Source organism: Chroicocephalus ridibundus, chromosome Z (assembly GCF_963924245.1).
Source record: "Chroicocephalus ridibundus chromosome Z, bChrRid1.1, whole genome shotgun sequence".
In the NCBI taxonomy this organism is placed as follows: Eukaryota; Metazoa; Chordata; class Aves; order Charadriiformes; family Laridae; genus Chroicocephalus; species Chroicocephalus ridibundus.
The window spans coordinates 70,930,897-71,060,199 of record NC_086316.1 but is presented as its reverse complement, the minus strand read 5'-3'; the positions used below and the strand labels follow the sequence as shown (position 1 = coordinate 71,060,199).

General features: G+C 42.4%; 1 protein-coding gene across 1 annotated transcript; it reads right to left on the bottom strand.

Moving 5' to 3' along the window:
* Nucleotides 1-9,111: 9,111 nt before the first annotated feature.
* Nucleotides 9,112-99,604, bottom strand: PLCXD3 (phosphatidylinositol specific phospholipase C X domain containing 3). Its single transcript, XM_063320486.1, has 3 exons — nucleotides 99,430-99,604; nucleotides 41,584-42,292; nucleotides 9,112-15,569 (listed from the first exon to the last, which is right to left on the bottom strand). The coding sequence occupies exons 1-3, from the start codon at nucleotides 99,530-99,532 to the stop codon at nucleotides 15,413-15,415; spliced, it is 969 nt and encodes a 322-aa protein (XP_063176556.1). The 5' UTR covers nucleotides 99,533-99,604; the 3' UTR covers nucleotides 9,112-15,412.
* Between the last annotated feature and the right edge of the window lie 29,699 nt (nucleotides 99,605-129,303).

Here is a 129,303-nt window from a genome sequence, read left to right as displayed (position 1 = left end):
TGCCAAAAAAAAGTGTATGCTAAACTTTTGGGTTTGAAAACAGAAGGACCAGTAGAGGTACCTGGGAAAACCTTAGTTCACAATTAGCCACTGCAAAATTCCTGTAAAGCCCCCAATACCAGTACAACATTCTTTGCATGGGACTTGCAGGTCAGCCTGAGTGGCAGCATTTTGAACACCTGGTGATTCTACAGCTCTTTAAAGAGCTTCAAACTACATTTGAACGGGGAAAGGGAAAAAAACAGGCTCGCTAGAGATAAACCCTGTACGTTAGGGAGAGTTTTGACCATCTAGAGCTTGATGATGGTGATGAAAGCGTTGAGTGTTTATGGGTAAGAATCAGGGGGAAGGCCAACAAGGCAGCAGTCATGGTGGGATTCTGTTATAGAACACCCAACCAGGATGAAGAGGCAGAAGAATGCATCTGGGAGAAGTCTCGTCATCACTAGCCCTTGTTCTTGCTAGGGATTTCAACTTACCAGTTGCCTACTGGAAATAAAAACTGCAGAGAGGGAACAGTCTGGGAGGTTCCTGGAGTGTGTGGAAGATAGATAACTGCCTGACACAGCTCATGAGTGAGCCAACTAGGGAAGGTGTCCCACGGGACTTGTTGTTTGTGGGCGATGTGGTGGTTGGAGGCCCAGTAATCGTGAAACGGTGTCAGTTCTTATAGAAGTAAGGAGGGGCATGAGCAGAACTGCTGCCCTGGACTTCTGGAGGGCAAACTTTGGCCTGTTTAAGGGTCTGGTTGACAGAGTCCCTTGGGAGGCAGTCCTGAAGAGCAAAGGAATCCAAGAAAGCTGGACATTTTTCAAGAAAGAAATCTGAAAGGCACAGGAGCAGCTTGTCCCTGTGTGCCAGAAGATATGCCAGTGGGGAATAAGACCAGCCTGTCTGAACAGAGAGTTTTGGCTGAAACTCAGGGGAAAAAAGAGAGTTTATGGCCTTTGGAATAAGGGGTAGGAAGACTACAAGGATGTTTTGAGGTTATGCAGGGAAAAAATCAGAAGGGGCAAAGCTGAACTAGAAATTAACCTGGCTACTGCTGTAAAAGACAATAAAAATGTTTCTATAAATACATTAACAACAAAAGGAGAGCTAAGGAGAATTCCCATCCTTTATTGCATGAGGGAAGAAACACCATGACAAAGGCTGAGGAAAAGGCTGAGGTACTTAATGCCTTCTTTGCCCCAGTTTTTAATAGTAAGACTAGTAGTTCTTGGGGTAGTGAGTCCACTGAGCTGGAAGACAAGGACCAGGAGCAGAACGAAGCCCCCATAATCCAAGGGGAAATGGTTAGCGACCTGCTGCACCACTGAGACACACACAAGCCTATGGGGCCAGGTGGGATCCATCCAGGGGTACTGAGGGAGCTGTGAAGTGCTCACCAAGCCACTTTCCATCATTTATCAGCAGTCCTGGCTAACTGGGGAGGTCCCAGTGGACTGGAGGTTGGAAAATGTGATGCCCATCTAGAAGAAGGGCTGGAAGGAGGATCCAGGGAACTACAGGCCAGTCAGTCGGACCTTGGTGCCAGGGAAGGTTATGGTGCAGGTTATCTTGAAAACCATCATGCGTCATATGCAGGACAGCCAGGTGATCAGGCGCAGTCAGCATTGGTTTATGAAAGGCAGGTCCTGCTTGACTAACCTGATCTCCTTCTATGACAAGGTGACCTGGTTAGAGGATGAGGGAAAGCCTGTGGCTGTTGTTTACCTGGACTATAGTAAAGCCTTTGATACCATTTCCCACAGCATTCTCCTGGAGAAACTGGCTGCTCATGGCTTGGATGGGCATAGTCTTTGCTAGGTAGAAAACTGGCTGGAGGGCCAGACCCAAAGAGTTGTGAAAAAAGTATTCTGTCTGCCATCTGGGCACACAGCTGCAACATGGATGCACCTGGATGTGTTATGGAGCCATGCTTATATCCTGACATGCCTGCAAATTGTCAGGGTGGTGTTACCCATACAGGAGAGCCAGCTGCACCTCTGAAGGCAAACTTGGAGATCTAGCAAAGAAATGAAAGAGCCATTTCCACCTACCATAAAAATGCAATTAATGGGATCCCAAGTGACATGGCTTAGATCCAGTCAGAGAGACAAAGAAAATTCTGTTGTTTAAGAACAGCTTGAAGGTATAGAAACTGTCAGTCATCTTGTAGTTTGAAAGGGAATCCTTTGCAACATGATGAAGTGGAGGTTGCCTTCCCCAGCGATGAGAGGCTGTTGCTGCTTCCCCGTGGGCAGCTGCGCACACGCCAGACCCCAAGCCTCCCATCCCCGGCTGCCTGCAAAATCCACAGAGAAGCTCCCGTTTCCAAGGCTTTACGTTTTTTTCAAGTGAATACGAAGTGCTAGAAAATTAGAGCACCAATATCTTACCCTCATTTTGTAGAGGTATAAATGTCAGGCAAATAAACTGAGAGCAGGCAAAACAGCAAAATCTGGGCACATCCTCACACCAGAAATGTTCTAAGAGGCAAGCACAAGGCAACCCCATGTTAAAAGAAGGCACTTGACCCCTAAACAGCTGCACATGTGCAAATACATATAACACAGACAGGGAGAATCAACAGTGGTCTTCACTCAGAAAGGAAAAGAGCTTTCTGTTTGCAAGGTCAATGTGCTCTGAACCACCCACCACACAGGTTTTGTATAGCAATTAGAGAAAAGATGCATGAGAAACAACTGGAGACAAACATGTTTTGTCTTCTCCTTTACCCTCTAAAGGTACCCATCCCCTTTATAATCACAAAAATAGCAACAGAAATGTCCTCAAACCATTTTGTTTCCTTCCACCCTGTCCAATTATTAGGGGAGTATGGGCTTGAATCAAGATACTCTATTTCCACATATCTGTTGGTATTTAAGTGCTTTAAGCAACATAAAAGAGCCGCAGGAGAAGAGAATGGGAGAGCTGCTGACCAGGTGGCAGATGGACCTACTCCTGGGGAGCTGCCTGGGGCTGGACCCCAGGGCTCCTGCACCACCAAAATATTTGGCTAGCATCATAGAGATTAGCAATTTTGTGTTGAAAAACTGTGTTTCAGGAAATAAACTTCAAAGGGGAAAATGAGCAACCCCAAACCCATAGGCAAGCTTGTAAAGTATAAAACCAGGACAATTTCTCTTTTGAGGAGGTCACCTCTCCCCTTTAAGTGCATACTCATAGGCAAGTGCTCACACATATGCACATACGATGTTTACAGGGCAGAATCACTGTTCCTTTTTTTTTAGAGGATACAAATCTATAGATTTTCTGACAAATCTTTGTAAACATAGTTTGGCTCAGCTCCTTTACATGGCCTTTCAAAAAAAATTGACTAAGTTCTTGCAACTCAGTATCATAAATTCTCAATGCATCAAAATAGCACTCAGATCATTAATGCTACAATATTTACCACCTGCTTTGAAGTAAGAGAGAGCTTGTGCAGACCTGTAAATAAATCCCATTTATATCTATCAACAAACTGTTTCTGAGCACGCACTGGGTCCCACAAGACAAGACCAAAAGTTACCACTGATACTCTGCTCCCACGAAGATTCCACTAAACCACTTCTTTCCACTCACCTGATCCAACCAATGCAGCAAAGGCTGTAACAGAACACTGGCATTAAACACCACTGGTTTATGGTATCAGGTCTTTGTCCAGATTTTGTCCACGATGCTCAAGAAAGAAAAAAAAGACCTCCTTGCAGCAGTAGCAGGTCAAGCAGTTGGTTTGATGTGAAAAGTGAAACATTACAGTCCAATTCTCTATTCTTCTGCACAATGCTATGGGACTAAAAGTTACTACAAAATTGTCAGCGTAATTCTCCAAGCTATTTATTTAATTCTTCTAGAAGGTCAAGAGCTTTTCCTGAATTTAGTAACGTATATACAAGTTCTCGCATGAGTTACTTGGACTTTTAATCCACAATCTAATCTTTGCTGCACAAAGAGAACATCAGGGGAAAAGCTCAGAGCTCTACTGTGTTAAACATTATGATTACAGGCAAATTAACACACTTTACACACATTTGTTAACTGCAGCCTTTGCACAACTGACACTTTCAATGTACAGAAAAAGCAGCCCTGAAAGTTGAAAACAGCTTCGTCATAAATTGTTGATTTACATTTTTCTTTGTCAAGTCCTTTTAGCAAGCTCTAATTTCGCCCTCAGGCTTTATAAAAAAGAAAGATGGGAGAGGGAAGATGACAAACATTCAGGAGCAGCAGCAGCCAAGCAGCAACCAGCAAACAGCCTTACGTGGCTCCAGGAAGGGTGAGGCTGCATTTGCTTTCGTGTCCTCCTGTTTCTGGTTTTAAATTGCGAATTTGTCATCATCAGGCTAAATTGCAGCCACATTTTAGAAAACCAGAACCCTTTAGTTGAACCTTTAGAAAGCCGAGATCCTACCTGATGTGCTCTGCTCTAGACAGAGTGGTGGGTAGGCCAGGGCACCAGCTCTTAATAAATTATTGCCAATAAAACTCAAAGGCTAAATTTCTTGTACCTTAAGTACTCCGTAATGTCCGGCTGGGTGGTCCACGCTCCGCTTCTGCAGTGAATGCAAGGACCCTTAGCTCTCACTAAAAAAGCAAACGTACTTCCAGCACCAGCTGGCGTTGCGTGATACAACAGCCCCCATCGGCTTTCACCAGCCTGAAGACACACCACCTTTGCCTGACTGTGTTTCAGAGAGGAGGCAGCTAATTGCCTCAACTGTTCCCTCGCTTTCGACTTTGACTTTGCTAAAGCTGAAATCCCAGTGTTCAGACTACGTAGTCGGTGCTTACAGTGGTGCTGTCGGATTTTGCAAGCGGCTTTTGAAAGAGGTTCCCCCTCCCCTCCCCGTTACAGGCAGGATGATTATGCACACATACAAAAAAGGTTCAGCCAAGTTTAGCTCACACATTTAACTGTTCTAGTAAGGAGAATACAGATTACCTGATTTTCTTGCAGAGTACATTGTCTGCGCAAGCAGATGTACAGAGTTATAATCCTCGTATTATAAAAAAGCACCTGATCTGACCACATTAGAGCTTTAGTAATGCAGTAATTCAAGCAGACGACAAACTCGTCTCTAAAAGGTTTGATTAATTGGAGCACTGCTATTTTGTGCAAGTCCATGAATCGTGGGTATGATTATCTATTTGTATAACTATGTAGTTAATCATCCCAAAGCATTCAATGTGGAAGCCTGCTTTGCACCTGGAAAAGGCTATTGCGGTCTTTATTTCATTGAACACGGAGCATGAAGAGACTATAGCTTGTTAGATTGGTCTATGGAGACAAGGCATGCAGGTCGGTTTAATACCAGGCCCTGTGACAAGCTGTGACTACAGCTAATAAAGCAGTCCTGGCTCTCCACTCAGCTGTAAATTACGTGCCCAAATCTTTAGCCCACAAAAATAGTACTACACAAATGCAGGTTGGCTGAACAGCCGGGCAGCCTTATGAAAATATGTACATCAAATAGATGAGTGAAGGCATACCGGGATCTTTTCCTCCAAGATAATGCTTTTAGCATCTGATAATCCTGTCTAGCCAAGGATATTAGGATGGATTAAATATGGAAATAGATGAACCTGAATTATTCTGTGACTCTACGATAACAAATCAGTGGGATTCTCATGGGTGCGCTATCCAAGCACAGTATACCTTTACATCCATATAACATGAATTAACTTTTTTCTTATTCATCACTAGGCAAGTGCTATTGCATTTTGATTTCTGTGAAAGGTTATGCTTTATTTACCAGCCAAATGTAATAGTTTTTCTTTGTGTTATGAGACAACAGCATCTAAGCACCATCCCAGCCCCCAGCTGTTCACAGCTTAGGAACTGCCTGAGATTAATCCATTCTCTGTGTATTTATTTTCAATAAATTCATTTTTCATGAACTTGCCTAGACTCCCTTTGGGCTGATGAAAACATTCAACACCCACCCCAGCATCTCATGGCAAGAAGCTCCATGGTGTAACTACACAGCAGGTGAGAAACCCTTCCTTTTGTTTGATCTGAACGTGCCACCAGCAAGATGCAGTTGATGCCTCCTCCCACTTGTGGGCCACCAGTTGCAGTCCACCCTTTCCACGCCACTCATGGTTTCATAGCCATATGTTGTACCTCCTCCTATCAGCCTCTTCCCGGTCTGATGACTCCTGGCTTAGTCTTTCCTGGGGTGGAAGTTAGCCGCAACTTTGCTCATCCTTGTTGCCCTTCTAAAAGTCTTTTTCAGATCTGTCACATGCTCCTTAAGTCTGGGTAACAAAACTGCACTAAGTACTCCAGATGCAGATGATGCTTAGATGAACACAGTGCATAATGATGAGATCTGGCTTGTTGCTATTTCTTTCATCACAATCCCTACTGTGATTTGCTTTTTTGACCTCCAAAGCAAATGAATTTTATTGCTCCATTTTCATTGTTGATGCTAACAGCCATTAGAGGATCAAAAGGTAGACAGATGACAAACACACGTTTCTCAATAGCCTGGAGAATAGGCTACAGCAATTCACTGTCTGTATTCATTGCTAATTGCATATTTCATTTCAGATAAAATCTAAAACCAGACACTTATTTTTGAAACAATCCAATGCCAATGGGATTATTGAAATGTATTGGCCACGTCGGGAGCTTTCAGTGACTCTGTATGAGCTACAAGACTGCAGCATGTAAAAGTACATGCAGTATGCTTTATTTCTGACAGCTTCTCATGCTTTACATTTTTTGACATTGCAATTAGAGGAAGATAAGAGGTGAATTTTATAGGGTAGCAGGTGCATGACACAGGGGAAAAGGAGTTCACTCAGATTTTGGGTCAAGTGTTTTAATGAACATGGGCAAATCTTCCCATTACTGTAGGGAAATAAAAGGTGATTTGCTACTAAGAAACTAAACTTCAAAAACCTTTAAGATCTCTGATGGGTCCGGTCAGACGACTGCCAGGTTGAGACGTACAGCACTAGAGAAAGATGAAAGCGCTAAACCCCGGCTGCGTCAGTGCTTTCACCCGCCGCACCTCGTCTGCCGGCTCCCTCTGCACGGGGCAGGCAGGACACAGAAGCTGGGGAATAACCAGTCGTTCAAAAATGCCTTTTGCTGTTTCCTCACAAAATAAAAGATGAAATAACAATCTACGTGAATGTATGTTAAAACAGATACATGTTTACCCATGTGTATAGCTTACCCTCCTGTTTAGCAAAGACATACCAAGGCTAATGTGCTATTCCACAGTTGCTAAACCAGGTCTTAATGTTAATCTGTACAGATTAACTGGCCTTTAGACAATAAAAAGTCAACAATGAAAAAAGGGAAAGCAGGAATAAAATTCATTATCTAAATCACTATTTCGTACTTGAAGATTTAAACCTAATTAAGACCAGTTATTTAAGTTATTTTGATTTCAATCAATACATTTAAAATGCAATTATTTTTTCCTCAGAAGTTTCACAGTTGCTGGGAGGAAAAAAAAAAGAAAAAAAATAATGCCAGAAACTGTAGCTAGGGCACCAAGGAGCAAGAAACTGGGCCAAAAATGTGGAAGTCCCATTTATCACTTACACTGTGCCTATGCCCACAAACTGCTTATTTCCATAAAATCTATTTAAAATTGACCTTCCAAGAGAATAGTTGCATTTTAATTGAACTCCCCTATCAAATTAAAAATATGTAAAACCTTTTTTTTTTTTTCCTTCCCTCCTCTCAAATCCAGTGGCTCAATACACAATTACTTTCTAGAATCAGAACTATTTCCTAAGTAACTGTCTCACCTAGTGTTACATATGATTGTTTAAAGGCATCGCCACTGGCGGTGTTCTCACATATCATCAGAGCACTACATTAACGGTTAGGACAGAGACAACCCATATTTGGAATAAAGCAGCTATTGCAACAGCAGGATAAAGTTGGCCTGCTGATTCTTCTATTGGAGTAGTTTAGGAAGGAAAAAAAACCAACAAGAGAGAGATGAGAACCGCTTTTGCAATAAGGAAAATTCATTCTGTGTACTGAGCAACCCGTACTCTCCGGTGGTAGGACAGTACCTGTGGGGCAGGAAGAGGAGGAGGAGAGATGTTTTAACGTGCAGGCAAATTTCATCCATGGGTTTCTGCAGGGAGGCACTGACAGAGAGGCCTCCTTGGCACTGCTCGTCTTTCATGGCATCTTCTTCTGCAACCCTGGCAGCCTGTGCCTGACTCCTTCACTTCAAACTGGGCCAAGGGAGATGGCAGGGAATGTGCGGGTGCAGAGCACTTGGGCTGGGTCTGCCTGTGACTCGGTCAGAGAGGTGAGCAAAAGAGGTCTGTCTGGGAAAAAAACACGTCTGGCCTCGCTAGGAAGAAAAAGTACTATGAGCCGTAAACTCCCAGCTGTTGCCATGCAGTACGGCTTTAGTTTCTAACATGCCACACGTCATTGCAGGAGGCTGCAAAGCCCAGCCCTGTTGTCCATGCTCCTTGGTGGTAGAGCTTGCCTGTCTCCCCTCCGAGAAGCGGGTCCCCAAACCCCACAGGAGGCACCAGGGAGATGAGGGAGGGAACTCATCGGCTGGCTGGCATGTCCTGGAGCCAGGCTTGAGGCAGCGGCTAGTCTGCTCCACCAGCACCTGCAGGCAAGCTGGGCTGGCATCAGTGGTGGGCACTGCCCACCCTGCCCACGCGAGCTGCAGGCAGCAATGGTGAGAGGGCACAGGGAAGCAATGGGACAGACTAACACATCAGAGGTCTAGTCCCTGCTTTCCATCTCCCTCCTCACAAGATACCACCAATGGCAGGAGTCAGCAGCACGGGCCCATGCAGGCTACAGAGTTGGGTGACACGCTTTTGGTGCTAGAGGCAAACTGGGGCTGGAGAGCGCTGGAAGGAAAGAGGTAGTCGAGAGCCTGCTGTGCCCCTGGTAGCGCAAACACATCATAGCATCCTGTGGTATTCAAGGGGCCCACAGTAACCAGGTGGAAATGGTACTCCTGCTGTGATGCCCTCATGGGGTGGTCCACGTATGCCCCTAACAATACAGCACAGCCTGGGTCTAACATCTGACTCCACACCATATTGCAAAACTGTGTTTAAAAAGCCTCCTACGTGTAAAGTCTTGAATACAGCAATGAAGCCATAAAACAAGAATACAGGTACCAGAGCTTTATTAGATGTTTCACTGGATACAAAGAAACTGGATTTTATATTACTCTTTTTTTACATTAAATACACATTCCTGTCATAAAAATTCACATTTGCTATACAGAACCGTAGGCATTTTTTACACAACATTAAAGTACCATTGAATAGATCCTAAAAAGAGAAGGTGCAGCTCTGTGAACCTTTGTGGGCACAACACACAGGGAGCTCCATGTCCTCAGTGTTACACAATTGTCCTTCCCACCAAAACAGAGAAAAGTCATTCAAATGCATTAATGCTCATTGGGAATAATAAGGCTTCTGTACAGAGACCCTGAAGATGTCAGGAGGCAGTGTGTCAATCCTAATCATCACTTACATGATCCTAAAGCTACTGATGACTGAGGCAGTCAAAAACTTAACAGCTGTTCTGGCAAGCCCAGATATTCCTTCTTTTTCTCCTTTTTAGAATTGTATTTTTAACAACATATTTTTATTATCAATAATAATAATAATAATAATAATTACACATAAACCCAGGATTCTGCTTTAAGGATCCCAGCTTCACAGCAAAACTGATTTCAGCTACCCAAGGAATCTCTCCTGATCAAATTGACTTTTGTGGGACCCAGAGCTGAGGGAGGCTCAGATGACATGTCATCTCAATGAAGTAAAAAAAAAAGCCTAAATGTACCTCCGTCTTAGCATATACTCATTGGCATATAATGCAATCTGGTTTTAATTTGGAGGGAGAAAGTTTATAACTGAATTCTCATCAGCCAAGGTGAGACCCATCTAAGAGGACATGTGTACATAACTTGGAGTGTAGAGATAAACCATCCCGGGGCATCAGATGTGGGACACTGTCATCTTTTAGCCCCGTACTTAACATCTTATAAGAACCTGTGGTTTGCTATGGTCTACTGAGGATGACAAACTGTAACACTCACTTCGAGCAGTGCTGCTCACAGCTGGCAGTTAAAGGGGGGCGTATGCAGAAGTTGAGATAACGAGCACTGAGCAGAGGCAAAGGAGAAGAATGGGAGGATGCTGCATTTTACCTACACAAAGATAACAGAAGAAGGTCTGAAATCAGACTTCTGCCTTACCTCAATCACTGTTCAGGTGGGTCTGACTGAAGCTGCCCTCACACCAAAGGTACGGTAGGGCAGGCACACTCTGCCTACTCCTGTCCAACTGGCCCTCTCTGTGTTCAGCATGTCTTTCAGAATTACCCTTGGCATCAGGCAGAGGCATGTCAGACAGAATAGCTGGAGCTGGCTATGGGAATGGCAGAAGGGTCGTACCTGTGGGCAATGAAGAGATTTCTAAGTGGAGCACTAGGTCCTGTGAGCCACTGTGGAATTACTATAGCCTTTTAAATTAAAGCTGCCATGGCTCCTGAAAGCAGAATGCTGTATGTGGTCAGGCCAGGCTACGCTGCTCAGCCTCTGACATTTATCATTTTCACATAAAGATTTTTACAGTCCAACCTAGACTACAGCAGAGTTCAAAGCTCTTCCTGTGAGTTTACAGCTACGCTCCAGCATGGGACATGAGCAGGACTGCATAGCACCCAGGCACTTCCCCAAAGCCGGGTATCACCTTCCTGCTATCGTGTCTGTATCCCAGAAGATGAATTTTAGGCCATTCAATTACATGCTCACAATTCCAGCTGGCATCAGCAGAAGCTGTGTGTGCACAGAAGTGATTTGATCTGTATCACACTGGAAATCACGTCTGTACCACCTTGTACAATCAAGGTAGTCAGTCAGGCAAACGTCCTGTTCTTTATTTACCAATACGTAAGTGAGCTCCAAGTAACTCCAAGTTTGACTCCTTAGTGCTGAAAAGTGAAGGAGTCAGCCCTACGGACAATCCCCATAACATTTGAAATCAGAACTGATAATTATGGGATTTAAACATTATTATGCAAATGCATTAAGGCAGGTTACATAACTGCCCTTTTCCTTTAGGATTAATTATTATTTCCTCATACACTGTAGACAATCCATACTCCCATACACACACATACCTACAAAACAGCAGCACGGTAAAAACTAAACAGATCACTGAACTCCAACATACTTGTAATCAATACGTTGCACATACTATACAGCATATTTTAACCTCATTATTGGGTAAACATACACAATTCAGAACAACATTGACTGTATGTAACACAGAAGCTACCACTGAGATATGGCAAACACATCATATACGCTATTAGCTTTTACTTCACTGAAAAGGCGTTTAGAAGTTTAAAATGGTGTTAACCGAACCATTGAAATCACCAAATAGCTTACTCAGTTGCTAATACCTAGTGCTCCCTATACTATATTCAGGATGAACAGCACTGGAGCTGTGTTTTCAGGGTGCTCCACTTTTTTGATATTGTGGAGTTAAGCTCCGCAACTTTAAATTTCTGTTGCAACACAGCACATGCTTACTACACACTGACTATCAGCTCCCCTCTCATCCCAGGGTAAAGGTTTAGTAACTACTTTGAAGTTAGTAGAAATGGCCTAGATGACAGAAAGACTTCGCCCAGCATACAGGATCGTACATTCCCTCTCACACACATATGTGCATATATATACACACACGGGTGTATGTTTAAAAGAATGGCTTGAAATGGCAGGACCTACAAAACCATTAATGTAACAAAAAGCAAATGGATATATAAATAACCCACTGATTTTTAAAACTAGGCTCCTGGGGTCTGATTCTGATCTTACCCCTCTCCACACAAGGCAGGAATCAGACCCCGGGACCAGATGCTCTTTGGTCCAAATTGCTGCAGGTTGGATTCGTACCGAATAAAGACATCTCAGCTTGTGTAAACCGAAAAAATGTAGCCAGGCAGGTTTACACCAGCCGAGACACTGCAGGTGTTGTGCAGCGCAGTCGCAATTTTTCGAGTATGACTGAAAAGAAAGGATCAAGTAATGACATGAAAACGTCAGAAAACAAAACCCTTGATGTGTACATGATGAACATAGAAAGGGGGGAAATGAGCACAGGAAGAAAAAAAGTGTTTTGGCAGAGAATGACATGACAGTTTGAGTAAATAGATGCTTATGAAGATCAATAGTGTAGACAGGTATTTTTCGTCTGATGGGCTGATTACAGTCATCTAATTTCCCATGTAAGATTCCTCATAATACGTGTGTAGAAACCTCCCAAATGAATCGAGTCAGAATAACTCATCTGACCCAACCCTGCAAGCACATTTCTGGTTGAAATCAAAGAGAGTTTTAGCTGCATATGGGTGGTAAAACCGGGCTCTTGAATGGTCCAGTTGTGCTGCATAGTCCCTTCTGGCTTATTCTTTTCTGGCGAGATCTCCCAAACAGTATCAACAGGGAGTGAATCCCTATCAGGACTTACAGTTTTGGGGCCTCGCAGATGAAATCGCCAGAAAAGCGTAGATAATATCCCCAACACACACTTTTTTGTTTTAGTAATTAAGGCAAGTTTGTTTACCTGTCCCTAACATAAAGTGCTGTGCTTCTCCAACAGAAAGAAGATCAACAGCTAAATGAAAAAAGAACTTTTCTGACCAAAATTTAACATTTTGCTAAGAGTTTTTTTCCCCATTAATGGAGAAACTATATGATTTGTCTATTATCCTTCTTATCAGAGGATTTTTTTTTTTTTGCTTTGCTTTTATTTACCAGCACCCAAATGATAATTACAATAAAACTGACGCTAAGCAAACATTTCATAACAATGCTAACAAGCTCAAGATAGCTCTATGTTTATTCATATATACAGGCACACACACACACTTTTCTTAAATACAGTAGAACATTTGCTTTAAGTACACCTCTGTGTAAGCAAAAAGCCTGGTGTGTCTGGTGTGTGTTTGAGTGGAGGGTCCCAGGAGGAACTCAAGTGTCATTGATGCTCCCAGATTAAACAGAATTTCGATCAGAACCCAAAAAAAGAAACCTAGGTTTTGCTTCACCCAAGGATTCAGATTACTTTACCATATTAAAAGGATAGGTTAACTCTTTTGACTATACGTAAGCAGCTGAAGGATGACAGTAAGAGTCTGGAAGGAAACAAATCCAGCTAAAGAGAAAAATTAAAAAAGCATTTTATACCACATCGCCAATAAATAAGCAAACATTTACATGTTTCTATGTGGGACACCCACATAGGGTGGGTTCAAAAAAAAACATATGCTCATGTTTCATTTTATGTGTCTGTTACATGAATTTTGCTTGGAGAGCCTGTGGAAAGTGGAAACGAAGTGCATCAACCCACCCCTTACCTTGCTCAGTTGTGGGTGAAAGCACTAGAGTCCTCCCCCTTGTTCAATGCAAATATGGGCTGTGACTCTTGGTAAACTTTTGAGGCAGTTCAGGCATAGTTTTAACACTGTAAAAAACCTAACTGGCTTAGATCACAGATTTCACTGGGGATGAATCTTAGAGTCCTAACCTATACAGAAAAAAATGCCACTGAAGGAGGCATCTTAACTTTGTAATAGGTTTTTTCAACCAAATTTATAATATGCCTGTCCAGAAACCCGAGTATCATTACGCAAGTGTGCATGGATGTCTTTGTGTCATATACGCACATTTAAATGTCTCATTACACTACACATACACTTAAGTGTTTCTTTATAGTACACACTTTTTCCAAGGCACCCTCTCAGTACAAAATAGCAGCAAGTGTTCATTTTATTCCACTACTTCCTAAATTAAAAACAACAACAAATCCCCTATAATCTGCCCATAACCCACCTGTTCAATAAGACCATTTTTGTTTTTCTAAACTCTGATGTTAGATGGTAGTCCTTATCATCTGACAGAAAATAGCAAAGGACCGTATGATGCCATTCTCTTTTCTCACTCAAAACAAAAGTTTTAGTAGCATCAATGGGAACTTGAGCTTAGTCTTATCCCATAAAGCTCTGCAATATTTCAAAGAGCATTTTCTATTTTTCGTTATAGCATCTAATGTTTTGCACAAATGAAATGTTTTACTTTCCAAAGTTGTGTGCCTGTGCATGGATGTGTCCAGGAGATATGACTGATTGCATTGTATCCAGTTAGGTGTCATACAGTGGCAATGCTCTCATTTTATAAATCAGTAAATTTTCCATATATTTGAGTTTTACATGTTTCAGGATGATCAGCGATTCTGCTGCTAGAACAGTGCCATTCAGTAGACTTCCAGCCATGTGTTATGCTGTATTATATCCCACAAACAACTGAAGGACTATATTGTTACTAGCTAGAAACTGAACTACTCTTCAGTACAGCAATTTTTCACTGATGAAACCAGCACTGACTTTTTTTGTAATCAGCAGAAAAGCGTTGTATTTGTAGCTGCCTTAAAGAGAATCTTAGACTGCACCTATTTTTTTTTTTAAATGCGGTTTTAGTTCTGCAGAAAGCAGGTTTCCACTATAGGAAAAAATCCTGTCCATCTTACAGTACACACGATTTACTAATCCTATGCCAAATCCATGCTAAACACAGGAAATTTCCCTATTAAATTCAGTGGATGACAGATCAGGCTCTTACATGAAATGAATCCTGGGAGGGAGTGCTGCTCCAAGCTGGCCTAACTTTGTTCCTGCTACAACCAGGGAAAATACACCCTGGCAGCTCCTGGTACAGAGTTAGGCCAGCACGACGTATCTGCTGACTTGGCCTAGGGCAGAGACGTTGGAAATCCCCATTTTGAGAATGAAAAGCAAGCAGTATTTAGTCTGTGCTCTGTGCAAGCTATGTAATACACCATGTTTACTGTCCACTGATGATGAGTGTGTTAAAGGCATGACTTTGGACTTACTTCACAAAGGCATTTAAACCTGTAGCTCACTGATAAATACGATCAGTTAAACCACCTAAGAGATGAAGTGTAGCGGCTTAAAATTTTTGGGCCAGATATACTGTCCTCGGTCTCCCGGTGTGACGTGCACACCATTAGGAATCCTACCATGGGCAGGCAGAGGGCAATATACATCCCGTTGCTCCGAAAGCAGCAAATTTCTTGGCACTGTTCATAACCATAGAAGACAAATGAATCGTATTTGGTACCTTATGGAAAACATGTAAATGGCCTTCTTTTATCAAACACTGTAAACATGTTTGGTTTTGCTCTTCACATGAAACAAAAATGTAAAAAATGATCATAATTGATTAAAACATTTCCCCCACGCCCACCCACTAAAGCCCTAAACACCTCAGTGTGTTATAGGAAGATCAGTGTTTTACAAGATAATTCTTTTAAAATGCAATTTTTTTTTTTTAATTCTAAGTAATGCAACAACACACATATTATAGTACTATCAAGTAGTGTCATCTTCACCTTCATCCAGGTCATAGTTGAGCTTTATGACTGTGCTGATAAAGTCACCAAGTTCTACAAAATCTGCAGTGATAATATTCACACCACTTTCTCCTGGTTTCTGAGTTCGGACCCACTGCATCATTGCAGGAAGAGCCCTAAGGAGAAAACAGGAACAATAATTACTCAAAAATCAGCAAGACAAATGCATCAAGGCAGGATTTACCAATAGTGACTCTAAGGGAACCACGTGAAAAAGGACACAGGTTACTGCTCAGGCTTTTTGAAAACGCTTCTTTGTATAATTTTCATTCTCTGTGGAAAGAATATATGTTGATTACATTTCAACTTCTCAGTAGAAAAGAATGAAAGGAAGATCATACAGGCTCACATTGATCTTGCCTAGGGGCAAGGACCAGATACCTTTTTGATGTTATCTGGCCATATGACTCCATTGGATTTCTTAATGGAAGAAGAAGTAACAGAGAACTCAAGTCGTCTGCAGAGCATGTTTGACACATTTAAGTTAATACTGAAACTAATATTTTGGGGGACGCTGGAGCAACCATGATTTCTGCAATATAAGTACAGCATATACCAATGACCCTTTCTTTCCCAGTATTAATATCCTAGCCATGGATTATATTTAATCATAAACCAGCAGTTAGTAACTGAAATAAAGCACACCACAGTCATAACAACTCTTTTCTAAGATGGCATATTTTATTATGTAGGACCCTTAGCATGGGAATACTGAGGTGTAAAAGATGTCTGCCTAATTGCGTTTGTGAGTATAAAGAATTTTTTCTAACACCATGGAAATATAAATTAATGATCACAAGAAATATCCATGGGAAAATAAAGGAATATGGCTCAGTCCTTCTGAGCAAGTCAAGCAGCAAGATCCAGAAGAAGTGATCAGAGTTCCAAAAAATAAGGTACAGATTTTTCAGAGAAAGTGTATTTTTCAGAGAAAGGGTAATTGGCCATTGGAACAAACTCACAATGACTGTGACAAACTCTGCAGCACTTGGAGTCTTTAAATCAAGCCTGGATGTCATTCCAAAAATACACTCTCGGTCAACCTCAAGCTGCTGAGTTAAATAAAAGAACCTACAGATTGGGCAGGACCACAGTCAGTTTAGATGAAGACTGTGTTCTCCCTTTGCTCTAAAATCTATACATCTGTGGTTCCCCCTCAGCCAGCATGTTGTACAGAGGCAAGGTACATGTAAAATGTTGGCCTGACAGAAATTTAAATCAAGCTGAACACGCTGAACCTAAATCTGCTCCCCAAAGCCTTAGGAAAACAGATCTAAAGAAAACAGAACTATTAGCAGTCACAGACTGTACTTGTCAGTGGCCACCAGAATCAGTCATTTTTTAAAACAATTTTGTACAGTAAAAACCCAAGTCGTTATAATTAGCCCCCTCTATGATTTTGCAAGAGAATGAACAACATCAAGGTTTTGCTTCAGCAAAATGGGCTTAAATCCAGAGTAAGATCCACATTTAAGACTAGCAACACATTGATTCAATATGACTGAAGCACATGAATGTATGCACACCAGCTCATAAAACTGAGCTTAAGCACTCTGCTATATAAGAACCCAGCCAGAATCTTTAGATTTAAGTTTATGCAATCCTGAAAAGCTGCACTCCGTGGCATTGTAACAGGCACAGGTCAGGTGTTAAATATCCATCAATGCCTGGACTGTTTGAAAAGATCTGTGAGCAACCAGAACCAGGACAGATCTCAGCAGAACAGCATGGACCACCAAGGTGATAAAAGGCAGCTCAGAGAAGCTGAAAACTCCACTGCGTCTGTCACACGCAAGAGAGACTGACGAACACTGGGCAAAGACACAAGGCTGAACTTCTAAGATGGCAGTATGTTGCCTTTGTCTTTAATATCATCCTACTTAAGTTCAAAGAGTTTCAGATTTAAAGGTGAACTGACTGATCGTAGACAAGCACAGACTTTTCCTTCCTTCCTTCTGCATAAGTTGATACCCTTGATATTTTACTCCCCCTTGAGGCGTAATTAACTTCTTTTGGTGTCCTTTATTTGTTCTAAAGCTGGTTCTGATGTAATTCTGTCTTCACACCATAGAGTTTACTGTCTATACACTTAGCCTTATAGACTGAAACACTGTTTTCTTTTTCCTACTGTGCTCTTATTAAGCCAGCCTTTAATAGTCATGCCTCCTTTTGATTCGTGCTCTAAGTTAAACTCAGTTTGCCCTGCCATTTCATCTCCAGTTAGACTTGATGGTTAAATGGGTTATTTACATTTTACTGATATTTCACACAGGACACAGTTGCTTGACCCTTTGCTCGTATGCAAACTGTTAGATAAAGTCACAGATATCTTTTGTTCATGAGACTAGAGTGCATTTAAAAATAAGTCAAAAAGTGAATCAGATTATCCAACAAAAAACTTATTGCATAGAAAAGCAAATGAACAAAATCCTGTAAAAAAACAATATCTGAACAAAAGATTCCACTGACCTTTAAGATTTGATCTAGGCCACGCAACCCTGCTTATGATAAAAATTCATAGAAAAAACCCATACAGATCATCTTCCTCCCATAGTGCCATCTTGAAAGTAGATCACATCAATGACTGTAAGAAGCCCTACGTTGCTCCGTTTCAGTACAAATATCTCACATGCTCAAAATAATTATTAGAATAAGCGTGCTTTAACATTCCTCAGGGTGCCTTTGTGCTAGCAGCACAAACCTTGTTCACCCTTCCTTGTAATTTCCACTCTCTGCATGCCTCAAACTTGTAATTGTTCTCATTAAGGGTTTTAGTCAGAAGAACAAACCATGCTGTGTGGCAGCCACCTACATGACTGTGCTCACAGAAACCCAATATATACTATGGTCTTTGTAGATATCTTGCAATGTTGATAAGAAATGATCTTGCGCATGAGCAACAGCCAACATGGCTTCACCACGGGCAAGTCATGCCTGACAAATCTGGTGGCCTTCTACAATGGTGCTACAGCATTAGTAGGTAAGGGGAAAGCAACAGATGTCATTTACCTGGACTTATGCAAAGTGTCCCACACAACATCCTGGTCTCTAAATTGGAAAGGCATGGATTTGATGGATGGACCACTTGGCGGATAAGGAACTGGCTAGATGGCCGCACTCAAAGGGTTGCAGTTAACAGCTCAATGTCTAAGTGGAAACCAGTGACGAGTGGTGTTTCTCAAGGGTCAGTACTGGGCCCAGTGCTGTTTAACATCTTTGTCAGCGACATGGATAGTGGGATTGAGTGCACCCTCAGCAAGTTTGCCGACAACACCAAGCTGTGTGGTGCGGTCAACACGCTGGAGGGAAGGGATGCCATCCAGAGGGACTTGGACCGGCCTGAGAGGTGGGCCTGAGCAAACTTCATGAAGTTCAACCAGGCCAAGTGCAAGGTCCTGCACCGGGGTCATGGCAATCCCAAGCACAAATACAGGCTGGGCAGAGAATGGATTGAGAGCAGCTCTGTGGAGAAGGACTTGGGTGTACTGATGGATGAAAAGCTGGACATGAGTGGGCAATGTGCACTCACAGCCCAGAAAGCCAAGCTTATCCTGAGCTGCATTAAAAGAATTGTGGCCAGCAGGTCAAGGGATGTGATTCTGCCCCTTTGCTCTGCTCTGGTGAGATCCCACCTGGAGTACTGCATCCAGCTTTGGAGTCCCCAACATAAGAAAAACATGCATCTGTTGGAATGGGTCCAGAGGAGGGCCACAGGTGATCAGAGGGCTGGAGCATCTCTCCTGCGAGGACAGGCTGAGAGACTTGGGGTTCAGCCTGGAGAAGAGAAGGCTGCAGGGTGACCTTATAGCAGCCTTTCAGTACCTAAAGGGGGCCTACAGGAAAGATGGGGAGGGACTCTTTATGAGCGAGTGTTGCAATAGGACAAGGAGTAACGTTTTTAAACCGAAAGAGAGGAAATTTAGATTAGATATTAGGAGGAAATTCTTTACTGTGAGGGTGGTAGGACGCTAGAACAGGCTGCCCAAAGAAGTTGTGGATGCCCCATCCCTGGAAGTGTTCAAGGCCAGGTTGGATGGGACTTTGAGCTGCCTGGTCTAGTGGAAGGTGTCTCTGCCCATGGCAAGGGGCTGGAACTGGATAATCTTTAAGGTCCTTTCCAACCCAAATTATTCTATGATTCTATGATATGCAAGCGTTTCAAGAGTGCAAACCCCGATAGCACCACTGCCTCTGTGTTACACAGGTCCTGGCTCTCCTATGGAGGATGTTGATCTCCATGCTTAAGGTCTCACTAGAGCTCTGGCACCAATGGTTCAGATCCCAACCTTGCAAGGGCTGAAGACAGCACAGCCATGGGCGTACAGGCCATGTCTGTAGATACTCAAGGTTAGTAATCTCTGCTGTTACTCCACTAACAACAGAGGTGTAGTCATACTGTAACTACAGACACAACTCTGTTACGCTGGTGTAATAATATTTCCTAATAAAACAGTATCATGCTGGTAACAATGACAGCAACACCACTACTGAAACTGCATGCAGGACAGGCTCTAGCTCTCCTGAGGGCAATCTCAAGTCTTCCAGCTCTCCTGTGCCTCAGCTGCCTCTGCTGTAAATGATACAGTGAAAGCTGGATGAGTTGCTCAGGAGTCCTACTGGCCTCAGAGATGTGTTATGAGGTTTCAGCACAGTGAGTAAATGTTCTGAAGGGCATATAAGATGAAAAGTACTACGTTAACATGCTAACAGATGGAAAAGCTGACAGATGCAGAATACTTGCAGCCCTCAGACTTACTGAGTCGGCTGCATCCCGCAGCTGTGCAGTCCAGCCCTTGCAGCCACAATCCCAGTTCTTGCAAGGAATCACTTCTAACCCTTAGGGGTTGCAAAGACCACTGTGTAACATTGAGACACACACACACACGTGCTGCTTGGCTTAGCCTAGAGCCCAGGAGGAGAGAAGGTGTATTTGTCAGCAAAACCTGAGTGGGGAGAAAGAGAGGAGTCTCCTCCTCTGCTCTACCACCTGGGACTCCTGCTGCAGCTCCATCAACCTGGGTTGGTGCTGGCCAGATCTGATCCTGCCAGGCCAGTGCAGCACTCCCCCACAAACCAGCATCTGAAGTCAACTACTTTTTCCACATCCCCATCAGGAGAGGAGAGCTAGCAGCACAAGCAGGGCAGGGATGGGAAAGCCACAGGACTGGGGGACTTGAGCAGTGGTGGGGAAGGAGGGGAATGGCACATTGCCCGGGTTTGACTATGGATTGAGATCAGTAATCTTGGTCAAAAATTTTCTGTCCTGAAGGGATATGCAGAACTATCATTTATTTGCACTGACTGGGAACCAGGTGGTACCACACTGCTGTCCCTCACTCCCAGGGGGGTGACAGAGCAGAGGGATGAAAGCGATGTGACTGGATGTGATGTGGAAGGACCTCGTGGGAAGGGCTGTGGTCCAGCCCAAGCCCACCACCGCTGCACCTTGCCACCAGCAGCCAGATCCACCCCACCACCCATGCTGCCCAGCAGCCTCCCACAGAGGCTCTTGGATGCACCAAAAAGCCCGCATGAGAATGGGGAGAGCAGAGGAGATCTGAACGGTAGGGACCTATCTATGCTGGACAATGCAGTGTCATGCAGAGATATTTAATGTGGCTATATTTCTTCTGAAACCACAGCTTTTATCTCTAGGTGGCATCCAACTAGGTCAGTCAGAGGTATTAATCATGGCAGCATGGCTTGGATAATCAGGATGGCTAACCTCATGCATGTCCTACATCACCGTTTCCAGACTTTTTTTGTTGAGGAGCCACATACTTTGTCATATAGGATTGAAATAGTGATTTTCATTTACAACCCAGTAAAATCTAGGTTCAGCTTTGACAGTTATTAACTCTGTTTTCCCTGTTCTGTTTGCTTGCTCATATAAACAGCAATGTGTGCAGATTTCTTTTTAAGTTTTTCATTTCTTTCAGGAACCATTTTCTGATGCATTAAACTCAGCTGAGAAACACTGCTCTAAACCACAAAACATGCACAGCCCTTTTCAAAGCTATTGAATATTCAAGACTTTTTTTTTCTTTTAATCTATCAAAGATCTCAAGTGAACTCCAATGGTATTGAATTTTGTTTAAAAAATAATAATTAAACATTCAAGTAGCTTCAGTTCAAGTAGCAAAACTGTGAATCCCACTATGAGCTTTCATAAAGAAAATATGACATAACTAATTGCATTAAAATTTGGTTTAAAAAATTTGCTCTTAGGCTATTTTAGTTCAGAAAGAGAGGTGGTCGGGGTTTTTTTTTAAGTGTTTGAGTCATCAAAGCCTGACAACGTGACAGAAGACTAATGACAGCAGCGCTCTAAGACAGGACCTCCTGTGGCAAAACAGCCATTCCTCTCTGCAGAGCTTTCAAGGGAGAGGAGGAAGAAAAGAAACTTCGTAAACACAAAAAAAAAGAAAAAAGGGGCTGTTCATTGTTTAATGAGAGTTTGGTCACTAAAGGCAGGGAACAGATTTTCTTCTGGAGTGCAGGGAGCCAGCAGAATCTAATCCAGACTGAGAAACCGGTCTCACTTACAGAGCGTGATGCTGCCTAGCATTAAGCACCCATTACCAGTAACACCAGTGAGAACTGAAGCATGTCCACTTGCTCAGGGCAGAAGTGACATATGGCATTTTTTCCCTCTCCAGCAAGGCACACACCCCGCTTTCCTGCAGCCTTTTGCAAATAGGCATTACTGTTCAAGAAAAACAGCACTCCTCTGCAGGAGGATGTATTCACATGAGCCTGAATCCCTACTCTTTAACTTTTCACCCCCTCCATCCAATTTTACCCACGTTTGCAAGTACACTGATTAATTCTGGAGCCATAATTCAGCACATGCTGACTTTGGCTTTTCAAGGATGCTGAGAATTCATCGCTCCCATGGGAGCAGTGGATGTCTCATGTGTCACTGAATCATAAACAGTGACATTCAAAGTCATTCAAGTTCATCCAGCGCATCCTGGGCAGGATCAACTACACAAAGATCAACTATTCAAACCACTCCCAGCAAATGTTCAGTTTAATCAGTTCTTACAGGGCTCCAGTGATGGACACATCACAAGCTTCCTCTGAATAGAGCATCCCTAAGTTAATATCCTTATGCATCCTCATTAGCTTCAACTGGAATTCTAGATGCCACCAGAAATAGTGGCATTAAGGTGTGCTATTCAAGAGCGTTCACCATGTTCTCACTCTGTTCCTGCTTAAGATTTACTGTTCATCAGTAAATAAGTTTCCCTGCAGAAGAAGAACCTTAGGTACCATTCCACAGTACATCATTCTACCATAATTCTCTTCTATGGCAAAACTAGTTTAAAAGGTCCTCTTGTTTCACATGCCAGCCATTTGTTTCTGCCCCCTGATCAAAATTTACCTCTGATTAAAATTTATCGCAGTTGTGCTGAGAGACCTGTAACGACAAAGTAAAAAGCAGCATATGGAAATGGTCTGGATTACCAGAAACAAATCAGCCATTTTTGCTCTCCCTCTCTCCCAAATGGCTGTAGTTCATTGAAGAGATTTGATTTACACCAGGACTTCACGAATTGTCGAATTGTCACAAACAAGGAACAAATTAACTGAAGCACAGAGATTTACACGAGCTCAGCATGAACAGGCTGTGAAGGAACTCCTTAGATGCACTTCCTTACTCTTCAGATCCTCTTTAGGCAGCAGTGGTGTGGTCATAAAATCGGCATTACCAAGGCCAGACCAACTAGAACCAGAAAATTTGGGCAATGCTGGGTGACAGGTTATTATTAATAGTCTCAATGGCACACAGGTGGGAATTCCTTTCCCTGGATCCTGAATGGATGTTACACTGCCCATTGGCTGCCATGTTGCAAAAACTACCAACATTAACATCCAACAGCCCTGAATCCATTACTCCAAAATACTTATCTATAATTCAGTCACCTCCAATTGCTTTATACAGTTTGGAAACACATCTAATCAGATAACACAGACAACTGTGCTGGGGTCAGATGAATATTTTAACGTAATTGATCATAGCACTGTACTCTGCAGAGTCACCAGGGGCCAGATGTCTTCACTCTCCAATTGAGCTGTTCTTGGTTTTCTGGGTTTCATTTTTAAGGGAAGGCAGATATGAGCTCAAAAGGGCCTTTCCTGCCCTCCCTTCAAAGAACATTTCAGCTGAATTTATTGAACCTACACCTCTAACTTGTACAAAAACCCCACAATGGGATATTTAATAGCAGCAAATGATGGTTCTGGAGGTGATTAATGTTCAACATCCTATTTTTTTTGCCTGATTCTGTGTTTTTAGACATTGCCCCTACAACAATAACTAACAGCACGAGGAATGCAGACAGACAGCAAAGGAATCAGCGGACCCCATAGTATAAAAGACTTCATTAATGAGGCAACTTTGGTATTTTGGCTACTCTCTTGGTTAATGTACTCTTGAGCTGAAGTGGGAAATGCCAAAGTTAAATGCTTGACTGACTACCACACACGAAGTGAGGCATTTAGCTTTTACATCATGACTGAAGAAGGCCTTGTAACACACCGTAGTTACACTAATATGGAAAAATATGTGATAGCCCATGGATTAACAGGAAAACTACTGCCTGCCATGAGGATGCCTGTGATCAAAGCCTGTTTTTTTTTTCAGCGATCCAATAGCTTAAGTTATACAAGCTCCTCAATTGCTCTTTTAATGAGTTTTATCTTTGGAGATTACATGGGGGAGTAACATCTTCCATTTTCATATCAGTGGTACATGTTTTAAGCTATGAAAAAGATGGGAAAGAGAGATCTGAGTGCTGTTCAGATGTCATTCCTTTCAAGCTTTTGTGGCCCAAAGAGAGATAAGCCTGAACATCCATTTACACAGGTATCTGCATGTGGCATAGTTTACCTGCTTGACACAGTCACTCCTGGTCCCAGTTCCAGCCACAATTCTGTTCAAGAAATGCGAAGAAATTCACAGAAATGACAGAAAACATGGACTATCTATGGAAATAGGAACTGAAAATTATTCCACTGCCAGTGAAACAGAGAAAAACCTCTGTGGAAGCTGGAAATCTTATTCATTCGTGAAACATCAGTGAGTATACTACAAGGAAGCAATCCACCCAAGAGAGTTCAAATGGAAAATTATGACAAAAATAATTCCCCTTGATAAAAGGTACAGGGAGAGTGTCATTTTTCATCACTGCTGCTATCTGGACAGCAAGAAGCAGCAGAGAGGATAGTAAGAGCTTCAGGCTGCACATCCAAGTAATAGAAATTGGGCATAATTACAGCTTTCATTTGAATGATATTGTGATTAAAACAAGTCAGGAAATGAGATGGTGGGGGACAAAATTATATAGGAACATAAATTTCTTTGGTTAATTAAAAAAATTAAATGTCTAGTTAATGTTCAATGTAGCAAATTAAACATTCTTTTCTTACTTTTTGGTCTCTTAAAATTTAAATAATTTTAAACTAGGTGTCATTTTAAAATAAAGTTATTTTGAAACTGTCAAAATACTTCAATATTTCTAAAACATTAAGTTAGAAAATATCAAGGTGAAATGTTTTCCTACATATTTCCCTCAAATTCAATTAGTCATCAAGTTTGACCCAGTTTCCCAAATAGTACCAATCGTGCTCAGAGATCTATTTTTCCAGCAAATTTCTGTTTAGCACCAAAATTCCTCCCTGCTGTACCTCTCTCCATCTGAGGCATCACCTCTTCTGCTTCCTGCTGTTGTTACTTTTGATAATATTAGCAACCGCCTTTTTGCCTGGACTGAACTTCCTCCGCCTCTCTCTCCACCAAGCCTTTACATGCCAGGACAGTTTTAGTGTTTCCCTTGCAAGGTCTGTATCAAATAGATACACAGCACCCAGGATCCTTATTACACTGCTGTAATTGCTACCCAGGGTTTTGCCACCCAGCACCCCAGCCCAGCACCTGGAGCGCAGGCTGCGGGGGTCTAGGCTCATCACACACCCACCATCTCCTGCGCAACAACTGCTTCATCTCACCAGTGAAGGAGACTAAGCTGCTTATTATCCTTTATACATTTCCTGGCTTCTAGCTCTGGCCTCACACAGCTAAACCAGCTTTGTTAATCAGCTGGATCCCAGAGGCAATATCCTCCTAAATAGCATCCTGGGCACTGCTGTGAATCATTTACCAGGAGCAGCCTTCCCCGAGCTATTCCTCATTCCTTCCACTTGCCTTCCTCACCGCCCAGTATTAACGAGCCCAAAGCATTCATATGATAAAACCTGTATTATACCAATTATAATTATGCCAAATACAGTACCCAGGAGATATTACAGAATAGCCACTGCCCTTTCACAGTGAAAAATGTTTGTTCTGGCTACAGCTGGGGGAGATATGCTCACCAGGCTACCTTCCTGCCAACGTGGTCCCACATCAGGGGGATTTTTCCCCTAACAGAGACTTCTCTGACTTCTCAATAACCAGTGGGTCTATGAACGATACTGCAATAGCAGCTGCTTCCCCCATCTCTGGGTGGTGGCTTCTCACATGCCTTGAGACCAGACTGCTCCTGGGGCTCCCATAAGCAACCCAGCAGGGAGAGGAATGCTGCGCCACCCGGTCCTGTCCTCCCATCTCCAGCAACAAACCAAGTGGGATGGACAGGGCCATGCACAGCTGGCTGTGAAAAGGTGGGTTAGCAGCCGTGCCGTCCTCCTGTAGAAGGGATCCTGGGAGGAACCTGGTAATGATCTCTGTTCCTCTTTCAAAAGCTGAGAGAGCTCAGCTTAAAAGCAGTCAGCTTTCTCACTCCTGGTTTTCCAGCTGTAAAACTGTTGGAAAACTTGACTGCTCTGATGGGAGGGAGCCCTTCTCTCACTTCTAGCCTAGATTTATTTAGTCAGTGTATAACTGTTGCTCTTGTGAGAACACTGGCCTTTAGCCTGAACTGTTCTTTTCCCTCCCTGGTATTTATTCCCCTGTGATATTTATAGACAGTAATCACATAGCCTCTCAGGCTTCATTGTGCTAGGATAAACAAGACAAGCTCTCTCCATGTCTTCAGCAATTCATTCCCTGATTATCCTAGTTAGTAGTCCCTCTCTGCATCTGTTCCAATTTTAATCTACTCCCCAGAACACGGATGATCAGAATTGCACAGGATATCCAAAAAGATACCCTACCTGCACCTTGGCAGCAATATCCCCACCTTTCTGCACATGCTAGAAATGCCTTAGTGCGTACCAAGAGGATACGGCTCTTTTTCCCAGATGCTTTCCACTGAGGGCTCAGCTTTAGCCAGCCATGGGTGACACTCCAGCATCTGCTGTGCTCGGCTTCCCCAGATGATGAAAACCCACTTTAGCCACGCTCCCACCATTATGGCCTTGCATTTTATACCACTGAATTCCAGCTTATTTCTGAATATGGCAGGCATCCGCTTCTTGCCATATGCTACCCCTCAGCTTTCCTCTGTTACGATGATAGCCTCTTACTTTGTGTTATCAGCAAAATCCATTAGCAGTCTCCTACAGCTGAATCAAAGGTCCTTCATGGAAATATTAAAGACAACCGGGCTCTTTGAGGAATGCTACCATTACCTTCTCTTCAGTCTGACACTTCCAACCAGTCTCAGCTCCATTTCTGATTCCCAAATTCCTTTTCGGTTGATAATATCCTACTTAACACTTTACCAGCTACATTATTGAAATCCAAAAAATTTCCTGTAAAATTTCCATAGAATTAGTTACAAAAACAAATCAAGATCATTTGACACCACCCACCTTTGGCAAAACCTCATCAACATTTATCCTATTTTCCATTAACCTCTGTATCTTTAATTATCACTTCTTTCCAGTTAAACTGTTCAGTCTTGCCTTCTGAAAGCTTGGGGGGACTCAGACCATTCCCCTGACATTTTTAGATAAGGGCATTATGTTTGCTGCTTTTCACTCTAAGCCACTGTTTCCATATGTCTGCTTTAATGCTTGCACTGCTCATGCTAGTCCTTCAGCAATTCTGCTATGGAGATTACACAGATCACACTCCACTCTGCTTGAATGTATTCACTTCTTACAGCTTTTGTAAAATATCTTCCCCAGTGATACTGGGAGTCGCAAAGAAGGGTCCAAGAGGAATCCTGACAATTTGAACACTGGATGAAAAACTATTTTCCAGGCTCCACACTGAATATAGAACAATTTAACATGATGATAAGCAGGATTAATGCAGTTATTTTAACCAACTCATGAGGGCTATCATTAAGGTAGCAGAGGTACAGTTTACTTACTGCACTGTGCAAAGGAATGCACTGGAAAGAATAAAATTTGCTTGTTTCACTCTGGTAGATATTTTTGCTGATCTTTTAGCCACCCTTTTTAACATTTATTACTGGCAGATTTTGTAATCAACTGCTAGTAGTCATACTTTCTTTTAACTCAGCATTATAGCCAACAGTCTTGAAATGTCTAGGTGACGCAAGCAATGGCAACAGAACATGACTGACAGCAAAATCAGATCAGCCATAAAGCTGGGTCAGGCTCTTCCACATTGCACAGTCCCAAATCAGTAACTCTAGACTACATCTACCGTCTTGCTGCCCATCTTGGCTTCAAACCATTTTATATTTTAAAGAGGGCACCATAGAATCATAGAATTGTTTAGGTCAGAAAAGACCTTGAAGATCACCGAGTCCAACCATTAACCTAGCACTGCCAACTCCACCACTAAACCATGTCCCTAAGCACCACATCTACATGTCTTCTAAATACCTCCAAGGATGGTGACTCAACCACTTTCCTGGGCAGCCTGGTCCAATGCTTGACAACCCTTTCGGTGAAGAAACTTTTCCTGATATCCAATCTAAACCTCCCCTGGTGCAACTTGAAGCCATTTCCTCCTGTTCTGTCGCTTGTTACTTGGGAGAAGAGACCAACACCCACAGCTGGGCCATTTCACTTTTGGTCACAATAATGAGGTTGAACTTTCTTAGAGAAAAATTAAAAAGAAGTTCTGACTTATTTTTTCTGCAAAAAAGTAAAGATCCTGGAGATGTGTCACAGTATTACTTAGATGATAGTGTCTCCCTGAAGAACTCTGTCCTTCTACAGGTTTTATTACCATGCACGCCAGGTGAATTATTATTGTTAATAATACTGCTACTTTGCTTAGACAGTGGTATTCACTCTATATCTAATGGATAAAACTGTAATTTCCAATATTCATAACCAAACTTAAAATGGACATTAGGAATGACAGAAAAACTATGATATTGACTGCAGACTGTCATTTGATCAACACTGATATCGAGGGACAAGTAAACGCTGAGTACTTTAGTGCTAGACACCCACTGTGGTATTAAACAGATCTGGCTCAAACCCAAGAACTGCTGTTCTGTGAGAAATTCCAGCATTTCAAAATGTGATTTTGTTTCGAATTAGAAAGCAAATACAAAATGTTGGCCTTTCCCATCAAATAAGGTTCAAGACCTATTTCTGAATAGAAAAATTAAAAGCTAGGAATACAGAAACAGCATTAAATATTGCAATTAACACTGTAACATAAATCTGAAGAAAAGACAGAATTAATAGAAGCAAAAAGTTGAAATGTTTTGACATAAACTATTTTGCTAAAATAGACTTCTCCCTGGAGAAAAACACCGAAAGATGCACTCCTGAAAAAAAACAGGAGACATTGAGATATTTGCAGTTTTCAATAAAAAGCTGCACCAATGGGAAAAAGAACAAACGTTTTTGTAATCTCTGGGTTGAAACAATTTACGCAAACATGCACTTGCTGCCACAACTAACAAAACTAACAACTGTAGACCAAACTCTTAAAAAAGGAAATAAAATATTAACAAATATACTACTGATGTGATCTCAAATTAGCTTTAAAAACAAAAATGTTTTGTGATACAGAGAGCTCTTACTGGTTCTGATCAGCACGAAAAATAGGCAGACGTTGTAAGAAGTCTCATGTTTCCAGTAATACTGGTAACTGCTGAACTGATCTCATATTTTATTTAATGAGAACTCCACACTGATGAACTAGGGTTTCTATACCACAAATAAAACAAACCACATCACAGACCACGAGGGAAAAGGCAGACTAAAAAAATACATTATGTAGCTTGTAAAAATATAGCAAGGGATTGCAGAGGACACATCAACAATAAACTAAAATCCTTGTGGAGTGAAGCCAGGATAGATATTTGGTTGAGACACACCATAACAAAGAGGTCACAGAATCATAGAATAGTTTGGGTTGGAAGGGACTGTTAAAGGTCATCTAGTCCAGCCCCCCCTGCAATGGGCAGGGACATCTTCCACTAGATCAGGTTTCTCAGAGACCTGTCCAATCTGGCCTTGAGTGTTTCCAGGGATGGGGCATCTACCACCTCTCTGGGCAACCTGTGCCAGTGCTTCACTACCCTCATCGTAAAAAATTTCTTCCTTATATCTAGTCTAAATCTTCCCTCTTTTAGTTTACAGCCATTACCCCTGCTTCTGTTGCAACAGGCCCTGGAAAAAGTTTGTACCCATCTTTCTTATGAGTCCCCTGTAAGTATTGAAAGGCCACAATAAGGTCTCCCTAGAGCCTTCTTTTCTCCAGGCTGAACAACCCCAATTCTCTCAGCCTCTCCTCATAGCAGAGATGCTCCATCCCTTTGATCATTTTCGTGGCCCTCCTCTGGAACTGCTCCAACAGGTCCACGTCTTTTCTGTGCTGAGGACTCCGTACCTGGACACAGCACTCCAGGTGGGGGTCTCACCAGAGCAGAGTAGAAGGACAGAGTCACCTCCCTCGCCCTGCTGGCCATGATTCTCTTGATGCAGCCCAGCATATGCTTGGCTTTCTGGGCTGTGAGTGCACATTGCCCACTCACGTCCAGCTTTTCATTCATCAGTACACCCAAGTCCTTCTCCTCAGGGCTGCTCTCAAACCTTTCATCACCCAGCCTGTATTGATACTGGGGGTTGCCCCCCAGGTGCAGGACCTCCTTGCACTTGGCCTTGTTGAACCTCATGAGGTTGACATGGGCCCACTTCTCAAGCTTGTCTAGGTCCTGCTGGATGGCATCCTGACCCTCATGCATGTCAGCTGCACCATTTAGCTTGGTGTCACCTGCAAATTTGCTGAGGGTGCACTCGATCCCACTGTCTATGTCATTGATGAAGATATTAAACAGTACTGATCCCAATATGGGAACACTACTCGTCACTGATCTCCATCTGGACATTGAGTCGTTGGACCACTACTCTCTGGATGTCACCATCCAACCAATTCCTTACCCACCAAACAGTCCACCCATCAAATCTGTATCTCTCAAATGTAGAGAGAAGGATGTTGTGGGGCACCATGTCAAAGGCCTTACAAAAGCCCAGATAGATGACAACCATAGTTCTTCCCTTGTCCACTGATGTAATCGCTCCATCAGAGAAGGCCACTAGGGTGGTCAGGGATGACTTGCCCTTGGAGAAGCCGTGCTGGCTGTCTCGAATCACCTCCCTGTCCTCCATGTGCCTTAGCACAGCTTCTAGAAGGAATGAGTTCCATGACCTTCCCATGCACAGTGGGGAGGCTGACAGGTTGATAGTTCCCAGGGTCCTCCTTTCTATCCTTTTTAAAAAGGGGTGCAATGTTTCCATTTTTATGGTCACCAGGGACTTCACCTGACTGACATGACTTTTTAAATATCATGGAGAGTGTCTTAGCAACTACATTAGCTGGTTCCCTCAGGACTCTGGGATGCATCTCATTAGGTTCCATAGACTTCTGTATGTTTAGGTTCCTCAGGTTATCACAAACCTGATCTCCCCTTACAGTGGGAGGGACTTTGCTTCCCCAGTCCCTGCCTTGCAGTCCATCCACTTGAGAGGTGTGGGAAAAGAGGTTGCCAAGAGAGGTCATTCCCTCCTCCTTCAATGTGACACGGAGTCCTGCTGGACCACTCTGCTCCATCAGCATTGAACATGAGAGTCTGTGCAGTGGCTCACTCTCCTCTTGTGGGATAAGGACCAATCTGCACATTCACCATAGAGCTGCTGCAGTCCCCTTCCTCCTACAGACCTCTCACACCAGATGCTGATGGTGGTCAGCCTCAGCTGAGCATCTGCCTCGCATCAAGCATCAAAGACCAGCCAGAGAGACGTTGCACCCCTCCACCCAGTACTGACACAGGGGGAGATCTGCTAGACAGCACAGCCTCTGTTAGTGTGACCCAACGTGCTGGTATATTGTGCATCAGCACACACATTATTTAAGAGAGTACAAGAATTCACAAGCATGGAGAAAAATACACGCCACTTAAAAAAAAAAAAAGGCAGATGTGAATCTGCATCTCAGAAGAGCTGCACAGCCAGTATGGTTGATGCTGGCTGTAGGCAGGAGAAAAGCCCAGAAGGTTACTGAGAGGGAATTACAGTAACTGAGCCTTGAGGTCAGTCCATCCAACGCGTTATTTCCAGTTACTATAGAATAGAGAAAAATCCTGCCTGAGCTGGAAAATATTTTTCCAAGCGATGGCCCATCTATAACTCTAATGAGAAATAGCTTAGAAGGGAAAAACCCCAGATTTTCATCATATGGATTACTACTTCCACAAATGTTCCTCAGACTGCAGAGGTCAAAGGAGGGAGCTTTCCACCATGAGAAAAGTGTTCAGTTGGATTTATGTCTCTTCTGTTCTAGTGCAGCCAGACAGTAATAGCACTGAAATGCTGTCTGATGGAGAGAGGGAGCCAGCAGCCAATGCCACTAGGTGAGACAGATCATTATCACCCTCTCAGCTGAGATTAGCAACAGGCTCAGAAGAACTCACTGTGCCTCGTGTGAGCGCAGGGTGAGAGACCAGCTCTCATTTCCAGTGCCACAGTGGTGACCTTACTCACCACCCTTGGTGAGCCCTGTCCTTTACCTTCTACAGAAGGATGCTTAACAGATGGACCAAACGGGGCGCAGACACTCGCCATGCCACATGCTCATACTTCTCAGAGAAACACCACTGGTCTTAGACAACACTCATGTACATTGATGACCTTCCAACAATGAGCTTCAGGACTGTCTAGCTAGCACCCGATGAAAGCTTGAAATGAAAGCCTGAAACAGCCTCTCAGGGTACAATACACCCTTTCGTAATTCCTCCCAGAGGCAACTTCAAAGGCCAATGGTAACACTCTGGTTTCAGATTTAATTATCTCATCTTAACTGTCCAAATCCTAATCATCACCGCACATGCAGCTGAAGCAAAAATGAAACTTGCTGGGCTGACTGCTTGCAACAGCCCAGAGGAAGAAATGAAAACAAAATAAGAAAAACTGTACATGGGAGGAGAGAGGTGGCAAAAGGCAGCTGAGGAAAGGACGCAACTGCAGCAGTCATGAGCGGAGGCAAATCCTCCTCCTGACACAGGGACGGCAGCCACGAGCCCCACACAAACGACGGCTCCGTTGAGACATCAGGGAAGGGCAGTGAGGAGCTGAGTCCTCGCTGCTTCAGCATCTTCCTCTATCAAAGGCAGGGAATGGAGGGGTGGCCCTGTTGTTTCTCTCCTGTGGTATCAGCAAAACCAAGGCAAACCATAATGAACTTAGGTCTGAGAAAAAGCCAGCTCACAAGGAGCCAAGTTTCTTTCCAATAGCCACTCACCCTTGGGAAACAAGGCAGCAAGCACACTGGCTAAAATGATCCCCTCCTAGTTTCTCAAGCAACACAGTACACTACCATACCTATAGGAATTATTTGGATTATGGCATTGCCTCCGAGATGTAATTTGAATGGGTCTCACAGGAAAAGGAGAGAAGCCAGTTTCAGACTTCAGAGTATGTAAATCTAAGTAGGACGGGAATAAAGGTCCATGGCTGTCCCCCTTCGCTTCCACAGCAAAATTAAAGAGCTCATCACCTGAGACCTGATTTCATTCTCAATTTACTACACAATAGTGTTTGCTGGCACAACTGAGAGCGCCACAGCGCTGGCTGAAAGAACGTTAAGCCGGTTTTGATACCTCACCCTGAAACAAATCACTGTAAGGTTCCTCCCTTGTGCTGTAGCTCAGAAAACAAAAATTTTCAGTGGGAAAGTGCCTGCATCTCACCACAGCCCCTACTCCACTCTAACCGTTCAGTCTCCTTCAAATCTTAATACTGTTTTATGATATAATACATTCTGGATGACAGTTGCTTAGTTACAAAAACTCTCAGATCAACAGCTACAATATTAAAATCTTGCCAAAGGTCAAATCCCATTGTATGATCATTCAGTGTCTTAAAGACATGTCTTTTATAATTTTTCTTAGTGTCTGACACAAATATTGAAAGACATTTTACTGTAACAGGCTGTGCTCTGTTGAAAAAACTGTATAGCCTAGGACAATACATGCAATGCTATCATCATAATTATAGACAAAACTCTTATTATAATCTTTGACTACATGAACTTTATATCTTATCCACAAAAAATAGATCAATCAATCCTGGAAGAAAATGGAATTATGAAACATTTGCCTAGGAGTAAAGCTGTAGAGAAAAGATCAATAAAATGAGGTTAAACATTTCCAGGCTTTAAGAACAAAAGAAATCAAAAATAAGCCTATATTTTATCAAAAAGGCATCTTTCATGATAACAGTGGCTCCCTAAGAAAGAAATGCACTGCACCCCACATTACTGAATTCTTAGGGAACAAATCTGTGTTTTAACAGAAGAAAAACATAGGCATTTTTATAGCCTATGCAAGTTCTGCATTATACAGAAGGTGGTACATCACCAAGATCTTTGGCCCGGCTGCTTTTCCTATTTACAAGTCCATTTCCACTCCCTCTATTCCAGACGTTTCTTTTGTGCAAACGTGGCAGCAGGGTGACACTGTCCCTTACTGCTTCCTCTGCGTGGTTTGCCCCAACACAACGCTGGGGATAGCCTGCACGCCCAACTGCTCATTCAGTCTGCAAAGGCTACTTGTTTGTAAGCACAGGGAAGCATTTAATAAAATTAACTGCAGGCTTGGTGCACCTTCTGACAATAGATCACAGGGGCTTTCTGTAGCTAAGGTTTCCTTAGCCTACCATCCAAGTGGAGATAGCCAGGTGTCTTCTCTAGGGACGGAGTGGATGCATTCTCTCTAGATTACAACTGAAAGCCCTCTGAGGCCTTGGAGGATGCTGAGAATTGCCCAAGTCTATCTGGAATGATACAGTATGTGCAACAGGGTTTTAAGAGCTCACAGAATTTTTTTTTTTTGACAATTTCTATCCGCATCCTAGCACTCTGGGACCTACAGGGGATAAAAAATTCAAACTTCCAAACATATGCATGTTACTGCATGTTGGTTAGCCCAGAACTGCCCAGTTCACTGCTTAAAAATTGCCAAAGATGTGCCTATAGATCTACTAACTCATATAGTCCTGAAGGCAATGGTTTGCAGCATGCAAGCACTAATACAACATAGAGACACTGATGTTGTCATACCTGGGGAGTTTGTATTTGCTTGAGTTTGTATTAAATGTCTTTGTATTACAGAAAGTCATTAGCAGCTTGAAAGCCACCTTGAGAATAAATCTGGAAAGGCTTGTTTGTGTAAGTCTCTGCGCTCATTTTTTACCTTATAAATGAAGAGGAGAAGGACCAACCCATCAAGGAACTGTTTCCTTCACAACAAGGTAAAAGCAGCTAGGCAGACCCAGGCCCCGCACCAACAAATGCATTTCCCCCAGGGTCAGCACTTGTTAGCATCCATTAGCTGTAGAGTTTCCTTAGCGATCTCAATAATGTCAGAAAGATCAAAGAAAACCCAACTGACTTAATGAGCCATTTGCAATTTCACTACAGCAGCCACGCAGATTGAAGCATGAAATCTTTGAGACAAGTAGGTGTTAGTGACAGCTTACAGCAGCGGGGCTGGGGGAATGAACATTTCCTTTTTGTGATGAAAAACACTTGCTGCTTTCTGTATACACAGGGTCAGACTGTGCTCAGACTGTGATGATGGCATCACATAAAATATCTTTACAAGTAGTCACACAGCATATACTGTAACTGCAAGTGGGTGTTTTGGTGCATAACATGATAAAAGTTACAAGCAGGCCAAATAGAGGAAAAGACTGTGAGACACCCCCACCAAGACAGCTACCCCAAAGCTAAGCCACCAATAATGCTGGTGGTCACAGAGCTGGTGGTCACCATGCCAATCTCCTTTCTAGACTAAATCCCACAGGCTGCTAATAGGTATGTAGATAAATACTTTTCCCTAACGAAGTTATTAAAATTCCTGTGCTCTTGTATTTTGTGGCATTTTAATACTACTCCAGGCTCATGACCAAAGCCATCAGACACAATCACCCAGAACTTCCCCAGGGAATGCTATACTAAAATCCCCATGCAGACAGATACTCCGATGATGAAATGCCGCTAAAACGGCTGCCGGCAAAATCAGCCTCAACATACACGGCCCATTCAGGATTTTACTGTGCAGGCCTGTTGACACAGCAGGTAGATGCTTCAAATGAAACCAAGGTCTCCCTTGTGCTGCTCTCTGTTCAAACATGGAGACTGCCTCCTGTGTGGAAAGATCAGGGAAGTAATGAAGGATAGTTTGAGGAAAAACAGAAATACTAAGGATTTGGCTGGATTGCCCAGACTACTTTTGAATTCCCTAGTAATATTCCAGAACGATAGTTTGTGCCTTCTGGGCCAAAAAAAAAAGGGGGAAAAAAAGGAAAAAGGAAAAAAAAAAAAACCAAACCAAAAACGAGAGCCGCCTCTGAAGTCAAACACGTTGAGAGACAAGTGTGCTTGTACCATACACGCTAACGAGGGACCGAGTCTACACTTGCTTCTTGGCAGTCAAAGAGCTCACATGCTACCTGTGCTGCTATGGGGTCGCCAAGTCCTAAACCCAAACCAACTCATCAGGGCCTGCTGCTCTCCTGCAGCCTATAATGGAGACAGACATCAAGGTCACAAGCAGGAAGGATGCCCAGACAAGTAGCAAAATACAGTTGCCGCAGTTGCTATTTCTCTTGTTGTTTTTCTTTTTCCACATAAAATAGTTTAAGAATGGCATCAGTCAGTACCAAGTGCGGATCAAAATATCATCAAATACCACTCTTCCAGCAACACAGAAACTCTCAAAAATTCAGCTGGCTGAGATACGGCTTGGAGAAGGAGCATGCCCTCAGTAACTGACTCAAAAATCCCACTTCTTGCAACTTTAGGGATTATTTTTTGTATAATATCCACCTATTTGCTAGCCAAATCTGACCCTGCTTAGTTTATGACTGCACCCAGAGATGGCTTTTCCCCAGACAACTTCTGTGGCCTACTTACTACCCCTGCTGCTAATAGAGTGGCTGCTTTGCCTGTACTTCAAAGGCTCATTCTTGTGCAGGATTCTATTTTTTTTTATTTGCTTTGGTTGCTAAGGGGGAAGCTTTAGCATGGTGGGCAAGGATTTAGTCACATGTGAGCTACAGAGAACATTATCCTTAGAGATTAATTTGGAAATCAAGTGACAATTGGCTGGGTATGTGTTTCTTTCTATTTCTTGAAAGCTCTAAAAGTACCACAGGATTTTTGCAGCCTCTGAAGGAGATCTGTTTTTCTTCTTCTATATCATTCAGCCTCAGAGACAACAAAAAGAATATCATGCTTGTCTCCAGTGTCAGAGATAAAATCAGTAATTTCACTGCAAATCAGAAAACAAACTAGATTATTATGAAGAGCAGCTCTACAATCATCAAAAGGTTGTTTCACAACTGTCTTTCAGATGTATTAAAGGCAGCTGCCTAACAGTGAAGTTAATTCAATAAGCAGAGGGAACGTAATTCATTTGGTACATAGTGTTTGCTAATCAAAGAGTATTTCCTGGCATCTAAACTGTGCGTGACAGAATGTTAAGCCTGAAAACATATTGTTAGTCCTCGAAGTTTTTCATCAAATCCAAGAAACATAACATGCATGCATGCAAGCGATTCTCCTCATTTAAGTAATGAAGATGAAAGCTGAATTATAAAGTTTTGTAACACTGAGCTGTGGTCCTAGGCAGAGCTTCTGAGAAATGGTTTTTCCTTCTTGTATTTGCGCAGGACAGAAAGTTGGATGACTTTATAATTTCTCCTTCTTTCAAATTATTGTCCCACAGAGCATTAATGTGATGACAACAGCAAAGCCTATGAGCAAGCATTATCAGTAAAAAACAGACCTGGTACATCTTTACTGAATTCAGTCTTAAGAACATGAAACTTTTTTCCTTTTTTTTTTCTTTTTTTTTTTTTTTTTAACCAAGGTTACCGTGGGCCTCCCATCTTCCACATCTGTGCTGTGGGGAACAGGCTGAGGAATAACACCACTTCTCCTTCTGAAATACATCACATTATCAGACTGCTCTGCTGCAGTTGGAACACGTGGACCCCCACCACCACCACAAGCAGCTGCGATGAAAACCTATTAAACCAACCATCTTGGCTACGGAGGAATATTTCACCACGATATCTTTCACGTGAGAAACAAAGCAGCAGAAAGGAGCATAGATTGCTGCACGGTGTCTGCTTGCCGTTTTCCTGGTGTGACAGATGCTGCAACTGAGACAAACCAGCTTCTCCCTCTAAGGTGGCCACTGCTCTTCAAATCATAAATAACCTCATGACTAACAAACAACTTCAGAGATCAAAACCTGGTGTATTTTATCGGACCTGAAAGGATCTAAACTTTGCTCAATTTTCAGAATTAAATCGGTATGTAAATTAAAATGGCAGCTGTACAGACTGGGGCGGGGGGGAAGAGGAGACTACGGGTTTTATGTGAAAATTCCAAAGGAACAGTTCTTAAACGTAAAATTTAATTTAGGGGGAAAAAACCCACCACACCAGAATTATTTGAAAAATTCAAACTTATTCCACATTTGCTTTCAGATCTTTCAAAATTCAATGTGAGGGGAAAATCCTACCCAAGTATTGTTACAAAACTGCTGCCAAAGGCAAGATATTGCATTCTTAATGCAAACCTCTTTGCCAGCATTTATTAACAAGTAGAAAATAGTATAGGACGTATAAAACTATGCAGCAACTGGCAACAAAAGCATGTTATCTACCTGGACACAATAATGAGATTTGATCTGTGTATTTGTTCTGAAAAGGACAGAATAATCTTTTTACAAAAAATTATGAAATGTTTCAAAGTGGCAAACACAGTGCAGCTGGAACATATGCTCTGGCTCCTTTTGTATGAATTACGTACTTTTAGGTTACTGAAACATTAATGCAGCGAGACTGAAGAGAATTCTGCAAACTCTACTAATCGTGCTGCATACTTTAGTTGCTCATCTATTTTTTTAACAGGATCATCACCAAATGAGAAGGAGTTCTGAGCGTATTTGATGTTTGCTTTTAGAACAGTTAACTCAATATACAAGCTCAGTTTCTATGCTGATTAACACACATTCCAAGCCAGTACCTTCCTGCATTGTATTTTTGTAACAAAAATACAAACGAAAGTTCAAAATGAGATGCCACACTTGGAAGACTAAATACTAGCTTTGGAGATAATTTTAAAGGTCAGTTTCTTTTGCAATGGTTAAAAGAGTTATGCAAAGAAGGAAAGAAGTAGTCATGCAGCAGATGTGATTACACACTTATGGCTCATGTGAAAAATCTCAGTTGCAATTTGGAAAAACAACATTTCCAGGTATTCTGGCCCAATTATTTTCTGACATTTCAAGTTAGTAATAATCTCAAAATTTGCTGCAGAGAAAGGCATACTAAGAGTTCAAAGGCTCAAATCATTCAGAGCTTAGTCAAATATAGCTGGAATCCAATTGAAGTTTTTATTTTTCCGAACAGCTTCAAGGAAGCACATTATGAGTCAGAGAAGAAGAAAAGGTTTTTTAATGGCCATTTTATTGATGCAGAAAGTTTTAAGAAGAACGTGGTAGTTTCTTGATTGTCCTACTTCATGTTCTAAAGAACACTCTCTCTAAACAGCTCATGTTCTAAAGAATCCCTGAACAACAAGGTGAGTGTTTAACAGTAAAATCCATCAAAAAATTTCAAAGTATTTCAAGTAGTGCTCTTCAAACTCAGCAGAAAGGGAAATTCTGAGTCCAATCGTGCCTATAAAAACATATGTGGAGGATGTACAAACAGCTGCAAGTGCAGTCGCACAAGCACTTCTGAATCATATCCCACTGCTTATAAAAACCTTCTGTGTCAGTGTTTTACCATTTCAGGTAAAGTTTTCCCCTGTTTTTTCAAGTTAACAGTCGCTTGGGAAAGCTGCCATAAAAACGGCTCAACCTTTCTTAAAAATGAGGCATGCTTTCTTAGCTGGTTGCAGTGTCACAGGCACTGCATCATTCATCTCATAGAAGAGGACAGCGTTCCCAATACACCTTCCTGGCAGAGGCACATCCATGCAGAGAGCAAAACGTTAGCAGGCCATTGATCCCCTCTCTCTCTCTGTCTCTCTCTCTCTCTCTCTCTCTCTCTATATGTATGCATTTATTTTATCTATTTATTTTTAATTGTGGTGAGGTTTTTGGTTTATTTTTTTGGTTTTTGTTTGTTTGTTTTACACTCTGCAACCCTTATTTTATTTATTTATTTATTTATTTTTATAAGGGGGGAAAAAATAGCTCTTGTGTCTTGGCATTAAATTTCAGGTTTCCTACCAAGTTGTCAAGAACATAGTCACACATATATGCCTTTAAGCTGAAAATTGGCTGTGATTTATCAAAGTCAGAATGGTATAAATAATGCATGTCTTGCACAGATGGCTTTTTTTGTAATGTAACAACTAATGGCCTGTCAACACAATATTCCAGGTACAGAACCTCTACAACGATCTGCAGTCTCTTTCCTGTATGATAGATGATAGCCTGTTAGGAGGCAAATGTGATATAATGTGTGATGATATGCAGAGATGTCATGGTTTGGTCTGGACTGGACACTAAACAAAAGACAGATGCTCTCCTTAACCTCTCTGCCTTCAAAGAAAGGAGAGAGAGTAAGAGAGAGAGAAAAAACTTACGGGTCAAGAAGAAATTAAACTACTTTAATGAAATATTAATAATAAAAAGAAAATATAATAATATTATTAAGAAAATAATGAAATATATACAATATATACAAATCCAGTATCGAGGTCCCAGGGTGACAATCACATCACTGGCAGGCACTGGGGAAGTCCCAGACTGGACTCAGCAACGGCTGGGAACTGGATTCTGGATCTGAAGTCAGGAACGCAAGGATCAGGATCAAAGGCAGATGAGCAGACAGAGTCCTCCTCGGACACTGGCCACTGAAGAAAGACGGATGACCCTTTGATCCCTCAGCTTTTATACTGAGCATGATGCAGATGGGATGGAATACCCTATTGGTAAGTTTTGGGTCCCCTGTCCCGTTCACTCCTCACTGCAGGTGCGACCACTCTATGCTTTGCCGCTTCCGACCCTCCAACAGGGCACACCACAAAGTTAGTATTGGTATTAACTATAAACATCAGGCCTTATCTGCTAGAAGCAGACACTGCCTGAAAAATGTGCTGTTAATTTCAGAAAGTGCTGTTAGTTAATAGCGACTTAACTGAAAAGTAAAATCACTAAAAGGAAAATTCCTTCTGTTTTACCTCAAACCAAGACAAGTGAGAAAAGCCATGCCTCTTTAAGGTGTACAAAGGTAGTTAGGGATGCAAATTCTGCATTGTCTGGCTTTGCTGGTGAGCCAAAATGAAAAAATTATTTACCCGATACCTGAAGACTGATACATACACAAAAACTTTAATGATCTAGATCATTCAGAAGAGATTTGTCCACATCCAGTAAGGAAATCCAAGGAAAGATGTTCAGTGCTCATGGTAAGAAACCACATTTGAAAAACAAAACAAATGGAAAAATCTGCATTCAGGAAGGAAAAAAAAAAAAAGGTAAGCCAATCTCATAAAATTTTATTAGGCTTTAGTGCCAGATTTTATTTCAAATGCAAAAGCTTCTCCTTCAATGTGTTTCTCTTTAAATATTTTAGGATTATGACAAAGTTCTGACTAATCCACAGTAGCATGTAAGAAACACATCTGCTGGAGTTTCTTTAAAAGGAATGAGAAAAGCAGCATTACCAACACACATATTCAGCACAATCAGCACACGTTGCCCACCAAAAACGTACCTTTCTGTGATCGTTTCTCTGAGACCACTAGCAACCCCTTTCACCACTGTACTAGCCTTTGGTGTCAGCACTACTTGAGATATAAAAAAGGAGCCCTTCTTTCTTCTTTCGGTGATTGACGCCTGGAGGAACTGAATCAGTTTTTCCGGATCTGTTGTGTTTGCCCAAGGAGCTGGCATCATCTGGCCTGGCCAAAGAAATGGTACCTCTAGAGCCACTGGACTGTGGTAGAACACCAGCACTTGGTGTTCCTTTTCCCACAGATACTGGAGGCTGACTTCATGGGCAAATATAGCAGGACACATTTTGTTTCCGTATGTGTCTTTGAGCATTTGGACAAGCTTTTCATGATGGTATTTCTGCATCCCGTAGAAGTGATTGAAGTCCAAGAAGACCACTTCTTTTGGGTGGTCAGCAAGAAACGCATTGATCTCTTCCAGACCCTCCTTGACTTTGGCACTGAACAAACCATGAGCAAAGTAGAGTTCATTGTCTGGGTCTCTGGGCTTGGTAGAAATTCTAAGATCAAAATACCGTATACCTGCCCCCAGCTGGCTGGTGAAGTTCATGGTCTGTGTAGCCAACCACTTCCTCATCAGCTTTTTAGCCACAGTCCCAAAAACAGACACAAAATTCTGGACCGTCTCTGGCTGCTCAGGCCCAACTGGAGAGGCTTCATCGATGTAGAAGCTAAATGAATCATGAGACCCTAAAAACAAAACAAAGGGAAATGATCAATATTGTTTTCATACATTTAAAGTCATTAGTGATTCTTTCTTAACAAACATAGTTTTCTGACCTTTACCATCGCTCATCAACAGACTCCTCCCTTGCCCTTTTTCTCAATACACTACATTTGTCTGGCAGCATTTACGCCACCAGCACCTTGCAGGAACTTGAAGTAAATGTAGTGCCTGTTTCACTGCTTGTCTGGGCGCTCCCTCACTCTCTTCGACCTCTTACTTATGCCTTCAAGTTCACCGAAGTCAGGAGGCTCTGAACGTCAAAGCAATTCTGGTGCAACTCCAGCAAAGCTAGTCACATAATAAATCCCCAGAGTCAACGAGAAGCGGAGAGTCTGGCACCGTACACTGAATCATGCACGGTCTGGTTTGCAGAACCAAAGAAAAAACTAAATCCAAACAAAAACATCCACCACACTTCTTTATAGCTAGCTAAAACATGAGTTGAAAAATGCCAAGGACATGTAACCTTTCTGACCTTTTTTTTTTATTTCAAGTCTCATCTGGTCATCAACAAGGTTACTGAATGCTGTTTTCCTTCTTAAATTTACCTCTAAAATTCTTTGCTTTCCTTTGCTACATAAATACAACAGATAGAGCTAAGGATAGCATTGCATGCCACTGCTAAAATACAGAAACTCCACTGCATGCTCTTGACAAGAATGAGACGTACTACTTAACACACCTATGTACAGAAGTTATCATTTTCCACAACATAACAAAGTTGAATACAAATACGTTAGACACTTTGCTAGGAAAGATTCTCTCTGTCTCAAGGTACATACATTATAAAAAACCCAAAACGCAATAAAACACAAAAGAAAAAACCAACAACTTATTTTGCTCAGCATTTAGACATTTACATGAAAGCAGCTGATAAAGCTAAGGACATCTGCAAACACATGATCATTCCTCTTTAAGGGACTTTGTCTTGCTTTATGGTGAGATGAGCTGACCCTAGAAGATGCTCATCACCCTTGTCTACCACTAGCTTTCTGGCCATTCACACAGAAATATTGTCTGGCTGCAGGCAGAGCCACACTCCCGCAGTCCCAGCCAGAGGGGATGCTTCTGGTCAGATTCACCGTGGCAAGCAGATTGGCTCCTCAGCCACTTGCAAAACTCCTTCAAGGTCAGCAGGACTTGTATTTCTGAAATGGACTGCAGCACTAGGCCCTCAGAGACCAAATCCTAGCATCAAAATGAGTTCAGTGCACAAGCCTTGCCTGCTACTGATGCTTTTCTAGGTGCTTTTCAAATTACTTTCCGAAGCACGCATGCTGTGGCAAATAAATATCACATTAATGAAATCCTGCTAGTCAGTCATTTCTGATGGCGATGCTATTTTAACCGAACTGGAACAAACCCTATAAATTGAAGTGACAGCTATAACATTTTCTTCTTTAACAATAAATGGAGTCACGACAAATCATCTTAGACTCTAGCTTCGATTTGGCTTTGTTTAATCTGAGAAATGTCTTAAAATTTTGTACACCCCTGCTTTTCACGGCTGTCTCTTTGAACTGCATTTTAATTTAAATATTAGATGAATTTTCCATTTTGATCAAGCTTTCTACAAGCTTTCTACTGCTAAGTGTTGAAGCAATAGCATATTCCTTGCAGAACCTGATTAGATCATGGACTATCTGGTTACACACAGATATCCCAGGGGACCAGATCTGCATCCAGAATTTTAATGGTAAAACAAATGATTAGAGCAGTGACTTGTGTTTCGACAGTATTACAGGGAAAAATCAATGAGATACATTAAATGTTCTGCTCAATGTAACCCGCACTAATCTAGAAATCAAAGTAAATCCAGTCTTGTTTAAAACAAAGCATAGCTACAATATTAGCAAGGGATGGATCTTGCAAACCCTCGCTTTGTCCATTGAAGTCCCTTTTATTTCAGTAGGATTTTATGTCAGAGTAAGTACAGGTATCAGCTGATTGCAGCAGTAGGCTCAAAATGGTATTAATGTTAATTAAACTATTTGTCCTTTATTGTCTGATGTACAGCCACTAGCAATCTGCAGTGCCAAATGCTACTTAAAACTACTAAAACAACTAAGTTGAGACAGGCAGCACAGTTCTCATGACAGAAAACTAAGGGGATCAACTTGTCAGCAGGTAGCTTTTAGCTACTGGTAATGCAAAACATAGAGAAGAGTGTAGTGAGGGGGGAAACACCACAGTTAAAAATGACTGAACATTACAAGCAGCATAGTTTAGAAAAATATTTTTTCTTAATCAAGGTCTTCATACACATATTTGACCCTAAAAATGGGGATTCCTATGTGGAAGATCCAGAGAAAAGCGCACAGTGCACTGAGAACCTCCATGTTTTGTAACCCAAACAAGGAAGCCCTATTAAATACTACAAAGAAAATAAGTCTTGACTTAACTTGGGTGACACTGAATGAAGCAGATACTCTATTCAACAGTTTGTAAAGCTTCCTCCTGACTGAAAAATGCAACAAATGTTTTGTCTTTCCACATGTATAAGTAATTTAAACAGGTCATTTAAATATTTATTTTCATCACACACTCATACATTTCCTTTTGCCTTCATCCTGCCCTACTGTCGTAACCAGCTTACTCATATAACTCGGGGAAATTCAAAATCCTTACACTTGGCAGAGCAAATTAGAGTATGACCTTTTCCACTACCGCGCCCCAAATCACTATGTTCCTGGTAATGAGAGAATCCTGTACAAACATACACTTGTTTTTAGCAACGACGTTTCCTTACAGCTTTGCTTTGGTGCGTGGGGATATTCCCATACTACTTTGCCACTGGGAAGTGGACTTGCAGGTTCTCTGCATCGTCAAATCTCAGCTCCCACAAAGGCAGGATGCAGGGTACATTCAGAAATACTAATGCAACGATGCCTGCAGTCTTTGGAAGGTAGCAGTGCTTGCACATCAGCTATCTTTATTATAGTAGGACAGGGGACACATTGACCTGATGTATGGAACAGTCTCTACCACAGAGACTTCACAGTCTGAGATGTGGGGAAACAGAGAAGGGAAATGACTCGTCTCAAGTCACCGAGGGAGAAGGAGTAAGCCGATACTCCTTGTGTACACGCATATTTTCTGACCAGTATCTAGCACTTCCTTAAAATATTGCACACTGTTTTCCCACTGTTTCAACGGCACAACATATTGTTGATCCGAGGAGGCTCATGGATCAGGATCACGGGGGTGGTGAACAAGGGGTAAACATGGTGTGCATATGCTACTGACTGACCAGTCAAGACGGGAAAGTAGACAAGGCCTTCTTTAAACAACTGGAAGAAGCCTTGTAATTACAGGGCTTGTCTTCATGGGGAACTCTGAGACATTTGCTGGAAGCGCAGAACAGCAGGGCACAGGGAATCTGGAGAGTATCAAAGACTTTTTTTCTGCAGGCACTCCTCTGGGTAGACAAGGTGCACTGCTAGACATGGTACAAATTAAGGAAGAAATGGCTAGGGACACGAAGGCCTTAGCCAGAATGCCTATGAGGTGATACAAGAACTTAAAATACTGAGGAAAGAGAGGAAGACACATAGCAGAATAAAGATCCTGGCTTTCAGAGCAGCAATCTGTGAGAGAATTACCTTAAATGCCAGGGGACTCAGCAGAAATGGCTGAACTTGAAAGACAACCTCTCTAAAGCATACAGTGTGCAAGAAAACAAGCAGGTAAGGCAGGAGTCAAGTCTGGCTGAACTATGGGTAACTCCTGAGTGAGCTCAAACTTAAAAAGCTATGTACGGAAGGTTTAAGCAGTGACAGGCTCCCTGGAAGGAACAGAGGAGGAATGCAGGGAGGGAGTTAGGAAGGGCACAGGGTGGGAAAGCTGTAAGGGGTGGGAAAGGCAACAGAGAACTCCTGCGGATACGTCAGCAGCAAAGGGCTGCAAGGAAAATGCTAGCCCACCTCTGAACAGGGCAGGAGACCTTATTAACGCAGGACAAGGAAACTACTGAAGTACTTGGTATCTTCATTGCCTGAGTCTTCACTGGAAAGGTCCGCTCTCAAGTGCCCCATGTCTCTCTGCCTAGTACTTTCTCTTTTTCAAACTGCTTCGCATTAGTAAAAGGTGACAGAGTTAAGGAATACTTACATGGATTAGACACATATAAGTGTGTCTAATATGGGACAGGACAGGATTCATCTGAACATGCAGAAGGCACAGGCCAAGATCACTGTAAGGCTGCCCTCTCTCACCTTCAACAGGTCGTGCTGACAGGAGGAGGCAAAAGTTAACACTCATCTTCAAAACGAGAAAGCGGGACAATCCAGGGAACAACAGTCTGCCAGATTCATTTCAGTCCTGGGGAAGATGACAGAGCAAGTCCTCATGGAAACCATTTCCAGCTTATGAACATTAAAAAGGTGACTGAGAATAGCTACCATGGATTTAGCAAGAGCAAATCATGACTGACCAACCTGATTGCCTTCTGTGATGGAATGACTGGCTTTGGGGAAAACAAAGTTTTCCTTTCACCTCAGCAAGGCTTTTAACACAATCTCGCTTAATATGCTTGCAGTCTAACTGGGAAGACACCAACTAGACAAGTGCACTATAAAGTATGTGCAAAACTGCCTGGGCCATCAGGTTCACAAGGTTGTGGCTGAAGGTTCAAAGTCTACTCGCAGCTGATGACATGCCAATTCTCTTTAACATCTTCATCACCCAACAAAGACAATGAGATGGGGAGCACCCTCAGCAAGTTTGCAGGTGAAACCAAGTTAGGGAAAGAGGTTAATGCTCTTGAGAGAAAAGTTGGTATTCAGAGAAACTTCAGCATAACAGAGAAGCTGGACGACAGGCACCGTAACAAGTTTCAAAGGCAAGATGGATCCAGGACAGACAACCCCATTGTGTAGCACAGCTGGAGACAAACTGGCTAGAAAGCAGCTCTGCAGAAAAAGACTTGTTCACACTTGGACATAAGGAAAAAACAACTTCCTCACAAGACCAGTTAAGCTCTGGAGTGGGAGACGAGCAGAGGTGGACTCTCTATCCCTGATTATCAACACTTGGGTCGATAGCCTCATCTAACTTGCAGTTAGCTCTGCTTTGAGCAGAGCATGGACTGGATGACTTCTGGAGCCCCCTTCCAATGCAAAGTGTTCTGTGTCTGCTTATTCTTCCCTCCCCCAAGATAAAAGGAGATTTGTTTCTTGTCTCTCAACCTCAGAAGCCATTATCAAGAGATATTTAAAATGTCTGCACCAGCCGTGATCCAAAGAATAAAACTGGCTCGTTCCAGCCACCAAGACATAAAATTTTCATTAAGTTAGTTGTGGCCAAACACTATTTAGATATTCAAGCCTGAAACACACAGTATCACTTTGACTGCAAGAAAACAGCTGCTAGTACTTTTACTAGGGAGAACGATCTCCTGTTTTCTTTACTGAATTCCTGTAATAGGACAATTGGGAATATATAACCCAGTACAGCTCAGCTATGGACATATTTATGGCTTCCCTGGAGGGCTAAACCCCCCATTTACAAAATAATTGGGCTCAGTGCTGAAAAAAGTCCCTCAGAGAGAGTGCACTTCAGTTCAGAATCATGTCTTCAGTCCCACAGAGGCACAGAGAAGCTACTATTTTTGGTGGCTAAGCTTTAACATATCACTCGTAAAGCTGTCAAGCCTAGCTGAACTTAGCTCTGTCCTCCCCTTGCCTCACTGTTGGCTCTGTCCATGCCTTGTAACTGCCTGGTAAACAGCAGCTAATACAGAGGTGCAGAATCAAACGGTTCTGCCCAACATGCTCCTTTCGGCAGCAATCACACCCTGAAGATCCACATGTTACAGAAAAATCACAACCATATAGAAGCAAAGTTTCACAGTTTTTGGCATGTTTTACTCTCTTCCCCTTCTCCCACGAATCTCAAGCTCCTCTTGTCTCTGTGCTGGGAGTGGAGTCTTTTACTACTGCTTTGAGTGTCATTAAAAGCTTTACCTACTGTTGTCTTCCTATATTTAGAAGATGACATCCTTTGGTGGCTATTGCTGAAATGTCACTTACAGTGCAGCCTAACTTTTTTGAAAATGTCCTTGTCAATGAGGGCTCTAAAGTGAATGACTGCAGATCACAACGCGTTTCTTGGATGTTGTGGAGAACAGCTAGGACAAATTCCATGACCCCTGGTACACAGGAGACCAATGCAGTCTCATTTGATCTCTTCTCACTCTCTCGTTTGGCCTCAAAAAGAATCAAAGAAAGAAAAAGCCCTATGAATCTTTACCTGGCTGCACTGCAATTTCAAGGAATAGTAAAGCCTAGTCACAAACACTAGATTTGTTGAACCTCAATATTGTGTTTCTCCTTCTTTTTAAGATGGCTGAGCACTGTTGTCTCTATCAAAGCCACAGCACATCTCAGGAAGTCAAAAGGTGCTGCTGAGAGCAATGCAATTCAGACTTTACAGTCCAGTTTAGCATTCAGACTGCTTGGGTGACACAAGCTTTATTTGATAAAAGGATTAGCCAGGAGAGCAAAACAAAAACAACTGGGGAAAAAAAGAGGTTATACATTGTTCAATGACTCAGCCTCCCCACAGGTTACCTTGCTTACCAGCTGTTCTTCCAGTGTTCATCACCAGTTGTGTACCCCTGACACCACGCAAAGGCCACAGGGCTTAGGCACTCAGCGCTCCATGATACAAAGGAAGGGAGAGGCAGGTATGACCTCAGGTAATGCAAAAATCCAGGTAATGAATAAGTCATCAGAATCAGAACAAGAGTACATGTATGACCCATGCTTATATACATATGCCCACTAGCTATGCACCCGATCACGTTAAGTTATGATGTAATGCGTACAGACAACACTTTGCTACCCATAAAACCTCTTTCTAGGCTCACAAACTCTGTCAAAACCCTATGAGAAACAGCTCAGTTCTCCAAGCACCACGCTGCTGTTTCTAGGTGAACCAGTTAAAGATGCACAGACAGCACCATGCAAGTAAACTTAGATTTAGGTAAACTTAGAACCGAGAAGCCTAAAACTGCATCTCTGCAGGGAGACCAGGGAGCTTTCTCCCTGCAACCCCCAAAACTTTTGTTTTGTTCTGTGTCTGAATTAAGAACCCTACAGAGACTGAGCTGGCCACCTCCCAGGTCTCACCCACCCCAAACTCCATGGTCACAACAAGCCAAACCGCCACGGTTAGCCAAGGGTACCTGGCAAGGAAGCTCATCCAGTTTCGTTCCTCCAACTCAACCTCCAACAGTCACATGGGATTTCTGCAACTCCCCAACCGTAAGCAGTTCCCGCGCTACCCATAATTAGGAAAGCTTTTCAGGCAAGATTGCCAGCAGCACCAGGAGGATGCTGCCTACCTTTTGGCTTTCTGAAGGCTCAGGACGCCTTCTCAATGGGAAGTCAGAGCAGTGGGTGCTCGTCCCGGAGTCCTGGCCAGCCAAACAACCACACGTTCTTGGACCTTGGTCTTAGCATGGAAATTGGGATTTTCATTAAAAATAAATATCAGACTTTTCTTTACATGAGAGGAACATTTTTTAATATCCAGGAATATCTGGGTTTTATTCAAGTGAATCGTCTGATCAGAAAGCAAGAAAAAATATTTTATAAGCCTGCATTTATAGGTGGTGAGCTACCCATACATAAATCAAACTGAATCACTCCCTCTCAAGCAGTGAAAACAGAGGAACTACTTAACTTTTTGTATATAAAGCCCTGAAGTTTCTATTAAAAAGAGACAAAAGCCAAAATGAAGACATTTTTAAAATAAGCCCATTAAACAAACTTGAAAAGTCTGTGAGGTAACATGAACACAAATCATTCCACTTTTTAAATCAAATCTTTTTCCAGGTCATACAGCACAAATAATTTTACATCCAGACAGTTAAATCTTGCAAAGTCAACAGTTTTAACCTGTTAAGTAAGCACTTTAATGCTTTCCGGCTATAACTACGGGATAAATTAACCTTGGTTTTCAATGGGAGATTACTGGTGAAGTACAAATCCAGAGCCCAATTCTAAGCACACTTAACTGTTTGAATTATTTTAATTATGTGCATGAACGTCTGCAGGAAAGAGACCCATTTTTCTTGAGCTTCTTTCAGAATAATAGAATTCCAAATTGCTCTAGAGTTACATTAACACCAGATAAATTGAAGTCGTTGAATATCAGGGAGCAAGAAGAAGCAGGCAGTGACAAAAGAGAAAATGTATTCCGGTCGTGTTTGAGAACGTAAGCAAAAAAGGTGACAGGAGTGACAGAGAATGAAGCTGTTAAAACACCATTTGTTACATTACTATTAACTACACAAGAATTCAGATGGTGCTTCAGCTACAGCACAGTTTCCCCATCAGAAATGCACTCCCCAGTCTGCCCACCTCCTCTGTGCCAGTCCTATCGTCTCTTCCAAAAGAGTCCAAGCTCTTTTCTTCCTCCCCTTGTATCCCCTTCTGCCTTGAAGACTTTGGTGATAATGTGGGAAAAGGAAAGGAAATGTTTGCTTCCTTCCTGCCCCGTTACTTCCCAGAACTGGTACCCTCCGCCCATTCCCTCACCCCAGGAGATAAAGGTGCATTTTCCCTCTGCCACCAGGTGAGTCCTGGACCAGCCATTGGAATTGCATATAACCGTAACTCGGACCTTGGTCCTGTGCCTAGGGACACGGTGGTGTGCTGCCTTATGGGGACTGTTATTGCAGGCAAAGTAGTGTGTAAAAGGGACAATGTGATAAACCAGAGAGATACGCAGTAATTAGTATGCAAACATTTTAACATGGTTTACTTGCAAGGGTGACCAGAACTATTTTGTACTAAAAATCACTTCAAAGTAGTATTTTGTCAACCTCTGCCAGATACGGTTTCTTATACTACTTCTCCTATATGTGGAACCCTGCATTTCTCAGCCAAACTATCTCAGCTGGAGCACCTTAATCCACATCAAATGTTACAGCACAACTACAACAGACGCACCAACTACTGGATCAATGGACACAGCCTAGAGCTGCACATGGCAAAGTACAAAACATTCAAACGCCAGCACAAAGCAACCACTCTGTGATCAGCCTAATATAGAACAGAGACTTCATCCTTCAGAGAATCACAGAATAGTTGAGTTTGGAAGAGACCTGTGGAGGTCATCTGGTCCAGCCCCCCTTTCTCTTGAGTCTGAAGAGAAGTTAAGTGAAAGAAAGAAAAACGTCTGCACAGATGATACAAATCATTGAAGACCGCTCAAAAAGACCTTCCTGAACCAGCATCTTAGCTAGGAAGAAAGAACTGGTAGTCCATCAGTCTGGAAATGGCATCCCATATCTAGTGACCAACTTTCACACCTGACTCTATATTTTTGTTCTCCCTATAAACAGATAAAATTTTCACACACAAGAAAGGATTTTAAGCAACTACTAACTCTTGCTCCTCTGGCTTCTCCTTATCACCTGTAAAATATTCCTGAGGATCATTTTGTTTTGTGCTTTTTAACATGGCTACAATTGCCTTCAAGGGGAACCTATGACTGTTGACATTACCAGTAATCTCCATGACCGTGACAAACTGCTTTTGACTCAGGCCGAAGCTGTTACCACTCTAAGTTGTTTTGTAAGAGACATCTTGTGGACTATGGCAGTGCCTGCACTGGAGCCAAGATCAGCGCCTCACCTAAGCACTGCTGCTTTCCCATAAGGAAGTCACTTCTAAAAATAAAACAGGTTGGAAGGTGGGGAAGGATCTACTTGGCTTTAAGGCTCAAGATAACTGGCAATTACCACAGTACAACAGGCAAGCTTGGCTAAAAATCTGATTAGGTTACTCATTATTCAATTCATACTAATACATTTAGTGTACATAAAAGTACCCACATTCAGTCTCTTAGAGCTCCCTCCCACAAACATGAAGACCTGTTCCTGCTGCTCTTAGAACACTACATCAGTTAATTCCACATTCCAAATTCTAAATACTCTGTTGAAAAGTAAAGAAATAAGACAAAAAAAAAAAAAAAGCTGTAATTATATTTCCAGCTCTCCAAATAGTGTGAGCATGTTCACAACTATGGACATCACAAGGTCAATTCTGCTAAAGAAACTATTCTTTAACAGAAAATTAGCACATGCTGCCCTCCTGAGAGCATGTTTCCCCTCTCACTTAGTAACTCCCTTACTGTCCTGTAATTATTTGCGTAGGAGGAGGTGTTGTAATGTTTTCTGAGACACTGCTAAGAGTAGATAGCCTCCTACCTCTTCCCAGTCAAACCACCTCCAGACAGATTTCCTTGCAGACTTCACGCAGACAGCACACAGAAGACAGCAGAGTGGAGCAGTATGCGAATGGTGGGGGCTTTCCAAGAGCCTCAGATTACTGTACTCTAAAAGCTCACCATTAAGTGAATTATTAGTTCCATCAAATATAGGTTCTAAATTAGCCAGTCTTTACTCCGACAAATGTAAGATTAACACCACTGGAAACATGAAAAAGGCCTCCAAGATCAGGCCATTGCACAGAACGGAGCAGGCTAATCCTCACGTTTAATCAGCTCGGTGGAGACCTGGCCCCCGGCCACCATGGCCGCAGGACGAGCTCTGGGCAGCACCACTGCTCACCACCTCTCCCCATCTCTGCCTCCCCGAGAGCCATACCCAGCTGCTCCACCAGCACGAGTCAGGCCACCAGGTTTCCTGGAGACATCGAACCGCAGAGGGCGTGGGGAACATTTTTGCAGTACAGATGTAGAAGTGGAAATGGTCATGCTGAGGACTGAGAGAATCAGTTGGTGTGCTTTCCCCACTATTTTTTCCAAACGAGATCTAAACCTCCCAGCTGTACACAGATGAAGAGGTGGAAGGCAGTAATATATATGTGCATATACCAAATGCAAGAAAGACCCCCACGCTGTTGGACATTTGTGCACTGCAGTGAAAATTTTAGAAGGTGCAAAAGCCTCAAAACTTTTAAAACCTGCCCTACAATAAGCCACTAAAAAGTGATTTTTATTTCTTCTGCCAAGTGAAACTGTAAACATGATTTCACGATGGTTTGTGAGCAGACACATAGTGCAAATTCTTTAATAGAAAAAGGCTCCCTTTACCTGTGAGGCTAAAACCCACCAGGATTCATGGAACAAGGACTTCAACTAAAGTTACAAAAATTAATAAATCAGCTCCTATTTCTGACACAGCAAGAGTAACTACTAGTTTTTTTAAAGAATCTTTACATCAGGATTGACCAAGCACCTAAAACATACAGTTTAAGATCATCAGAAGTTAAAACCTCAACAGCAGACCGGACACAACACTATGGCTTTCATGATGCACATCAAGCGCTGTGCTGGGCAAACTGCCATGGCCACCTTATTTATGAATTTGAATGAATTTATGAAGACCGAACAGAATATTCTATATCACATTAGTAAGCATCACATACAATCTTGTATTTTATGGACAACTATAATCTGAAGACAAATTGTCTATCTAATCACTTGGATATAAAATAGTCAGGGGCAGAGCTGTAGCTATTGTCAGTCACCAGCACTCCACAAATGACAATTCTCTCAAGTTTCTGCTTTTTTGGGAACACTGCAAACAAATCTACTATGCTATTTTTTCTTTTTGCTCTCCAAGCTCACTGCTGCGTGTTCACATGCATCAGAGATCTCTATCAGATCTGACATTTTAGTTAAACACTAGTCTCAGAAGTACCATATTAGCTATTTTTCTTCTTAATTCAGGCACTAGCATACAAGAATGTGAACATTTCAGGAAGGAAAAAATAGCACGAAGTATATCTGATTCTAAGCATAAAATTAATGTGCCAGGAATAGTTTGGGGCATATTTCATTCTAGCACCAGCTCAGTCTGGCTGAGTATGTCATCAGCATCCAAGTCATACCCCCTGGGGCAATCATCATCACTTGAATTGTGAGCCAATAGCCTTGTGACTAGTGAGAAGCTGTGATGACCCCATGCAGCTCTGCTGAGCATGCGAAATGGCATCTCCCCACAGTGAGTGCCTTCCGACCATAATTCTTGTTCATAACCCTAATGCTACCATTGACAGGACACGCGTTGAAAGGCAGTATGCAACCGAGAAGGCATATAAAAAAAGAGAGCAGGCTGTTGATCTGTTCATATCTCTTCCTCCCCATGCACACATAAAGCACTACTTATTATGTATAGCCACAAGTAATTCAATGTTCATACTCTAAAACAGGATCAAATAAGACAAACTCTGCTTCTTATGGTTTTATTTATTTGATTTATTTTCATGGAAAATGTTCTTTAATACTCTTGGTAACAAGAGAAATTTCCCTTGAAATAATTGTTTCTGATTACACAGATCCCTCTTGCCACTTACTGCACCTTTTCAGCAGCACAAAACATTTTGGATACTTGATTTTGTGCTTCCCCCATCTCTTTGCCTCTCCTCTCATCTTTGATCAACATTTTTTCTTCTCTGGCTTATACAGTGTAGTCCTTTCGTAACTCATGGCTGCATTAATGCATGTATTAGCCTCAGCATAGCTCTTATTTCATTGTGTTCTCCCTTCTATTTTTTTTTAAACAAGCAACAAACAAAAAAACCAACAGTGCAGTGTTTTCTATTAAATCTGAGCATCATTACTGAACAGTTCTAGTGATCTTGTAGCTGACAGAAATTACTTGCACAGCATATGCAGTTTCTGCATCATTACTCAGTATTTTAAGGCCAAGAAAAAGGAAAAACCAGGAGGTGCGGCTGGATAAAACGAGGCTGCATCGCAAAGCCAGTGGAAGAACAATGCTTTAAGGTTTTCTGTAACTTTTCAAATCCCTACAAGAAAGCTACTGCCATCCGAGATAGATCACCACAAGAACTTCAAAAGGCAACATTTTTCAATTGTTTGTATAAGCATCAAACTCTGCTGCAAGGACACTTGCAACACAGAGAATAAGGACTCCTCCTGCACTCTAATGAGCGCACTGACAGTCAGTTTATCAGCACTCCAGGAAGGGCTGTCCTAGGGACAATATTGACAGACTTTTCTACCGCCGTGCACGAAGTCCAGGCTACGTTCCTTTCATTTTCTCACTCACTGAACTTGGAAAGCTGGGCCAAATCTGAGCAGTTCATCTGATTCTTGTGGGAGAAAACTGGGAAAGCAGGTGGGAGAAATATTATTCCCTTTTCTGAGTCAGTTCGCAAAGGCTTTCACGTACCCTCTTAAAAGATCACTTTTAATAAGCTGTCCATCTAAATTTAGCTGACTGACCATGCCAAGGCTGAGAGATAACAAACGGATGTAAAATACTGCAAAGGAAGGGGAGGAAGAGGGAAACATGTAAGGTGTTATATTTTGACCATTCCCCTTGCTCTGCACATTTCCTTATCCTTTGGTTGCTTCAAATCTTCACATTAGACATTGTTCTACTTTTGTGTATTGCCTGGCACAGTTGACCAACTGCTACAAACAAAATACCTCCCTTAGCCACTGCAGTGAATGCAAGACATGTCTCCTGAGACAAGGTGCTCAAGAAGAAGCCTTTCTCGTGCAAGGTCTCCTCAACTGCAAGCAAAGACACTGCAATGTTTGACTTCACGTTCACTGGAGGGAAATAACGCAATACTTTCCCTCAGGCCCTGAGATGGGAATGGAAAATACTACGTCATCTTTGCCAAAGCATTTTTTTCCTGCAAAAGCCAGAAGAACATCCCTAAGCACTTGAAGCCTGGACATTAGGAAGTCACCGGGAGTAACCCTCTGGCCCAGAAGATCCCCCGCAGTCAGTTTGCTTTGCAGGAACTCAACAGAGTGCAAGACCACGGGCAACTGCAGCCGCGTCATCATGAGGAAACGCAAAGGCTCATAAATATAACCCCTCCACCAAGTTACCACACTGTGGTGTCACTGGCCTTCTCAAGCCCAGAGGTCAGCAAACACAAGCACAGCTCTGCTTTGCTACGTACAACCAGTGCTTTACAACGTGACTCCCTGAGAAAGTACTACAAAGGAAAAAGCCTTTCTAGGAGGCCTCACTGTCTCCTCCGCGTAATCCGTATTTGACTTCTATATCCAACTGCAGAACGAGGAAAATAATCTCATTCAAAGATTTTGCATGTGAGGGTTCAAGCCAGTTGTGGCTTTCATAAGACATCAGCTGCAAGGCATCATGAACCATCAGACAACAACACACTCAGAGCTTGCTGGCACCCAGAGTTGGTGGTCAGAGCACCTCCTTGCACCACGCTCTGCTGCTGAGATTCTCATGGAAGATCTCTACAGTGATGTGTAGTATAACACCTGTAAAACGCTAGATCAATGCCAGAAAAATGCCTCTTGCAGGGAGACAACACCAAGATCAGAAGACAATGAGCCAAGAGGCTTTAGAGGGGAACAGTGGAAAGCTACACGTAGTTGGAAAAGGAGAATCCAGAGAACAAGTTTAAATGAAACTGTTTATTTGGTCACTACTGAATGGAAACATTAGCAAAGATGAGCTGCGTTTTAGTCCTTGACTTTGAGGTGTGGATAGACAAGAAACCTCTCTGCAGCCACAGAAGGAGGTTTAAAAACAAGTCCTATTCAAGCTGGGTGTATTTGCAGGCCAGTGTGGTCCAGGTAAGCATTTTCAGCCAGACCAGCCACCCTGTGATGAGGCAGCATCCCATTTTTGCCAGGGGCTCTACCTCAGCAGAGTTCTGAGAGTCCTCCAGACAGAGGTGTGGGATAATGTGCCCGCCCTTCTTCCCTACAGGTTCACAACCTGACTTCCGAATAAGGTTAAACCCTAAAATATGAAGTTTAATAATACCCTTTCCAAACTTTTCATGCTTTTACTTATAACTCTGAATAATCTTCCTATCCACACAAGTGATTAATTTCATTTTTGACCCTTAAGGCCAAGATATATCACAAACGAACAGAAAGGAAAACACAGTGTAACACCAAAGCCTAAAGAAAGTCTCAATCTCAACCAACATGCAGGAAATGGGACTCACTTGGATGCTATTTTAGCTGGTAGATAAAATAAAAAAAAAAAAAAAAAAACAACATACATTGTAATACAGGTAAGCATTGCAAGTGCCACTGTTGGAAGAGTCTTAGCTAGGATTGCAAAATGTGTGTATCAGCCACATCATCTGGTGCACATCCTCTCTGGTCCAGGAACATAAAGAGACTAATAACTTCATTTTGCAAACTGAATGGTGACAAGTAAAGACACACAGAAGAGAGAGGATTCAAACTGTGAATGCCTGCCTTTCACTTGTCTCTTCTACCGTAACCGAACAGGCAATTTAAAGCCCCACACGATCGATCAACCTAGAGTCCTGTCAAACACACTGTGCCTAGCAATCCAGTTTCAATCCAGTTCTTGCATTATTTGTTGCTAACAGCATCCCTGCTTGATTCAATACGCTATCAAATAAGCCACTATACAATACAGAGGACTATAAGAAATGAATGAAAGAAGTTACAAAATAGGAGTATTCCATTTCCTAAATTTTCAGCCTACAGTCCGCACCAGATTCCCAGTTGGTATTTATCAGTATAGCTCTAATGACCCATTAGGCCAATTTACGCGCTGCAGATCTGGCTGTTAGTTTTTACCATTTAGCATTAATAAGTCAATGAAAAAGCACAGGCAGTACTATTGATTAACCGAATGAACAGTCAGCTGATCTGCACTTTGTCCAGGCTCAGGATACATCCAATTTATACTGGATATGCTTATGTTTTTACAAACAATAATTAGTTTAGCTGTTTCATACTAACAGTACATAAATACAACATTTCATAGTAATTTCCTAACATGTAATTGGATACTATCCTCATCCTTTAACTCATTTTGGCTGCTTTCGTCCCCCTAGTTCAAAAGTTAACTTTAACATTGATACAGTAAAACTTACAAATTCGTAAATGTATTTTAAGGACCTTTCAAAGCATCTGAACATGGAATGTTTTCAGTCCTGAATGTACCCCAAAAAGCCATGTTTTTTCTGAACATCATGGCAATGGCTGCAGTCCATCTAGACTGATTGTGTTTCGCCTTTAACATGACACTTCCTCAGCTTAGATGTCAAAATATTGTTATCTGCAGTAATCCCACAGCTGGAGATACTGGTAAAGCTGATGATACTGGTAAAGCTGACACAGTGCAGTGATGATGCCAGCACAAATTCTTTCATGCTTTTTTTGAATTCTCTAATAACTTCTGTATCACCCTTTTCTTCTCAGTAGAGATTGCCCTTATTACTCAGGCAGGAATATCACAGACCAAACTGCCTTAACATCCCCTTACCCTCTGCTCTCTAGCTCTATGCCATCCTGAATGTTTATTATCTCAAGACATTTGCAAGGACTTGCTGAAGACAGCCCATTTCTGAGCCAGTTGTGAGAGGATGTGAGTGGCTTGTGTTAAAGGAGACCCTTTGCTTTAAACCATTAAGTAATTCTTTAATAAAATGGCACTGGCAGACAGCATCTCAGTTCAGCAGTCCCACTCCACAGCTAAACACAATGGCAGCTGTTCTATACTGCTATTATTGCTGTTTTTCAAGGAAACTGTCAAAGCTGAGTCTTTATCAGACAGTGTCTTCTTTTTTTTCCTCTCTCTGCCTTTCTTCCAGTTGTAGACATATATATTAATTCAGGAATTTGACAAATTTTGAGTAACTGTGATATTTCGAAAAATAAAATTCTTGTTACTTTTAGGAGCAGCTGTACTAGGGAAAAAAAAACAACCCGGCAAGCCACTTGCAATTATCTAAAAGCGGATTGAGTTGGATAGAGACCTAGATCTTCATACTTAACTTTGTTTAAAAAGCTTTTTCACAACCTTAACCTCTCTGTTGGATGCAGAACTGCCCTCATGCCGGGACATCACTGAAGCTGTGGAGCACATGGTGCCAAAGTTCTCGGGACCCCCCCCATCCCTCCAACACACAGTTGTGATCCAGAGCGTGGTGTAGAAGACAAATTCAGCGCTTAGCTTTGGTGGAAATCTCTTCATCGCTCAATTGTCATTTCTGCAAAACAGAGGATATTAATACACACTCTCATTAGAAGTTTCCCAGTAAAAAGTGCAGCGTAGGAGCTAGGCGTAGCTGAATTTTTAGTTGAGGCAGTACCTGGTGCAAGGAGACAGTCAATGGCTGACCAATATTCTTGTTAATGCCTGTCACAGACCATAAGGACATCCCTCTCGCCCACTAGAGCCACCATGCTGCATTGCCACCCTCCAGCCCACAAACCTGTGTGCCATGGGCAGCCAGGCAGCCCCTCAGCGCTGCTGCCACTTCAGTGAGACCAACACAGCCACAATGGCAGCTGCAGAACCCATATTTCATCCTTGGAGGCACACGGTGCTCTAGATGGTGCCACAGCAAGGAGGACATTGCCCTCCCTTCCCGCCCCAGTAGCATCATCACTGATCAGACAAATCCCACGTACAACACAAGAGGCCTTTTTGAAGAAGTTTGTTTTTGTGCTGTGCGCACAACCGTAAAACATTCACCCTTGCATACAGTGAAAATGTTCAATATTTTAAAAAGAAAACATCAAAATAATTGCACAGCAAATTATTTCTCACCTATAACAAACACCTAGTCCGTAATCTCTTGTTACTAGCAACAGCACTGACATATAAACAAAGAATAAATACCTCTTATCAGAGGGCATGTTTTGAAATCTAAACATATTCATCAAAAATTAAAATTTGCAGGAAGCTCCTAAATCTGTTCCCGCAACTGGCAATCAGCCATTTCGTACATTATGTTACTGACATACTTTAATTAGCTCTAATTCACACATTATAATCACTGTCTAGAAAATTTGAAATGCACTTGTTATGAAGCAGTTTTGCATCTTTATCAACACACAGTTGCTTTAGTCTTACAGAAGTCACTAACGCAACAAAAAAAGATCTCGTTTTGCATTATGAATTATGACATACCTGTCTTCAAATTCAGTACTCTGGGTTTTTTTGCAAGCCACTTGCACACTAATAGCTAGAAGTATTACAATCTCTCTTCATTGAACACAATAAAGAAAAAAGGAAGAAATAATTCCTTTGCTATAGGGACTAGTATTTTTTTAAAGACATTTCAACAGGACACAGAAACTAATCTTCTTCAGTTCCTCTGAAAAACCCTCTGAGCATATACTTCTATCTTTCTGTTCCCGAAGACCTTTGAAACTCTGCCTTACAGGAGTCTGTCTGTTGCTGGGAGTCAGTGACATGTAGGCTCTTCCAAGTGAGATAGACAGCTTTAAGCCCGGCAGTGCTTAACTACAACATGCAGCTTCATTGCTATTGAAGAAGCAGGAATTTAAAATTGAAATTAAAGATTTCTACCCTTTATAACAGTGACGTAGCTGTTGGTGTTACTAAAGTTCAGATCTCATTAACTATTCAGTTCTTCAACATCCACAGTTGATTTCCGAGCATTGTTTAATGCAGCCCAGTTACCAAGTGAGAAGTTTTATGAATTTGCTGGATCTGCTAGACAAACTGTAATTCCCCCTAAGTAGCAAGAATAAAAAGCAAAGCTGGTGCAGGTGAATGCAAGCCAAAGGCACAACCAGCACAAAACCTTGAGAAGAAAAGCTTTTTCAATTGCAAACTATTTTGTCTGAGCACAGACTGGCAATACCATGGCTTCTTTATTCACTGCAATGCACTTCAAGCACAGGTACTTCTCACTCCAGGTGCTTAGCTGTTAAAAAAAAAAAAAAAAAAAAAAGCTGGAATTGCACCTGATCCCCAAGCAAAAGATATATTCCGCCTTTTGCCTTGTTTCACTAATGTGCCTCTCTCTGTGCAGAGGTAAAAATCCACATTAAACAGTTTCCTTCTTCCACAAGTGAGCCTCCTTTGAAGAACTCCAGAAACAAGAGATTCAGTTATTTGCATACAGAAAGCCAGACTTAATGGCACTGATTGATTTTCACCAGTGAAGCAGTAACAAAGAGGCATGAAAGGGCATTGCACTCGGGACAGTAAATGAAGCATTCAAGGATGACGAGGCAAGCGTGGACGCAGGTGCCAGGCACCCGTTTGATTCCGATGCCACACATAAATGAATGGCCCATAAAGCAGAATAGGAGACATATGGCAACTGATTTGTGCTGCAATCCATCCCTGTCCACTGCACGCTCTATTTAGTGGTTCCGCACAGGCACATCACCCAAAATGCTCGCTCATCCTGTGCGGCTAGAGCAGCTGCAACGGAGGCAGAATCTGCCCCTCAGTGTGGGAGGAAAATGAATAGTGAGCAGAACGGTCCCCACCCTCGTGCCACCAGTTAACAGTTTTGCTGGCATGTGACCTTTTGTTTGCCATCAAATCATCTCCCTAGCAGTCAAATCATATGTTTGTCTATTCATCATATCCTCTGAACATTCAAACCACCTGTTCACATACACAAAGGCTGTTTGGATCCTTCCTGCCCTCTATTGTGGCAGCTCAATAACTAAGACAGGGAGCTCCCAGCTGGGTAGGAGCAGTGGAGAAACACTACACAGCCAGAGGGGAAAGAGATGTCGGCAGAGCACACTTATATAGGGAGAAAATTAGAGTCTGGAAACTCAGCGACAAGTCATCCCTTTTCTTGTGAGTGTCATAAAAGAAAGATGCTCAGAATAATTACTACAATAGCAATGTTAAAATGTTAATTTGTACAGTACTCTGTGGAGCATGCAGTTCTGATTGACGTTTTGGCTGGAAAAGGAACCTTACTTAGCAATCTCTGTTTGCTGAATTAAAGCACTAATAGAGGCAGTTTGATAAAAATGATGTCACCCTATTTGAAACCAAGCCAAAGGAAAGAAATGTTTTTATGATTTTGCTCCTGCAACTGTACAGTGATATTTAGACATAGAGATTTCCAGGATCTAAGTATGGGTGGATTTGAAGCCTCATCATTAAAAATTAAAAATTGGGGGAAATCTCTAAAAAATTCTAGCAGTAAAACCACCCCCAGCTGAACATGTGCTGTTTGCAGAAGCAGCAATCCGTTGGTATTTAATTTCATCACACAGATGAAGATCCACTTACTTCATCCATGTTTATCACCCCGACCACCTCGTTCAATTGTGGCCGTTTCAAATTAAGCCTCTCATCTGAACTGGTACTGGTCATCTAAATTTCTGCAGAGATAGGAGAGAAAGAGAGGAACCTCTGGTGTGTACTTACCTTGTCCAGATATAGGTGTCTAATATAAGTTAGGATAATTCACCAGTGGAGGCAATTCTTCTTCTGCACTCTTTAAATGAGTCAAACATCTCACTTCAAGTAACTAAAGCTCCCTTCAGCATACATACTTCTGCAACTACTGAATGCTTCTTCTTTAAGGGGAGGAAAATATTATCCTCATATTACTAATGGGCAAGTTAGGGTCTCAAGAGGCTGAAAGTCATACCTTAAAAGAATTTGAAGTCCACCTACATGGAATTTAGAAGCTTAAAATCTAAAATCCCTCTGTGGCAGACAGGCAAAGTAGAAAGAGTAGAAAGTCTTACTTCTTACTACAGTATTTCCCAAGCAGTAAGGGTTGCCCAGAAATGAGTCAGTCTTAGCGCCCAAATGATATATAATCCCTGTTTCGATGCACAAATTTAAAGTGTCCTTGCTCTAAATCCCTACTTAGGAATTAAGCTGTGATCCCAACAAGAGAACATCAGAAAGACCTGAAGGTGCTCAGTAACTCCAGACATCACGCCACATAGTCCAGAGCATGAAGTTATGTTTAAGGGAAAAAAGGTGTGTGTTGCGGGGTGGAGGTGAAAACAGTTGAGAGTGCAAGAAGTCTGCAAAATCCAGGCCCACAGTATTTCAAACTGAGCACCAGAAACATTCTGGGGTTTTTTTTGTGTTATTGGTTTTGGGTTGTTTTTTTTGTTTTTGTTTGTTTGGTTGGGTTTTTTGTGTTTTTTTTTTGTTTGTTTGTTTTTTGGTTTTTTTTGCTTTTTTTTTTTAATTTTGAAACTTACTCTCCCCTACTCAGCGATAGCTCCATTTCTTTTCTGTCTCACTGACGCACAATTACATCAGTAACATCTGTATTGGGATAGCCTGAAGAAGACCTCGCTAAGGACCATGGCTGCCTTGCTCAAGATACGAGTTGGAGAAACTTCTACAGAGACACATCAGAGACAGCCTGTATCTCTGCAAGAATCGAACCATCTAAGGATAAAAAGAAACACATGAAGTAGAAATAAAAATCAAAAGAGGAGACTTGAAAGACACACTAAACCAATAACTAACAGCTTAATAAAAGGTCACAGCTCATCAATTGCTTGCTAAGTGCTTCATGCTTTTACATCACAGTAAAGCTCAATTTTAGGCAAAGACTGGAATAAAACTTCCATTCTGAAACAGTGTTTCTCCCCCTCAGAAATACAGAAAAAAAAAGCGTAAGAGAAACAATGATGGTGGTTGTGGGAAATGCTGACTCAGGTACAGGAGAAGGGTGTGCAGGCAAGAACCAACCCTCCACAGCTCTCAAGGCTCACCGGTTGGGCTGAGGCAAGGTGGGCTCTGAAACCAGGAGTGAGCACCCTGTGTTTGGTGGGACGGGTAGGGAGGTGTGGATGAGGACAGGGGAGCCTACAAAACCACAGCTGCTGTTACGAGTCCAGCAGAAACACCCATGTGGAAACACACTGTTCTGTTTGTGCGTTTGCTCTACATGAGCGGTGTAGAGAGGAAGGTACACAGGAAGGTACAGAGTCCCACGCAGCCCCGAGAGAACCACCACAAACCCTACCTGAATGCTCTCTGTAAGCTATGAGACAGACATACTATGGGGAGAAACAGCATTATCACCCCATAACACTCTGTGTTGGACAAACTAACACTACACAAGCCATCTTGGTATTTCCCTCCCCACAACATGAAAACAGTGCTCAGATGCTCAGTCCTTGACGGTTCGAGGGGAAGCATGTTTTGGGATATGCTCAGCATAACCCAGGCTGGACTCCATTTGATATCCAGACGGTAACACTTTCATGTTTCGCAGATTGAGCTACTCAGACTGTGTTTATTCTTAGACGGCACTAGCATTAGATTAGTGTCAGGCTGTATTTTTGTACTTAGCTTGAAGTCTGCTGCTTCCATTTCAGGCCTGGAGAAAGTTTTCTATACCTAAAAGTTTATCCAATTTTTTCCAATTATAGCTGCCCGTTCTCAAAAGATATTATCTTTTAGTGCCTGGGACTATCACAGCTGTAAGGAAACTTCCCACAATATGGGAAGATACTGAATTTGGTGCCTGAATAGAGATTGCCCAAAATGAAGAAAAATGAAGCCACATTACCATTTAGTTCTCAAATTTACACACCATCCCCAGAAGACCTATATCTTCAAACCTCTAAATATTACTCATTTTTAACTACTATATACAACTAGGTAGAGACTGTCAAGCACTGAGAAATCATCTGTTTCACTCAGCTACTCAACTCCACAGGAAATAATTTAAACAAGAAGTGTGCTCCAACACAATAAAAACAAACAAACAAAAAACATTCCTGAAACAAAACCAAGCACTATAGAGCAAACCCTAGAATGCTGCCAAAATAATTTGGTAACAGACAAAACAAGGAAAAAACAAAAAAGAAATCTCATTAACATGATGAAAACACCTACTGCCAGCAACAAATTGACCTGGAAACACTATGAAAGCATCAAGAAAAATAACAATAACATTAGATTGGACACCCTTGGACACAAATTTGGAGCAGAGTCCTTAAAAGACTATTTCCTGAACAGCAGGAAGTTAATAAAAACACAAACCTCCTAAACTTTTAATATTTTCGTGACCCCTAAATTTCTTCATTAAGCTAATTCTATTAACCCCTGACCAACAGGTAACAAACCCAGCTGCGAGCTCTAACGATACAGCAAACAGCACTTGGCAATCCATGGCAGTAGTTTTCTTTTTTCTCTGCCAAGTAAATAACTATTAATCTCAGACTGCTCTAATATCTAAGGCTGCATCACTAAGGCGAGAAAGAAACCCCAGAAGCTGTTAGAACTGCCTTGCTACAGAGATGGCACTTGCTCAAAGGCAAAGTCCTCTCTCCCCCAGCCACTTCCCCAACCCCTCCCTGCACACAGGCGCGACTTTTCCTTTTGATGTGCTACAGGCATCCGGGGAAGACACACACAGTAACAGGCACCTCATGGCCCAAGAGAAAGGAAGGATGCACATTAAAAGGAAAGAACATTACACATAGGCAAATGTGCTGATGTTTTGCCCATGTACTTCTTTCCACCTATACAGCATGGGAAATCAATTTTTTTTTTTATTTGGTTGAAGAGATGCATAGAAGGTGAGCTCAGTCTTGTGCTCTCTATGGTTTACATTAGCGACTCGATTGCCAATCAGTTTAGTATTTCCAAATACAGTCCCTGTATGTCTCTTTCTGAAGTCTCCATCGAAGGGCTGCCCACAAATTTGGTTGTCCCTGTTCCCAAAACCAATTATGTTCGGTGGCAACTCCCCTCCCATACACTCCCTTCCCCATCCCCCTCCACTTCCCCCAGCCTTCTGTTAGCAGCAAAGAAACAAGAGGACATTATAACTAACATCAGGCACACTTCAACTGAAGCCTGATATGTCATTTTCCTATAAATCTATCAGTTATTTCCTAATAATAATTTATTTATGTATTTGTATCCAAACATACAATAGCTTGTGTCACAAATAGCGCACAAAACTGAGAGAACGACAGAGTTTCTTAACATGGCTGTATTCCTGCTGCAAAAAGTGGCAACTCTAACAGGCTTTCGTTTTGCAGAAAAGGCAAGAGTACAATGGTGAAATGAAAGGTCAATCTGACCTTCACTTTGACAGATTTTATACATTAAAGGTTAACACACATAAAAGATGTAAGCTCCATCTCAAAGACTCCTTTCCAAGCACTCTTTTGTGTACAGAAATGATGTTTCTGCATGAGTACAAGTGAGTCTTAAAATGATATTTTAACTGGCTTTTGATAAATCAATGCAAGCCTCTCAGTGGACACTTATATTGATTTAAGGAGTTCAGACGGCAAGATTGCAATAAGATACACCATGTCCAGGCATGGTGCTCCTCTCCGCCTGCCCCGGGGGGGTCCGGCTGGGGCAGCAGCCCACCCAGGGCCGGCACTCCGGGGCTGGCTGCGGGGTGATGCTCCCAGGAGCTGCCCAACCCCTGTGTGGTCCCACTGTGCGACAGGAGCGGTATCGTTAGCGATGCATCATAACCTCATTTTTCTTGACGAGGGTTCATCTTCTTTTCATTATGGATGCATTAATTAGTTAATGAGGAGGAACTGCCACTGTTAAAAGACTGAATGGTAGTGCAAGAACCCGACTGGCATGAACTGGATTTCAAAACCTGCATGGAGTGATATTATCTGTTGTTTAATGGGAGATTTTGCAGCTCTCTCCATCACACTGAAATTTTTACATTTGCATTTGATATGACAGAGTTGCTAAATTTCTCCCCCTGCCCCTCATCCCCAGTAATATACACTTCTAAAGGAAGCGAGAAGAGGGGATCAATTTTCAAAGACAGGTGGAAATTTAATTCCACAAGTACAGAGACATTGTGAATAGAAAAATTTTATCTAGGTAATACTCATGAGCCAGAACACGGACAAGGACATATTGTAAACTGCAGGCTCCAAAAAAAAAAAAAAAAAACCACAAAAAAACAAACAAAATCCTGTTCTAAAATAGAAGCAGCACTATTTAATTACTTCACCGATTTCGCTTCTGGCAAAAGCATCAGCTAAGTAAATAAAATATTTCAGTGTAGAGCTGTGATTCCTTATGGCTCTAGCTTTGGCCAGGTTGACAAATAAAACTAGCATAAACCTCAAAACCTGAGAGGCAAACAGTTATCTCATTAAAGTGCAGCACATTAACTTGCAGCCATCAGCTCTGCTGCATGCTGTGCTGTGAATAAATTAAATGTGAATTCAGAAGAATTCTGGCTGGCTGTGTCTGACAAGCTTTATTACCGTGCACATACCAGCAATCATCTCCCCAGTTTTTCAGGGAAAAAAAAAACGTTAAGGAGGCAAGAGCAGAAGAGTCCAAGCTTATCTTCTCTGGCAGTGGAGCAGCTAAACTCCTAACGCCAGAGATGGCCTCACACGAATGCTTCAGTGGCAAATACAAAACCAGAACTGATCTTTCGCACAGCCACCAAAGAAGCAGATATTTTGGTGACCTACCATTAGCAGCTTCTACCTGTGGCCATACCAAGTACGTAGCTATTGCTTATGCAAAAGCAGCCCATGCTCACTCAAACTATGGGCGCCAACTACGTTGGGTTTTGGCTCAGTCAGTCACATACCACACTGTCAGTCACTGAACAGTGTATTTTCCTGGCGCAGAAGGAAACATTTCCCCACCTTCTTCAGTTCTTTGCCACTATTTCTTGTAGTTATTAAGCTCCTTTATCCTGGAAGCATGAAGAGTGTATAACATGTTAGTTGTGTTTCATCCATTTCAAATGAAACATTTGACTATGAAAAACAGGGATTAACATTTCTTTTCCACTGTACTTTAAGTTCCATCTCACTAATGAAAACCAGGATTTGTGATCATCATCCTACATTTCTAAATACAGACATAATAGAAGTTCATTAATTTTAATTACCTGAACCCATCAGACAAAGAAAATGTGAATGACAGCCATCACTCTAGCTGGCTCAGGTCTTCCAAGCCACCAGCACAAATGCAGGCATTCAAGACTGAAGCCACAGCAGGTCCCTGATCCAGCACAAGGAAGGAACACATAAATACACATCAACAAGTTTTACATCGGTACTTACAGGATATCATTGTTCAGTTGGGCTCAATAATAATTTATTAACATATAATCTACGGCATGAGCTCTTTAAGACTTTATGGCTGGATTAGCTCAATGGAGGTGGCACTATGTGACAAGAGTCAAATAATATGCAAGTGCAGAATTTGGGCCATGGGCAAAACTATAAATAGAAGCATACGAAACCATTTTCTTCTATTAAAACTAACACCTTGGCCTCCGGGAAAGTAAAATCCTGTAGCTCCATGCTTATTTAAATGTGCAGACACATTAATGTCAGAAAGTCTCTTGGACAAAAGCACATTGAATTCCAATTAGTTCAGATTGATGGGAAATTAAAAATTAACCTTTTATTCATCAATATTTCAAAGCCCTATTAGGTTCCATTCAATAGAGAATGTCCTTAGCATGCATCCAGCAGCGTCCTACAGAGCAATCACAGCAAAGCTGGGGAGGATGACAGGCATTTAACTGAAGAACGTAGAAGGACACGGAGTTTGCCTAAAGCCTCCAAAGCCAGTGGCCATTTTACTGCCAAAAATTTAATTCTACATCTGTATTCCACACTTTGAAAAATTTTGCTACCTCTAAGGAATCCTAGCAAACAAGGTTCCTGTGTCCATTTTCTTCAGTGAAACTTTCACTTCAAAAGCAGCATCACAGCGAAATTAAGCCTCCTCCTTCAGTCCGACTGTTGATATGTGCTGTTACAGAGATAGCATCCATTTCAGCTTGAAAACGCAGTCCATATATCCTTTGCGGACCTCTGACGTGGCACATGTTCTTCATGATATTGTCCCTGGAGAGGTGACTGCTCTCTCCACAACCATCACCATTTCTGAAGCCCTTCAGACCCACCAGAACACCACCAGAAACTGTGGTACCAGGTGAATGTGGGTAATCTGACCGCATCATCTTAGAAATTCCAATCTCCCTGTAGCAGCTCTCTTAACTTTTACTCCATGCCTCTTTCCTTAAGAAGGGAGTTGAAATATGCCTGTGTCTGTCCAGAGAAAGTAATTTTTAATCCTTAACAATGATGATTTCTGGCCAAAGATGATGGTCTTGCTAATGGTTCCTAACCCCTGTACCAAACACAGATATTCAGCAGCTACTGGGGGTCGGGGGGGTGGAGTGGGGGAGGCCAGGGGAGAGGAGAGCAGAGAGAGAAAATACTGAAAATCACAACTCATAAATGGAAAATGGAAAAACCTCAAAGAAAAGGCAGGAAGAGACAGTGCAAAAAAGCAGATCACCTATAGCAGAAGGGGCCAGAGAAGAACAGAAGACAAAGCTGTGTGAGGGGACAGAAATAGAAACCAAGTCATAATAACCTACAGTGCAGGAGATTTTCAGCAGAGCCAAGGAAACATAGAGGACGTTTTGTATATAGGCATTTGTTATTTCACTTTAGATGAGCCATGCTTTAGTCCACAGGTAAAATATGTGTATGGAAGCTTCTGTGTGAAGTTTCTGTTAATGGTCAGGGTCCTGAAGGAGCCCACTCTACACTGATGTCCACACACAGATGGAGCTTTGCCAAAGGGATGCTTTAGCTACTAAAAAGGCTTCCAGGCAGAGAGATGGCACTAGAGTCCTGTAGTTTCCTAACCTAAGAGGAAGTATCAACACCCAGTTATTTGCTAGGAATGCGCCCCCAAGACGGGGTTACTGAGCTTAAGTGTAATGTAAACATGCAAGATCCAAGCATGGGGCTGCTACAAGTGCCTGGCAGGCACCTGCAGCGGGAAGGTGGGCTGCAGCTCTCACACATAGAGGACGCAGGGAATTAAAGCCACCCTGCACCAGAACACAAAACCCGCTTCTTCAGGTTTGCTTCTCCCCAGCAGCTTTTTCCAGCCAAACCAGACAGATCATGTGCAGGCGCTGGGGAAAAAAAAATGATTGAGAGAAAGGAAATAATTGTCATTTGCCTTTTAAATAGCTTTGAGACGTCCAGACACTGCAGTAGATTGTCTGTGCAAGGATCTGGGAACTGAACCTAACTTTTCTGGGGTACTTCCATTTGTAAGAGGTAAAGATATGAACTATGTAGTAAATGAAAATAATTTGCCTTGACAAATACACTCTTTTCTTTGTCAAACAGTACAGCAACCACTACTACAAAGTACCTGAGCAGACAAAACTTATGGATGTGCTCTGAGAGTTCCCACATGGGTTCTTGTGAGAGCAAGACAGGTATTGCTGCTCAACTGCATCTGCACCACCCGGTGTAGGGTGCCCACACGTTCAACAGTGCCACACACGTGGAGAAGAGAAAAACAGAGAATTGTGTGGCAATGTTTACTCTGAAAAAGGATTGTTCAGCTTTTGAGGGTCTTCTACAAAAGCCAGAATAACTTTCTAAACAAGTTTTGCTTTTCTCGCTCGTTCACCCATCACTCGATTTGTCCCATATACCTTGTGCAGCTTGCAAAATAAATGCTAATTTCATTCTTTATGAACTTCCAACAGCAAGTTGTCACCTGAATGAGCTAACGTGGAAAAAATATATTTACACATATGCAAACACACACACATACACACACATGTATTGGAGTCAATGCAATGATTAATGCGTATTCAAATTATTATATTTATTAACCAAGTGATTAATCTAGCATCACGTGAAACCTAGCTCTTTATCCTTTGAAGGGGTAATCTGCTTTCCTGGGAAGCAAAATTTTGTCTTGTCTTCAAAAAGGCAGACTACAAAACAAACAGGATTTGACCCAGGATAGTTTTTCAGTTCTTGAGACCTCTACTCTCACTCACTGATCAAAAAAGTTCAGCAGCTAGTGCAACTCCAAACATGATCCTTTACTCTGGGTTGTTGGTTTTTTGTTGGGTTTTTGTTTTTTTTTTGTTTGTTTGTTTGGGATTTGTTTGGTTGTTTTTTAAAATGAAATTTAGGATTTTACTAAAATTATCCCTGTGTAGGATTTAAGCATGCTAAGCCATGGGCAGTGTCTGCCCTGGATATAGGATATAATACAGTTGAAAACAGGGACAAGAGATGGGCAGACAAAAAAAGAGTCCAAAGGAAGAAAAAAGACAATGCTGCATAACACTACTGGTGGCAGCCACAAATGGAGAGAAAATTCATTTTTCAAATCCTTGTTCACAGTTGTGTTGTGTTTGCATACGTATTCCCAGTGCAGGAATAGTAACACAGTACTGCCAGGGACACTCTTGGGTCTCCTACCTGGAGGGCTGCTCTAACGAGAAGCTGACTCACAAAAGTAACATCGTGCTCGTCTCTAGCGAGCGTTTGATCATGTCACTGTACAAATTCAACAAGACTTTAAAATAACGTGTCTCTAACTACTCTTTTCAGCATGCAAGGTCTGTGCCCAAGTACGGCATGGAGCAAGCCCAGGCTCTTTAATCTTCAAGCCCTTTCAGTGTGCACAGCAGGGAGAGGGCAGGTTGGACCGATCTGACCCTGGGAGTCCATTTTTAACAACATGCTTCAAAGACCTAACTTCCAGAATTTAAGAAAGAAACCACAGTCACTAAAGCATCTCTCCAGAGTAAAGGTAAGCAAGTAGTCTTGAAGTCCAGATACGAGTGATACTACTACTTTCATTCAACTTTGAGGAGGTAAGCTAGCTACAAAGCCCTGTGTTCAGCTGGTTACAGTATTTGATGAAGAGAAGTTAGTCTTTCAGGTACTTTTAATAACCACCTCTCAAATCAGTGGCACAGCTGGTGTACAACACAGAGCTAAGGACACTGAACATTGCTACCTCCAGTGTACCCATTAAGTAGTGATGAACTTTGAGCAGAAAAGTCATACTGCATTTTTATTTCTTTACTCGGAAGACCTGTGCCCAGAGGATAATTTATTGAGAATATCACTATAGATGAAAGCCTAGCTCAAGTTGGGAAAAAAAAAAAAAAAGAATGAATTAATTATGTATACATAGACACAATTTTTTTTTAAAAAAATATGTTTTTTTCATTCATATATATAGTGGGCAGGACTCCTTTGCATGGGAGCCTGAAGAGTTAGCTTGCAACATGTACAGCCACCTTTACACAGCTGTGATGGATCCTTGCAATCATTTGTTATACCTTAATCCTACTCATTGCCCTCTCCAGAAATTCAAGGACACGTGGTGAAATCAGGACACCCAGAGAGACACAGAGACTACTTTGCCCTGTGTTAGGGAAGAGACAAGCATCACAAACATGGTCACATAACGGGGCCACTTCCAAAATGCCCTGAAAATATATTAAAAAAAAAACCTTGCTGTCCTAAGGGGGGAGCCCACATGCATTTACTTAAGGTTCAAACAGGCCAGCTTAAGGCAACGCATACATGGACCTCAGCACTGGCCTAATTCTGACTTTTTGAGAGTGTGGTTTCATGAATTCCAGGTGCATTTGAAAATCCACATTTAAACACTTACCAGTTCCCGTGAAAGTGAAGTCATATACGCATGTTACCTGAACAAGTGCCAGCCTGAAAAATATATACAGGCATCATTTGCTTCTTGGGAGTCCAGTGCTTGTGTCATAAGCGGGATTGAAAAAATGTTTTCATGCATGTTATCTTTACCTTTTGCTGATCACCTATTGAATAGATTCACTGCCTTTATGTGGCTTATAGGGGTTTTTTTCATTGTCTTGTAGCTCAGCTGTTCATGCTTCCAGTTCTTAACACATATTCCAAGCATGTAGACTCACTCTTCACATTATGTAGCTTAGTCCACGGTTTGCTTTGAAGCAGTGAATTTGTCTGGAACAAAGTACTCTGCATTTTGCAGCCTATTTATCAGTCAGATTCATCGATTTATTCTCCTATGAATAGTGAGTGGTGAGTAAACTCCCTCAGATTAGTTTCATATACATAATTGCATCTCACAAGAAAGGTTATGTGAGTGTTCATGAAAGTTCACTGGGTCATTGCATTCAAGAACTACCTTCTCACACTTTTAGTTTACTGCATCCCAAATGTTTTTAACCTATTGAACCAGGATCACAGCCACATTGTACCCTGTTCACATTCTGACTTTTTCCTGTTTTGAGGATATAAGTAAGATTTTAGATTTTGAGCTTTTATAAAACATCTGGAGAACAAAGCTCTACCTAAGCAACTCTGATACTGGAAGATTATACTTTAGCTAGAAAAACTGAACACAAGTTACAGCTGACAACATCGTTTTCTGCTCTGTCTACCCCAATCTACCCCACGACAGTCTAGGCTTATAAATTCACTCTAAACTGTCCATATTTGAGATCTCAGTCTGCTGAAGGAAAAATATACATCCAGAGAAAATCCCTTATCAACCATGACTTCTTCTACCAAAAAAGGCTGGAAAGACCAAAGAAACTACCTAATTCCAATGCTATGAAATAATGGTTTGATTTTTAAAAGGTTGAAGATGAAAAATCGCATAAATAATGTCAAAAGAAAGTAAGAGCAAGGAAAGCAAAAATTCTGGGATTGCCCTGTTTTGTAAGTCAATTAAGTAAATCTAAAGACTATGAAGGAAGAAACAAAGTGAGAAAAAAATCTAGTTATAAGAAGTTGTTGCAGCCATGATTAAATGCCCTTGATTAACTGTGCCACAATTACTACTCCTGGTTCAATGTGGAGAGCAAAACTATGCCAGCCCACGTATCCTCTGCATGTTGTTTAAGTGAGTATTTTCAGATATTGTCTGTTTCTGGCTCCTAAAAAATAAATTTTTGCTCCTAAGAGGCTAAAAAAGACTCACTGCTTCACAGCATGCACAAGTAAACCAGTCAGGTAGCCATCCAGGTAAAATTCCTCCTGAAGCAGACAGCAAAATTGGCATTGCAGTAAATCATTCTTTCATAACCTTGTCAGGAGTAGCCTCTTGCAGGCTTTTTTTTTTTTTTTTTTTGAAATAAAAAGAAGTGATAATGGTTTGGTTTCTGACAGAGATCTCAGAAGCCCTTGCAAAGTGGTGATACTACCACACTTTCCAGGTCTTGCAGATAATACAAAATGGATTGGTTTTGTTAGAACATTGATCATAAACTAACAAGACACGTCCATTTCATAAAATATTTTCTACTACTTAAATCAGTAAGAGATAGCATTAATTTTTTATGTGTGATCACCTATGAATCCAAGCTTACACATTTTATTTTTCAAGAATGCCTGCAAGGCATTACTTTAGAGGAAAGTAATCTTCCATGGTTGGTTTACAGAACAGAAACACCCAAGGGAATTAACAGAAAATAGCTACAGATTCACATGGAAATCATATTAGAACTTGATATACGCTATTCAACAAAAAAAGCCTACAACAGCCAGCTTCACAAAAGAAGTAGATTTAAAACACTGGAGGCAGAAACGTACTTAGTTCTCAAGTATTCCCAGCTCATCTTGGCTCTGTCAAGAGTTTCCATGCTGCAAGTTCTACTTCTGATCTAAGCCCACACTCACCAAAAACTTAAACGTGTAACGTAAGTAGTTTTTGTTTTTTGTTTGGTTTTTTTTTTTTTTTTTAAATAATTCTATATTACAGATGTCACAGAAAGGGAAGCTTTCAACTAGAAATCTGTTCATTTTTGAAACAGTTTTAAAATAGGAGCTTAATATGGGGACTCTCGGTGGAGTACAGCATTCTGCACAGAGGCGTTCAGCTGCCTGCAAATGACTCCTTTATAAGAAATGTCCTATCTCTAAAACAGAAACAAGTTCGAATACCCTCAAGATCTGGAAAAACTCACAGAATAAAAAGTGACTTTGACTTTAGGGCTTTCTGAACAGTACTAGCTGAACATTTTTCATGGTCTTGAAAAAGCATATATCTCTCCATCCAAAGATTTAGAAGATGCACAAGTATTTCAGTGAAACAAAAACAAAGTTTATGAGATTTTTAGTACCTGGAAACTGCAAGAATGTACATGGGAAGTAGCAGAGCTGCTTGCCCCTGTTCTTGCTCTTCCCTACAACTCTGCATACAGTCACTGTTGGAGAGCAGGACAATGGGGAGATGGCAGTACATCTATTTATATGGCACTTTAAATGTGATATCTTGTTTGAAATAAATCGTTTAGGTTTGATATATCTTGCGATTACTGAATTAATACATTTAAATTGGCCTATGACTGAAGTTTTTGGGGTTTTATGCCTTTTTTTTTTTAAATAAGAAAGTGCTTATTTTTCCATCCCAAACAAAGTATTCATTTTTAATTGTTTTTTGTTAATGGCTAATGAAAAAAACCCACCATCTGTTACTTTCCAAGTTCTTTTCCCGCCAATATGGAATTTACTAGAAAATAGGCTTAGGGGATTTAAGATCAGGGTCTCTTTACAGACCTCTAACACCATTTACAGACCTTTACAGGCCTCTAAGGCCACTAATCCGATAGCCTTCTATGATGGCATGCCTGGATGGATAGATGAGGGGACGGCAGTAGATGTGGTCTACCTTGACTTCAGCAAGGCGTTCAACATGGTCTCCCACAGCATCCTCATAGGGAAGCCTAGGAAGTGTGGGTTAGATGAATGGACAGTAAGGTGGATAGATAACCAGTTGAAAGACAGAGCTCAGATGTTTGTGATTAGGGGCACAGAGTCTAGTTGGAGGTCAGTGACGAGTGGTGTTCCCCAGGGGTCAGTACTGGGTCCAGTCCTCTTCAATACATTCATCAATGACCTGGATGAGGGGATAGAGTGCACCCTCAGCAAGTTTGCTGATGACACAAAGCTGGGCGGGGTGGCTGACACACCGGAAGGCCGTGCCACCATACAGAGAGACATGGACAGGCTGCAGAGTTGGGCAGAGAGGAACCTTATGAAATTTAACAAGGGCAGGGGTAGGGTGCTGCACTTGGGGAGGAATAGCCCCATGCACCAGTACAGTTTGGGGGCTGACCTGCTGGAGAGCAGCTCTGTGGAAAGAGACCTGGGAGTCCTGGTGGACAACAGGATGACCATGAGCCAGCAATGTGCCCTCGTGGCCAAGAAGGCCAATGGCATCCTGGGGTGCATCCAGAAGAGTGTGGCCAGCAGGTCAAGGGAGGTCATCCTCCCCCTCTACTCTGCCTTGGTGAGGCTGCACCTGGAGTACTGTGCCCAGTTCTGGGCTCCCCAGTTCAAGAGGGACAGGGAACTGCTGGAGAGGGGACAGCAAAGGGCTACGAAGATGATTAGGGGATTGGAACACCTCTCTTATGAAGAAAGGCTGGGGGACTTGGGTCTCTTCAGTCTGGAAAAAAGATGACTGAGGGGGGACCATATCAACACTTATAAATACTTAAAGGGTGGGTGTCAGGAGGATGGGGCCAGGCTCTTCTCAGTGGTGCCCAGTAATGGGACAAGGGGTAATGGGCACAAACTTGAGCATAGGAGGTTCCACCTAAACATGAGGAGGAACTTCTTTACTTTGAGGGTGGCAGAGCACTGAAACAGGCTGCCCGGAGAGATGGTGGAGTCTCCTTCTCTGGAGACATTCAAAACCCGCCTGGACACATTCCTGTGCAACCTGCTCTAAGGTGACCCTGTTCTGGCAGGGGGTTGGACTAGATCTCCAGAGGTCCCTTCCAACCCTATGATTCTATGGATAATGGTTATTTATGCTGGACTGTTGCATAGCACAGAAGAAGAAATCAGTTCAAGCCACAGAATAATTCCATTCAATAGACTCTACTGCAACCCTGAAACCTTGTACTGAGATGGAGTGTTTTTTTCTGGGAAGAACTCTAGCCTCACTTTAACAGATTTCACTTCTCAATCTATCAGTTGTGCTAGCATTGGTAAAAACGCACAGTTTAATTCCGAGCAGAATATATATGGAGTAAAAATGACATCTATATTTCACTTCTTGACTACCCCCAGAGCATGCTGTGATAGTTATGTTCCTACTGGAGATCCATCCTGAAAAAACATTCCTTATATTCTCTAATCAGACTCAGAAACATTTTCATACTCTGTAGGAAGAGACAGTTCCATCAAAAATACGAATCGCACATGGTCTCTAACACCAACCTTCTTTGTGGTCTTGATGTAGCAAATGGTCTCCTCAGGATTTCAAAATTTCTAGTGTCAGAATAAAATGTGTCATTAAAAGCTTTAAAAGGGCAGCTCATGGAATAGTTTACAGCACACCATCTTCAGCTGACCTCCAAAGATACTGAGATTGAAATGCACAGAAGCAGCAAAGATTTCAGCCTCTTCTCCTGATATCGCCAGCTTCCCCCTTCTCCCTTTGGCTGGCGTAAAAAATTCCTCACGATTTGCTCTTTTTAAGCTTTGAAATTCTACTCTGACGTACTACTCAGCAATACCCTCTTCTTAGGCAACCAAAGAACTGTGATTACGGAGCATAGCACAGTCAGAAACATACTCTTTTATATACAGAATGATGCTGCCACGTACCTGAACCTCAAATACACTTCGAAAGGTGTAATGTCTTTACAAAGGTAAAAAGAGGACTGTATTATGGATGAAAGGGCTGTTCAGGTAGTATGAACAGAGTAACAAACGTGGTGGTAATTGTGTGGGGTTTGGCTTGGTTCTTTCATTCCTTTGCAGATTCACAAACAACTCAGAAAATAAGCACCACTGTCTAAAGGAGAAGAGGGTAATTTGATACCATGTGGGCTCCCTGCTAAGCATCACAGCGTTGTAACATGCACATTCAGGAAATGTGTAAATTAAAATTAAGAGGCATTGTTTTTAAGCGTATATTTTTACAAGATAAGCTTCAGAAAGCAAGACACCAGTCATTTTTTGCACATCACCAAACCTCTGGTATGCCTTTGTCTTATGGATGTCTTTCTGCAACAGAGGATGTGACCAGCACCCCTGAACCACGCATGGAGGGACCAAACTTTCTCTCTGCCTGGACTTGCAGGGGTTCTTTCATGTGGTTAAGGCTGATGCGGTGGCAGAGCAGTAAGGACAGTGTAGGCAGTAGCCAAAAATAATGCCTAGCTCAAGACTGATGGGAAGCAAGCTACATGCAGCATAGCTGTCAGGAAAGTGCCCTGGTACAGTGTTTGGCCAAGTGTTCCCCACGGCTCAGGGACAGCTAACCTCAAAGTATTACTGCGCCTTGGAAAGTAATATCGCATTTAATTGTTAATACATTTCATCACATCTTCCCTGCTTTAGATTTTCTTGTAACACAGAGTGTGCCTTGATTCCAGCAATGCATTAAGGCATGACTTTAATGTTCACCTGAATTACACCTGTGACTAGTTAAGGCTCAACTGTGGTTCTCATCCTCCAGGTTTGTAAGAGGTTTCTTAAGGTGCAAGCAGACTTTCCAGCAGGCCTGTTCATGTGAAAAAACCTCAACGGTAAGAGAAAAAGAATTCAAAATTTGCTTCTTGATGAGGAGTGACTTCTGCATAGTCATCAGGCTGTAATTCAATGGGCTAGGCTCTGCCACACTCATAAGCATCTAGGGAGAGGCTCCTAGGTCACAGTTCTTGGCTCTTTACCAGATGGAGCTACTCAGCACAAAACTTCACTGAAAAGGAGCACTGCGTTTTGACAGAGTTTAAGATGCCCCCTGTTGAGAAGAGCTCAGAGAGCAGGTCAAGTCATGGAAGAAAATTCACTGCTCCAGTGCTTGCGCAGGCTTTTTGTACAGCATGGCAAAAACAACCTTACCAAGTCATTAACATCATGAATTTCTACAGATCAAGAGTTCCAGTAACTCACCCACAGTTTGCACTAGCAGCAAACTCCCTGAATTTACAGTACCCCTCCAGACTTGTCCCTGATGAAGAACTATAAAAAGCATCTTAGTTGCTACTCTCTAAACTCCTTCTCCTAAGTATTTTGTGCCAGAAGGTGATCTCAATTTGAGAGAAATCAATGAGGCATGGATGAACATTTTTCATCTCTTAAGAAGTTTCTAGAAGTGTTCCATGGAAGGGTCCCTTATGAGTAAACCATCACTGATGTGCTGCCAACCCCCAAGCAGAAAGTCCTCTACACAGCTGATGACCCGTGCTCGGTGGAACCCATCTGATGTAACCCACATGCAGTGTAACTTCCTCAAAAGTCCCAACAGCTCAAGCTCCTGGAAAAGAAGGAAGATTCGGAGATAGCTACAGGTAATGGTGGAGATGTGTCAAGCTGCAGCTTCAAGAAGACTGCATATGCTTGATCTCCCAGGAGTTTTTACACACTAACTATTGTGATTTATCATTCATTACTACAACTGAAGCTAGCTGAAAAACACCACATTTCAACTTAGGTTCCCTGAAGATGAGTAAAGGATGAGAAGAGAAGGTTTCTGAGGTCAGGCAGAGCACCCACCTGGTAACATGATTGCTTTGTTTTACAACGACGCACTCTTTCCAATCCATGTTTAAAGGAGCTCAAAGGGATCACACCTCATTTCTTTTCTTTGCATCATGTAGTAAGTTAATCCACCACTGATACATTTTCCTGTTGTTGTCATCTCTCGCTGATCTCAGCCCAGCTTCCAGAATTCTACCCGGGTGGCTTCACTATTCCTCACACTGACACACTATCTCAAAGGGCTTTCTCACTTCACTTCCAGCTTCCATTTCTGTCTGTATTTGCAGTAACGATGAACACCATACCTTATTTGCAGCCACACCAGACTACGATCTCTACGCTACATACTGTGCTTCTAAGCAAGTAGCTGAAACCTGCAATGGTGATTTCTTCCCAGCTGCCTCACCTGTCAAAATCCCAGCCACCACTGCCCTCCAGGTCTCTTCCTGAATTATCATGTTTTAAATCCCTCTTCTTAAAAAAGAACTGCCTTTTGAATAATTCTACAGTTCAGCACCAGCCTGTTAGTTTATTTTTATCCAAATGAAGTTCATTTCACTGTGGTACAATATGGGCTACTGTTTTCCTCATGTGCTTCTTGCAATTGTTATTACATATTTTCATAAAGAGCTTGTTCTCATCTAGGTGATTAATGAAAAATATTAAATGAAACAGGACCTAAACATTGCAGTGGTGGCAAAAATGCCCTGCTCAAAACCAATTTTACCAAGTTGGTGCTGTCTTCACCTGAAAGCTGTTCAGACTGATTGGATGCAAACACTACTACTGAGATTTTATTTTATTATTTTTTTAGCAAGTACCATACACAGCAGTAAACAAGTTTTAACCTGTGGTTTAGCCAAAGTCATTCATCAGCTCCCCTCCCGCCCCCCCAACTTTGTTTGACAACAATTCATGTTGACTTTCTCTAAAGTCAACATGAATTCACTGTCAAGGAGAGCGGCAAGAAGTGTGTAACAGCAGGCACAGATCCACCGGCAAACATCAATTTAGACCCTCAGCAATTCCATATCCTGATTTAAATTCGGCAGCTATAAAAAAAAATAACCTTTCATCAACAGCTTTCACATTAAATATCCTAGTTTGGCACTCATGGAATATTTCAATACTGCAAAATAGCTTGATCTCAGCGCCAAACTGTCAGAACACACCCCCATTCTCCTCAGAGCTCACAGAAACCTTTTTCCTGCATGGTTTATCATTTGCTTTACTTAAAGTTCTCCACAGGAAATTCTGTCACTTTCACATTTTTTAAAGAAAGGCCTGGGATTCAATGGCAAACAGACAGTTCTTTCCAAAAAGAGGTCCCAAGGACAAAATTTAATATATAGGGATGTTGCAGTGATACATATTTTTGGAACACATGTAAGAACTACAGAAGTAAAGTAGTCTTTTCAGAGCCCACAAATGAATTTAGCCACTGGTGAAGTGCTTGGGTATAATCTTTTATTTAGGAGTAAAATGTGGTTTTTGTTACTGTAAATTTCACTTATTTTCCCAATAGCAGCGCAATACCTGTGCTCCTCTTTCTGAGCACATATTTACTTTCAATTTTGCTCAAGTCTCAGAAGAGAAATCAGGCAGCAAACCACTCCTGGCTGTGCTCTAGATGCTTTCTGAAGCAATGCTTTGCAAAGAGATGGAGCTAAATCTGGTAGCACACACTCGCTAATCTGCAGGCATGGATTTAGAGCAGTAACCTAAATGGCTTGTCCTCATCCCTCCAGCCTTGACTGTATTTATTCCCCTTTTAACTTACTATATTCTCTCTCTTGCATGATTTCGGGTGAATGGATGAAACCGCTGGTGCCTTCAGGCTTTCAGATGGTGCTCAAGGAGGCTTCTGATCGTTCACACCTTGTCCCACTCCCACCTAGCATATATTAAAGACTACAGTGATACACAACTTGCTCAACGATCTTCACTTCAGGAAACAAATCACGCACTCTGGTTCTTTGCACAGGTGATTGAAGGACACAGATAAAATCAGCTGGCTATGGTTCACCTGCTGAAAGTGGAAGAAGTACTGCTGGATGGCAGCGGGAAACATCCAGCACAACAGCAAGGCAGTGTTTGCCTCTAAACTCCAACGGACGGCACATGCAATAACGCAGAATTTATTGCTAAGTGGCAGCCCTTCCTCTGCAGGCCTTGCAAACCTTCCATTTAGCTGAAGCTGCTGTAACAAATTTCTTTGCTTGTCAAATGAGGCCAGAAATCTCATCTCCTGTGGCTCATGCTCTAACCTGTGGGGATCTGCCACAATCGCTTATGATCTGATCTCACCTCTGGCTGGTCCTTCTCTTCAGAGACCACCTCAGAGGTGGGCAATGCAATCTAGCACTCTGTATGCCATCACACCCTCTGATGGCTAATGTACTTGTGTTGCTTTCCAGTGGGAAATGTTTCCTTTCCTTGCTGGTATGACGAAGTGCAAGCCACACAAGTGTCACGTACAAGACATCAAAACCTAACATGACAGCTGTCATGAGAAGCTTTGGATGCCCTCTTCATCCTCTATTATACAACACCATAATTCACCGTCAGAGCAGAATACACCAATTCGAAATTACACTACTGTTCAGGAAAAAACATGGTTCAAAGGCTAAGTCACTAAATTAAGATCTATAAAACTTGGGTTCATTTCCTGCTCCTGCCTCAGCCTCCTGCATTTTAAGCAAGCCATTTAGTTTTCTGTCCCATGAAATGTGGAAAACATCCTGTCGTAACACAGAATATGAGTCCTTTACAATTTGTTTGTAATGTGGAGGCTATGGAGATGGTCAAATGATGCACACACTTTCCATGCTCTGACCATTTGTTTTAGACAAGCTTTAAGTGCATATTTCTGGCTCTAAGTCCGTTTTACTGAACCCCATCTCACATCTCCCTCTGGAAGCATCAGCAACAGCCAGAGGTCAGAAGCCCTGTCCTAAATCAGCCACACCCCCAATCCCCAGTGTTTTTGCACATTGATACAGAGATGCGTCTGCTGCCTGCTAACATCAAAGTCACCCAGTCTGGTCACTTGTACTGCAATACCCAGCTCTACTGCTCTTCTCAGCGCCCAGTCCAGGCATCAAAAACTCCATGAATCCTTGCCTTTAATGCAATACACAAATCCGTGCAGTGTTTCTGACAGCTGCTCTTCTGTTCTTGCCTTGCACCTCAGTATTATTTAAACTACTTGTTTTCAAACTATCATGACATGAAAATCCAGCCAAGATCACAGACCAAAACAAGAGGATTGGTCTTTTGCAAGAAGCTGTTCAAAAGAGATATGAAGAGCCTTTGTGTTCCAGGGCTTCAGAAAACAGACGGATACTGGTGTCATCAAACAACCACACATGGCCTCAAATACATCACAGACATTTTAAAACCCTTTCCTGGGGAGTCTTTTCTGTTTCTATGTGTTTCTCAATTCCATAGTAATTCTAGAAACAGATCGCTACATTTGAACTGGGAGACAAAACCAGAAATTCCAATCTTTACTTGTCCCAAGAGTTCTCCAGGCTTCAGTTATATGAACACCTTAAAAGATACGTTAAGGCACTGAAAATAAGCTAGCTTGGTTTTGAAATACTGCTGCCTAAATATTAAAACATATTATTATAAATAAATGTTAGTACATTTGAAAGCCTAATATATTTTTTAATTTTACAGTAAGAAAAGAGTAAGTTTGTGAAAGGCCAGCCAGCTCCAGTATCATTATAATTCAGACCAAAACCAAAATATTACTTAATGGTACTTCAGCAGCCCACTGTCTCAAAAAATATTAGATTATATGCTATTTCCTCCTCTTCTGCATGTTCCTTAAGTCACTACAGTAACAAACTAACAGCATGATCTAGCACTATTAGTCATCACAGTGTGTCTGTCAGTTGATTTCAAAATGCAGTAGGTAAAATCCCAAATCCTACTTTTCTGTGGTTGTTCCCTAAATTATATTTAGGTCATAATCAAAAGACAATGGAATTTTTGGATAAGGCTGAATTGTAAAGCTTGTGATGTTTTTCTCTTTGAAGACAGATTATTTTTTCTTTCATGTGGCTACTTAATAACGGTTGGAGACTGGAAGCAACATAAACTGGTACTCATCTTTCTGACAAGTGAGTTGCATTAGGTAGTTTACAGGGCCATATTTAAGTCCATGATCTAATCAGCATTGCTGTCTTCAGCTGGTCAGAGCAATTTATTCATCAAGAGCTAACCAAGACAGACGCAGTTCCACACCACATAGGGCACACAGTAAAAATACAGAGTTACTGCTCTGATTTAGTGACACTTCATACAGATCTGCATTCACAGATGGTACAAGGCAGTGGAAAACCAGACCCAGTCAGACTAACATCAAAATTTCTCCTGGCAGCCGATGAATTCTCTTATCCAATAAAATGTCCAAACCCAAACCAAACAAAAAAACCCACCAAAACTTAACTGTGAACTGGGTTGAACTCATGCAAAAAGCTTACTTCAAGTATAATCTCTCCTTTCCTCCCTCTTGTATCCTTGTCCCTCTTGTCCATAAATTGTTGAGAGTTTTGAAAACAGATTACTTTGCCTTCTAGATTAAAACAGTGCTTACAAATTATTATCCGAGACAGAGAGGCACGATTGCTAGCCTATCCCCACTTCTTTTTAAATGTTATTTCCATGTTAGAAGAATACTTCTGCATATTTCTACTGGCTTTATATATTCTTCAAAGTATTTCTGGCTTGTTTCCCACACTTAAGACAGAGTTGAAATGACACCTGAAGGGAAGTGCGACATAAAAGGGATAGAGTTTAGCTTGGCTTCTGTGTTCCAGGAACAGCACGCTCTTTCAGACAATAGCAATTTTGAAAGGAAAGGGCATTATCTCCCACTTGACTCAAAGAAGTTGCTTTCAATGCATTAAGTTTACTTATTGGTGCTTCTGAATACCATTCCAAATATGAAAACACCTACTCTAAAAACCTTAAAATTACAACAAAACACCATCACCTCCCATCTCTCTGATAAACTTCAAGCTAATTCACAGCCTAGAAAGGTGGTTTAAAGATTAAGAAACCTTATCTCTCTTGGTACATCTGGGAAAGCAATGCCAAAGAAAGATAAAATCCAGTTCTGAAAACTGGAAGCACCAGTGGCTTATTGTTGCCTGAAGACCTACTTGAGAAGCAGGCTGGGCTGGAAAGAGGCCACCACAAATGTTAGGTCCTCTAGGGTTGTTGGCACAATGTGCATGTTTCAGAAAGATGTATGTTTCCTCCAGAGTAGAGAAATGTTGATTTATATGGACTGTAAATAGCCAGAAACTACTGAGCACTAGGAGAATGAAGAGGATGTCCTCCAGCTATGCACTGATAACTTTGCATCAGTGGGCAAGATTCACAGGCCCCAGGAGACCATAAACAAGACGAACATCCACACTCAGTTGGGAAGGAGGTGTTCAGGCTGCATCCGCTGCCCCCAGCACAGGTTCTGTTGTTCGACTCAGTATCTACTCAGTGTCAAAAACCTAAGCAATTCCAGAAGCGGGGACCCAAACTTGTCTCAGTCCTCTCTTGTCCCAGTGACATTCTCCCATGACTGACCCAGTGTCACAAACCCTCTTGTGCCCTCTCCCCATGGCCGTACAAACCTCACACTCTCCAGAAGCCAAGGGGAATAGTGAAAGTCCCTACTCCAGCCTCATTTACAGATAAGGGGACACAGATATTCCTTGAACGCTGCTGGAAGAACAGTCCATCAGGCATTACAGAATGTAATAATTTGGACGCAACCTTTTGGCTCAAGAAATCCACAGGCCAGAAGAGTAAAGAGGTACAAGTTTGGGGGAATACCCCTTTATTCTGAACTTTATTCTCAACTTTATTTCCTTTCCCTGACACTGGCCAGAGAAGATGCCAGAGCCAAGGCACTGAACTAACTGCACCTTTGTTCTTTACAGCACTTCTCACCCTGGCCTTAGATCTCCACCATTGCATCTTCCATGCTGTGCAACCCTGGCTCAGTTTAATCCCAGTTATTTGCCCTAGTTACCGACAGGGCTCTCCTGCAAAACTGAAGTCACTTTCCAATAGCAGAGATTACTCTTGTTTTTGTAAAGGATGCAGCCTCAAAGGAAACTGTAATAATTTTGTGGTGTAGAAAGCACATTAACAAACAGCTAGAAATTGAAATCATAAGGTGGACCAGACCAATCAACCTTTCAGTGACTTGTTCTGACCCCTGCAGAGCAGAAGGATGCAACAGGATCAAATACATAATGGCACAAAAGCAAAACATTTCTCTTCAGTACCACCACCGCATCATACCGAGCTCTCAGACAAGTCAGCGTCTGGTTTTATCAGTTCATACTCACATCATTTCCAGCCAGAAGAGCCTGCATCATCAACAGCCATTAAAACTGATCTTAGAAATTCTAGTTTTGTCCATATTCCACACTGTGATTTCTAAAGGGATTCCTGCACCTTGCACACTAGAAACAACAGCATTCTGCTTGTGTCCTTCAGTGTCCCTTGGCTTGTTTCCCCTATAAGACAGCTACGTCCAAAAATTACTGAAGCTGGCTTGACTTCTCTGTATTTATTTCAACTTACAAAATGTTTCTCAAAACACTCACTAGGCACACGCACTAAATAACACTTGGCTAACGGCACGAGTCCAGCTCCCTCTCACAGCAAGAGCCTGCACTACTAGATAAGCCTTGAAGCATGACTAGAAGGTCAAAATACATGCACTCCCCATTCCCATCCCAGACAGGACTCTTTTGAGGCAACCTCTCTTACTGGAAAGCACAAAGGCTGACAATTCTGCATCAGAAACACACTAAGCCAGAACTCCAACCTAGCAATGCTTTAAGATTAAAGTTCATCAAAAACAAGCATCCCTGTGCCATTGGAAAAGCCTCCACTTCAACCCGGGAGACAGTGAGAGAACTATACCAACGGGGGCAAAAGCTGAAGCATTAAAAAAAACAAAACCAACAATGAAACCAACCCAGAAACACTGCCTGAGACAGAAGATCCCAGACTTGGATTCATATACTTACAAGTGCTGAATTTAAACATGCAGTTTGTTGACCAAAAATATACTTTGGTCATATGCTGTATGCTGCCCAAAAATATGCTGTACTATGAAGCCCACTATGCACAGGCAGCAAGCACAGCTAATTCCAGCGTGCACCTGCTGAGAAGAGGTTCTGGGGATGCAAAGATGCAACCCCCTAAAAGCTCTTTTCTTAGTGCATTGAGGATACTGATGCAGTACATTATTACAGAAGTAGGTAGCTTACCCCCAGGCCCGTACCAATGTACTAAATACCAGAGTACACTACTCACAGTAAGCGTGCACAAAACCAAAAGTACAAACAAACACTTATGCAAGTTCTGTACTAATACCAAATGTATACCCTCAGGCACTAGTAGCCTGGTATACGGCACCCCGCGTAAGATGGCTCTTACGACTTATGGGAAACCCCTATTGACCGGTCCCTTAACCCAGAACGTGTTTTACCTATATACCAAAAATTTAAAGAATATTTGAAGAATACCTTATTAGATGGTCCTTGTCTGCTCCTGCAGTGATCTGATTGAGGCGAAGCTAGATCTTGTCTTATGTCCAAGCTAGATCTTTGCCTTCAAGAGAACTTTCAGTCAACACTCTCCTCCTTTTTGTGGCTGAAGGTAACTGGGGAATTTCTGTTCAAAAACAGCTTCATCTGGCCACAGATTTACCCCTACTGCAGTGCAATACAGAGCACCAATGTAGTCCTCTTTGCTTTCCATCAATGGAAAAAGCAACTGGCAGATGTCTTCTACAGAAGCTTCAAAGTGATCTCCTGATCTGTCTATCATACAGAGATAAGCTACTTTTGAGATGTCGAAGCAGCACTTCAAGTCTGAGGGAACCAATTGAAGAGACTTACATTTTTTGGATCACATGATGGGAACGTGCATCTGCACTCATGATATATAAGGAACACCACCTCCCCGGCTTGCATGTCTACTGACACAGTATTTGTGAAGATGATCTACATGATTGGAACAGACAGTCTGGAAAAATGTAAGGGCTTCAACAGAAAGAGATAAGACTAATCCTAAAATAGCAAACACATTGGGGTTCTTGTGCTAGCACCTAGAATCAGTACCTACTCAAACTTCTGTGCTGACAAAGAGACTTCTGGGTAGCATTCACATGGCAGGAGACCAGCACTCCACCAAAAGCTTGTGTGAGCTTTGCAGTGCACAACAACCAAACAGCCTGCCTCCCAAAGCACTGCCTAGGTCAGTGAAATGTTCCACAAGCACGGAGCACTAACCCAGCTCTCCTCGTAAGAACAAGGCCAGCCTCAGTATTGGTGGTCTTCCTGAGATTACCAGCCCTGGCCTACAAAGACGACAACGTGGCAGAGATTTCTGACAGCTTTCTTAAGATCATACAGCAGCCTCACAGATAATGAAAATGACTAAAACTTCTCCATTTCTCTTCTACCCTTTAGTGGCAGGCATCCAAGTGAAACACCAGGAGACAATTCAAGTCACATGATGGTTCAGAAGATGTACAAACATGTCATTGGGCTTTGGTATGAACATCCAGACTAGTCTGAAGCATATATTTTTCAAGAATACAAAGCTTTAACCAAAGGATTTAGCGAAAACAAACTAATACACTTGGAGGCCCTAAGCCAACAGTTCGATTGCACAGCACTACATGTACTCATATATCATACATCTTTCCTACTCTCATTTAAGTCCCAGTTTAGCAACCTTTCATAGTTATAAAACCAAGTTGCATGGCTGCCAAAGTATAAATACATGCGAAATGTTTAATAAGATTTAAAAAAAAAATAATTCTACTATCAAAACAAGATAGTAGATGTGGATGATAGCATGACAACAAGGTAAAGCATAAAGTATACTATTAATCTCCTAAGTGTCAGAGAGGTGCAAAGCCTGAAACCACAACTAAGAAAATCCATTTTTTCTCCCCTCCCTTTCTTGCTATTCTGCAATATTTTATTTCATTGTTGAAACCCTACGATGAAGTATTTAAGCATGAGGTATGTGAGCTAACCAGATAAGAGATTAGATGAAGCAAAGGTTAAACTTTATTTAATATGAACAGAGATCTTTTAAAAGATCTCTGTCAAAGCATCTGAAAACTGTTCTAGTGATTTGTTTTAAATTAGATCATGGTGAAAACTGCGAGATGGTTTTAAAATAGACAGAAAAAGACCAAATCTGTACTTCCAAAGAAATAAAACAATATATTCCATTTCACCTCAAGAAAAACAACTTTTAAGTGGCTATGACATTTTTCTACAATAGGAACATCACATTTGGATACTTGGACCTGAGCTGATGGAAGACTGAGGACCCTCGGCTTCCAAGGGAGCTGGCAGCACTCAGCAGCTTTTAGCATTTAGTCCCCATCTACCAGGCACTAATCTATGAGGGAAGGAAGATCTTCAGCTTTGCCTCAAGCATTCTGGACAGATGACAATTTAAGGAGGGGTTGCTACTGGTATTATAAATTGCAATTTCTATGTTTGTTGTTTAGCTGTTCTTCCATCTCGCCAATGGTAGAAACAAATTAAATTATTCAGACCTCCAGATTAACCAACCACTTCTTAGCAGAGACTACTTCTTTGCTACCTATTTGTATCCAGTAAGGAAACTAACCTCTTCCTATAAAAACGTGAAAGTGGTCTAGCTGTGCAAACATACGCAGCACCAAAACAGTTTTCTATCAATCAGAAGTATAAATACATGAAAATAAGCGCACAAAATACTCATCACTGAAATCATAGAATTGCAGAATCATTTAGGTTGAAAAAGACCTTGAAGATCATCAAGTCTAACCGTTAGCCTAGCATTACCACCACTAAACCATGTCCTTAAGTGCCACATCTATACATCTTTTAAATACCTCCAGGGACGGTGACTCAACCACTTCCCTGGGCAGCCTGTTCCAATGCTTCACAACCCTTTTGGTGAAGAAATTTTTCCTAATATGCATCCTAAACCTCCCCTGGTGCAACTTGAGGCCATTTCCTCTTGTCCTACCACCTGTTACTTGGGAGAAGAGACCGACACTGATCTCTCTACAACCTCCCTTCAGGTAGCTGCAGAGAGTGATAAGGTCTCCCCTCAGCCTCCTTTTCTCCAGACTAAACAACCTCAGTTCCCTCAGCCACTCCTCATAAGACTTGTGCTCCAGACCCCTCACCAGCTTTGTTGCTCTTCTTTGGATGTGCTCCAGCACCTCAATGTCTTTCTTGTAGTGAGGGGCACAAAACCAAACACAATATTCGAGGTGCGGCCTCACCAGTGCCAAGTACAGGCGGACGATCACTTCCCTGGTCCTCCTGGGCATACTATTTCTGATACAGGCCACAATGCTGTTGGTCTTCTTGGCCACCTGGGCACACTGCTGTCTCATATTCAGCCAGCTGTCGACCAACACCCCCAGGTCCTTTTCTGCCAGGCAGTTCTCCACTCTTCCTCAAGCCTGTAACACTGTATGGAATTGTTGTGACCCAAGTGCAGGACCAGGCATTTGGCCTTGTGGAACCTCATACATCTAGCCTTGGCCCATCGATCCAGCCTGTCCAGATCCCTCTACAGAGCCTTTCTATTCTACCCTCAAGCAGGTCGACACTCCCATGCAACTTGGCGTCATCTGCAAACTTACTGAGGGTGCACTTTATCCCCTCATCCAGGTTGTTAATAAAGATATGAAGCAGAACTGGCCCAAATACTGAGCCCAGGGAACACCACTTGGGATCAACTGACTGGATTTAGGTCCATTCACCACAACTCTTTGGGCCTGGCCATCCAGCCAGTTTTTTACCCAGCAAAGAATACACCCATCCAAGCCATGAGCAGCCAGTTTCTTCAGGAGAATGCTGTGGGCAACGGTGTCAAAGGCTTTACTAAAGTTATTCCACAGCCTTTCCCTCATCGACTAACCAGGTCACCTTGTCATAGAAGGAGATGAGGTTAGTCAAGCAGGACCTGCCTTTCATAAACCCCTGATGAGTGGGCCTGATCACCTGGTTGTCCTGTACGTGCTGTGTGATGGTACTTGATATAATCTGCTCCATAGCTTTCCCCAGCACCAAGGTCAGACTGTCAGGCCTGTAGTTCCCCAGACCCTCCTTCCGATCCATCTTATAGATGGGCATCCCTCAGAGGATATCACTAGTGTTTCCCATTTCTGGCAGGCTACTTGAGGAGGGAAAAGACTCCTGATTTACAGGGAGTCACATGGAAAAGGAAAGGGGTAATGGGTACAAGTTACTCCTGGGGAGATTTCAATTGGACAAGACAGAAAAAAATTTCACAATGTAACAGTCAGCCATTAGAATAACCTGCCCAGGGAAGTGGTGGGTTCCCAAAAATTGGACCCTTTTAAGACTCGGCTGGACAGGCTGCTGGGCAATCTTGTCTAGACTGTGCTTTTGCCAAGAAAGGTTGGACCAGATGATTCTTGAGGTACCTTCCCACGTGGTATTCTATGATTTGTTTACATTGATTTACCACAACATTTCAGTATTTCTGTACCATTCTGAACCAACTTTCTTCCAAATCCCATGGCCTTTACTGTAAGGACTGCACAAGCAGATATGTTCACAAATTAAGCACCTATAATTTGTACTACTTTGAACAAAGGAGAAGATGGGCATAGAAGTTATTCTCCCTACAATTGGCTGCTCTTTGTAAAGAAGTACTGTTAAATCATAGAATGGTTTGGGTTGGAAGGGACCTTTAAAGGCCATCTAGTCAAATCCTTCTGCAATGAGCAGGGACATCTACAAAGAGATCAAGTTGCTCAGGGCCCCACCCAACCCAACCTTAAATGTTTCCAGGGATGGGGCATCTACCACCTCTCTGGGCAACCTGTTCCAGTGTTTCACCAGCCACCCTCATTGTAATTTTTTTTCCTTATAGCTAGCCTAAAATCTACCCTCTTTTAGTTTAATACCATTACTCATCCTTTCACTACAGGACCTGCTAAGAAGTTTGTCCTCATCTTTCCTATAAGCTTCCTTTAAGTACTAAAAGGCTGCAATAAGGTCTCGCCTGAGCCTTTTCTTCTCCATGCTGAATAACCCCAACTCTCTCAGCCTCTCTCAAGAGTTGTAGGAAGAGAGATTGCCAGTGAAGACAGGCAAAAAAGCTATTGAGTACCTCAGCCTTCCTCTCACCCATCATTACCAGTTTGACAGTCTTGCTCATCACAGGGATGTATGCTTTCTTTGACCTTCCTTTTCTGGCTGACATACCTGTAGAAGCCCTTCTTATTGTTCTTTGCATTCCTTGCTGAGTTCCAGCTGTGCCTGGACCTTTCTGACCCCATCCCTACACAACTGGGCAGCATGCCTATGCACTTCCTAGGATACTTGTCCCTGCTTCCACTGTGCATTTCCTTCTTGCCCTGTAGTTTGACCAGCAGGTGTTGACTCAGATATGCCAGTCTCTTGCCTTCCTTTCCAAATCTCTTGCACCTAGGGATTGAGAGTTCTTGTGCTCTATGGAAAGCACCGTTAAAGATCTGCCAGCTCTGTTCTGCTCTCTTGTCCCTAGTTTCCCAGGGGGTCCTATTGACTGACTCCTTCAAAAGCTGGAATTTTGCTTTCCTACAATTCAGGGTCCTGACTTTGCTCTTCGCCTGATCCATATCCCTCAGAACTGCAAACTCTACCAGTGCATGATCACTGCAGTCCAGGCTGCCTCCAATCTTGATGTTTCTGATTAGCTCACTTGCATTACTGACCACCAGGTCCAGCACCACATCCCCTCTGGTAGGGCTGTCTATTACCTGGCTTAAGATGCATTGCAGGAGTTTGGATTGCTTACAGCTTGCTGTGCTACTTTTCCCGCAGATGTCAGGGTGGCTGAATTCCCCCAGTAAGATGAGAGCCTGCGAATGCAATACCTCCTGTAGCTGGAGTAAGAAGGCTTTGTAAATAGTCTCCCCTTGATTGGGTGGCCTGTAGTAGACACCAACCGCAAGGCTCCCTTTGCTGCCTTGGTCTCTAATTCTTATCTGTAAGCTTTCAACCTGCTTAGGCTATTCTTCAGAAAGAGCTCCTCACACTCTATCCATTTCTTGATGTAGAGGGCAACTCCTCCACTCCTTTGTCCCCACCTGTCCTTTCTGAACAGTCTGTAGCAATCGACAACCTCACTCCTGTCACAGGATTCGTCCCCCCAAGTTCCAGTGATGGCAACTAGGTCGTAGCTTTCTAGCAGCATGGTGTCTTCCAGCTCCTCCTGTTCGTTGCCCTTGCTGCGTGCATTGGTGTAGAGGTACTTCAGCTGGGCTGTTGGCTGTGTCACCTTCTTAGAGGAACACCCCTTAATTTCTTTGAGGTATTTCACTGTTTCCGTGTTGGCTCCTATTACCTCAGGAGCCCCTGGATCATCTCTGTAAGGCTTCAAGTGTGCTGCAGTGTACCCAGCATGTCTCAGAGCAACCGGCTGAGTGCCATCACTAGCACCCCCTCCCTCTAACCCTGATGTGTGATCCCACAGCTTGTCATAGGCATCTCCCCCCCACTTCAAATCTAGTTTAAAGCTGTCAATGAGGCCTACTAGTTTGTGAGCAAAGACCCTCCTCCTCCTTTGAGAAAGGTGAATCCCATCTGACACCAGCAAGCCTGGTGCCATTTAGGCCATCCCATTACCAAAAAAATCCAAAACTGGGGCAGTCACACCAGCCACGGAGCCATGTAGTAATAGACCGGATCTGTCTATTCCCTTACCAGCAGTCCCAAGGCCATGAAGTCTCTTTTGATCCCCCTTGGACTACACATTGTGGCTTCATTGACACCCACATAGAATAGCAGTAACGGGTAGTAGTCTGAGGGCCGTACCAGGTTAGGAAGTTTCCTAGTGATGTCCTTAACCCGAGCCCCAGGGAGGAAGCAAACTTCCCTAAAAGGAAAGTCTGTCCAGCATATTGGACCCTCTGTCACCCGCAGAAGGGAGTCGTCTACAACTATTAACCATCTTTTCTTCCTCATGGAAGTGGTCATGATACAGGGATAGGCCTTTCTGACCTTGGCAACACCTCTGGGTGCAGATGGACCATCATCCACACCATCCATTCACTAGCCTTCTACATCCTAAGCCTCATACCTATTGTACAGAGGCACCTGGGAAGGCACGGTGGGCAAGGAGGTTTACTAAATCTGGAAAGTATTTATTAAAGATATACAATCAATTTCTAATTAAGTAGCTAAAGTTTTAATTAACATCTTTATGCAAAGCAGTAGAAGAGATTGCACAGCCCTCTTAAGGGGCTTAAAGTTATAGTCTCCGTAACTTTGTCTACTTTGCACCTGCATTTTTGATTACTTGCACAGTTGAGTATGTCTGAGGATCTTCTAAGCAAGTATCATTTTGTGTGAAAGACACAGTACAAGTTGCACTATAGTAAGAACTGTAAAACGTTACCAAACGTAAAACACATACCAAACATAAAGTTAAAAATTGTCAGAAGGTAAGGGCAGTTTGGATACACAGAACAGTTAAGAACTTTTCAGCCAAGAGATGAAATGAAACAGAAATTCAATGAGGTGGAAAGAGAGGAATAATTCCAGATGGCAATAAAGCCGTTCCCTCTGCCGCACCTGCCATGGTGGCAGGATGCAAGGCAGGTTAGAGAAGAAGCCATCTCTGCTGGAACTAAGCCGCAGGAGACAGAATGGACAGAGATTGCTGGATTAAATAAATAGCTCCTGTTGGGAAACCAAGCAAAAACGGTTTCAAATTACTTCTTGTAGCAGATGGGCAAGTAACTGAAGGGCTTGAACTGTTTGATTTTTATGGCAGTATGAGGAACAAAACAGCTTCATTTTGTACATGCTAGAAACATGTCACGGCAGGGAAAATTAATGATATATCACACAGAAATATTTCTGAAAGGGTTGGAAGTGACACATTAGCATCTGCAGGGCCAGTGAGAGACTGTTTTGTAGATCAAAGTGATGTAAAAGGAAGTCTGTCAGTAAGGACGGAGAGAGTTACCCTAAAAAAATTAGGAAGGTCAGTTATGAAGATCTTCACTCCTTTCCTGAGAAGAAGATAAGGCATTAAGTACTTATTTCAGGCAGAAGAACTCTGAAATAGAGTACGGAGTGCACTGGAAAAAGAAGCAGTTCTTCCAGGTACTTACATGCATGTCAAAAGCTAATGGCCAACCTGCATTGTAGGTTTATTTATACATTTACCTGCCTCATCAGTTTACAGTTCTAAGCGAAGCTAATTTTGCACAGAATCGGACGCTGGCAAGTGAAGCGGAGGTACTCTGTTGACCACTAGTGGACAGACAAGGTTGAAACAGGTCCCAAGCACTTCCCAAAGACAATCTTCACTCGAGGAAGATCCAATTTATCGGCTATTCAAGCTCAAAATTAAAGAGCTCCCTGGTAACATTTAAACAGTGAAAATGTTATGTAACTACGTAACCACAAGGAACAAGAAAGTATTTCTAGCCTTTTTTAAGATGAAATAATTTCCCTGTGGGGCTGAGAAGCATCTGCCCAAGAAGTAATCCCTTGAACATAAGCAAAATTATTACAATGGAAGGCAGGAATTTAAAATATTTGAAACAGAGCTGCTATGTTACTTCAGCAGCGCTGTCATTCAAAAAAATGAATTCCAGCTACAGTAACATGCATGCTTTTCTCAAGTCTGCTTGTACCATCTCACATCTTTTTTGACATCTTGGGCACTCTCATCTTTGACCCTAACACTTTTTTTTCAAAGCATGATGATGGTGGGATAGTGGGAAATACAAAATTGAAGTCACAGAGCCTGTTTCTAAAGATGGGTAGCATAAAAAATTTCCACCTGCCAATAGATTCTTATTTAAAATGAGCCAATTTTAGCTCTGTTGTGTCTAGTAATTGCTTTCTTTCTGACGGACAAAGAATTTTATAGGTCAAAATACCAAAAAAAAAAAAAAAATCTCATCTGAGAAACAGAAGAACCCAGTCAGGTCCTGTGCATTCCTCTTAAGGAGCTACATTAAGCAAACACAGCTGGCAAGCTGGTATCACTGTGAAAATAATTTTCGCTGAGAATTGTATTGCTCTCGGTGAATCCTCCAGCAACAAGAGCACATGCTGAGGCCAAAGGTTTCATCTGCTCAAAGAAAGTACAAAACACTCCTATGAAATGAAAGCCTGAAGAGTCCCAACTCCCAAAATTATGCATTCAAGGGATATTTTAGGTCTCAAATTCATTCAGAAGATTTTATCTTCACTTATATGAAGTACACATCAAGATTGCTTCTACAGCAGATCTTAGGCTAGCACCAATTTTGGTGGAAGGCTTAGTTACTTGGGGAGGAAAGTGCTTTCTTCCATCATAAATTATTCTTACAGACTTCTCAGAGGCTTGGTATATTAACACCAGGGGAAAAGGCAACATGTATTACACATATTATTTGTACAAAAACTCAGACTGATATAAAACTAGAAACATATTTACAGATTGTCAATAAGAAAGGTAATTGATCAGTAAGTGGGTCAATTCGTAAGGAAATGCTGCCTACTGATGTCTATTTTACTGCATTGCACATAGCTCACACCCTCAACCCAGATGAAGAAGAGGGCATTAATACATCAGAATACATAGGCTCTCTGTACCTTGCCTTCTAGCCTTAACTTGGGGGCACAAAGATTTCAGTTCTATAAACTTACGTTATCTACAACAAACTATTTCTTATCCTGGTCAAAGAGGCACAGGCATTGAATAAAACTACACTTTACCAAATACCAAAAGACACACCCACCTCGAACAACAACAAAATAATCCACAATCCTCCACCTTTTTCTTAGGCTTTTTCTTACCCAGGCAGATCGTTTAACATAAGAGGCAATTTACAAACACTAGGAGACATACACTTTGGGCTGAAATCCTAAGAACATATCCTTTCATTGTTCTAATTGTCACAGCAATAGAAGATTAAATATGGATGGTATTTTCTGGAAGCAAAAAGCGTATACTATTATTTGCTACTGGTATCCTTCACTTGAGGAAAATCTGCCATTTGCAGTGCAAGAGAACACAGGCATAGACAGCACAGTGAAAGAAAACATCATGGTATAACGCATCATTCTCAAATTTGGAATAAATCCAAATGGAGAAGTTTCTGATTGACAAAGCCGGCTTGATCTCTGCCTCATCTACTGGATTCCTGTTCTTAGGAAAACAAAAGTACCTGCTTGAACCGCAGAGAATGAAACAAGTAAATGAATTTACTGGAATACTAACTATGCACTGACTATGGAAGTAAAAGTGGCGATAAATAGGATAAATTTGTGCCTGCGTAATCTTAGTAACAGACCAATTGGAAAAAAAAAAAAAAGATTAAAAAAAAGATATACTATGAGCATAACATACCTCCAACAGTTTTGTTTAAATCAATCATGGCCGAATACTATGGTGTTTGTGCTTCTCTTTGCAACAGTTAAATTAGATGCCTGTCTATGCAAAAACAACACAGTGTATCATCTCAGTTCCAAGCACTCCTTCCAAACAATGAGAAATGTACTGATGATTTCTAATAAAACAACAACATTTTCTCCCCAGTATTGTGGAATATCATCTGTTTTGTATAAGTGAGGACACATTCATTTGGAAAATTCTAACATTTTCAAGCTAATCGTTTGTTTTCTTCAACATTAGCATTGGACTGTTACTCTGAAACGGAATTCTATCCTGCTGAATTAAGGTCAAAATCAGAATTCCTACTGCATAAGGGAAGTTTACATTCTACTGTAAAAAATAAAAGTGTACTGTTAACTTCTTTTGGTAAGGAAAAAAAAAAACAATGTTGACAAAAAGCTATTTAAAAGATATAGCAGTAATTCTATGAATACATTAGTAATTAAATGTTAGTTTCCAAACCAGTTAAAAACTCACAAGTTAAAACTATGAAGATTTGACATATGAGGGTTTGCACTGTACACGTTCCTTGCACTAACTACTCGAATAGCAGTTATATGTTAATAGCTACTACGCACATGTAACATTAATGTTCAGCTATGGTCATATGGCAGGAAACTTCCAAATAAACATTATGAATGTCTGAAAGGTTATTTCTTCTTAAGGGATGAAACCAATCCCATGTTTGCCTTTGTACTGTGTATTTCCACATTGTATATTGAATATCGTAATAAACCTACTGTTAGAAGATAAAATTTAAATTGCACTGATACCTACAGCCTGTGTGCCAAGCTCCCTAATTGACCAAGTCATACAAAATATTCAGTGTTCATATATTGCCCCCTCCCCATAAGGCTCTATTTGCCAAAGCTGGCATTTTAAAAGTGAGCCGGGCGGTTAAGTGAGGTTTGTGTCAATTTACAATAACAGAAGGGCACATTTCAAAGGTCTTAATGCTACATCACTCAATTCGTAGAAGTTTTGCTGCTAATTTCACAAAAAGCAAGACTGGGTGCATGGCTGTTACATAACCAAAACACTTCTGTCAATGTAAGGCATCAATCTCTGCGCTCACGGGTGCGGAAATTGTCCACTGCTTAATGCTGTACTGGGAGTAACTGGCGCTTACAGCCCACAGTAGGTTTTTAGTTTGTTTGTTTGTTTGTGTTTGTTTGTTTGTTTTAAAATTTAAACATGTTAACAAAGTGTGAAAGCTTATATTATTACTGCCAAAGCTCTGAAAAACATACTCTGTGAAAAAATGTCCTGTATTTTACAAAGAGGCTATAAGAAAGTAACCGAGAGATCTTGGTGAGATAGATGCACCAATAACAGCCTCGTGATGCTTCAGTCAAGGAAACCAGTTAAAGGTGATGCATACCAAAGGCAATTTCTTGCATCTGGACGACAGTAAGTTTGATCGTGATCTCCTCAAAACCAAGTCCCTAAAACAATACATTTAACTTGCAAAGGTGCAATGAATCACGAACACACTCATTTCTCACCATAGCGAATATTCTGCAAGAACATAATGAAAAGTTATTAACATGAGCTTTTACAGCTCCATTGTAATTTGAAATAACAGTTACACCCTCCATAATTGTGGAGGGACACAATTTTATACAGCATATATTCAACCAATAGCAAAAACCCGTGCAGCAAGTAAAATACTAGGCATAGCTTGTGTAAACTTTAAGAAACTTAGACACATGATTTTAAAAGGGCACACCTGTGTTTAAATGAAACTACAGAAAACACATTCTAGGAAATAACTTCTGCAATTACATTGCAAAAAGAAAAAAAATATCTAGTGTTATGAAAATTGCTGACACACGAGCAGCTGCTAACAGAAAACTTGCAAGAAGTGAACATGTCTCGTAAGGAGCTCAAGAGACATGACAGCTTCAGCATCTCCAAAACCTCATTCCTGTTAGACATCTCAGAGGGGATGGGATGCTGGAAAAGAGCAAAACGCAGTGCCTCCTCAAACCAGAAATCACCCAGATCAATTACCGATTTGGATCCTGACATGTATCTTGCGTAAGTCTACAGCTACAGTTAATACCTTACACACACAAAAAAAAAAAAAACGCAGAGAGTGCGGGGAAGAAGGAGTCCATAGCCGGAGCTCTGTGACCTTGCCGTTTCTCGCTTTACTTAAATCACTGTCGAGATCGAGCGTTTTCCGAAGCCGACGGGGAGGGAAGCGGTGCCGCCCGCCCGCCCCGCCGCCTTCCCCAGCCCCCCGAGCCCGGCCCCGGCCCCGCCGCACAAGTTTCGAAGTAAACGGGGCAAATGCGGGGCGTTCGTGCGGAGGTGAGGTCCCGCGGGCGGTGCGGGAGCGGCAGACCCGGCCGGGCGCCGCCCGCCGCCGCCTCCAAGTTCCTCACGGTGCGGGGCGGCGGGAACGGCGTCCTGCGGGCACCCCCCGCCCCGCTTCCCGCCGTCCGAGCCGGCACCCCGAGAGGAGGGAGAGACACGGCACCACAGCCCGGGGCTCGCTGCCGCCGCCGCTTCTTTCCTCCTCCTCAGCGGAGAACCGCGCTCACCGCTGCGCTCTCCCCGCGGCCGGCGGGGAAGGGGGATAGAGGGGAGCACCTACCTGGGATGGCCAGGTTGGTGAGCGGGGTGCGGTGGATGCTGCCGGGCAGAGCCGCCATCCAATCGGCGAACCGCAGCTCGTTCTTCCCTTGCGACGAAGCCATGCCGCCGCCGCCCTGCCGCTCTGCCGCTGCCGCTGCCTCGCCTCAGCCCGCCCGGCCCGGCCCTGCCCCGGCCCGGCCCCGCCCCGCCCCGCCCCGCCTCCCCCCGCCCCGGCCGCTGCCCCCGGCCGCCTCCCAGCGCCGTGCCGGGCCCTGTCAGGCCCCTCGGGGCCGGCGCCGCTGCGTTCCCCCTCAGCGGTGGGTGCTGGCGGGGCCGGCGGCGCGGCCCGGGGTGCTAGGGAGGGCGAACCGCCCTTAGGAGGGCTCCGGTGAGGGAGAAGGGCGGCGGCACCGGCCCCTCGGACCCGCCGACGGGCACCTCTCCAGCCGGCTCAGCCCCGTGGCCGCCCCAGCAGACACCACCCGAGGGATCGGGCGCGGAGCTGCGGCGACCAGGCGTGTGCTCCCGGGATGGCGTCCGGGGGCACCGGCTGGCGGCCGTCGCCCGGCGCGGCCCTGGGGGTCGGCCATGACCTGCCTGTGGGGCGCCCTCTCCCCTGGGGCTCAGGGCTTCTCTGCCTCGGGTACAAACTTCTCCTTGTGCAATGGGTTACACTCGTTAACAAAAACATCGCACCTTACTTGAGCGCTCCTTGGAGAGCTGTAACTTTTTTGGCCATAATTTTTTGTTGTCCTTTGATCCTTTATTGTGCTATGTTCCAAAGTAGTATGTTCCGTTGTTATTCCTAACCTGTCTTTGGAGAAGCATCTTAAATGTTGGCATCCACAAAGCATTTATGTTACTGCCTCCAGATCAATGAATGCTTTAAACTGAAAGAGCAGGTTTGGATCAGATACGAGGAAGAAATTCTTCACTGTGAGGGTGGTGAGGCACTGGAACAGGTTTCCCAGAGAAGCTGTTGATGCCCCATCCCTGGAGGTGTTCAAGGCCAGGCTGGATGGGGCTTTGAGCAGCCTGGTCTAGTGGGAGGTGTCCCTGCCCAGGGCAGGGGGGTTGGAACTAGGTGATCTTTAAGGTCCCTTCCAACCCAAAACATTCTATGAGTCTATGATTCTATGATGAAGCTCCATGAGCCATCTTGAACTGTTACAACAAGCCTGATCTTTTGACTTCAGCATGACTGCTTGCTTTTCATCAAAGCTGTTGATGCACGTGCAGAAGTTCACCTGGTAGATCTGTCAAAAACAGTGCCTGGAGAGACACACGCCTGAGCCAGGATCAATTATCCATTCACCTTGAATTCCTGGGAGGGTCAGCTGTCGTCCTGTAGCTTGTGTTCTCACTCTGCATCTTCTCTCACAGCTGGCTTTGGAAATAAAAATTCAGGGAACAACTAATAATAATCCTCTTTTATCTTTCTATCCAAGTTTCGAGAGCAAGTATGAAGAAAAGCTCATCCTTCAGCCACAAAATAAAAGAATGATTTTTTGGAAAGTGAGGGAATATTTCTGAGGTATTTAAATAAAGGAAATTTTGCTGACTCACTTTTTGCAGTAGAAGTAGCTCTTAAGGTGGGATTTGAATGGGGAAATGTGAACAGATGGTTGACCTTGGGGGAGATGTTGAATCTGAATTGAGTAGTACATGAAAAAGGGAGAGGAGTAAGGAAACAGTCACTGAGACAGGTTTAATTTTTGCAGCATTACTTCCCGCCTATTAGGATGCTAATTTGCCCCTTCCAAAATCACTGGTATTAGTAAACATGAAAAAAAAAAAATGAATCCACATTTTGGATACAAAGACAGAAAACCTGCTAATGACCTAAAGATGGAAGATGTTACTTTACATCCTCTTCAAAGGACAGGAAGAAATTATAGTAAAAAACTTCAAGATTTCTAAAGAGCATTCAGATAAGGAGTAATGAATGCTTTTATCAACATGATTGGATCACATCAGTTTAAGTGGCAATGTTATTAATGGATTGCATTGGCCATCAGGAAAACTGCTGCTGAATTTTTATCCACTCCACTACTGAAGTATACAGCTTTTTGAAAGGTTAAACACATTGTTAATACTGTTGTTGATCTCTTCCAGTCTCTAGAGCTTTGGGTGTAGCTCAGAGCAAAATAAAACAAATACCTGCAAAACCCTGTGATTTTAAAATGTATTATTATGTATAGTAATACCGAAACTGGCTGATAGCATTCCAGGTCTCTCAGTAATGCATTCTGCTTTACTGGAGAACTGTAAATGTCCCTCTATGCACTGACTAAAAACTTGTTGGCCTTTGCTTCCACAAGTAATTAGAGCTTTTGTATCTTCTTCCTTCTTTTAATGCCCAACGTAAGACTCTTCATAGCCTGGCTTTTCAAACCATGGATACTCTGCTGTGTAAAAAACAGCCCCCTCTAATATGTCTCGCACTCATCATGTTTGAAAAGGTTTGTCTCTGTTTCTAGTGCACTGTAACTGCTAAAACAGCAGGTTTATAATCCGTCACTATGTCTCTGTGAACTTGTGGGAACGCACACTTAAATAATTTTGAGGGAAGTGGAATAGGAGGGGAAGCTTTTATGGTACAAAGTGGGGAACATTTCTACAGCAACCTGGGGAGCATTTATGTAGAAGCTTTGACTTAAAAAGGTAGCTTTTTGGAGCTTTTCAGTGGTTTGAAACTTCAGCATTTGTCTATGTATCTGCTTTTTAAATAAAAAACAGAGAAACTCTTTGCTTATCTTGACTGAAGAGCAGCTTACTGTGGTTTAGATTGAACCCGCCATTTTACTAATTTCAACTGATTTGTAAACAATGGCAGCCTGTAAATCAAAATCAGAACATCCGTACAAACTTTTGTTCCTATTTAAAAAGACTAAAAAATAAAAATCATATTGTTGGTCAAATTACTGAAATCCCTATGCATTAACAAGCCTGAGCTGTCAAAGAAAGTGGATTCCAGGAATTAAATACTTTAAGAGCTTAAGAGAGACCAGGTAGAACGAAAATGAAAGGCAGTGCCAAGATACTGAAAAATACCATCTTTGCTCTTCTTTTCACAGCTATGCTGAGCTCACTGAAGATGCCATGGAGAGAAGGAAAATTGAAATTGTACTATCTGTTCATCATGTATTGTGTTCTCTCCGGTCTGCAGCTATAACAGCATGGATGAATAGTGACACCTCTGATTCTATGGAAAAGAAAAACAGAGTAATTTAGCCAGTAGGAATGCTACTTCAGCTCTCAAAATTAATTTAATTGTTAAAAAAAGTTTTCCGTTGTTTTTGTTCTCTTAAAAATTAGCATTTTAATGGTAAACATTCACCGTTACACTTTGTCATTTTAACAGTCAGATACTTTGCCTTTTCATATGTCCTTGGCATCTATTTTAATCATGTGAATAGAAAAAGAGTAACAGGATCTTTTTCTCTAAATTACATAAAGTAGATTCCACTCTGAAAGGTGAAAGAAAAAATGGCTTAATGGGGCATTGTCTCTCTGTGATTTTCCTATTATATCTGATTTATTTAGAGGCTACTCTAAATCTGTTGTTAATGAATTCAAAATGAGCCTTCGAACAGAAAAATTACTATTGTGGAACTATTTGAAGTTTTTCAGTGGATTCTGCTTCTGAGGTTTGGTCTCTTCCTCCTTCTTACTGCCCATTTCTATTAATAGAAGTTTTTCAGAACAAGTCCTGGCTGCCATCCCATGTTTGCAGCTCTCATGGCTTTAAATGACGCCATCAGTCACATCTGGGCAGCAAAGCCATTCCAGTTGTTTGCAGCTGAGTTCCAATTATCTGCTTGTTACCTGAGAATGCAGTGGATCTGCGTTTTTCTCAACTTCATTACTCCTCACAGCTAACCGGTATGAAAAGTCATTTTTATCTGTAAGACAAGCACATAAAACCCTAAAGAGTCAACGTAAGTAGACTGAATGAGAAGCGATCATTTTTAGGTGACCATACAGGTGAATAGAAGAGGTGACAAGTATTTTTGTGGCCATTTCATACTTCATCTGGCTACTGTGACAATCTCACCTTGCATTCATTAAGCAATCTCTATTTAGCAGCATTCATCCTGTCAAAACAGTGTACAAAATTTCTGAGTAGACAGAAAAAAAGCCTTGTAGAAACAGGGTAAATAGTCCTTTCTTTATTTTATGGGAAATAATATGTCTGTTTCTGCTTTTCAAGCAAAAGAAAATGTGGTTTATTCTGCACTCTGATTTGTTATTCTTTACTAAGACAATCTGAGCATCCTTGCTGGTGCTGATATGGAATCTGAGAAGGAGCCATATTTATTCTTGGCAGCTGACAAATGTCAGGATTAGTTATCCCCACTCTTTGTTGTTGTGAACTACAGAGACTGTGAACGTGATGGGTTAATTTAAACATATGTTTCTATTTGCGTACTTTATAACCAAAGCAGAGACATTACAGTGATATACAGAGGACCCAAGGAAGTATATATGTCTTAATGCAAATAAAAATCAAGTCCAAAATACATACTGCATCTACTATTAGAAAAGAATAAAATAATTAACGTGTATGGCAAGACACTTTGTTATAGTTAACCAAATTCTGGAAACTTGAAATAAAGAGGCTAAGAGATGAATGATAATGTTTGTATCCACTCCTCAGGTGGAAATCAATTTCACCATAGCTACTCCTCTCTGAAGAGTATTTCTCAGGTTTCTGGAAGAAGGTTTGTGGTTTTTTTCCTTTTCTAAGTTTGTCATGCGGAGTCATGCTGTGTCTCACCTAAGATGTTTGCTTAAAAACACAGCAGTGGCTACTTTTTCACATGGTTAAAAACAAACAAGCTTGGTTCTGTTGGGATTACTGCAAAATCTCTAATGGCATTACTGAGAGCAGCGATGGCAGAACATGAAAAGCCCTATTTTCTAGCCATTGTTACAAGATCACAGTAAAGTATGCAACTTCAGTACAGGGAAGGATGAGAGGGAGGTTGCTTTTTAATTCTAAACAGACCTGACAATGTTTAAAAATTTTCCATAGAAGCTCATGAACGTTGTGTCTCTGTGACTTGAACGCCCCACATTTAGCTTGGTAAAGAACTTGCAGAGAAAGCATGATTCAAGCATTTGAATTGCAGCACATTGTCAAGGTAGAAACCTGTGCTTTAACAAAAAAAAAAAAAGGAGCAAAATGAGCTAGTTTAGTGGTGCAGTTACCAGAGGCAATACAAAAGCAAGCTCCAGCGCTGATCATAATCCATGTAGCCAACCAATGACTGTTGACGTGGTCACAAAAGATTTTATCAGTATGAAAATATCTACCTTTGGATAAATAAAACAGAGTTGAAAGCCCCAAACCAACCTCTCCCCTCCTAACTTTCATGTTTTCCAGCAGCAGCAAAAAAGAATGAAAAGTTTTCAAGGCAGTCAGATAGTGTCATGACTCCACTTAGGTTTCTCAGAAAACAAAGTCCTTTGTATGAATAGAAAATTTTGACCAGTTCAACTAAAATCTTCACTAAAAAGCAATCGGACAATAGACAACACACTCGAGAAGAATTCAGATTGTCTGGGTGCGGAGATCTTACCTTTCGGGTTGTAGGTAGCACAGGCAAATTAGGAATGTTGAAGGCAGGGTAAAAACTGTTAAAAATGTGAGACAGAATCAAGTCAAGAAAAAAAGCAACTGTTTTCATTGACAATATTTATTATATTATCACGTGGCGGTAAAAAAAGACAAACTTATACACAGAAAAATCAACAGAGGCAGCAGAAATTAAGTGGATGAGATAATCAGAAGTGGATAGTGCTGTCAGGATTTTACACTGGACCACAAGAAAGAGCAGATGCAATCAGTTTGGATGTGTCAGCCAGTTAGGATGTAGTTCAGACCTACCCGGCAAGGTATCTAGCAACTGAGGGAGAAGAGGAAAATAGTATTTCTAAATAGATAGTAAAGTACTTTTGTATTTGTTAAGTATGGCAATTAAGTGCTATAAAAAGGGTCTCAGATTTTACAAATGTCTCTTTACCATCAAGATATTCAGAGTGACATCTTGTAATTGATCCTGGCTGTGGCAGAGCAGCACATAAGCGCTATTATGTAGTTCCCGTTTCTTTGCTGTAGGATTATTTTTAAAAGAGCAAGCATCAGCCAAACCATTCATGTTCTGTAGGAAATACTATTTAAAAGAGGCTAAAAGATATGGGAACTACGTTAGATGAGAAAATAGTGAAAGCAAATACATGCAAAATGGCTGCTTAAGCAATGAACATTAAGCAATAATAAACAAATTATTTTTATTTCTGTGTGTGTTGGAGAATAGTCCAAAATCAGTGAAGATAATGAAATGACTCCACTGAATTCAGTGGGATTTGGATCCCCTGGATGGAAAACTAGTGTCAGTTGGTTAATAGCTGATAAATCTAGTGTGGTTGTATCCTAAGCCACTGGAGGTGAAAAGTTTTTTCTATTTTTAAATAGAAAGGATGATGGATGACACAGAGACTTTCCAACAGGAGCTGCAGAGTTGTTAGCAGTGGTCAATTTCCCTCTTGGCAACCGGAGTCATGTTTGATGAAAGATGCATTTCTGCATCCTGGATGAGGCTTTCCAAACAGGCTCTTGCTGTTTGCATAGTAATGAAGCACTCCCAAAAGGGGTTGAAAGTAGTCAGCAGGACTAATGAGATTTTAGCACACTACTCAAATCGGTCTGCTAGCCACATTTCACAGGCTGCAGTCAGTGCCTGCTGGGGGGATGAGAGGTAATGTTCCTTTTTAATTACACACACCCCATGATCGATGTGAGCGGTGCAGTTGTTCCAGCTTGGTGTTTGCAGGTTGCGTAGTACAGGTTGCAGGCCAGTGTCTCAACCCCAACGAATGGGGTGGTGCACCTGGCTTCTCTAGAGAAAGAGGTAAGAAGAGGTCAACAGGGATGCTAGAGAAAAAAGGATGACAACTACTTGTGGGAAGTCAGCGTTTCTGTGGTGTGCCCCACTCCACCTTGTGATGTTAAGGAATGCTACATGTTCCTCAAAGGTAATATCCTGTAAAACAACATAAAGCTTCTTACTTGATCTGAACATGAGGAGGAACTTCTCTACTTTGAGGGTGGCAGAGCACTGGAACAGGCTGCCCAGAGAGGTGGTGGAGTCTCCAACTCTGGAGACATTCAAAACCTGCCTGGACGCATTCCTGTGCAACCTGCTCTAGGTGGACTAGATGATCTCCAGAGGTCCCTTCCAACCCCTACCATTCTGTGATTCTGTGATTCTGTGAAACCATGAATATTTATTCTCCCAGCCCAAGAAAATGAGGTGAGAGAGAAAGATGGATAGAAAAAAGAATGGAGAAAGTGGGTGGCAACAAAGAGAGGGAAAGAATCCCCCAAGGGCATGGAGAAAGTTGATATGCAAAGGTGGTGGTATCACCAAGAGGTTAAAGACCAAGTCGTGGGGCTTATCTCTGGCCTTGGACGTCCATCCTCTGGGACGACAGGGTAGAGGAGTTAGTCTTGTTTTTCCTTCAGAGAGTGTCTGTCCCGCTGGTGTCCAGCTCCTCCCAGTTCCCGTGGACTCAGCTCTGCTTCCCTCTGCTTTGAATTGCTGCCTCACCCTTGACCTACATGGCAAATTAAATTATGCACCTAAGACCTTAATTGCCTGACCACGCTGTACCTAATGAACTGTTCCAAAAGGCTGTAAATATTTCTAGCTAGAGCTTGGAAATCAGGCATCAGTATCTGAAAGAATTTTCTGCCCACAGGATTGGGCCCTAATTGCTGTGCATCATGACCAGAATGAAAAAATTGTTAAAAACAGTTTCATTAAATGCAGCACAGCTCTGGATTATAAAGATAATTAAGTTTGAAAATGTAATGATCCGTATGACACTGAGCGAAGAAAAGAGATGAGGAATTCCTAATAAAAATACAATCTCTTAAGATTAAAACTCATTATTTTTTGCAATATAGAGTCACATATTTTAGCTGCTTAGGCTGTAAAATATTTGCCGAATTCTCGTGGGAAAGACTAGGGTTAAAAAGACCATCAGAGACTTCTCCCCACCTAACCCGCAAGCACCATAAGCCAATGCAAAGGGCAGAAGGTGCAGTCTGGCTCTGACAAGCCTTCTCCCACTGCTCCCAGCAGGTAGAAGACCCTGGTAGCTGCCCTCCAACGCACTGCAAGTGCTGCCCGCTTCCAGCAGGTTGCAGCTTTAATACAGTGCTCCTCACAGCATGCCAGCATTTTAACAACGTTTTCCTGTTTAACCCACTTTTAACTGTTTTTCATTGGATGCAGTAGCTTGGAAATCAGAATGAGACCTTGATCCACTGAAGCACCGACATATGGTTGTCATCTGACAAAGAGGGTTTTGGATTCAAGACCTTAAAGTCTGCTCACGTTTTCCTGATACCCAGAGCCCTGTTGAAAAATACACATCAGCCAAATTAAAATCATCCATTCAAAAGCTGTATTTTGCCATGAAGGGCAGGGAAGACGGATCCCAGCAGGAGGGCAGTGGGAGGGATGGGGCCGTTGGGGATGAGGAGTGGAGGGAAAGGCAGTGCTTACGCCCTTCCCAGAAGGACCGGCACTGGGCTGGGAGAGCGGATGTTCATGCCCTATGCCCACAAGACCAACTGCAAGCACTAGATCAGCTCTTTTTTTTAATTATTTTTTTAAGCGGGGAAGGATTTCTCATCAAAAGTGGAGTCTAAATTCAAAGTGTCACTTGCAAAGCCGAAGCGTCACTCCAATAACAAAACAAAGCCCCAGTGCTTCCCACAGCAGCACTGGGAAGATCCTTTCCATGACCCATTGTCCCATCACTTTGCCTTAATATACATCTGATCTATTACTCGTCCTGCTTGGTTTTTTCCAGATACTCAGTCTTCTCATTACAATTTTGGGAGGCAATAGGGAAAACCAGTCCTTTACAGCAATGAATATTCCCTGTCCTTTCCACAAACCAGCTGCTTTCCAGGCATGTTTTTGCAGCAAGGGCCGAGCAAGTCAGAGCATGACACTGCTATACTGTGCAGCATCTGCTCTTCCCCATGTCGGCCCCAGACCCTGTGAAGGTCAGTGGTGGCTCACACAGATGAGACAAGAAACAGCCAAAGAATTTTGCAGTGATCTGCACGCAGACATACAAACTGCACTAAAATACCCCTTCTTGTGTGTGCAAAGCAACGGATTGCCGATTTCTGTTGCTGTGGGAAGCAGAAACTTAATCTGGCCAGTGTGCCTGCTGTGTGGTTCCACCTAAGGGGAGATCCAGGATGTTTTCCTTGTGGCAATTACAGCTTTGCAAAGCCCACATACTTGAGGATGAAGCTAAACTAGCCTCGGGAAGGGTGCTGGGAATGTCAGCATAGGTTGAACGCAGTGCAGAGGAAGTTCCTCAGCTGCAGGGCCTGACAGGAAGCCTGGATGTGGAGAGTCAGGGCATGGGTAGGTTGTGTCCACAGCTGCTCCCAGGGCCGTCCCCAACACCAGCAAAGGCACCATGGGATGAAGAAGGCACAGATGGACTTAGAGAAGAGAAAGAAGCTGGAGAGAAAAAGACCAGTGTCTGGTTTCATCAGTCTCTGGAGAAGTGAAGAGACATTTCTGAGCAGAACACAGTGGCAGAACATAAGAATCACAGAATCAATCACAGAATGGTAGGGCTTGGAAGGGACCTCTGGAGATCATCTAGTCCAACCCCCTGCCAGAGCAGGGTCCCCTTAGAGCAGGTTACACAGGAACACGTCCAGGCGGGTTTTGAATGTCTCCAGAGACGGAGACTCCACCACCTCTCTGGGCAGCCTGTGCCAGGGCTCTGCCACTCTCAAAATAAAGAAGTTCCTCCTCATGTTTAGGTGAGACCTCCTATGTTCAAGTTTGTGCCCATTACCTCTTGTCCCGTTACTGGGCACCACTGAAAAGAGCCAGGCCCCATAAGAAGTATTTCAAAGTATTTATGTAGGTTTAAGTAATGTACTTTTAAGTGCTAGGTTAAATTTGAAGATCTTTAAGTAGCCTTTAGTTTTAACAGTATTCTTCCTCGAAGTGTGGTGAGATGCAGTTCTATGTAAATCAAAAGATTTATGCAAGTGTACTTATATAAGCATATAAAAAACCAGACAATACGCATTTATGAATGGAAGACAATGTAAGTTGATTCAGGGCATAAGTAGTTTGTTGAAAATCTCTGTGTGGAAATGATACAGCATGTTAAGCAGCAGCTAAATGGTAAAGATAAACTGCTAATGTCTCCTCACTGTAAAGTTAAGCATACACCATCTGAAAAATTGGAGCATTGCTGTGTTATTCCACTAGCCGTATGCAGTGAAAAAGCCAGCAAAACTCGGTCCCATTTTTAGAATTTCATTTTGGAAAGAATTTTCCACTGCTGAAAGAGAAGTGGCAGCGGGGGGTTTGTGAATGGTCTGGATGATAAACAAGCTGAATCACGCACAGACTGAGGGGACACAGTGGGTAAAATCCTCGCCCCTTTGAAGTCGATGGGAGGCTCGGTGCCGGATGTGAGGGAGCCAGCCTTCAGGAGCGCTGTTTTGGCTTTCCCTGGGATGTAGGGAGAGCTTTGCAAGCCTCTCTACTGGCTAAACGGCCAGGGTGTTGCAGAAGGAGGAGGAAAAGCAGGAGCTCCTTTTTCCATTGCAAATGAGAGTCTGAAATATGCACTGATCTCCTGCATCGTTCTTCTTCCCTGGAAACAAACTTGGGATCCCAGGTTGAAAATTTTCTTGACCTGTGTGGAGACAGATGTCCTTAATCCCCCAAACTAAAGGCATCCCAGAGGGTAAATTAAGTACTTTGAAACCCTACTGCCTCCAGGAAAAGCAAAGCCGTTTTGAGAAATGCGCTTCTTGTACACACACTTGAAGCTGGAAGTCCATCTGGGACGTGCTGCATCGCTCGCGCTCGAGGGATTTCAACATTCTGAGAGAAGAACATCTATTAGTCACCACCCCAACTCTCTTTTCCAGTATTTCTCACTATAAAATATTCTAGAACTCTCTCTATTGGGAGAAGCTGTTTGAGCAACTTTCAGTAAGTTAGAGAAGTTTAGCTGAGACTGATTTGAAATGCCGCCTTCTTTTTGCTGCATGGAGAGGAGCTGTAGGACAATGAAGAAGGATAATTAAGAAAAATACAAGAGCAAAGTATTTCAGAAGCTGTGTGTGTGCCAGCAGTGGATAAATGGTTTGCCGACCAAGGAATAATACCTTCAGAAAAAAAAATCCTCACAAAAGTACATTGGAATAATCTGAACGCCCTTTTACTGTGTACCCAGTCCTTGAAAAAATGAAGTCTTGCTAGATACAGAAGGAACTTCTGACATTTCATGTACACACAATTCTTAAAGAAAATATTTAAAAATATAAGTACGAAAAGGCAATAAATCTCTCTGCTAAACCTGCCTGTGTCTGTGAGAGATAAGAGGGCAGGAGAAAGGAGAAAGAACAGTAATTTCTTTTACATTCTCCTTTTAATCCACTTACAGCACAGCACCTACAAAACACCTTGCAATGGTTGGGCAGATGCTCTGGCAGCAGCACGTACTACCCTGACCAGAAATCCCTGTGGTGTCCTCACTTTTCCTCTCATCGCAGTTCACTTTCTTTGCTATATTAGTAAATTCTTCAGCTCAGACGTTGTTGGCAGTGACATGCTAATAGGGACCTCTACTCACAAATGCAACACAAACTAATAGCCTGAAGGAATAGTTAGTGTACAGCTGGTTAAACGTGCATGTGAAGTCCGGCGTGGGCTTTTGCTTTGGCATTTCTGCCACTTGCCTTAGTGGCTCCCACAGGTCTGGAGTCCCCCATGGTGGGGAAAGCTGCATGACCCACCGCCCGCATGAATCTCCACCAGACACCACCGGGCCAGCCATCAGTTGTTTGTGCCATCACTCTTGCCTTGCAGCAGAGGGGAGGAATTGCTGGGAAAGGTCTGTGTTGTTTGACATTTTTGTTTTGCCTAAAGAAAGGTATCCTGGTCAGGTCTACAAAGCCCAGCTCTGTTTCCTGAATTTTGAAGGCAAAACTTCTCAGGAGGATAAACAGTGTGCATTTAAGCTGGGGTCTTTAAAAGATTCATAAGAGGGAATAAATGTTGCTTGTGCTTTGTCTGGTAAGGGTTGGGAAGTTTAAGACAAATATCAAAAGTTACAAGTAACAAAAAGTTACAAGGTCCTATCTACTTAGGAACAGAGATAGATTCTTCGCTTATTGGTTGTATAAATCAAAATAAAGAAATGAGACATAAAGAAATTATGAGACCTGTAAATCAGTGCCAATACTGGTAACAGACTAAATTTTTAGGTACCTCCAAACCTCTTAATACCTCTCAGGAGTAAAATTTCCAAGGACATGTTTCCCTGTAGCGATGAACTTTTGTTTCCAACACGATGCAACACATGGATTTGGTATGCCGTGCTGCTGATTAGGGACTTACATGGGCTTTGCAAAGGATAAAAGATGAGACAGTTTGTCTTATTTGAAAAAGGGCAAAATAATGTACACTGCAGATTGTGAAGTCAAGCTTCACAAAAAGGGAGCTATTTGCATGCCATTTTCACCAAGGGGAGGGAATAATTCATAGCAGAGGATGCCCGACTCCTTCATGCTGCTCTGAGGGACTGGCAGCAACAATAGGTCCATCCAACCAGCCTTCATGCCTGTGCCTCTTCCCAGTTTCCTCTCAGGAAAGAAGCCTAAGGAAAAGCTGGAAGAGACTGAGAGATGTGTTCAGAGATTCCCTGTTTTTCCCCAAATACGTTTTCTTAGCTAAAACTCTTTAAGGAGTGTTTTTTCAAGGCCAACTGTAATTCTTCATTAGCTTGACAAATTCATTCTTTTATGGTTTTCCTGAAGGAAAAAGTAGGTTCTCAAGTCCAATTTTCACTTTTACAGTCAAGCTTTTGTTAGCAAAAATTTCTTTTTTTTTTTTTTCCTTTGAAACTCCGTAAACATTAGGAAGAGCAGCAGGCACTGCTCGGCAAGTTTAAAAAACCTCCAAAAAAGTTTATGGAGTTTTTATGCCCCAAATCCAGATTGTGTCTAATTATTCTCTTCCATCACACAATGTGTTTGAATCCTGTGCTTCCAGTAATCACCTCCAGAAGAAAGCGAATGCGGTATTTGTTCCCCAGGAAACTGTTACAGATGTGCATTATGTAGTTTCCTTTTCACTTTTGTTAAATTAAAGCAATATTTCAAATATCCTGAATATGAATTTTGTTTGTCTCTCTTATTACAAGGCCTGAAGGAAAAGCAGGAGATGGTCTTATTTCCTTAGCAACAGAGTCAGGTGTGATTTATGCCACCCTGCGTCCTTGCAGCTGTCTCCAAGCAACAAACCAAACTGCAATGCCAACTCCTGTACGCACAATATATGGAGGGGGCTGAGGGAAAACTCTGGAGCCCAAAAACCTACCCCTAGCATCAAACACGAGGCAAGACTGAACAAACACGGGATTATCATAGAAATGGAAATCAATCGAATAATCTAAGCATCACAGTTCAGCCTGCCAAATGCTCAGTATGCAAAGAACAATCTATTTTAAATCAGTCAGCGCTTAAGTGACAGCTGTAGATGTGCGTTAATACTTTACCAAGGCTTTGCCTTAGCTTATGAACGTGGTACCACAGTGTCTGCTGTCCCTGAGCTGGCTCAGGAGGAGTTCTCTGTTTCTCAGGAAAACAGAGTAATAGTGTAGCAAAAAAATGTTTTCAGTAGTAATCCACTGTTAAAGTAGTTGCCAAAGTTTGCCAAACTTCATTTGCCATTTGGAAGCTGTTTCCCCTTTGAAGTAAAGACTTGCATCTACGATTGTATCATGTTGGCAAACACTGTGTTTCTAAATAACAACTGTAAAGCTAGTGAGGCTTGCCAAATGCAATCATGACAGATAGCACTATTTCCTGGAAAAAATTACTGGTTTTGTTAAGGTGAAATTCGCTTTGGAAGCTGAGGTTTGGCAAGCAAAAGCTGCTGTTTATGCATTGCTCTGCCTGAGACAAAGCTTTTTAGGTGGTTTTCAGGTGAAGTGCTAACACCCGTGGGTTACAAAAGCCAAGCAAGCAAGTACTCCCTCGTGTCAACATTTCCTCCCCACCCCTACTTTACTATTACTGAAAATCCATAACACCTCTGAAATACACTGAAAACACAGTGGTTTTTGTAGGGAGCGCCGAATCCTGTGACACCGAAATTAAGGAAGACCTGCTGACCAACAGGTGAGGATGCAGCCTGGAAATGGTGGGATCTCACCAGGGGTCCACCCCCGGTGGCCCTGGATCCAGTGCAGCTGTTTCACATCCCTGGGCACATGCTGCCCGTGCCAGGCCCAGTGCAGAGGCAGAGCAGGCCGAGAGCATCGCCTCTCCCTGGCCATTCCCTGACACGTCGCCATCAGGATGAACTTCTGCCCTTGGAGAGAGTTTTCTTTCCGTGCTTCGTGAGAGGGAAAACCCACCCAGGCCAACACCTCCCACCTGCATGTCTTGGGTGCAACGCCACCATCTACAGCCTGGAAATACCAGTAAGCAGAGGTGAAAAGAGTGTTAGACCACCCTTCATTTTTAGGGATCGAGCTCTGAAATTGCAGTGACGATGTGGGTGTGTGAAGGTCTCCAGAGAGCCGGGTGGCTGGGAACAGGTTTCTATCACTGCTCAGTCGGGGTTTCTCTCAGTCCGGCTAGCCACCGTTACCCACTGTTCCTGCCTTCCCCAGGAATTCATTTAATGTCATCCTTCAAGCTTTCAACTTCTCACTTCTTGGAGTGCTATCTAAGTGGTTGTACTCTGAAGCCAACCTGCCTAATTTCAGCACATTAGGCAATAGCTGCCTTACCTTCTACTTGCAAAATCTTCCAGACCTCTTGGGGTTTTTTCACTTGCATAGGTTTGTGCTAAATGGTTTCCTCCTCTTTTTATTTTTTTCTTGGCTTTCCTTTGAGTCACAGTCTTTTGGAAGAGTAACAGTGAAATCTTATTGCAGAGCATTTCCTGCTTATTAGGGCATCATCCTTTACCTCATAATTTTGTCCCAATTAAAAAAGTTATCCTTCTGTAGAGCTTCTCTAAGAGAGCTCTGACTTAAAACATTTTATGATAATCTAAAATTCTCATCGGCTGGCAGCTGTTTCTTAATTTAAGAAGAGCATAAAACTGTAAGGCATAATGTTTAAAATACTTTTTTATAACTTTTTTCCCCTGAAGTGGTAAATTCTTGCAGTGATAGAGGCCTAGATTTATGCTAAATATTGAACAAAAAAAAAATAATTAGGATTTGTTACCTGACTGCATATATACGCTCCTGTTGACACTGTTCCATAGCTCAGGTCTCACAATTTGTCTTTGAGATCTAATCCAGTACCAAAATCAGATTTGTTCTCCCATTCCCCTTTTTTAACCCAACATAATCAAAGACAGATCTTTACATCAAACCACAATCCCCAAGAGGTTCAAGATAGTGCCCTATCACTACAAAATACTTAAATATGTCTAATTTCTTTTATGAGTTTCAGAAGAAGAACTTTAATCAAGTGAAAAGTATGACCAAATCTGTGTGACTAATTGCATGCCTGGTGCTATCAACAAGCTCAGATAACTTTTTCTTTAATTTGGGATGCAAATTCTGATTCAGTTTTATGGCATGCACCTGTCTTCTGCTCTCTGCAGAGAGGCACAATGTCTCCCTCTGCGAAGTGATACAAGGTGCTAAAATCAAGATGCTGATCCTCTTGAAAACACAAGGAGAGGCTGCCTGGGTCCTTCTCATCTGGGCAGCCAAAGGGTCTTAAGGTCCTTCTAGAAAAGTGAAAAACGCAAACGTCCTTCTTGTATATGTAAATATAGGTGAATGAATAAGGTTTTTCTGGTATAAAAACCCTGCAAAAGGAGAATCAGACCTGTGGAAAATACAAGCCCGTTTCAGTTGTTTTAATGTTCACCTGCTTATTATTTGTGTATGTATTTTTACTAATTCATATATACTTTTAATACGAGGTTTGAAAGGATCACAATGGAAAAAAACACCTGTAATTCACGCTTTCCATAGGTTGCAGCTTTTTATACTTTGAAAGAGTAAAAAGAATGGTTCAAGGCACCGATTTTTTTTAATTTATTTTTTCCATGGTTACCCCTTCCTTATAGGAGTCTTTAAAGGATGAGCTAGAAGTGCCAAAAGTTTTCTTATTCATCATCAGTCTGTCCTTTTCATTAGCCATAATGCCTCATGTGCACTTGTTTGCTTCTGGCAAGCTCATTTTAAATGGCACGACTTTATTTCAGTTCGTTATTTTAATTAAAAGAAGCAGACTGCGGTTGTTAGAGAGAAGTTTTTGTCTTAATCTTTTACCCTTTAGCTTGTTCATAAATAGTGATTTCTCCAGCGTCCTAGTGAGACTGCTCATGGTTTTTCAGTGTATGTTTAGGGCTGCACAGAGAAGCAGACAGACTGTGGGATAATAAAAGACTGATTTCAACACTGTCTTGCATCAGTCCTAGTAAAACTAATTGAATTCAGAGGCGAAACAGTCTGTCAGGGGGTCTGCATGTGGCGGTGCCCTTAGCGGAGTTGGAGGCTGTCTTTTCACAAATACTACCACCCCAGCTCTAGGAGTAAGTGGATGCAGAGTACTAATGACTATATCCATCATCTGAGATGCCTGAGAGGAAGATGAGTGTGAAGAAACCCAGACACATCCATGGGGTGTGTATGGGAACTGTGGCATGGGGCTGGAGAGCAGCACCTGGGGACCTGAGCACCGGCCAGCAACTGCAGGTTGGCGGATGCCCACCCCAACAGTGCATGTTCTCCATATCCCTCCCCTCCTCAAAACTCCTGAAACAAACCTGAGGTCCACCAGACACCCTCCTCTCCCCACAAATCCACAAAGCTACAGCTGGTCATGAGGGGAGAGGCCAAGAGAAGAGCGCAGCCCTTTGTCCCCTCTCTTCGTTGGACAAAAAAGTTCCTATGGGATGATGGCAGACAAACGCTGTCCCTCCCGGAGTGACTCACTACACCTCAGGAAAGAAACAGTGAACAGGCTGCGCTGCCGGACCCTTTGAGGCAGCTCACCATTGGACCCTTTATGTCCTGAATTCTACACTTTCTGCTTTTCCTTCCTTTCTTATTGCCATAGAAATGGAAAAGCATTTGTGAAATGTCTATGCTTGACATTTCTGAGATGAGTTTCCAGCTCTGGTACACCTCTTCCAGCAGCAGTTAGGTATTTATCTGGGAGTTTGTTAATTTTATTTTTTTTTCTTTTGGCTTCCATTGAACTGTGTTGCAGATTTGCAAATTTCTCTCAATGAAATACATGTTCATTCCTGAACATTTTTCTCCAGCCTATGTGACTTGAAAAAATGCCTAGCGAAGTAGTCTTCTATGACTGTACTCTGCATCATAAACACGCACGTTATCCCTAGAGGTACCAATTCCCGATCATCATGCAATACCCATGTGCAAAAAGTTGCTGCTTTTTTACTCACTACCCAGAAGAGTCATTTCTCATTCCCCAATGAAGCTTTAACCAGTAAGGGTTCACAATGGCACCATTTAAAATTTCCCTAAACAGCAATAAAATATTATTAATCCCTGCCTTCTCTCTGGTCCCAGATCACTAACAGCCATCATAAACACAGCAAACTGGGCTATTTGTCTAGGCTTCAGCTCTTGCAGGAATAATTTTCAGTTTAATTCTTCAATCAGATCTGCAGACTTTCCATCAGCTGCCTCTTTTATTCTCAACCCACACAAGTCAGTAAAATTGTCATCTTTTAAAAGCAAATATTGTACCTTCACAGTTACATTTTCATTTAAAAAGTAAATCAATAGAGTTTGTAACTGATAACCAGATTATGATTGCTTTTAAGATTCTGGTATCTTTCCCATGAGATAATCTGACAGCACAATAAAACAAATCTATTTATTAGGAGGAGCACTCACATGTTCAGTTGGCCTGTTTTAAAAGAGACCATAAATGAGATTTAGGATTTTAAACAGCCTGGATGACTTTCCTTCCTCTTAATTTCCAGCTGCTTGATTTTTATAAGTCCTCCTTTCCTGAGAAGAGTTTTTAAGAACTATTCAGGACTTTTATATATATATATACACATAAACATATATATACATACATATGGACACATACACCCCTACCCATTAAAGAAGGAAGAAGCTTCTTTTCATTCTTCTTTCACAGAAATTGTGAGCCACTTTGTTCTCTGCAAAGCTCATCTGAAGGCATTCTTCTCTGCATTGTCCCTGTTTCCTCTCCACAACCTTCACCCCCCGCCCTAACACAAGCACTGATTCCTGCCTCAAAAAACTCTTCTGCAATCCACCTGAAAGAGGAGGCAAAGATCATCATTAAAATGATTATATCCAATAGTGCCCCAGCACTGGTTGTCTTGCAGTGTGGGGCAGTTGTCTTTTTGCAATACAGGGAAAATGTTCTTTTCACTCTGAGGCTGGAAGTGAAAAGTGTAAGATTTGCCTGATCCACCTGGGAAATACTGAGTGTTATTAACACTTCATGAGGAGCGTAATTACTGCCCAGGTGGTGCTGGGGTTACACTTTACCACTAAGAAAACACACAAAATAAAGCAAAGCAAAAAGTTGCTGAATTGGGAGTGGCGATGGGTGGAAAGCTGTCCAGGCTGTGGCTGCGGGCTGGGGGCAGCGCTGCCCTCATGGGGATCATGGGCATGACCCCTTGCGGGTGGGAAACTCTGTCCCAGCGGACAGGCACTCCCTGGGTTGGTAATTTAAAATTTTTTATCTTAATTAAAATGACCCTGTTTGGTGATTTAAAATGGTTGCATTTAATGGTTAAAATATCAGTGTGAAGGAGGCAAGCGTTAGGAAGCGGGGAGGTGAAATCTCTGGCATCTGTGCCCTGCAGGCTCCATGTGGAGAAGGAGGGTCTCTGCAGAGCAGTGGCAGAAGGTGCAGAATCTCACGTGCTGGAGGAGAGCAGCAGCAGCCAGCTTTTCTAAGTGTTTATGCTGCTCAGAGTGGGAAAAAGCAGCCAAAACCAAGCTTGAGTGCCATTACCAACACATAAGCAAATAGGCAGCAGGTGCTTGTGTGTACCTAGGTGTTATATATATTGTATGCCAGCATAAAAACATAAATAAGATGAAGCAAATATTACTTCTATTGCCAGATTCAAATCCGTTTAGCATCCTTATTCCAAAAGGCCCCAGAATTGTGGTTGTTGCATTCCTGTTGCATTGGAAATCTCAAGACACAATGGAGAAAGGACACCATTGCTTTTCAGCAAGGTAAACCACTTTTTATTTCATTATGTTTTTCAATTTGTGAACTTGTAAGTGCTGTCAGATGAAATAAAGTAGTCACCCACAACCTTCTACTAATGCAACTGCAATGACAGCTTAAAAATCTTAAAATCCTGTTGCTCACACATAAACAAAACCTGATTATGATGTGAATTTTCAGTTTTTCAGTTGATCCTGATTTTCAAGAAAATTTTAGGGCTTCTGAGATTACCATCTAAAGCAACTGTTGGACTTGCAGTCAGGCCCAGGTTAGCAACTGCCTAATGCAAAGGAAAATTTCAAGAAACAGCAGCGCGTTACCATTTAACACCCAGGTTTGCCCAAAGTTCCAGCCTTCACCCCAGTTTGATGCATCCCTTGAGTGGGTCCAGGGGAGCTCTTGGCTTCTTCCTGCCCCGGCCTGGGTGTTCTTCAGAGCTCTCCAAAAGGAGACAACCTGCTTGACCGTGTCCTCTCTCCTGGGCAACAGGCTGCGTGGCCAGCAGCCGCCATCCTTCATTTTCCTCGGGGAGCTCCACCTCAGTGGGGCCACCAACCACATGGGCTCACAGGGCTTGGGTGGCACTGGGACACGAACACCACAGCAGAGCTTTGAAGGCAGGCAGGTGCCGCAGCTGAAAACCAAGCTGGGCTGTTGGAGATGGCGCTGATGGCTGCCATGCCCCGAGCAGCAGAGCTGGCAGGCTGCGACCTCCCGTGGAACCAGCCACGGTATTTCGAGCTACCACTCTGTTGTGTGTGAAGCCTAACTTTGCTGTCAATGTTTTTCGTGAATATTTAGATACCATAACAGCATGAAAAGCAAGACAGCAGAGGCGTGAGAATGTATTTTAAAAGTTTTCCTGTAACACTTTAAAATACTGTTTGTTCACTGGATGTTTCTGCGTGTCTGAAATCTAAGTAGAGTCGCTGAAGATTTTTGCCATTAAAAAAAGAGCATTATTTTTGCTGCTTTAATGCTACAACATTTCACTGATGGAGAGACTGAAGTGGTTAGCTTATACCTGTGATTACCTCCCACCGTGGCCATGGGGCGGCTGAATGGGGGCATTCATCACCCCACCAACACGTGGCCCGTCACTCCGCGGTCCCTCCAGCTCCCCATCAGGGACACACAGAGGGGATCACCACACTGTGCCCCTGCGCAGCACAGCGTTTACTGTTAGCCAACAAAGTGAGTTAACCTGCTAACCTTGCCGGAAAGACGTGGTCTTTGGAAGGGATAAAGATAGGATAGGGATAAAGATATGGTAGAAACTCTAATAAGTTTTGTAGCTTTTCCTTTCTTCCCCTACATTTTACTCTGTTTTCATGACTGCAGATATTACTACAGGCACCTAATCAAAATCAGGTCAACCCCATCACAATGGGAGCAGTGCTTTAATGTCATAAAAAGGCCAGAAAGCTGCCCTTCTGGAAGGAGGAGATTTCCCTGGAGTGAGAGGCAGCTTTAATGCCAGAGACCCTGTGACCCCGGACTTAAGCCTCTTACATCCAACTCCCCAGCTAGAACAGGCGCAGTCAGAGCACACTCTCTGTTGGTAAAAATTACTAGCTGTGTGTACTAAAGCAATCCCAGTGGTGCTCCCTGCCCCGAGTCAGCCGTGCTGGTGGTAAAACCTAGGGGAAGGCAAAGGCAAAATTGCTGCTGGCTCGTTCCCTGTGTGGCTGCCTGGGGCTACACGGGCACTGGCCATCCCCAAGGTTACAGCTACTTTGATACTCGGGCTTTCGCAGAACTGCTTTAATCAGAGATGAAAGTTAAAGCTTCTTCAGTTTTGCTACCACTTGTTTCTAGCAATTTCGTGTCATTGTAGACTTGGACCTGTGGTGTTTTCTGGCGCAGCCATTGACCCGATGCGGTCTGGGCCCCCTGGGCTGCAGCACGTCCCGCTCTTGCGCTGCTGCGAGCCCCGTGCCCGTTGTGCGGTGGGCCGGGAGAGGCACCTCCCGAACTGGGACCCACTGGTGAAAATGGAGAGTCACTCAAGCTCCATTAGCACCTTTCTTCCCGTGACTTCCAAAGCTGGTTTTCCCTGCTGCATTGGCTTTCTGGGTCCTTAGGAGTGATAGGCGTGTTTCGCTGGTGCTTAGCAAAGGCAAAGACACAGCCCACTGTGCTGGCTTCAGTGTTTCTAACATTTCATAACGCTCAAATTTTGCCAGACTGACTCAAAAGCCTGATCTACACAGTATTTTCAGGATGAATTGATATAATATACCCTACCAACACCACAGAAGAGGTCTTCATTCATGTTGTCATGCATTTTAATCTCGTTCTCTTTTTATTTTCCTAAAGAAAAGTTGATTCATGTTGTGAAGCTGTAATTATATGTGAATTTTCAACTGCTATAGTTCTTTCAACTACTCTAGTTCTTTCACTAGATTTCGTAATTCTTGGTAACACAAGGATGCATACAATGTCTTCACAAGATTAAATAAGACTGAATAACTATGTTAAGCTACATAACCATTTACAATTCAATAGCTGCTTACATAAATGTAAACAGCGTATGCCCTGTCTCTAAGAAACTTTGTATTTGTGATATGTCAAAGCAACATTTAGATGGAAATTGGAAGTCAGCTAAATTACATGGAGCAGAATTTAAGAGTAGTTTTATTTGTTAAATTGCCTTGAATTTGCTGGACACAAAAGAAAAAATAAGTTTATCAAATCATATTCTACATTAAAACTTGATTTATTAAGAAATACGATGAACTGAACAGATTGTTCCTGATGACTATGTCCTTCAAGATTTTAGAACGAATAAATTTCACTTCCACACTTCGTTCTTATTCGTAAACTGGAAAACAAGCTTGCCTACTTTTTCTGCTCCTGATTGGCGTTTCATTTTTGACAGAAATCATCTTTGGTAGAACTATTTGAGCAAAATGACCTGTATCTGCAGATGCAAAACAGGCTATTCCAATCAAAATTTGGTTCATCATTTCAAGCAATTTTTTTTTTTTTTCAGATGCATAGCCAGTGTGTAATATTTCAGGATTTTGACGTGCTTTAAAATGGTGACAGCAAACATGCACTGCATGGCATTGTTTTTCTTGGTGCAGCAGACATGTAAGCATATAACGTGCCAAAATAGAAGATAGGTGAGCAAGAAATTAAAGAATCAGAGGTGCCATCTCCCCTTGTCTGCCTCTGAGGATACAGGGATAACAAAAGGGGATAAGACGATGATAGTCCATTTAGACCTTAGCGTTTCATGAGATCAGCTTCAAAGTTAAACCGCAAAAATGTTCTTTGTTTTTAAAGGTGTGTTTTTCCTTGCTGATGCTGATGTGCTGGTTTCATAACAAGAAGGTCACCACCTCTTTAGTGAGCTTACAAGAAGCATTTGTATTGGTATGATCCTTTCATACCAGTGCAAATGTCCATACTAGAGAAAGGTGCAAAATTAGCTTCTTGTTTCCAGTTAGTACAAAATTTAACATTACTTAACCCAAAACACGGAGCTAGATTAAATGGGTGGTGCAAGACAACATGGTTAAATCAGAAATATGAGAGTTAGTGCCATAGGAAGAGGATCTTTCATGATCTTAGTGTGAGCCTGTTCTTTGCTCCCTGGGGCTGCCCACATCTTCCTTCTGCCCAGGTGGAAGCAAAAACTCAGCTCAGCCCTCTCGCACTTCTCTCTTGCACCACAATAAACTAACTCTGTCCTTACAGTGCCGTAAGGCAATTTACAGTAGTCTGAAGGACATTGCCAGCTCAGACTATTGTCCATAAGGCATTTTAATCATTAGAGTTATTACAAATAAACACTTAATTCCTGTACTCTTGAGTCTGTCTAGAATTGGAGATAAGAGTCTAGACCATTTGGTAGGAACCTGAGGAGAAATAACTGGACTCCAGACAATCCAATGTGAATCAACAGAAGCCGTTTATTAAGCACAGATCATCATCTTTTATACCCTGTGTTGTAGCCGTACACGCCACTTGCTTATTTCTGATTAGCTAGTTACACTGTCCACGCTTTGTCCATGCAGTTCATTCACACATCAGATTGGTTACAAGAATTTGCATAGTAAATTGCTTAGTCATTAGCACAACATGTTTTCTACCTTCTCAGTTCCCATTTTTCCCATGTACTAATTCCATCTTCTACCACCTGTTTTGCTCTTAATCTAATCTCTCATAGTAGGGAGGCTGGCTCACATGACCATTTTCTCTCAGACACATTCCTACAATACCCCCTTTTTCTTCTTGAGCGAGCCAGACCTTACGCATGGCATTTTCTATCATGTCAGTCACTCTGCGGAGAACACATGAGGCTACCATAATCGATAATAATATAACCAAAAATAGCATGAGCCCTTGTTTTAGTAAGTCTGATAACCATCCCGTTATACCCCATGAGCTTAACCAATCATCGATACCGTTTTTAACCGCTTTTAATTTGGACATGTTATCCTTCAGCTCCCGTAACTGCTTATGAATGGATGATAAGTGGTCAGAAAGGTTCATACAACACATACCTTCAAAATCTTCACATCCATGACCCTGAGCCAACAGCAAAAATCAATCATCACCCCTGTGGTGTCTCCACAAAAGTTCACTAGGGACGTGTTAAATGTTGGGTAGACTGAATTGAATCCTGCTGTATTAAAAGAAGCCGAAATACCAAGGGTTCTCAATTTTGTGCTCAGCTGCAACTTCCAATCACAAGGATAAGCCCGACACTAATTCTCAGTGGCATCTTCAAATATCAGTACCCTTGCCCTTCTTTCTGTGCTGTAGATGACCAAACCTGTTGCTACAGTGACGTACTACCTGTTCCCACTAGTCCTCCGGAACCGACCAAACCTCTGGCAGTAGCACTGTGTAACAGCACTGTATGCCACACCCTGACCAATCCTTGTCAATGGTAGACTTCCCTAATCTCCTGTTGCTCAGCCAGCTCGTGTTGAGGTGAACCTGACTCTATGTACTCCATTGCAATAGCTAAACGAATTAAACCCATCACCTTACTTAGTTCTTTATTAAAACACACAGCATACCAGATTAAAAACACACAGCACACCAGATTTAAAACACACAGCACACCGGGCCGCAGCATGTGGTCTTTCAAACCACCACCAGCCTCAACAATCCTTACAAGGCACAAGGATCTATGCGTCACAGTTCCACACCTAGGGCACTGCACTTCTTCAGCCCTCATCGTCGTTGTTGGTACTGTGGGGTAACTCATTCGAATCCGTCTGCTCAAACCAGGGCTTTATCCACTTGGCTGGTACCCATCTGGTTCCGGCATCTGTAACGACACAGGCATATCCTCGACCCCAGGTTAATAGTCTACACGGTCCTTCCCACTTCCCCGTCACACTGTTTTTAACTGCTACCATGCCATTTTCCTGCCTAAAATCTCCCAGGTCTCTCTGCAGGCCTGCGCCGTGCCGCATGATTGGAGGTACAAGGCAGTGTTGAGGAAGGCGTAGGAAGTTCAGGATGTAAACGGCCTTGTTCAGTCGATCTACAGGACTCAGCCCTTGCTCTCCCCCTTTTTGTTTTTGAAGCAAATTTTTTAAAGACTGGTTCATGCGTTCCACTATGGCTTGACCCGTCGGAGAATGTGGTGTGCCAGTCACATGTGTAATGCCCCACAGCTGTAGACATACCTCTGTTGAACGGGCTACGTACCCTGGGCCATTATCAGTCTTTATCACACATGGTACACCTAAGGCTACAAACGCACATCGCAAATGCTTTCGTACATGTTTACTAGATTCACCAGTCTGCGCAGTTGCCCAAATTGCAGTTGAATAACAGTCTACACTCAGGTGTATAAATTTCAGTTTTCCAAATTCTGACACATGGGTTACATCAGTCTGACAGAACTCCAAAGGTCCATGTCCTCGGGGACTGACGCCTGGGTTGAAGTTAGGTATAAATGGTTGACAATCAGCACAAGTTCACACAATATCATGTGCTTGTTGTTGTGTTAAAGAAAAGCTTCCTCAATGCCTTCGCATTTTGATGAAAAAAAAATCATGTGACATTTCAGCTTGCTGCATAATGTTCAGAGTTGTTACCAACAGTGTGATAATCCGCAACTGTGTTTCCCTCAGTTAAAGGACCAAGTAAACAGCTATGAGAGCGTATGTGGACAATAAAATAACGAAACTGTCTTTTTCATAAAAGCAACATTAATTGCAGTAAGAGACTAAATAACAATTGGTTCTCTACTTGTTTTATAAATGCTCCTTCAAGTCTTTGAACAATACCAGTAACATATTGAGATTCAGCCTACATTTAACAGTTCCTGTTGAAATAAGTCAAAAGCATTTACTGTGTCCCTGAACCATCTACAAACACCGAACAGGTGCCATCAAGAGGCTTTGGTGCTAGCAGGATGCGCGGCTGTAAAGGAATTTGTGAAAGTGACTGTAATAGTCTGTGCTAGGGGAAAGAGTAATTTATTTGCCCAATATAATGTACTAAGGAGGTTAAGACTTTGTGATAACCAAGGGTCAAGGTCATCCTTTTTGATGGGGACACGTATGTGACTTGGATCCATTCCAGAAAGCTGGTGACAGCACAAACAACCCTGGAAAAATAATCCTGGTAACATTTCAATCATCATAGTTACTGTTTTTTCAAAGGTATGTGGGAAAAATACCCACTCTAATGCAGTCAGGCTCTTTGTGAGTGCATCATCCCACTGTCCTAACAGGGCATAAAGTTGAAATTCTTGTCGGAAGGTGTTCAATGCGTCTTGCAGCAGTAGTAGACTATCTCTTATCTTGCAACATTCTGTAATGCCTTCGGAGCTGTTGGGGTTAATGAACATAGAACTTATGGGGGGGGGGGCGGGGGCAGACACAGTGCTTCAGGGCATCCCCTGTACCTTCAAAGTGCGCTCGTGTCTCTCTCCCCCTCTCTGACCCAAGACAGCCCCCTTATATCCTGCACTGGATTGAGTGGAGAAGTACAGGCTAGAGTCGCTGCATGCATGGCCAGTGCACGCAGCAAGTCCCACCAGACTCTCCTGCACTGGACTGAGTGGAGAAGTACAGGCTAGAGTCGCTGTACGCGTGGCCAGCGTAGGCAGCGAGTCTCACCAAACTCATGATCCAGCTCTGCTGACAGCGGCTGCCTGATAGATGACTACATTGTTGTAATCCCTTCTTGTTATCTTCTTCTGTGAAGGTCAGGTTCTCATGGATACACACATAGTTTTTAGAGCAACATATTCTACAACTTCTACAAGGGTACGATGCAAAGCGGCATCTACAACTGATCGTATAATGCTTATTAAACACAGTAAACAGCATACTAAACATAACAGACAAATTCCTGCCACACAGGCAATGAGTATAATTTGCTTCAACCAACCCCACCCCCAAGTCCATCCAGCAAAGAGATTTCACCCAGTGGTCTCCACAAGTTGCTGGTTCGGTCGGTGCAGTTCCTGCAGCTGGGCATGGATGGATTTGGAGTGGTCACTTAGATTCATACAATACGGTCCTTTAAAATCTTGACAACCATGTCTGTGAGCTGAAAGCAAAAAATCAGTAGCAGCTCTGTTTTGCAACATCGCATATCGAATACTATCTACATCTAGCAATAACTCAGAAATAGCAGTACTAGTAGCATTGTTAAACTTAACCCTGGCAGCAAGAGAGTCCTTGTTATCACGAATCCTTGGCAGCAAAAGAGTCCTTGTTAGCAAGAGCGCATGTGGACTCCCTGTTCTTGCTCGTACTGTGCTTTGATCTTCTTCCACAACAGGCCAAGATTCTCAAGCAGCTGGATAAGGTGTCTGTGAGTCCATTACAGGCTTATGTCATCCAAATGTTTTTCTTGCCAGCACCCGAGACTGAATAACAATTGGTGTGATATCTGTGTTTTCCAGCACACAGGTGCGAGTCCCTTGAGTGTATTTACAATAGTCCTCGCCGACCTTCCGTTGCTTTCCCATATTCCACCCCCTTGCTCAAGAGACCACTTCTGCTGGGGTTCATTTCAGTCTCGCAGGGTATAACACAGAGCAATCTACTAAGGCATGCAATAACATATACACATATAGGAAAAAACCCCAAAACATATCTCTATGGTACTGCTTTGAATCAGGTGTCCTATTTCTCTTTTTCTGATGCTTTCTCGTAATGCGTATGGCACACTTTTGTGCTAATGTGGCACATTTCCCATCTAATTGTTCCTGTTTGGTTTCTTTTTTTTTTTTTTCCTTTTTTTTTTCTCTTTTTCTTTTTTTCTTTTTTCTTTTCCTTTTTTTTCTTTTTTTTTTTTTCATCACTTACGACTGACATAAAAGTCTGCCTTTGCAACAAGAGCTCAGTTTCTCATTTTTCCTTAAGTTTCTCATTTTCATACAGAGCATCCTATAGATTTTGGCTCAACTCCTTTTCCCAATCAACCATGATCTTACAGACAAACAACAAACAACCAGCGATACGCCCTGCATGGGCGAGCCGTTCCCGAGAGTGTAAACGTGTTGGCTGGTGAAAACTCCCCCAATATTTCAGGACTTCCATCGGTTCTACAGCCCATCCTGGTGTATCTGCCTGGGGCGCGCTCGCCTTACGTCTAAACATTGTGTATATACAAACTTCTTCACTTGACGGAGTGTCAGCTCTAGATGCATGCGAGAACAGTACCACACCGGGCAGACACCTGATCAAGTGGAGTCACCTAACGATACTGCACCCAACAAAAAGCAAACAGTAGCACACATGCTGATCAGCAGGTATAAGCTGGTGCCCACACACACTTACACAGCAGACATACAAACCAGCACTTCTATCTCAGGGAGACGACTGGGGAGGGGAGGGGGCGAGGCGGGCAATGGAGGAGCAAAGAGCTCCAGCTCTGTCCTTCTCTGCTGACATTCTGCCTCCTCCCTCGGCCTCAGGTGGAGCAGAGGGGATCAGCAGGGGATTGTCCCAGACCTTCGGACCTGGCCTGTTCGATCCCCCTCCCGTGGGTTGTAATGCTGCAAAAGCCCTGGCCGCCGTGGCTCGCTCTGCCTTCATATCCTGTAAGGTCGATAACACCAACCACCATGTCGTCGCCAACGGTGATGCCTCTTTGTCTCCTTTACTTATCACTTCCCACAGTTTTTTCCCAACAGCCTCCCGTATTTCTGGTTTAAAAGCTGTCTGGGGCTCTGGTGCGAATCCGTTCTCTCTGCACCATATTAACAACCTTCGGAGCATACGCTCATCGTATTTCACCCCTCTCTTAGAGAGGATATGCAGGAGAAGTCTTAATACAGCCCCTTCTTCTTTTGTTACTTGTTGCCCCATCTCCTGCCCCAGCTGCTCACCTCTCTCTGGGTGTCCGTGGCCACGTCGTCTGTTTCCTCTATTCCGGATTGCCGCCCAGTCTGCCCGGTCTCAGTCCAGCTGAGCCGTCCTCCAGCCGGTGGATCTCCTTCTGGGTCTTCCGCCCCTCACATTCCATTGCTCAAGCCAAGCGCCGATCGGTATCACGTCGGGGTCACCATCTGAGGAGAAATAACTGGACTCCAGACGATCCAATGTGAATCAACAGAAGCCGTTTATTAAGCACAGATCATCACCTTTTATACCCTGTGTTGTAGCCGTACACGCCACTTGCTTATTTCTGATTAGCTAGTTACACTGTCCACGCGCTGTGCATGCAGTTCATTCACACATCAGATTGGTTACAAGAATTTGCATAGTAAATTGCTTAGTCATTAGCACAACATGTTTTCTACCTTCTCAGTTCCCATTTTTCCCATGTACTAATTCCATCTTCTACCACCTGTTTTGCTCTTAATCTAATCTCTCATAGTAGGGAGGCTGGCTCACATGACCATTTCCTCTCAGACACATTCCTACAGGAACCAAATTTGGTTGATTTGGTAGGCCAAATCCCTGAGATACCAAATGCTCCATTTCCCATGGAAATTAGAGGCGGATGAAGTGCCTTGTCACTGCTGTGGATCTCACCTGATCCCTAGTTTCCTTTAAAGATCTTGGCCTTGACAGTGCAACACGGAATAATACATTCCTGTGTGTGACATACATACACACACGTATATGTGAGCGTGCTATCAGATTATCTATGAGGTGCTATCAGGGGACTAGTCCCACGCTTCTTCACCATTGGGAGCGAGTTACATACATTCTTTATGCTGAACGTGAGTTCAGGAGGCCAATGCGCAAGTGACTGTCGCAATCCATTATGATTCTGTTCCTTTTTGCATGGTGTTACGTTTGCAAACATTTTACTACACTGTCATATCATATCCTTAAACAAAAAATACAAAGCTTGCCACTTGTAAACATGCTGCACGCAAGTTGATGTGCTGAACAGTTATGTGCTCTTTCTGGCACTGCTGTCTGTGCTCCAGCTGCTTGCAGCAACAGGGCTTTACCTCTCTTGCTGCAAGCAGTTATTATTCTGCCTTTTCCCCTTAGTTTTATCTTAGCCCATTTCACGTCTGTGAGTTACAGCTTTTCCATCTTCAAATTAGTTCTCTTGCTATTAAGTAACTTCCATTTAAGACGGTGAAGAGCCCACTGCAGATAGCTGTGCATAGCACTCTTATTA

What these genes read in the sequence shown, in the direction of transcription:
- PLCXD3 (XM_063320486.1), bottom strand. Translation starts at nt 99,532, where the DNA reads ATGGCTTCGTCGCAAGGGAAGAACGAGCTGCGGTTCGCCGATTGGATG. An exon ending in CACCAACCTGGCCATCCCAG is followed by an intron (nt 42,293 to 99,429) that starts GTAGGTGCTCCC and finishes TTTTGTTTTTAG; the next exon opens with GGTCTCATGATTCATTTAGC. An exon ending in AGAGAAACGATCACAGAAAG is followed by an intron (nt 15,570 to 41,583) that starts GTACGTTTTTGG and finishes TTTTCTCCTTAG; the next exon opens with GGCTCTTCCTGCAATGATGC.